This window comes from Lepus europaeus, chromosome 6 (assembly GCF_033115175.1).
Source record: "Lepus europaeus isolate LE1 chromosome 6, mLepTim1.pri, whole genome shotgun sequence".
NCBI lineage: Eukaryota > Metazoa > Chordata > Mammalia > Lagomorpha > Leporidae > Lepus > Lepus europaeus.
The window spans coordinates 67,580,060-67,701,955 of record NC_084832.1 but is presented as its reverse complement, the minus strand read 5'-3'; the positions used below and the strand labels follow the sequence as shown (position 1 = coordinate 67,701,955).

The 121,896-nt window shown below is 37.4% G+C and overlaps 1 protein-coding gene across 1 annotated transcript; it reads left to right on the top strand.

Moving 5' to 3' along the window:
- The first annotated feature begins 428 nt into the window (after positions 1 to 428).
- Positions 429 to 105,813, top strand: COG6 (component of oligomeric golgi complex 6). The gene is made up of 19 exons (XM_062195357.1): positions 429 to 644; positions 3,654 to 3,797; positions 8,508 to 8,579; positions 14,121 to 14,179; positions 27,667 to 27,778; positions 28,769 to 28,851; positions 29,198 to 29,268; positions 31,325 to 31,418; positions 36,821 to 36,949; positions 37,025 to 37,116; positions 39,353 to 39,417; positions 44,827 to 44,918; positions 48,609 to 48,726; positions 75,633 to 75,764; positions 76,426 to 76,593; positions 78,734 to 78,841; positions 79,893 to 79,946; positions 84,194 to 84,273; positions 105,305 to 105,813. Exons 1-19 carry the CDS (start codon positions 492 to 494, stop codon positions 105,450 to 105,452), a joined length of 1,974 nt encoding a protein of 657 aa, XP_062051341.1. The 5' UTR covers positions 429 to 491; the 3' UTR covers positions 105,453 to 105,813.
- Positions 105,814 to 121,896: the final 16,083 nt, after the last annotated feature.

Below are 121,896 nucleotides of genomic sequence, written 5' to 3'. Positions count from 1 at the left end.
CAGGTCTCCTCTCGGACCAGGCGCTTTTTCTGTCACTTGCCAAGGTTTCTTTTCTGTCAAATAAAAGTTCCCGCCTCTTTGCAAATTGTTTTCCGGCTTTTTATATCTATACTAACCTGAGGTAAAGAACCCACGAAACTCGCTCCTGCAAACGCCCTCCCCTCAGCGACCTGTAACACACGGGTCTTGGTGTTTTTTATGCATGCTGTGTAAATAGCTCAAAGTGCTATAGAGTCAGGGATCCCAAACCTCTTTTAAACATATTTATAATAAATATCCTCCCACCGGACGGACTTCCCTGGCCCCTTCCTCTCCACATCTGTACACATAGGGCTTCCAGGATCCTGAGCGAAGTGGCCGGAGGTCGTCTTCCGGGACCGAGGCGCATGCGCGGCAGGTTGCGCACATGCGCAGTACCCCGGGCTTCTGCCGCGGACCCTTCCTAAGGCTGAGGTGGCAGGGCTGCCGCTGTGGGCGGGAGGCGCGGCGCTATGGCAGAGGCCAGTGGGGAAGTGGTCGCGGTGCCGGCGACCGGGGCTGCCAATGGCCTCAGCAATGGGTCGGGCGGCGCCTCGTCGCAGGCCAACAACCCGCTGTCGCGCAAGCTACATAAGATCCTGGAGACGCGTCTGGACAACGACAAGGTAACCGGGGCTGACAGCGCGGGGTCGCACGGCTCCCCGCCCATTGAGCCGGGTCGGGGGCAGCGTCTGTCCTGGACCGAGATCTCCCTCGTCCCCGCCGCGGGGCGACTCGCGAGAGACCCGAGACGCGCGAGACCACCTGTTCTGTGGCGCAGGACGGCCGAGAAGCGGAGGCCGAGGAGCCCCCGGAAAAGCGAAGGGTCTTCCTGGGTTTTGTCCCCATTGGGAGGGGTCCTTGGAGCCTGGCTCGGGGAGGCTAGCGGTGGCATCTGGAGCTCTGTCGCCGACCATCCGGGGAGGTGTGTAGGGGAAGGAGCTCTGTGTCTTGAGAGAGAGCGGGAGACCGCAGGCAGGGTCAGAACCCGATGCCAGAGAGCAGATTCCAAGGTAAGGCAGTGGGGGTTAAGAGGCCCTTCGTGAGCATTTCCACTAACAGCTGAAATCACTGATAGAATTTCTTGCCCCAGCCCAGATGACCCACTAGTTTTTGTTGTTAGCTAAACACTGCCTATGATTTGTGGGCCCCTGCAGTGTTTCTGTAGAAGAGGAAGATCACACGCTTTCTCAAATACCTCCTGAAACAGGGTGATTATCCAGCTCCTGTCACGTCCAGCTGTCTCACTGAGCCCCTAGGAAACTGGTCATGGCAAGGTAGCATATAGAAGAAAATATGCAAAAGCGAGAGCTTTATAGGTATGTAGGTAGGGTAAACAAAAATAAGCTGTGGATGAGAGTTTGATCCCTGTGTGTAAAAAGTAACATCACATCACGGTGCAGTAAGTAAGAAGGAAGGGCCCTAGGGCCACCGCTTATTGTTAGAGGTAACTGCTACATTTTGCTAAATTTGTGCATTAGATCTGAATACATCTTTTAACTTCCCTAAGCTCTGTTTAGGAATTGGAGCTACTGCTGGTAACTTCCTCAGGGGACTCAGTAAGAGAGCCCAGGTAAAATCTAGCACTGTGCCTGGTGCTGTTAACAAGTGTGAATTTTACCATAAAATGTAGAAAATGTTTAATGTGTCTAATGTTGACATTTATTATCTCATTTAGTACATCTGATTGATATTATTTCCTTTTTACCTATGAAAAGTAGAAGGCATGGAGGAAGACCAGCTAGGTTTAACTCAGAACCAGTAACTGGTGGAATTGTAATTTTCACTGCAGTCTCTGTGATTTTGTTCATTTACTACTTTAAGTGTTAGGATATTTTAAGACTAATCAAAAGGAATTGCTTCATTTTATGGTTTTGTTTTTATACACTATGTATCTGTGTTTGTAAACATTTTTGTTCTCAGGTATTGAATTGAATTTAAATAGCTTTTCTATTGTCAGTCCAGTAGATATTTCAAAATAGCTGTATTATAGCTGTATTACAGAAACATGGAAGAGTAAGTTTGTTAGAATATACATTAGTTCAGGTGTAGGAATTTGTATTTGTAGAATTTAGGTGCTATTAGGAAATCGAAGGCTTGATCCTGTGCTCTCTCCTCTATCCGTATTCTTTGTAGGAGAACTCTTAAAAACTTTTGTGGTTTTAGACAACAAAATTGTGATGACCCTCAAATTTATAACCCTGTTCTTGAAATCGCTACTGAACTTTGGATTTATAGAATCAGTTGTATTTGTTATCTTTCCAGTTGGGTGCCTGATGGTCATCATAAAAACTTAACATGAACTCTTGATTTCTTTGCTCAAACTGGTTCTTCTACTATGTTAGTAAAGAATACCAGCATTGACCCACTCAAACAAAAACCATAAAAGTGATTTTTGGATTTGATCATTTTTCACATACACCATCCAGTTCAGTAACAAATTGTATATGCTGTAGCTTATAAAAATTATTTTGAAATCTGTACTTTTCATTTGCACTGACTACTATCTTGGTTTAAGACTATTGAATCATGCCAGGATTACTTTTTAAATTTTTTCATATACTTCCTTTCTGACCCTACATCTGTCATTCACTTACAAAGTTGGAATAAACGTTTAAACATATAAAGCATATTACATTAGTCCCCTGTCTAGTAGTTTCTCAGAGCTTTGTCATCTTGGCCTTCTTTTTACTGCTTTAGGGTCTTCATACCCGCTGTTTCCTTTGCTCTCATGCCTACTCTTTCTCACTACCCAGTCCTTTGTTCAAAAGTCACTTCAGAGAGATCTTTATGTCTTAAGTTCCTCTAAGTTCTGCTTCCAGTTATGCAGTTCCTAGCCTGGAGATTACCAGTGATACTTATTTCTTATGTGGATCCTTCCAGACATAGTTTATGCATGCACAAATAAATATGCATGTATGTATTCCTTTTTTTTAACAGTTGATAGTATAATTTTCTGTACCTTGCTGTTTCTCTTATCACATCTCGAAAGTCATGTAAGTAAGTAATGAATTGCTTCCTTTTTACGATTAATTTAATAATATTTTATTTAACCAATCTCTTGTACATGGACATTTAGGTTATTTCCAATCTTTGAATTTCCAGTCAATTCTGTAGTGAATCGTGTTGTATGTATGCCTCTGAAACCATGTTCCAGAAGTAAGATTACTGTTAATTTGAAGGTCATCCAGTATTTTTTTGAATTATATAATGGAAACAAATTATTTAAAAATGATTTCATTGAATTTTGGTTTGAGATTATGAAAACATTTAAAAGTCCCAGTAGTGAAATTGACATTTTGAGATTCAATGATCGTTTATAGCCCTTGTCTCTTCTGTTGAGGAACAGTGTTTTTTCTTCATACTATTTGTTGGAAGTCTTTACTTAGTGTAGGGTTAATCTTATGAGTGTAAACTAAACTAAAAATAGATCTTTGTAAAAATTAAGAGTGGAAATAAAAGAGGGTGGAGGTAGAAGGGTGGGAACATGGCAGATGGGAGGGTAAAGTGGAAAGTATCACTATGTTCCTAAATCTGTTTATATGAAATACATGAAACTTGTATACCTTGAATAAAATAAAATAAAATAAAATAAATCAGTCCCAGTAACTTTTTTTCTGTTACCAATTGTGTAGGAAATGTTGGAAGCTCTCAAGGCACTTTCAACCTTTTTTGTTGAAAACAGTTTGCGGACTCGAAGAAATTTACGTGGAGATATAGAACGCAGAAGTTTGGCCATCAATGAAGAATTTGTAAGGATTTTCAAGGACGTTAAAGAGGTATGTAAATTATTTTTATCTGACATTTGTTGAGAATTTACAATATGTTGGGTTGTGTGCTAAGTATTTTTTTTTTAATTAAGTTGATATATTTGTTATTAGTGTACTGTGTTCAAATACAGAATCTGGGTCTTTATTTGGATTAGTGTGATTTCTGAATCTGTAACTTTCACTAATGCTGATTCTTAGAAACTTGTAACATTTGCTGTATGAGATTCTCTTAAGAATTTTAGTTTTTTAAATTTTTTTTATTTATTTAAATGGCAGAGTCACTGAGAGAGGAGAGACAGAGGGAGAGATCTTCATCTGCTGGTTCATTCCCCAGATGGCTGCAAAGGCCAGGGCTAGGTCAGACTGAAAGCCAGGAGTCAGGAGCTTTTTCTGGGTTTCCCATGTTGGTGCAGGGGCCCAAGGAGTTGGACTGTCCTTGGCTGCCTTCACAGGCACATTAAAAGGGAGCTAGATTGGAAGTGGAGCAGCCAGGACTTGAACTGGTGCCCATATGGTGATGGCTTAACCTGCTATGCCACAATGCCAAACCCAAGAATTTTAGCCTTTTGACAACAACAAAAATAACATTTCTCTGAATAGTTTGTATAACAGAAGTATCCTCCTATTGAATAAACCTCCCTTGAATAATCATTTCTCCAATAGAAATGAATTAGTACTCAATTATTTTTACTGCATTGTAGCTTGTGAAATGTTCACATTAAAATAAATTATTTCAATTCATAAATAATGACTTATGCTTCAGTGTGTAACCAGTACAATAAGGTGAAAATAATTTTTATTTATAATGTTACTATATTTGATTATGTAATATTTTATAAGATATAGTGATATTACATGTGTATTTCCATGATTCAAATATGTTACTATGCAATAACATACTTCTCTGAGTCATAGAAGTGTTTCATAGGATTTTGATGAGTGCTAATGAAAGCATTTTTAACAGCGTTATAGGATTTCCTTGATTAAAAGCTAATAATCGGGAAGATTCAAAGGAAAGCTTGGTAATATTAATTAAAAAAAACAAAAGAAGAGGTAATAGCATTGGACACATTCAAATTGTGGTCTCTAAACACCATTTCCCACTGAAAGGAACAATCTTATCAGTACCAGAAAGCAAGGAAAATGTCTAAAACTATTGGATACATCTTAGAAGAACTCTCGAGCTAACTTGAAGAGGCTTCCAGTGGCCAAATATAGAACAGTTTCAGCATCACTGAGAATAACTGCAGTAGACTGAAACATCAGACCTGAAGACCATGAGGTTAAAAGTCAAACAGAACCTTCATTTGTTGTCTTTATATAAGAAAACCTGCTTATTATTATGAAAACTGCAGTAAAAGGAGAGAATCAAGCACTTGCCTTCAGTGACAATTACGTAACAATTGTCAAAGGGAAGCTTTTAATGGAAATAGCCTGCTAATAAATGATGAAATGGTAGAATTAGAAGATTAGCTTTGCAATCACTATTGAATTTATAGATCTACCTCAAGGTTTCTGAAATATATTTGGTGACCATCTTCTGCAATGTTAGACTGTTCAGCAACAGTCTACTAAATGCCAGTATGACCTCCCCTGCAGTTGTTCCTACCAAGAATGTCTCGACACTGCCAGATGCCCCCTAAAGTGCAAAGTTGCTAGGGTGGAAGAACTGATCTAACCATTGGTTATCTCTAGCTGCTATGTGACTCCTAGAAAAGGTATACAACATCACTCAAAGAATTCTTGCCAGAAAATTGAACTGGAATATAATCAAGAATTTAGAACTATGTGATATAAGGGACTGGTGAGATTAGTTTGCTTAGGTATCATCTATGGCATATACTAATTGATAGCTTGAAATCATGCTACTTTTGCTGTTTATCTCAAAGCAGTGTAGGACTTAGTTTGATTATTGGACTTATGTGCTAGGTAAAATATACAGTAATGTTTGAAATAGCTGGTGCTATGATTATTATAACTCAAAGTACCTTATGGAGAGAAAGGGGGAAAAAATCTTAATTTTAGGACAAAGATTTATGGTCATATTTTTATAAGTCTTTCCATATCTCTTGCCCTGATTGGGCCATCCCTTTATAAAACTGCCATCTTTTTAAAAAGTGATTTGTTGTATTGATTTGAAATGCAGAGTGATGAGGTGGGAGGCAGAGAGAGATTAATCTTCCTATGGCAGCAACAGCTGAGTCTGGGCAAACTGAAACCAGGAGCCAAGAAGGCTATCCTCTTCTCCCATGTGGGTGGCCGAGGCCCAAGTACTTAGTCCATCCTGTGCTGCCTTTGTTCTAGTATGGGATGCTGGCATCACAGGTGGTAGCTTAACCCATTGCTCTACAACACTGGCTCCAAAACTGCCATGTTTCTATATGAAGATCTGGCCTTTGTGTCGACAGGGAGTGCAAGAAACGCCATCTACCGTTGAAATGTTCCTTCTTGCATATTTCTCTGTTGAATGGCACCAAATTGAATTCGGTCACAGATGATAATGAAGCAGGGTTATCTAGACACATTTTTTTTCTTTTTCTTTTTCTTTTCTTTTTTTTTTTTTTTGACAGGCAGAGTGGACAGTGAGAGAGAGAGAGAGAGACAGAGAGAAAGGTCTTCCTTTTACCGTCGGTTCACCCTCCAATGGCTGCCGTGGCCGGCGCATCACGCTGATCCGAAGCCAGGAGCCAGGTGCTTCTTCTGGTCTTCCTTGCGGGTGCGGGACCCAAACACTTGGGCCATCCTCCACTGCACTCCCGGGCCACAGCAGAGAGCTGGCCTGGAAGAGGGGCAACCGGGACAGAATCCAGCGCCCCAGCTGGGACTAGAACCCAGTGTGCCAGCGCCGCAAGGCGGAGGATTAGCCTGTTGAGCCACAGCGCCAGCCAATAGACACATTTTTGTAATATGAGCATATTTTCATGTTAAGACACTGAGTTAATAAAGAGCAAAGAATGGTTTAGAGAGGCTGATCACAGAGCCTGGGAGACCCACTGGAAGGCTTGTTTTTTTTCAGTCCATGAGAGAAAACAACTATTGATCCAAACTAAAGTAAAAGTAGTAGTGAGAGTTTTCTATTCAGGGAGTGTAATTAATAGGATTTTGAGAACAATTAAATTCATGCATCTGTAGAGGGAGCTTGAGGTGGAAGTAAATAGGGAGAGATGTTACTAAGATACTATCAGATTTTTGAGCTGATCTAGTATGTGGTGACTTCCAACAGGATAGGTAGAGGCATTATTTTTAGTTTATTCAGTTTTAAAATATGCATATTTCTATTATAATCTACAAAGAATTCATTATAGAAAAGTTAGGTATTCATGTCAGAAATTCAACAATTATTTACAATCCTGTCACACATAACTATTTTATTCTATGGTCTTCCTTGTGTTCTTCTGTACATAGTATATATTTTTTCTAAAAAATGATAAGACCATATATGTATTACTTTATGACTTTTTTTAGCCTTATGTAGACATCTTTTCACAAACACATGGACACATTCATTTGTTTATGTAAATCTGTTAATCATACTCATTGTTGTATACATAGCTGATTAATTCTATAGGATAAATTATTTTACATTTACCGATACCATATTATGCAGTTGTTTTGTATATCATTATGGTTTTTTTTGACAGGCAGAGTTAGACAGTGAGAGAGAGAGAGACAGAGAGAAAGGTCTTCCTTTTTCCATTGGTTCACCCCTCAAGTGGCCGCTACAGCCGGCACATTGCGGCCAGCCGATCCAGAGCCAGGTGCTTCCTCCTGGTCTCCTATGCGGGTGCAGGGCCCAAGCACCTGGGCCATCCTCCACTGCACTCCCAGGCCACAGCAGAGAGCTGGACTGGAAGAGGAGCAACTGTGACAGAATCTGGCACCTCAACTGGGTCTAGAACCCGGGGTGCTGGTGCTGCAGGCAGAGGATTAGCTTATTGAGCCACGGCGCTGGCCAACATTATGTTTTGAAGTACATATGCATTGTGGAGTGGTGAAATCTACCTAATTAAAATATATAGAATTTTTTTTTAAAGATTTATTTATTTTATTTGAAAGGCAGAGTTTTTGTTTTTGTTTTTTGACAGGCAGAGTGGATAGTGAGAGAGAGAGACAGAGAGAAAGGTCTTCCTTTTTGCCATTGGTTCACCCTCCAATGGCCGCCGCGGCCGGCACATCGTGCTGATCCAAAGCCAGGAGCCAGGTGCTTCTCCTGGTCTCCCATGTGGGTGCAGGGCCCAAGGAGTTGGGCCATCCTCCACTGCCTTCCCGGGCCATAACAGAGAGCTGGCCTGGAAGAGGGGCAACCGGGATAGAATCCGGCGCCCCAACCGGGACTAGAACCCGGTGTGCCGGCGCCGCAAGGCAGAGGATTAGTCTGTTAAGCCACGGCAGCGCCGGCCTAAAATATATAGAATTTTAAATAGTTACTACTTTTTTGGCCATAGGATAAATTCTTAGAATTCCTGAATAAGGAGGTATTCATATTTTCAAAGCATTTGCTGTTTTCTTATTGTCACACCCTCTAAAAAGAGTGGACTAGTTTCTTACATCTTTGCTTACATTATATGCTACTATTAATTCATTTCTAATCTTAAATATAGGATCTATTGGTATGTCTTTTCAAAGAAGAAATTTATGGGTCCGAAATAAGTATTTAGTCCCTGAAGTGAAATTTCTTTAAGTATATAGGATGTTTGTTATTATTTTTTGCCTTTTCAGGAACTTGAAAGCATAAATGAAGATGTTCAAGCAATGAGCAGCTGTTGTCAAGATATGACAAATCGCCTACAGGTACTATAAGATGGCTAGATTTTAATATAGTTTCTGGTTCAAAATTGTTATATAAGTCTACAAAATGTATGGATATCTACTACACCATGCCCTGTAGGAAGTTTTAATAGAAATCGTATACTTTTTGATTTAAACTATAATTGTCTTCGTCTTTCTTTCAGTGATGATTTATTAATATTGTTCAGATTTTATATTTTGGTTTAGCCAGTAGAGAGCTAACTCAGTAGATTTGGGTCTTTTATTCTGTGATATCCTAGAAGATAGCCAGCAAGAATGTCTTCCTTTGTGGAAAGGCTTAGAATAAATTCAAACAAAAGGTGTGCCTGTAGACCCAGCTTAAAGCTGATTCATATTCTGCCTAATAAATCTCAGGAAAATATTTATAACATGAAGAATCAGTATTTGACTTATTTCTCTCATGCATATGATTTTGGAATAGGCAGATTTCTCCTAAAGGTCAGTCATGATTATGTTGAACCCCCCCCCCCCCCCACTTTTAAAGTCCAAGCTTATACCTTGAAGAGTCTACTGAAAACATTGATAGCAGCAGTGATTCTCCAAAGAATCATTAATTTATGTAGTCTTTTTTTTTTTTTTTTTAAGATTTATTTATTTATTTGAAAGGCAGAGTTACACAGAGAGAGAAGGAGAGGCAGAGAGAGAGAGTGGTCTTCCATCCGCTGATCCACTCCCCAATTGGCTGCAACGGCTGGAGCTTCGCCAATCCGAAGCCAAGAGCCAGGAGCTTCTTCCAGGTTCCCCATGCGGGTGCAGGGGCCCAAGGACTTGGGCCATCTTGTACTGCTTTCCCAGGCCATAGCAGAGAGGTGGATCAGAAGTGGAGCAGCCGGACTCAAACCGGCACCCATATGGGATGTTGGCATTGCAGGCTGCAGATTTACCTGCTGTGCCACAGCGTCAGTGCCTCTATGTAGTCTTAAAAATTAATTTTAAGCTATTCCCATGAACTTTCTGTGGGACTGGTCAATTTCCTGTTTCTTTAACTTTTCCCTGTTTTGTCTATATTTTTATATTTTTATTAATATGTCAAATATAACTAGCATACGTATGGTCTCTTAGTTTAATTTTACATTATTATTCTATAATAATGTAATCCTTGCTAATTATTGTTGACATTTCACATTTTTTGCAGATATTTTGCTGGTTAGTGATTTCATTTGGCCAGTGCTTTTCTCAACTTTTTCCTTATTTCCCTTTTTCATGTTATGGCTTCCTTGAATTATTGATTTTTCTCTAATTTATATTCTACAAGAGTGTTTCATATTAGAATCTTGTGTTTATTTTGTAACTTTATGTTGTGTTATATTGGATTACTTAGCTCCTTATGTTTTTAGTGTTAGTACTACTTATTTTATAATTCTTAATTATACATTTTTATTCTTTTCATGGTAGCTATTTTTATGTGTAAGAAGATAGAAGTATGTTTATTCTTTGTTCTGTTGTCAAAACAGTTTATAGCCATTTTAAATCACAATCAATCTCCTTCTATCTTGCCCTTTTATATTCTTAGTAATACCCCATTCTATTCTTCCTCTGTGGTGTCATGGACCCATTTTCTTTCATTCTTTTTTTCACATAAACTTTACTGAGAAATAATTTATGTACAGTAATAGACTGCATTGATTTGAAGCGTGCAAACTGATGTGCATGACAGTTTCTTACAACTGTGAAACAACTATCATAATCAAGATGTAGAACAAATTCATTTGTGGAACATTTCCTCATAGCTTTTTAGTTGAACTTCAAAAAATATTTGATATTACTGATTGTTTACATTCACCTTTGATGCATATTTATGGTTTTTTTTTTTAAGATCATTAGGGATTAGATCCATGGTTTTGAAAGCCTTGTATATCCCTTCCAATTTTGCTTAAAACTAATTTATTTGGATATGATGTTATTGGAATCTTAATAGTATACACTCATACTACAATAACTAGAATAGTTTTTTAATTTATTCACTCAAAGTATTTAAAAATGTCCTAATGCCCATTTTCTTTTATAGGTGTTATAAGGATTAATTTAACTACTTAATTATCTTCCAAAATACTGTGAATATAGGGGTATTTTAGAAATTATTATTATGGCATAGCATTTAAAATTTAATCAGTAATATCTATGTATGCTCTGACTTATTCCTATGTGATATTGCTTTTTAAAATTACATTTAGAGTCACATGTTTATTATTTAGTGTAAAATCATCATATTAATATTTAAGATAAATTAACATTGTTTCAGAATAATAATCTTCACTAATATTGCTAAAGCTTATTTTGGAATTACCACAGTTGCTAAATGGAGAGTTAGGAAATATGCAAAAACTGTTTGCAAATTCTTGTTGCATAACATTGTACTAAAATACTGTATTTCAGTGATAGATGGTATGGATTGTAATATGAATTCAGTTTCATGATGAATGGAACTAGAAAGAAGCTAGTATTTTTTGATACTGGTTTTATAAAGTATTCTTTTTCAGAAATATTAAAATATATATTTTGTGGAATTGAGGAGATGCTATATTTGAAAAAATTGCACAGGTTCAAAATGTGCAAAGAATGAAATGGACATCTTGTGATATGATTGTTGTTTTTAGCCCTTTTTTATACTCCTGTGAAACTATGGTCTTCCTGTTTTTTCTTGTTGAATATTATGGTTGGTGGTGAATTAAGCCTACATTTAAATAATATCTTTGCAAAAATTAATGAAAAGAAAAGAAGGGAGGGAAAGGGAGATTTGGGGAAGGATGGAAAAGGGAGGGAAGTAGATTATCTTCTTAGAACTGTACCTATGAACTACATGAAATCTTTTCTCTTTATAGTAATAAAAATAAATAAAAATTATAAAGTAAAAAGCAAATGACATTAGGAAATAGAAGCATCAGAAGTTACTGGATTTGAAGAGTAATGGTTCCAGCATGGTATCTTGAGAGCTATCGTGTTCAGTTCTGTTGCTTAAAAGATAGTGATAATACTGAATTATCCAGAATCAAACCTGTTTTCTCAAAAGTTTGTGCTATTTGGCAAGCTCATCATTTGGTTGCAAGGAACACAGACTCAAAATAGCTTCACTAGAGGTGGGATGGGAGCTGTTATTATGAGGATGCTTTGGAATCATTAAGACAGACTTGGACTTCATAATCTTGAGAATAGGGTTTGTGGATGGATGAGGCCTTTAAGCCCACAACAGGGGGTATCTAGATCTAAGACAGCTCTAGAAACCATAGTAGCAAAAGATTGGCTATTTATTTTATTGTTCTAGAATGAAAATGACCCACTGTTTGAGATGTTTGTTCTGGTGGCCTCACTAATAACTGACTGACTCTTCCAGTACTTTATGTCTTTTGTCTGCTTTATAGTTTCTACTCACTGGGTACTTAATTCTGACTCAGTTAATGTCCCTTCAAGCTATGGACTATATATCTCTGCATTTCTCACTTGCTTCTCCTCTGTTTGCTTAGTACCTTATTTTTGTTGTGTTCTCTAGTTAGGAACTTGAGAGACTTCCATTGGTCACTTATGTCTGTTGTTTGAACTCACTTTAGAAATATTTGGTTAGTCTTTGCATTGAATGCTATTTTTTTAAAGCAAGTTTTTGTTCCTGATCCTTTCAGCTCTGACTTGAGGGTAGCTCATTGGTTAGTATAAAATTTGGTCAGAATCATCCTTGAGTCCTTTAGATTGGTCTGTGTCTAATTGTCATCACAACCCTGTTTGGCAATAGTTTGTAACTCCAGCTGTTGACTTTTTATTTCTATCTTGAACATTTCTTGAATTCCACACTGGTACTTCAGTGACTTAATATACCCCATTTAGAAATCAGATTCTCTCTGCTCAGTATGAAGCCATGTTCTTCATCCTTAACTTACTCTTTTTTTTTTTTTTTTAAGATTTGATTATTTATTTGAAATCAGAGTTACACAGAGAGAGAAGAGGAGGCGGAAAGAGAGGTCTTCCATCCACTGGTTCACTCCCCTACTGGCCACAATGGCCAGAGCTGTGCTGATCTGAAGCCAGGAGCCAGGAGCTTCCTCTGGGTCTCCCACGTGGGTGCAGGGGCCCAAGGACTTGGGCCATCTTCTACTGCTATCCCAGGCCATAGCAGAGAGCTGCATCGGAAGTGGAGCAGTGGGAATCGAACCAGCGCCCATATGGGATGCTGGCACTGCAGGTGGCAGCTTTACCCACTACACCACAGTGCCAGCCTCTAACTTACTCTTTTTTTTTTTAAAAACTTTTATTTAATGAATATAAATTTCCAAAGTACAGCTTATGGATTACAATGGCTTCCCCCCCCCCATAACTTCCCTCCCACCCGCAACCCTCCCCTTTCCCGCTCCCTCTCCCCTTCCATTCACATCAAGATTCATTTTCAATTCTCTTTATATACAGAAGATCAGTTTAGTATATATTAAGCAAAGATTTCAACAGTTTGCCCTCACATAGCAACACAAAGTGAAAAATGCTGTCGGAGTACTAGTTATAGCATTAAATCACAATGTACAGCACATTAAGGACAGAGATCCTACATGATATTTTTTTAAAAAATTGATTAATTTTCTATGCAATTTCCAATTTAACACCAAGTTTTTTTTTTTTCATTTTCAATTATCTTTATATACAGAAGATCGATTCAGTATATACTAAGTAAAGATTTCCTCAGTTTGCACCCACACAGAAACACAAGGTGTAAAAATACTGTTTCAGTACTAGTTATAGCATTACTTCACATTGGACAACACATTAAGGACAGATCCCACATGAGACATAAGTACACAGTGACTCCTGTTGTTGATTTAACAATTTGACACTCTTGTTTATGGCGTCAGTAATCTCCCTAGGCTCTAGTCATGAGTTGCCAAGGCTATGGAAGCCTTTAGGGTTTGCTGACTTTGATCTTATTCCGACAGGGTCATAGTCAAAGTGGAAGTTCTCTCCTCTCTTCAGAGAAAGGTACCTCCTTCTTTGATGGCCCTGTTCTTTCCACTGGGATCTCACTCACAGAGATCTTTCATTTAGGTTTTTTTTTTCTCCAGAGTGTCTTGGCTTTCCATGCCTAAAATACTCTCATGGGCTCTTGAGCCAGATCCAAATGCCTTAAGGGCTGATTCTGAGGCCAGAGTGTTATTTAGGACATCTGCTATTCTATGAGTCTGCTGTGTCTCCCACTTCCCATGTTGGATCATTATCTCCCTTTTTGGTTCTTTCAGGTCTAACTTACTCTTATAGTGCTTCGGTTTCCACTAAAAGCCATCAAGAACTATTACGTTCCATATTCAGCTTTTCTCTCGGAGCCTTAGCATTTTGTTTGTATGTATTGAGAATTCTGAGCAAGGTCCTCCTGCTAAAGTTAGTGTATGAGCCATGAAATATCTATTTTAGTTATTTGGGCGTCTTTTAAACTCTTGGGTTCTAGAGAGTGATCTCATTTGCTGCAAGTCTGAACTCTAAAATATGAGAATGCTAATTTTTTGAAACAATGAAGTGTGAATGTACTGATGCTAGATATGTTTATGATTTTAGGCAGCAAAAGAACAGACTCAAGATTTAATAGTAAAAACCACTAAGCTTCAAGCTGAAAGGTAAGCTTTTGCTCATACTATCACCTCTTCATTAATCTTGGAATTGAGTGGAAAGAACGTTACAGATAATTCCAAATCAAAGTTAAAGCAAAATAATAAACAGTGTTTTCAAAATTGGGGCCAGCGCTGTGATGCAGTAGGATAAGCCTCCGCCTGCGGTGCCAGTGTCCCTTAATATGCACCAGTTTGTGTCCCGGCTGGAGGAGTTCTTCTGAGGAGCTCTCTGCTTCTGGCCTGGGAAAGCAGTGAAGGATGGCCCCAGTGCTTGGGCCCCTGCATCCACGTGGGAAACCTGGAAGAAGCTCCTGGCTCCTGGCTTTGGATTGGCCCAGCTCTGGCTTTTGTGGCCATTTAAGGAATGAACCAGTGATTGGAGAACTTTCTCTCTGCCTCTTCCTCTCTCTTTCTGCGACTCTGTCTCTCAAATAAATAATCTTTAAAAAAAAAGTTAATAGAACATGCAAAATCTTAAGCTGCTTATTCATTAGTAACTTAAATCATAAAGCAGTAAATTTAGGAACATTAAACTGGATATTGGGTTTGAGAGACTCTCTTTGGAATAGAGATGATCTGTTATTTGCTTTGGAGTCCAGAAATGATTGCTTTTTAAAGTGAATTTTTAGATTTTTAGTATTTATTACTATTTTTTCACAGTCATTGTCTCTTTTTTAAACTATGATTAATCCTGTCTGATATAATTGTCTAAATTTTTTTGTAGTTCTCCCTAGTAGATATACTATTGATATTGAATTAATGAATGAATGAAGGCAGGTGCAGTATAGATTAGTGTAATGTGTTGACAATTGCTAAAGTGATTAGCAATTAAACTGAATTTCAACAGTGCATCTCTCATTCTGGAGTAGTAAAGTGAGTAAAAGCATTACACCATGGTATAGTATACCTGTCTACTGTTATAGCTGAGTATACCTCCTAAACCTTTGTGTCTTCTAGGTATTTTAGAGGTACTAATGCTTTAGCTGCTTAATATAGAATAGCTGAGTATACTCTAGTGTAGATCTGTATAGTATAATACAGACTTGAGATCCTCAAACTGTGGCCACAGGCAAAATTCAGCACATCACCTGTTTTTGTAGCAAAATTTACTTGGAACACAGCCACACTCATGTGTTTGTGGATTGTCTATGGCTTCTCCCAGCCATTTATACCCTTCTACAGCAGAGTTGAGTGGTTACAACAGACTGACTGTATGTGGCCTACAAAGCTTAAAATATTTACTTTTTCAACTTTTACAGAAAAATGTTTTAGTCTTGATCAATCAAGTTAGTGTTTTTTTTCCCTTTTTTTCAACTTCTATTTAATAAATATTAATTTCCAAGGTACAACTTTTGAATTATAGCGGCTTTTCCCCCATAACCTCCCTCCCACTTGCAACCATCCCATCTCACACTCTCTCCCATCCCATTCTTCATCAAGATTCATTTTCCATTATCTTTATATAGATATCAACTTAGTATATACTAAGTAAAGATTTCAACAGACTGCACCCACACAGACACAAAGTATAGAGTACTGTTTCTTTTAAATATTTAAATTTTAACTGAAAAGTGATCCCTGTTAAATCTAAGAGTGGAAAAAGAGAGGGAGGAGATGAACAATTTGGAACATGCTCAATCGGACTGGCCGCAAATGGTGGAGTTAGAAATGTGCCAGGGGATTCCAACACAATCCCATCAAGATGGCATGTACCAATGCCATCGCACTAGTCCAAGTGATCAATTTCAGCTCACAATTGATAGCTCTGATAGGTCTAAGAGTCAAAGAGATCACACAAACAAGACAAGTATCTGCTAATACTAACTGATAGAATCAAAAAGGGAGAGAAAGATCCAACATGGGAAGTGGGATACACAGCAGACTCATAGAATGGCAGATGTCCTAAACAACACTCTGGCCTCAGAATCAGCCCTCAAGGCATTCGGATCTGGCGGAAGAGCCCATGAGAGTATAGCAGGCATGGAAAGCCAAGATATCATGGGAAAAAAAAAAAAAAGACCTAAATGAATGATCTCTGTGAGTGAGATCCCAGTGGAAAGAATGGGGCCATCAAAGAAGGAGGTACCCTTCTCCGATGGGAGGAGAGAACTTCCACTTTGACTATGACCCTATCGGAATAAGATCAAAGTCAGCGAACTCTAAAGGCTTCCATAGCCCTGGCAACTCATGACTAGAGCCTAGGGAGATTACTGACGCCATGAACAGGAGTGTCAAATTGTTAAATCAGCAACAGGAGTCACTGTGTACTTACACCCCATGTGGGATCTGTCCCTAATGTGTCGTCTAAAGCGAAGTGATGCTATAACTAGTACTGAAACAGTATTTTTATACTTTGCGTTTCTGTGTGGGCACAAACTGATGAGGTCTTTACTAATTATATACTGAAGTGATCTTCTGTATATAAAGAGAATTGGAAATGAAAAAAAAAAAAAAACCTGGTGTTAAAATGGAAATGGCATAGAAAATTAATTAATTTGAAAAAAAATTATGTAGGATCTCTGTCTTTAATGTGCTGTACATTGCTATTTAATGCTATAATTAGTAATCCAATGGTAGTTTTTTCACTTTATGTTGCTATATGGGCAAAATGTTGAAATCTTTACCTAATATATACTAAACTGATCTTCTGTATACAAAGAGAATTGAAAATGAATCTTTACATGAATGGAAGGGGAAAGGGAGCGGGAAAGGGGAGGGTTGCGGGCGGGAGGGAAGTTATGGGAGGGGGGAAGCCATTGTAACCCATAAGCTATACTTTGGAAATTTATATTCATTAAATAAAAGTTTAATAAAAAATATTTATGTATTTATTTGAAAGAGAGAGAGAGGGAGAGACAGAGAGAGATCTTTCATCTTCTGGTTTGCTTACCACATGGCTGCAACCACTGTGTCAGAGCCAGGCTAAAGCCGTAAACCAGAAGCTTTATTAGGGTTTCCCACATGGGAGGCACAGGCCAAAACACTTGGGTCATCTTCCATTGCTTTCCTAGGCCTTTAGCAGGGAGATGGTTCAGAAGTGGAGCAGCCAGGACATGAACTGGTGCCCATAAGGGATGCTGGCATTTCAGGCAATGACTTTGCTTGCTATACTACAATGCCAGCCCTAAGCTAGTGTTTTTAAAACTACAGATCAAGGCCAATAGGTTGTGAAATTAAGTAGCTTTAAAAATGAATTAGGACAAAATAATATAGAAAATATATGATTAAATGTTATTTTGTGAAGCCTTTCTTTCAGTTCCTGGTAGTGCATTAAAATGTGCTTCTTACTTTCCGTCACGATCACATCTAGTTTCACATCTATTAGTCTTGACATTCTTCTGTGTTGAACCCTCAATCCTTCTTCACAAAATTCTCTTTAGACTAACATATGATAAGCCAGAAATTATATGAAGAGTGCAGAAGTATAAAGTTAATTGTCTAAGAGGATATTATGGATCTTAAGGCTAGAAGGGAATCAGACCAATTGGAATGATCCCTTGATGTTAAGATATTAATATTAGTATAACTCTTATTTTATAGAAACATGAGATAAATGCTGTTTGCACAAATGAGCAAAATGTTATAAACTAATATCATTTAAAAATAGTTTCTTTAGAAAATAGCGAAACAAAGCAAAGGAAACATTTTCTTTACACACATGGGGAATACACTGTAGGATAGTGGAACATCTACCTTATCTTTGACCTGTAGTTTTCAAATGATAGTACATTGAGCCTTAGAGTTCCTTTGCAAAAAGTAGGAGGATATGGAGTTTTGAAAGTTAGAGTCTTAGACCCCCAATGTCACTTTTACTCATTTAATATATTAGAAAGCTTTCACTTTTACTTATTTTATATAATAGAATTCTCTGAAAGTTTTTTTTTTTTAAAGATTTATTTATTTATTTGAAGGGCAGAGTTATAGAGAGTCAGAGAGTGAGTGAGAGAGAGAGAGAGAGAGAGATCTTCTATCTGCTGGTTCACTCCCCAAATGGCTGGAATGGCTAGAGCTGTGCCAATCTGAAGCCAGGAATCAGGAGTTTTACCAAGCACTTGGGCCATCTTCCACTGCTTTCCCAGGCCATAGCAGAGAGCTGGATCAGAAGAGGAGCAGCTGGTACATGAACCAGTGCCCATTTGTGATGCCAGTGTTGCAGGCATAGCTTAGCACGCTATGCCACAGCACTAGCCCCAAAAGGTTTTGTTTGAAGAAAGGTGTCTGACAGGAAAAAAATGCCAAAATATTACCCATTTTAAGACTAGTTTTAAGAATACCAACTAAAATAATTTTTATTTTCTCATTTAAAAAATTCATTATCATTTTTATTCTTCATGCCAGGGAAAGCCTAAAATTAAGCATCAAAGCTTTATTAAATTTTCAGCATATTTTCATGCTTCTTGCTCCTATTTTTTAAAAAAATAACTTGCTATCTTGTCTTTCAGTATAATTTACTCATATTGTGATTTCTACAAACCAAAATAATAGCTGTTTTGTATCTTTCTCAGAGTTATACAATTGGAATTTTTCAAGATAGGAACTGAAATTAGGTCTTTTGCTCATAAATTTTCTTTTGCCATTTTGACAGTTTTATTTAAGTTTCCATATGTTGGTGTTTAATTAGTTAATGTTAATTTGCAAGTAAATTTTTAGAACTTTTCAGGGCTTCCCATCAATCATTTTCTCTTCACCATTTAATCAGAGGTTTGGGAGAGTGTATGGGTAAACTTGAAAAATTGTGAATGATACAAGATATGAAACGTTAAGTGTAAGAGATCAGTAATAGAATTGAACTTTTAAGACAGTACTATCTGATAGTGAACAGGAAGATAAAGGGTCTTAACAAATGACAAAGGATTGAGAAACTAAAATTGTTTACTTAAAAAATAACAGGGTTGATAAAACTGGAATTGTTTATTAGGAAGTAAATGACCAAAGGGACACAATGGTTGTCTTCAAACATTTGATTATCCTGTTATAATGTTTTTGTTTTAAAGATTTATTTTATATTTATTTGCAAGACAGAGTTACAGAGAGAGGTAGAGACAGAGAGAGAGGTCTTCCATCTGCTAGTTTATTCCCCAGTTGGCTGCAATGGCTGGAGCTGTGCTGATCCGAAGCCAGGAGCCAGGAGTTTCTTCTGGGTCTCCCACATGTGGGTGCAGGACCATCTTCTATTGCTATCCCAGGCCATAGCAGAGAGCTGGATCAGAAGAGGAGCAGCCGGGACTAGAATGGGTGCCCATATGGAATGCTGGTGCCTCAGGCCATGTCTTTAACCTGCTGCACCACTGTGCCGTCCCTGGTGTTTTTGTTGTTGTTTTTTTTTTAAGAATTATTTTTATTTGAAAGGTATAGTGACAAAGAAGGCTGCAAAGATGAAGCTGGGCTCTGCCACTCTGCCAAAGCCAGGAGTTTGGAACTCCATCCAGGTCTTTCATATGGTGGCAGGAGTCCAAGAACTTAGGTCACTTTCTGCTGCCTTCCCAGACACATTAGTAGGCAGCTGAACTGGAAGCAGAGTACCAAGTCTCTAACTAGTGCTCTGAAAAGGGATGCTGATATTTGCAAGCAGTGGCTTCACTTGCTGCCCCACAACACCGGCTGCTATCTGCCCTGTTTTAAAAAGGGCGAGATTTATTCTGTACCGCTTCTGGAACTGGAATTAAATCTCAGAGGAGAAATTTATAGGTACAAAATTTTGGCTCAGTGTAAGCAAGAATTTTTTATGTACTTCAAGTTGTTCTCCAAAGTTTTCTTTTTTTTGTTTTTGGTCGCTAGAAATACTTAGTCTGATGTCAGGTGTCATTTAAAGCCACATGGGGTTTTAATCCCAATTTCCTTTTCTATTTTTTTATTCACAGTACCATCATTCATGTTTCTTATAGCTTATGACAGTCAACGTAAGAACTGGAGCTTGACAGGATGGCAGATTTTGGTTTCTATCCTAAGAGATTCTGATTGTTTAAAAGTAAATAACTGTAATCTCTGATTAATGAGTGCTTCAGTGTATTTTAAATTGTGCTCAGTTCTGCCATTTTAAATATCCCAGGTATTTCTGTGCTGGTGATCCAGTGACTGTACTTTTAAAAATCTTGCCTTAACTGATATATTATATCTTTTATCTTTATTTTTTTAAAAAGATTTATTTATTTATTTGACAGAGTTACAGAGACAGAAAGGGAGAGACAGAGAGAGAACGTCCATCTGCTGGTTTACTCCACAGATGGCCACAATGGCCAAGACTGAGCCAGGAGCCAGGAGCTTCATCCAGGTCGCCCATATGGGTGGCAGGGACCCAGGTACTTGGGCCATGTTGTGCTGCCTTTCCCAGGCAGTTAGCAGGGAGCTGGATGGAGTGGAGCAGGAGGTCTTGAACTGGAATATGGGGTGCCAGCATCTCAGGCAGTGGTTTTACCTGCTACCCCACCATACTGGCCCCTCTTTTATCTTTCTTGGGATATATTTCCCTCTCCTCCTGCCCACCTTAATTCTTGTGTCATCTAACTGCTGAGCTTTGAAAAGCATTTTAACTTTTTTTATAGATTCACATGTGGTTATGAGAAATAATGGACAGCTCCATATAACCTTTATTTGTTTTCCTACATTGGAAGCATCTTGCAAAACTATAGTGTGAAACCAAAACTAAGTGTAATGGCATTGATATATTCTACCAGTCTTACCTTTTCCAGTTTTACTGGTATTCATTTAAGTGTGTATATTTATTTCTACAGTTACAGTTCTGATCACATGTTTAGGTTTATGTGTGCACCACCATACTTAAAGTACAGAATGCTTCCTCACTGCAAAGCTCTTTCCATTTGTGCTGTTGGGTGGATAGTGGTGGGGAAAGTTGCATACTACGCCAGCTTGAAGAAACTATTGATTCTATAAAGCAGCCAGCTGTATAAGGAAAGGCAGTTAGTGGATTTCTGTATTCAGAAATATACCTGTGCCTTTAACAGACGGTAAGAGTGTTTTGGTGTTACAACAGCTGTTTTGAAGGGAAAAATTTCCTAGAAAAATGAATTCCCATCTTGAAACCCAGAATGTTAATTTTTCTCTAAAGTTAATGTTGGCTTACCATAAAAACAGGCATCAATTAAATTGAAAATTGTGACTAAAACCAAGAGGATAACAGATGAGCAATCCCATATGCAAAGCTCATTTAAACTTTTCCTGCCCTAAGTATGTTAGCATCTTTATTTTAGTATGTTATAAAATTCTGTGCAATATTCTCTGGAGTTGTCTTTTGTTACCTCTGAAACTGAGCTCCTTGAGAATAATGATGATTTATTTTTTTTTTAAACTTTTATTTAATGAATATAAATTTCCAGTGTACAGCTTATGGATTACAATGGCTCCCCCCCCCCCCATAACTTCCCTCCCACCCACAAAGATAGGGGAGTTGTAGAGTCAGGAAATAATTTTTGAGTGAGTGAATATGGAGAGTAACTATTCTAATGTTAGCAAAAGAAAATACAATGAAAATTTTAAAGTAAGCCTTGTAGTAGAGCTTAAACATATGGAACTCTGATAATGTTTATAAGAAGTAATATTAGAATACTGTGCTTATCTTCATATATCTTCAAGGTTATTTAGACAAATTTGTTTATGTTTGTTATTTTAGAAGCCTAGAAACTATTTTGGCCTGAAAGTAAGAATTTATGACTTTTTTTTTTGACAGGCAGAGTTAGTGAGAGAGAGAGTCAGAGAGAAAGGTCTTCCTTCCGTTGGTTCACCCCCCCAAATGGCCGCTATGGCCGGCGCTGCACTGATCCTAAGCCAGGAGCCAGGTGCTTCCTCCTCATCTCCCATGGGGTGCAGGGGCCCAAGCACTTGGGCCATCCTCCACTGCCTTCCCGGGCCACAGCAGAGAGCTAGACTGGAAGAGGAGCAACCGGGATTAGAACCCGGTGCCCATATGGGATGCTGGCACCTTAGGCGGAGGATTAATCAAGTGAGCCATGGCGCTGGCCAGAATTTGTGACATTTTAATACCCAAAGAACTAGAGAAACAAGTGCCAAGTGAACATATGTGTGAATGTATTTTGGCAAAATTACATTACATAAATTATTACAGAATCCTGGGGAATAGCAGTTGTTTTTCCATTTTTAAATATTTCTAGAATGGGCATTTGGCCTAGAGGGTAAGATGCAGGTTGGGGCACCCGTAGGAGTGCCTGGGTTCGAGCCTGGGTTAGCTTCTGGTTTCCAGCTTCCTGCTAGCGTGCACCCTGGAGGCAGTGAGTGGTAGCTCAAGTAGTTGGATCCCTACCACTCATAGCAGATACCTGGATTGAGGTACAGATTCCCATCTTCTGGGCACCTGGGGAGTAAAACCCTGGATGGGAGTTTTCTCTATTTCTCTGCTTCTTAAATGTGTACATCCATACATAAAAACATAATAACTCTTGTTATTAATAAGAAATTTGTTAAACAAGCAGTTAACTTTAGTTATAGAAATTCTATAGGTTTATTTGGATAACATGATATTCAAATAATTATACAAATGACTTAAATATTTCCCCAACTGCTTTAGAAGGAAGTCAGCCAGCATGACGACTGATACTATAATAGGCAAAGCTGGGTGTAGAATTGTTTCACTAGACTGCAGCTTATCATTGCCTCTTCATACTCCATTGATATTGGAATCATATCAGTATCATATCATTGATATCATATCAATGGCTTGGAAGTGGAGGAGTTGAGACTCAAACCAGGCAGTCCTCTATTGAACACAGGTGTCCCAAGTGGCTTAATTCCTACACCAAACCCCTACCTCTAATTAATGAGTTTTTCTAACCAGTCTTTTAAAAAAAATGCTTATTCTAACTTTCAGTTTGATACATTATAGAATTATCAAATGGAAAGTTGTTTTCCTTTTCCATCTCCTTTTCTTTCTCTCCTCCTCCATTATTTTAATAGAACTCTTACAGAGTACTTTTCCTTAAAGATTGTAATTGACAACCAGGTGCTCTAAAATCCTGTTAGAACATGCTGTTTTTATCTTTTCTTTGTATAAATTAGATACAAGAAATCTCTTAAGTGCAGAAAAGTACTTTTTCTTTATTAAAAGAATAACTTTAACATACTGTTAATAAATATTATATAATATTTAAAGAAATTAAAATCAAATGTAACTCTGTCACCATGGGATAACACTATTTATATTTTGATGTGTTTCCTTCCAGAGTATGTGTGTGCATTTACATTTTACTTTTTGTATGTAATATTTTCTGATCATTTTCCTATCACTAATTTCAGGAGACCATTTTTGTTTTGTTTTTGTTTTAAAGATTTATTTATTTTATTTGAAGGGCAGAGTTACAGAGAGCAACAGGGAGAGGGAGAGAGAGAGAGGGATCTTCCATCCTCTGGTTCACTTCCCAAATGGCTGCAACTGCTGAGGCTGGGCCAAACTGACGCCAGGAGCCAGGAGCTTCATCTGGGTCTCCCACATGGGTGCCAGAGTCCACTGACTTAGGCCATCTTCCATTGCTTTCCCAGGCACATTGGCAGGGAGCTGGATTGGAAATGGAGCAGTTGGTCTCAAACTACTGTGGATATGGGATGTTGATGGTGGCTTAACCCGCTACACTACAACAGTGGCCTCAATGTAGCAGCATTCATGTACTGAGACAAGACACCAGGGCCTCTTAACAGGAAGTATTCTTTTATTATGCTGGCATAGGCCCAGGTGGAATTTCTTACCAAAATCCTGATTCTTGAACAAAGAAGAATTTTCCCTTATATACAGTTTTGGCCTCTTTGTTTCCCTTTTCTGGTTCCCTAGGTACATTTGATTGGATATTTGAATGTTACATGGTGACCACAGGATTGATACAATACTGTGCATATGTAGTTACTGAAGATTTTTTTTTTTTTAAACACATGCTGAACTGTAAGCTGTCTGGCAAGGGTTAACATCATTGCTCTGTACTAACAAGTAGAACCTGAAATGGTTACATATAAGCAGATAGGGACTATGGTTGAAGCATTCATAGGCAAGCAGATAACAACTACATTTCATTTCCAGGGCAGATGCCTCCCTTTTTCTTCTTCTGACCTTAGGAAGGCCTCTACCACAATTTTAAGCATGTCAGTTAGAAACAAGTTTAATTAAAAGACAAAGGCCTCTGCCACAGCAAGAGCATGATTTTTAATGGTGGCATTATATTTTGTCTTGTGAGTGAACCAACATATGTTTAACTATGCTTACATTATTGGATATATTGTTTTCTTTACCAAAAAGAGTGGTTTGGTATATGTTTTAAAATCATAAGTTACATTTCAGATTTTTTCCTCAGGCTGAATTCCTAGAATTGTATTGAATGAATCAAATCCAAACGTTTTCTTTAAAAAAATTTTTTTTATTTTCCTTTTTTTTTTAACTTTTATTTAATGAATATAAATTTCCAAAGTTCAGCTTATGGATTACAATGACTTCTCTCCTACCCACGACCCTCCCCTTTCCCGCTCCCTCTCCCCTTCCATTCACATCAAGATTCATTTTCAATTCTCTTTATATACAGAAGATCAGTTTAGTATATATTAAGTAAAGATTTCAACAGTTTGCTCCCACATAGCAACACAAAGTGAAAAAATACTGTTGGAGTACTAGTTATAGCATTAAATAACAGTGTACAGCACATGAAAGGCAGAGATCCTACATGATATTTTTTTAAAAATTAATTAATTTTCTATGCAATTTCCAATTTAACACCAGGTTTTTTTTTTTTCCATTTTCAATTATCTTTATATACAGAAGATCGATTCAGTATATACTAAGTAAAGATTTCCTCAGTTTCACCCACATAGAAACACAAAGTGTAAAAATACTGTTTTAGTACTAGTTATAGCATTACTTCACATTGGACAACACATTAAGGACAGATCCCACGTGAGACATAAGTACACAGTGACTCCTGTTGTTGAATCCAAACATTTTGAAAATGTCCTGATATTCATTGCCTAAATTTCTCTTCAGACTATTTGTATAAATTAATATTTCCAATTAGCAGTATATGAGGATGTCTTTTATATTAAACCCTTCTCAGCAATAGATACTGTCATTGAAAACTGCAACTTTCATTGATGAAAAATACTAACTCATTATTGAATTTTGCGTTTCCTTGAATACTGGTGATGGCAGTAGTAATGATTCAAGCAGATGGGATCCTAATACCCATGTGGGAGACCTGAATTTAGTCCCTGGTTCCTGCCTGTGGTCTGGCCTAGTTGTGCTGTTGTGGTTATGTGGGGAGTGGATCAGCAGGTGGGAAACCCTGTCTCTGTCTCTCTCTGCCTTTCAAATAAGTAATAGAGTTTAAAAGATGTATTTGATTTATTTGATTGTTACTTCAAACATTGTCATCTTGAGAAATTAAAACATTATTTTAGTGACGTAGCTCTTGTTAAAAATATTTTTGGACCATTTTGATGATATGAAGTCTAGGGTTTAGTCTTATTTCATGGGTTTACATGTATTGTTTATGTTTAGCTCATAGGTTATGTTTTCCAGTCAGCTATAAAATTTGGAAAAAATTTTAATGTTTAAGGGATATCGTATGTCCAGACATCATCCAATGTCTGTTAAGGAAAAACAAACCTATAAACAAAAGAGATTGATTTTCTTGTGTGCCTAGTAAATTAAATTGAAAAATGGTTTTCAAAAATGGATACAAAAGAAGCTTTGAAAAAGAGTTCGGTTGAAATGGTTAATTTGTATAGTCTCAAGGAATTTTAAAAAAGTTTTATAATTATTTTAAATCCTGTATGATAATAATTGGTAGTGATTTAAGAGCATAAAACAAAACGTGGGGTAATTTATAGATATTCTAATAAGATGATTAAGCGCATATGCTGTTTCCATCTGTGTGGACTTAATTAGATGACTGACTATCATTTCTGATAAACACCTGGAGGACTTTTCCTTTGTAAGTTTTAGTGTTCATATTAATCAGCAGGAGCATTTGCTTTAAATTTAAAACCTCCCAATGCTTAAGTGCACATAAAAAAAGATGGCAGATGCTTTGTACACTCTGTACAAATAGTGATAATGTTTGCCTTTGTTCATTCTCATTTGAATGCTGTTTGTGTATGCTAGCAGTGACACACTTTGGTGATTTTATTTGTATGTCTTCAGATCTAAGGTACCGAAACCAGAAATATTGAGCTCCTGTTCAGGTAGTTCATGTTCCTCAGTTGGCTTTAGATGGTTAACTTATTTCATCGCTTGGGTCCTTGCAGGTTCCATTCTAGAACAGAGTATGCCTTTTCCCAGTTGTCCACTAGACTAGATAGTTTGCATTCAGATAATATAATTTAAAAGATACTATTTGTGTGTGTGTGTGTGTATAGAAAGAGTTACACATAGAGAGAAGGAGAGGCAGAGAGAGAGAGAGAGAGAGAGGTCTTCCATCTGCTGGTTCACTCCCCAAATGGTCTGCAATGGCTGGAGCTGTGCTGATCTGAAGCCAGGAGCCAGGAGCTTCCTCTGGGTCTCCCATGCTGGTGCAGGGGCCCAAGGGCTTGGTCCATCTTCCACTGCCTTCCTGTGCAATAGCAGAGAGCTGGTTTGGAAGTGGAGCAGCCGGGTCTTGAACCAGTGCCCATATGGGATGCCAGCACTGTAGGTGGCGGCTTAACCCACTATACTACAGCGCCAGCCCCAATTTTTGAATGTATTAAAAAAGTGGGGGTAGACTACAGTGACTCTATTGATCTATGAACAATTAGTAAAGAGTTCTTGACTTCCTTGTCTAACCTAAAATAGAAACTAATAGAATTTTTAGATTTTTATTTATTTATTTGAGAGGCAGAGTTAGAATGAGAGCGAGCGAGAGAGAGGGATATCTTCCATCCACTCCCCAAATGGCTGCAACGGCCGGGCTGGGCTGATCTAAAGCCAGGAACCAGGAGAGGCCCAAGAACTTGGGCCATATTCTGCTGCCCTCATATTCCACTAGCAGAGAGCTGGATGTAAATTAGAGCAGCTGTGACTTGAACTGATGTCCATATGGGATGCTGGCACCACAGGCTGTGGCTAAGCCTGCTACTACAGGTGCTGCCCCTAGAGCTGCTCTTTGATTCTTTTATACTTTATGTGAAAACTTCGAAAGCTTAAACTTTTTAGTGACTAAAAAGGCTGAGACAGGAGCAAATTTCTCTCTTGTAGAGTAACCTTGTCAATTACAAGGTGAGCTCTTCAGGTATTGGTAAATGGCTGAAAATTTGTGAAGCAGGGGTGATTTGTGAATTAACTTCCTCTTTTGCATACAGAGCAACTCCTTTATTATCTGCCAGTATTTGAATTTGAAACATATAATTTTATTACCTGATGATCTTTCAATATTTGGAGCAGAAATAAGGCTTTTGAAGATGTTGAGAATCTTTCACACTTTTCATTTTAAAAATTGTGTCAGATAATTTATTTTAAAGCCATACAAGTGCATTACATGCTGGATTCTTATTCCTTATCTTTAAAATTGCAGTCAAAGATTGGAAATCCGAGCACAGGTTGCTGATGCCTTCTTGTCCAAGTTCCAACTGACTTCTGATGAAATGAGTCTTCTCCGTGGTACAAGAGAAGGACCTGTTACTGAGGTACTTAATTTTTAAGTTTTTTTTTTTTTTCTCAAAGTAACACATGAATTTTGTTGGAAGCCACATTTTGTTGGAAGCCAAAGAGTATAAGAAAAATTATAAAGAAAGTCTGCATCACCTCTTCCTCTCTTCCCTACTTCTAAGTTGTTGATAATTTCCAACCATTTCTGCCAGCTTTGTTAATTGCTTTTTTTGTGAAGTCTATATTTTAGATCTGTCATTAAAAAGAATATGCTTTGATTGTCTATATTATTTCTGTTGATTTCCTATCATAAAATGTGAGGATTTAGCCTCATAACCCCACAGCACAAGCGGTGCACATATGTATTCCCTTTACTCCTTCATTTCTCACAGTACAGTTATGCCATATGTTCTATTTTCATTAAACTGAGTTTCTAAAAAATTATTCATCAAAGAAAAATAACATCCATTATTTTATGATTGGAATATTATTTGTAACACTGTGGGAACTAAGACTCAATGCATTTTTCTAAAGGAAAAAAAATCATCACTTTGTGATCATTCAACTATTATGTATTTAATAAGCATATTGTTTGCATCTAGCTTTATATTTTACTTTTGGATGAGACCTGAACAGGCATAAAATCAATACATAAAACATAGTCACCTGTGACAAGAGTGCCATACTAAAGTCATAAGATATGTAATACATGATATATTTTCCTTTATGTGGTAATCTTTAGGTTTGCATTTCTCTCATACTGTACACTTCTTGAGGACATGGACTTTTGTTTTATAAGTTTTATATCATTGCAATTAGCATACTTTTCAGCACAAATTAATGTGTTTAAAAATATGAATAAATACCTATTATGCTTTATTTAAAATATTTAAAAATTTAGATCAGTATAAAAAGGCTTCATTAGAATAGGTGAAAGAATTTGTTTCCCTTTTGTAGTAATCTTTCAATCAAGGTAATTAATTGTAGCTGAAATCATGGATTTAAAAGTCACATTCTTAATTTTAAAGGATTTTTTCAAGGCATTAGGAAGAGTAAAACAGATTCATAATGACGTCAGAGTTCTCCTACGTACCAACCAGCAAACAGCAGGGTGAGTAACTTCCTTGCCTGGATTACATCAGTGTGTACATCTTGAAAATTTAGGTTCTTTTGGAAACTCTTACTGACTGTCAAATAGGAGTTTAATTTTCATTTAGCTTTGGAAAAAGAGGAAGTTATACTGTAACATGTTTATAGACAAACAGTGATTTGTAAGGAAGTGATGATATTAAAATTTGACTTTTATTTAATCATAAAAAATTACTGATTACTGAAAAAAATCATACCAGAAAATAAAAAACTAATAGATTGTAGACACATCATTCAATAAGTAAGTAAAATAATTAGGTGCTTACAAGTAGCTATTGACTAAAAGTTTAAATTTTTATTTTTTTTAGGTTAGAAATTATGGAACAGATGGCCTTGCTTCAAGAAACAGCTTATGAGAGACTTTACCGATGGGCTCAAAGTAAGTGATTTCTTTTATATTGTTTAAGTTTATGAATATTAGTATTTGATTTTAAAAATTTCATTTGGCCTTTATCTGATACATTTTGGTTTTAGTAGTCAAAAGTGTTTTAAAAGAGAAAAACAAATTCTACATTTGAACATAATCTTTGTATCATTATCATTAGCCTTTACTCTCAGTCAACCAATATACTGAAGGATGAGAATGAAACAGGAAGACTGTATTTCTGTTCTTCATTATCTTGATCAGACACTTCTTGATGTTTACATAATACGAGGTTATAAATAATGAATCAACTTTCTATTGCTATTCTAACAAAGTACCATAGACTTAATGAGTTAAAACCACACCAGTTCCGATCAGAAATTATTTGTCACTACACTGTAAGTATGGGCAGGGTTATATTTGTTTTTGCAGGCTCTGAGGGATGGTCTGTTTCCTTGCTCATTCATTTTGTCGGCAGAGTTCCCTTCCGTGTGACTGTGGGATTGAGGTCTGAGTTTCCTTGCTGGCTGTCAGTGAAGGTGTTTCCTAGTTTTAGAGGCTACCTGCATTCTTTGCCTGTGGCCCCTTCATTCATCTTCAATGATGGCGATGGTGTGTCAACTCTCTCTTTGACCTTTAATCTCTACTGCTCCTTCTTGCATTGCTTATTTCCACCTCCTCTATTTTAAGGGTAGTCTGAGAAAATCTGTTTTAAGGTCTACCCGCTTAAGTCCATCTGCAAAATTGCTTTTGTCCTGTAATGCAACATGCTCACAGATTCCAGAGATGAGGGTGTGGCTATCTTTGGGGCACCATTATTTCACCTAGCACAGAAGCAATGTTTCAATTTACTGTTTGCAAAATAGTCTGTTAAAACCAGTGAAAATAGTTCAGCAAGAGTGGAACAGGAGCACATGATATCTTAATAGCTGTTATTAACTGGTTGAAGGAGTTGTGATTAAATCCAGTTACCTGGTTACACGTGTACTATACTGTGACACCCTAATTCTCTTTTCTGGGTGCTTTGCTCTTTATCTCTAAACTGCTTGTTTTTCTACTTCTTATTAACAGTGTTTCCTCCTATCTGGAGTGTTGTCTGACTTTTTCTTTCTTTGTATACAAATCTGGTATTAACATTCAATGCAGCATTTAGGTTATGAATCTTCCTGGAGCTGTCCATGGCTGCAGAAAATCACAGGGACTTTTTCCATCTCTAAATGCTAATCACTGGTAATGAGTAGTTGGCATTTGATATAATATATTAGTACTCAACTTTCACATATATTTGCCATATCTCTAGTTAATTTCTACCTTCACAAAGGCATGGGCATTGCCTCATATTTTTTCTCGTTTCCACAGCATCTCATGTAGTGGTTTCAAACTTTGGACCTCTGACTCTTGGGGATTGTGGAGTCACTTTTAAAGATGTCTCCAATTTCTTACATGTGTATTTTATCATTCGTACATGCTAGGGAAACATACTGCGGGAAAGACATTCTTGTTTACCCAAAGGTTGGGAATTTCTAATCAAGTTTTAAATTCAGATTATAGTAGGTACTTGTAGCATTTTATAGATAAAATTAGAACAGAAAAGAAAATGTTAGAGATTTCTGAGTTTAATATCTAAATAATTTTGAAATTATAATTTTATTACTATGTATCAGTTCTCCATATGAACGTTTCTAAAAAACTACTTAATGATTGTTCCTGAAGGAAGGAACTGGTAATGTATTTTTTGTACTTCTCTGCTCTTGTCTTACACTGCCCTGTGTATGCAGTCATTCAGTAAATATTTGTTGCTTGATTGTTTTCTTCATAAGTGTAATTTTTTATCATTATAAAATATGGGTTTGGGGTGTATCTGATAGGATATGTGGTCACATAAAATTTATAACAACTTAATTTCTAGTTCAGTTAACAGAATAAATTACTTTCTGATTGCCATATTTTCTAGCTTTTTCTGAACATTTTTTTCCTGGGATGTTTGATGTAAAATTTAGACTTCTAGTATACAATGAACATGATAAAGACTTATTATGTAATAAGAGTTTTAATGTTAATTATTTTTCAGGTGAATGCAGAACATTGACACATGAATCATGTGACATATCTCCAGTCTTAACTCAGGCAATGGAAGCCCTGCAGGATAGACCTGTCTTATATAAGTTAGTGACTTTTTCCTAATTAAAAATTAAATTATACTTTTTCTTTGATAATTTACATTAATTTTTGGTGTGATCAACTTCATATTTATAATAATTTACAGTGATATTTTCATCTTGCATGTTTATCATTGGAACATCCACTCATTTGAATATGACATGTTATAGAATACAATATGAAGAGGAAAACCAGGGTGCCCCTTTATCTAAACCACCTTTTATTCATGTAGTGGTTTCCCCATTCTGTCATTTTATTAATTTCTTTGGAATTGTCAACCTCCCCCAGAGGGATCACACAGGGATAAAAAAAAAATCTCAATTTTTACTGTTAGGTTTCCATTGATAGTATTTTGGAAAAGAGAGAGTCAAAGATTGAATCCTGTAAGTTATGCCAACCAAATGCTCTGCCTGCTTTTTAATTTTGTTCTTTTATTTCTCATGAAATAAAATTGTTTCTTAAAAAGTCTGGAGTAACATGAGATTAAGTTCTAGGGAGCCTGAGGGTTGTGATAATTTAAGAAACAGCCAGTAGGCCAACGCTGTTGCGTAGTGGGTTAAGGCTTCAGCCTGCACCACCTGCATCCCATGTGGGCACCGGTGTGAGTCCCAGCTGCTCCTATGCCAATCCGGCTCTCTGCTGAGGCCTGGGAAAGCAGAAGAAGATGGCCCAAGTGCTTGGGCCCCTGTGCCCGTGTGGGAGAGCTGGAGGAAGCTCCTGGCTCCTGGCTTTGGATTGGCTCAGCTCTGGCTGTTGTAGTCATTTAGGGAGTGAGCCAGTAGAATGGAGGACTTTTCTTTCTCTCTCTCTTTTTTTTTTGACAGGCAGAGTGAATAGTGAGAGAGATAGACAGAGAGAAAGGTCTTCCTTTTGCCGTTGGTTCACCCTCCAATGGCCGCTGTGGCTGGCGCAGTGGGGCCGGCGCATCGCGCTGATCCGAAGCCAGGAGCCAGGTGCTTCTCCTGATCTCCTATGCGGGTGCAGGGCCCAAGAACTTGGGCCATCCTCCACTGCCTTCCCAGGCCATAGCAGAGAGCTGGCCTGGAAGAGGGGCAACTGGGATAGAATCCGGTGCCCCAACCAGGACTAGAACCTGGTGTGCCGGCGCCGCAAGGCAGAGGATTAGCCTGTTGAGCCATGGCGCCGGCCGAACTTCTTTTTCTCAATCTCTCTCTCTCTCTCTCTCTCTCTCTTTCTCTCTGGTTCTACCTTTTCGGTAACTCTTTCAAATAAATAAAAAATTCTTTAAATGAAAGAAAAAAAAAACAGCCAAGAGATTGTCACAAAGGCATTGGGTCCTGGTCTGAGTCATATTTTTTAAAGGATTTCTTCATTATTTTACTTTCTGACTAGAACATTAATTATCCTGTTATAAAATTCCATAGCACAAATACTAGGATAGCTCTGTAAAATGATAAAACTTTATATTACATACTGAGTACTTACTGTGTTTTAAGCATTGTTCTAATTTCTGGAGGCACAGAAATCAGTATGGGGTGGGGGGAGGGCAGACATTTGATGTCCTGGGTAGGCTGTTGCTTGAGACATCCATGTCCCAGATTGGAGTTGTTAAAGTCCTAGTCTAGTTCTGCATGGGTTGTTAAAGTCCTATACTGTTCACCATTCTATCCTGCTGCTAATGCACACCGTGGGAGGTAACATGAAATGGCTCAAGTGCTTGGGTCTCTACCACCGGTGAGGTATCCTGATTGAGTTCCAGACTCCTGATTTCATTCCAGCACAGCCCTGGCTGTTGAGGGCATTTTGAGAGTGAACTAGCAGATGGGAAATCTCACTGTCTTTCTCTTTCTTCTTTTCAAGTGAATAAGTTTTAAAAACCAAATAAAAAATTGTCCTCAAGTTGTTTTACTTTATGAATCCAGATGTAAGCAAATGCATTTTAACAGAATATATTAATTACTATCTAGGGGTCACATTTTGGGTGATGTGTGGCTTAAGATTTCTCAGGGGAAAGAGATGAACATCAGGGTACACTTCCTCAGGGAAATAGGTATAAAATGAGTTCTGAAGTTGAATAGACATTTTCTTGGGAGAAAGGAAGAACAAAATATTCCACATGAAGGGAATAGCACGTGCAAAAGTATGGGTTGAGAGAGAATCACTTTTTCAAGATGTGAATTTCCTTAAATTTAGGAAAAATTTAATAATGTATCATGTCAGCCACCAGATGGCAGTACATGAACTTTGTTAATGTGTAAATGTTCACTGCTCCTTATGGTGTTTCAAATGTGAAGATATTCGCAGAATAATGTCAGTTACTGCTGTCTCTGGGGACAGTTGCAATATTCATTGTTTCTTGCGTAGTATGTGACTTGAATATTACTTCATTATTAACTTTTAATAAATCAACTACAGAAGTTTCTTTTATTATTTATATAAAGGAAACGGATTTCATGTGTTTCGCATATGCAGTTTTAAGAACATACTTCCCACCCTTCCTCCCTCTTCCTTCCTTTCCTTCAATTTACTTTATAATCACCAGCTTAATCCCCCACTAAATAAAGAATTCAAAAAGTAGTAAGTAGAGAGAGACCACCAATGATCTAATTTCAGTAAGTTGCTTTAAATAGTAATTTATTATAAGTCAAAATTAAAAAGAGTTGATGATTTCTTCTTTTCCTTGATAAGCCTTCAGAACATAAGTTATTTAAAGATGTAGCAATATGTACAATGCTGACTCTGCTTCATTTTTCATGTTTGTATTTTTTGTATTCAGAAGAGGAACTGCTGTAGTATTTTATCTTTTAATTTGCTTTTTGATTAGAATTTTGCTTTTATTTATTGGAGCTAAACAGAAAAAATATCTTTTAATTTTAACTGGAGGCATTTTAGAATATTTAAATAATTTGAACATTGATTCTTAGAAAGCTACATTCTTCATTTTTTTCTCTTTGTTGGAAGAGAGTCTCATGTGGTTAACATTTTCTTCTGTCTCTGGGAAAAATATTTCATGTCTGTTGTTATCACGGAAGGTTCATTGTTGCTCATGTTGGTTTTGCTTCAAATTATATTTGTTCTGCAGGAAAATTAACATTAATGTTTATTGCTATTGCATGTTAGTATACAGATTATTTTTCCAGATGTTGTCAGATTTAATAATCCACTCTCCCCCTCACCCCCATTTAAAATACCATTGAATACCATTGGATTCTCTTGTTTCTGTTTTAACTGTAACTCTAGGAAACAGCCCCATAAACAGAAGTTATGTTGTTTATGTTTACTATGGTCAGTGGGCTATTGGGAGTGGAATTAGTTTTATAAATTTAAAAATTTCAAAAGTTTCTGAATCTCATATAATGATAAATAGTAATCTGAACATACATTCATTATTTCTTGGAATCAGGTGATCATTTAAAGAAGGCCTTCTTCATACTAGAAATATTTATAATTTAAGAGCATGAGGGAAAAAACAGAAGTGAGCATTTTGTTCAAGTTGTTTTAAAACATGCAAAGTAAATGCAAGGCAACTATGCAGTTAAAAAAATTTAGCTTGATACTGTGCTTTCCCTTCTCTGTAGTAGTATTCACTTGCAGGAAATTTCAAAACTGTTTGCTTATACCTGAAGACAAACAATCAAAAAGAGCCACAGTCTGGTTTATAGTAAACAGTTCTCAAAAAAAGTTCAGGTTCCTAAAAATTATAGGCATTACCATTCCACACTTTTCCCTTTATTTGGAAATAATTTCTATCTCATTTTTCTTATATTTAACCAAAAATGATTTTTTTTGCTAAATCAGCAACATATTAAAGAAAGAAGTATAGCATAGTGTAAGAAATGACATGTTTTAGAGATCCTAGGTAAATTTTGATAACTTTCACATATGTGTAGGTTAATAGAATAATTCTTAGTATTTATTCTTAATAATTCTTAATATTCTTAAAAATTAAAGAAGAAAAATGACTACTTGAGAGTTTTAATATCTTTGTTATAGAAATTGGAGGGTTTAGTGTATAATGAAAAGATGTTCTATATTTAATAGGAAATGAAGCAACTCTCCTGACATTGGATTGCCAAAACATACCTTGTTTTCTTTTCTTTTTTTTTTTTTTTTGACAGGCAGAGTGGACAGTGAGAGAGAGACAGAGACAGAGAGAAAGGTCTTCCTTTTGCCGTTGGTTCACTCTCCAGTGGCCACAGCGGCTGGCGCGCTGCGACCGGCGCACCACTGATCCAAAGCCAGGAGCCAGGTGCTTCCTCCTGGTCTCCCATGTGGGTGCAGGGCCCAAGGACTTGGGCCATTCTCCACTGCCTTCCCAGGCCATAGTAGAGAGCTGGCCTGGAAGAGGGGCAACCGGGATAGAATCCAGCGCCCCAACTGGGACTAGAACCCTGTGTGCCGGCGCCGCAATGCAGAGGATTAGTCTATTGAGGCCCGGCGCCGGCCAACATACCTTGTTTTCCTGTTTACTTTTAAAATTGAAGGACCTTTCAAGTGGGGGATGCATGTAAGCAGTGGTAGTGACAATGGGAAGTAATGGATGAGTCCAGTGAAAGAAATAGGTACTTGGGGCAATGCCAGGTCATCTTCATAAATTTCACCCTGAGTTGTCCTACCCGCCAGTTCAAAGCTTTCCTTCCCTGCCAGTTCCTCACCTTAAAAAGAACTTTTCTCTTTTAAGCTTTGATAGGTGACTTCTAAATATATGAGAGTACTTTTAAAAGTTCACGGAAAATGGTAAATTAAAAAGTAACTTTTATTTTAGAACAAAAATGTTGAATCCATACATAGTATTCTCTTAATTTGCTTTTTCTGTGAACTTTCTGAAGGCTCTATGTATGTTTAGGAAATGGTATTTGCTCTTTATGCATGTTTGGAATTTAAGGAACACCTAGTGTGTCTAATATTGGAGTCAGTATAGGCTTTTAAAATGGATAACAATTTGGGCAGCAAATTTTGGTGTAAATTGTAATAGTATATGAAAAGGAGAATTTTTTAATATACAGAAAAAAATCTTAGTTTTAGATTGTAGACTTCTATTAAGTAACTTCTGAGAACTAGGTATATGGCTTCGTGAAAAACAGTAGAACACCATGATTTATATTGCAAAGCTGTTGGAAGCTGAAGAGTTGAGGACTTTTGCCTTGCCTTGATTTTTCTTTTACTAAGTCCACCACTGCTCTATCCCTTATTGCTGCTGCCCTTGTTTTAATCCCAAATCCCAATACTGTTCCCTAGGAACAGTGCAAAATTTTACTTTTAGATCGAATTTCCAAATGCTGAAGTTATCTCATGAGTCTTTTTTTCTTGTGTAAGAGCAATATTGTTTAAGAGAATGTCTAAAGAAACTTTAGATGTCTTATTTAGCTCAGAAATTGCATGAGTAGTCTGATATAATCATTAGGGGAAAAATTGAACTGCTTTTCATTTAACTTCTTTTTTCCAGGTATACCTTAGATGAATTTGGAACAGCCAGAAGAAGTACAGTTGTTCGTGGATTTATTGATGCCCTTACAAGAGGAGGCCCAGGAAGTACACCTAGACCCATTGAGATGCACTCCCATGACCCTTTGAGGTATAGTATCAGACAGCAGTAGAGGATTTGAGTTTTTTTTTAAAGGAAGTCTTCACCAGTATTTTGTTTGTATAGGTATGTGGGAGATATGTTGGCCTGGCTCCATCAAGCTACTGCTTCTGAAAAGGAACACCTGGAAGCTCTCTTAAAACACGTTCCTACCCAAGGTAGGTACCGTTGTTACAAGGTGGGTACGGTTGCTTCACTGTTTCTATTCTCACTGCCATCTTCATTGAGGTAAAACACTGTACACCTTGATGGTACAATAAACATCCTAATTAATCTTCCTCTCTGGATTTATCCTTACTCTCCTTTTTCTTTTTCTTTTTTTCTTTTTTGACAGGCAGAGTGGACAGTGAGAGAGGTAGAGACAGAGAGAAAGGTCTTCCTTTGCCGTTGGTTCACCCTCTAATGGCCGCTGTGGCCGGCACGCTGCGGCCAGCGCACCATGCTGATCCGAAGGCAGGAGCCAGGTGCTTCTCCTGGTCTCCCATGGGGTGCAGGGCCCAAGCACTTGGGCCATCCTCCACTACACTCCTGGGCCACAGCAGAGAGCTGGCCTGGAAGAGGGGCAACCGGGACAGAATCCTGTGCCCCAACCGGGACTAGAACCTGGGGTTCCGGTGCCGCAGGTGGAGGATTAGCCTAGTGAGCTGTGGCACCGGCCGTCCTTACTCTCCTAATATACTTTCTTCTTCATTGCTCTTATCCTGTCACTCAGCTGTTCACAGTTTTATAGTGGACCCTATTTCTTCCCCATCAAGCATATACACATCAGCTTCACATTTATAACATTTCTGGTATGTTTCGTATGAATTACTTCAAATCTTCAGCATGACACTAAAGATAAGAGATGGTATTTGTTTATGAGTGAACAGGCTAAGTGATTCACTTATGGTTATTAAGCTACTAATTTGTTCACTTCAATCCAACTTTTGGCTTTCCATTTTCTTTTCCATTTTCACCAAACTGTTCAATTTTTTTCCCCCTAAAACATGTACTTAAAATGTTTATCCTGATTTCAAGGAAGAAAAAATAACTATTTTAGAATTGCTCTCGTCTTGTTTATATAATTTCGAATCTTCTTAGTTGTGACTCTGTTAGGGTGCCTGTTTTAAAGTTTGAGGGTTTAATGTAGGATAAAAAGATGTTCTGGTTTTGATGGGAAGTGAAGAGAAATGTGACCTGGTATCACTTGACCGTTTTACATAACTCAGCCACACATTTTTGTGGTTTGTCACATGATCTTCAGGATACCCCAGCATAGAAATAGGTAGTAATACCTAAACTCTGCAGTGTTGAGGTTACACTCAGCATGGATTGGCACAAAGTCTACATTGTTTGAAGTTTTTTTTTTTTTTTTCCTGTTGTTATCCTGATTACTCAGTTTAAAAGAATGTGCTTGTATTTCTTTAAAGATGTTTTAGAAAAGTAGAGTCAGAGTTAAGAGGTGAGAAGGAAGGAGGCTGGAGTCAGATGAAGCAGCTTATTTTTCAGGAAGGAGTGAAATCTTCTGAGCCTCAGTTTCTCCACCTGTGAGAAAGGCAGTGGTTAGAAGCAGTAAATTTCAAGTCCCCATACAGTGCTTGATATTGAGAAAATATCAGTTCTCCCATTTGATTGCAAGGTGTATTTTTCATCTTTATACCCTCAGTTTATGCATTTAGCACCACTGCCTGGAATAAGGTTTTTTTTTTAGAACAAATGCTAATATATCTTCACATCATTTCTTTCAGTTAATATATTTCATAGTCTTTTTTTGCTCTGTCTTATGTTACTTCTTCCTTATCACAAAGCAATAATGTTTATTTTATTAATTCAACAGCCAAATGAATTAACAATACTTTCTAGAAACACATTAGTTATTTTTTTTTTTTATTTTATTTTTTTTATTTTTTTTGACAGGCAGAGTGGACAGTGAGAGAGAGAGACAGAGAGAAAGGTCTTCCTTGGCCGTTGGTTCACCCTCCAATGGCCGCCGCGGTTGGCGCGCTGCGGCCGGCACACCGCGCTGATCCGATGGCAGGAGCCAGGTGCTTATCCTGGTCTCCCATAGGGTGCAGGACCCAAGTACTTGGGCCGTCCTCCACTGCACTCCCTGGCCACAGCAGAGAGCTGGCCTGGAAGAGGGGCATCTGGGACAGGACCGGTGCCCCGACCGGGACTAGAACCCGGTGTGCCGGCGCCGCAAGGCGGAGGATTAGCCTAGTGAGCTGCGGCGCCGGCCGAAACACATTAGTTATTAACACAATTAGTAATGTACCCAAAATATATCAATATTAATATATTAATAAAGTACTGTTCTGGTTATTTTATGTGTTGCTAAGTGCCATTAATCATATATTGTTAGTTTTTTTTACCTTATATAAAGCAGTCTAATATATATTGATTAATTAATTTTAGGTGTTGAAGAAAATATTCAAGAAGTTGTTGGGCATATCACTGAGGGTGTGTGCAGACCTCTGAAGGTAAAATTTTGTTTTTACATATGGTGTATGGTATCTGGGAAAAGTATCACCTGATTCTTAGGAGTTCTAAGAAACTGATACCAGCCTGAACTCAGACTATAATTTTGTCTAACACATTAATTAAACTAATGAAATATAGTTTTACGTAATCATTGCCAGTTTTCTCTTACAGGATGAAAAATGGAAATATTTTAGTTTACATTTATTGACTTATTTTTTTCAGGTTATGTTTCTCATAGTAATTTCTGGTAAACAAGACAAGATATCTACTAAATTGAAACAATGTATGAACTCTTTACAGGTTTACTAAGAATATATTCCATATTCTCTATTTATCCATAGTACACTTTTTTGTTTATCCTAGCAATAAAGAGTGATGAATCCAAGGGTAAAATAAAAGTACATATCAGTATGATTATCAGCCATTTATAGTACAAGGAACAGAATTTAGAGTCCAGTTTGGTTAGAATTCTCATTTTGCCACTTAATTGTGTTTACTTGTTCCAGTTGCTTAACTCTGCTGCTCCTTAATTTGCTCATAGTGAACCTGTATATGAAACTACCTATAGTGAAGGGTTGTTGTAAAAATTAAATGAGGTGACTATGTAGATGAAGAACGTAGTTCCTGGCAATTAGTAGGGCTGCAATAGATTTTAAAGGAATACAGGGGCTGGCACTGTGGCACAGCTGGTTAAAGCCTCGTCCTGCAGCGCCATCTTCAGGGCGGTGGTTTGAGTACTGGCTGCTGCACTTCCTATCCAACTCCCTGCTAATGTGCCTAGGGAGGCAGAATTACAGAGAGGCAGAGGCAGAGCGAGAGTGAGAGAGGTCTTCCATCCACTGGTTTACTCCCCAGATGGCAGCAATGGCCGGAGCTGCACCAATCCGAAGTCAGGATCCAGGAGCTCCCTCCAGGTCTCCCATGTGGGTGCAGGGGCCCAAGGATTTGGGCCATCTTCTACTGCTTTCCCAGGCCATAGAAGAGAGCTGGATCAAAAGTGGAGCAGCCTGAACCCTAGCTTGCGCCCATATGGGATGCCAGCACTCAGGCGGTGGCTTTAACTGCTACGCCATAGTGCCAACCCCAACTCCTAGTCATTTTGATAAGGAAATTATATTTAATCTATCTTATCTTTCCCACCCTTTCTTCTTTATAGTGTTATAGTTCTGATTGTAACTTTTCTTTCTTTTGAGTGATTATGTAATTTTATTTCTATAATCTGGGGGTTGTAATAGACCTTAGAATTTCCTGTCCTACACTGATTAAGAATTAAAACCATTTAAACCTGTTGTTTTCCTAAGGAAATTATATACCAAAGTCTGTCTTTATTGTAAAATATACTTAGAGATTTTCATGTTATTTTCCTTAATTGTATGTCCAGAAAGGAGTTTATATCAATTATATGGGGACTGGCACTGTGGCGTAGTGGGTAAAGCTGCCACCTGCAGTGCCTGCATTCCTATATGGGTGCCAGTTTGAGATCCAGGTGCTCTACTTCTGTGGCCTGAGAAAGCAGTGGAAGATGGGCCCCTGCACCTGCGTGGGAGACCTGGAGGAAGCTTCTAGCTCCTGGCTTTGGTTTGGCATAGCTCTGGCTGTTGCGGCCATCTGGGGAGTGAGCCAGCGAATGGAAGACCTCTCTGTCTCTCTCTCTCTCTCTCTCTCTCTCACACACACACTCTCTTTCTGCCTCTCTGTAATTCTGCCTTTCAAATAAATAAATAAATCTTAAAAAAAATTATAGGGTATTATTGTTAGCCCCTATCCTCCATAGCAAATTTTAATGTAAGATGAAAAAAAAAAAAAAAAACTGTAAGGAGGTGCCTTTTTATTATAAAATTAGGAAAACTCACTTTACTTTCTGAAGTCACAGAAATTTTAAATCTTTCCTTATGGTATTAATATTTATTACATACCTGAGAATATTTAACAGATATTCATGGCAATTTTACTTCAGATTAGCTTGACAGTAATGCGATATATGATCTAACAACTCTGTATCTTTGTAGGACTGAATTCTTTTTAGGGTAGGGGAGATTTTGATTTTTGGAAGCATAAAGGAAATGTTTTAATAATAATAGAAGCTACTTTTGAGAAACCATATTTTATTTCCTCTACTTTGTTTAGCTTTTTCTTTTCTTTGTCTTAACATAAAACTTCATAGGTAGTAGACTAAATATGTTTAGTGCACAATAAGATATAATCTCTATGTCTAGGTTTAAAAATCTGTGCTTTTAAGCTTAAATTTCATACATTGTATAGCGGCTACTATGACTCCAAAGCTATAGCTGGAAACATCACAAATAATACCTTCAATCTTTGTTTTCAAGTACATGGGTGAAATTATAGCTGTTTTTTTTTTTTTAAGATTTATTTATTTATTTGAAAAGCAGAGTTACAAAGAGGCAGAAGCAGAGAGAGAGAGAAGTCTTCCAGCTGCTGGTTCACTCCCCAGATGGCTGCAGTGGCACCGATCCAAAGCCAGGAGCCAGGCGCTTCTTTGGGTCTCCCACGTGGGTGCAGGGGTCAAGGACTTGGGCCACCTTCCACTGCTTTCCCAGGCCATAGCAGAGAGCTGGATTGGAAGTGGAACAGCTGGAACTTGAACTGGTGTCCATATGGGATTTCAGCACTGCAGGTGACTGCTTTACCTGCTATGCTACAGCACTGGCCTCAAATTATCATTTGAATTTTATCTCTTTTAATAACAAATTTAGTGCAATATATGCTCCTGACTTTATTAGTGTGGGTTCTATGAAAATAGATGCATGTACAAATAGCATCTAGCAGAACTGGATACTGTATTGCATGATACAGTTGTTGGTGCTCTCTGCTGGTGTAGACTTGTGAAAATATCTACTCTAAGCAGCTGTCTATGATATTAGTGTAAAGGAAGCTTGTTCCCTTTCAGTCCTCCCTTCCTCTCAGCCCCTTCTCTATCTCCTCTGCTTTCCTCCCTCCTGTGTTTGCTCTTATCTGGCTTTTTGGAGGAGAGTCACTGTTCTTTTACCTCTTTGCTAGTTTCTCTGCTGTAAGATTGCCTGCAGCCTATTTTGTTACTTTTAATATCTGCCTTTATTATCCTGCCACTAACACAGTTAAGATTTGTTGCCTGCTTATTATGTGCCAGGTCTCTTCTGTATACTTTATAGCTGAACCATTATTTGCATCCCCCCTTTCAAGCTCTAGTGGTTTTTGTCTTCACTGTTGTTACTACTATAATGTCTAGTCATTTGCTGCTGCTGCTGCCAGTTCTTTGTCTCTTTTGCCCTTTTTACTTTTTTGCTTTTGTTTCTCTTATTTCCTGTTTTTCCTCTGACTCCTGGCTTTGGTTAAAAATGGTTGGTCTCTTACAAAGCTCTCATAAGTTTTTTATGCATGGAAAACAAACTAATCATAGTTTATCATTTGTGAATCTCCTGATTTTTCAGCCTTTCTATGTGGCATTCTCTATTGTAGTTGCAAGTGTGCCCTATTCCCTCTGGGCCTTTATATGTGTGAAGAGAGGCATGTGTTGTTTTTATTTTTTGTATTCTTCCTTTCTTCTTCCATCCATCCCCTCCTTTTATTTCCTTCTTTCCCTCTTTCTTCCATCTCCTTTCTCTTAAGGGAGTTGGAATAAGGAGTACTTTCTTGACATCTCAAAAATCTGGAAGGCAGGTTTACGGATAGCTGAGATGTCTGTCCACAGTTGACATGTTTTCCATTTGCTTTAGTAATTCTATTATAATTCATTAACCATCACCTTTTTGACATAGTACGTAATTTAAATCACTGTTGAAGCCTTGGCCTAAGAAATAAATTGTCATATGGAAACTGTAAGTTCAGATGCTATTCATAATTTATAGTGTTATGATAGTTAACTATTCTATTGATTTACACCAAAAGGCAAATCAATTTTACAATTAATTTTGTGTGTGTGCTGATATACATATATTTATAGAATCTCATTTAGCAAATCACATTTGTTGGCATTGTGACACATGCCAAAATCTAAGAACAGAGAAACTCAAGCTTCCTTACTAGATGCTGCAGAGATGTGAAAGAGGAAGAAAATACAATGTTTATATATTTGTGTTTAGGAACTAGTTAGATAAACAAGATGATGGTATATAATAGTAGCTTAGAACAGGTATAATGCGTTATGTAAGTAAGCATGTATCAGTGTGGCTTAGATTGTGTTAATTAATGAGGGAATATAAAGGAAGAGATCAGTGAGGGATGGAATTTAATTAGAAAATATTTCTGGCAGCTCATTTTGAGGCAAATCCAGATAATCTTAAACCAGATGGGATTTTTGCCATGGCAGTCTTACATTCTGGTAACTGTATTGGTGCTGACTTGACTTTGTCTGCTTTCCTATTTTCTGATTAATAGAAAAAGAAACTATAATTGTTTAAAGACAAGGATTCTTTCATTTTTTTTTCCTGAATATTTAGCATCAGGGCAGTGTATTTTCTTTTTTTTTTTTTTTTTTTTTTTTTGACAGAGTGGATAGTGAGAGAGAGACAGAGAGAAAGGTCTTCCTTTGCCATTGGTTCACCCTCCAATGGCCGCCATGGCCGGCGCACTGTGGCCGGCGCACCGCGCCAATCCGAAGGCAGGAGCCAGGTGCTTCTCCGCAGGGCCCAAGCACTTGGGCCATCCTCCACTGCACTCCCTGGCCACAGCAGAGAGCTGGCCTGGAAGAGGGGCAACCGGGACAGAATCCGGATCCCCAACTGGGACTAGAACCCGATGCGCCGGTGCCGCAGGTGGAGGATTAGCCTAGTGAGCCACGGCACTGGCCAGGACAGTGTATTTTCACTGATAATCTATTTTTAGGGATTAACAATTGCTTTTACAATTTAATATTGAGCTAAATTCCATTATGTACTGATGATAACCTCTACATGATCTCATTGTATTGATAGTTCTGAAAATAGCTACCTTGATCCAAATCCTACAGACAATAGACCTTTTTCTTTTTGGTAGAGTGTATCTATCTTAAAATTTTAATTATTTTATCATCTCCTCTGACTTAAAAAAATTCAGAAATTCTTAAAAGGCATTTTTTTTTATCTTTACAATAATAAAATGTCACATTTAACTTTTATGCTTTTTTTTTTTTTTGTCAGGCAGAGCTAGACAGTGAGAGAGAGAGAGAGAGAGAGAGAGAGAGATTTATAGACAGTGAGAGACAGACAGAGGGAAACGTCTTCCTTCTGTTGGTTCACTCCCCTAATGGCTGCCATGGCCGGCGCTGCACTGATCCAAAGCCAGGAGCCAGGTGCTTCCTCCCCGTCTCCCATGTGGGTGCAGGGGCCCAAGTACTTGGGTCATCCTCCACTTTTATGCTTTTTACATACCACATCATTAATAAAGAAAAAGTATGATTTCACGAAAAATTTAACTTTTTCTTTTGATAGGTTCGAATTGAACAAGTAATACTTGCTGAACCTGGGGCAGTTTTATTATATAAAATTTCTAATCTCCTCAAATTTTACCACCATACAATCAGGTAAGCAGAAAAGTGAAGTGTACTCAGTCCTTTATGATATTTCTTTTTGGGTAGAGCACACTGTAAACTCTTGTTTGTTTTATTTTCACTGTATGCATGACCAAGTTTAATGAGTAGCACCTACAGTCATGTGAATCATTTATATACATATTATACAGGTCATACCTTGAGATCTGTCATTTCCTTTTCTTTTCTCCAAATGTAACTGGGCAGACCTCTTTGAATACACACATATACAAGTACACATTCCTCTTATATAACTGTATAGGTCTACAAAGTATTTGTTAACTCTTCCTACATTAGTAAAAGAGATTCATGACAACTAAAGCAACTGTATATTATACTTAGAATATAGCATAATCAGTGAAATACCTTATTTTGAATGAAATAACCTAAATCCTTTGTTAACATTTCATTTTCTGTCAGTGATAAAATAAAACCATAGCTTTATCTTCTTTACATAAAATATTTTATCTGATTAGGGACTGTGTGTTTTATCTAAAATGTGATCTTGGACTCTAAACTTTGTATTCATTTTTTCTTTGCATACATCTCTTACATTCACTTAAGCTTTATTGTAATGTCACTATAAGATTACATTATGTGTCTGGTTGTCTAAAAACAATGTCCTTCCAAGCTATATTTTTCAAGGTTTCTATTTTTTTCATTAAAAATTACTTAACGACTACTTGTTATCCACTTTGCCTGTATCATGAACAGAAGGTTAGCTGTAAAAATGCCAGGGGATTATAACTAACAGAGAGCTTCAGAGATCCTGAGTTAATAGAACATCACAAGGCTATGGTAATGAAATGACCTACCCCTTAGCACATGAGAGTAACTACCCAAAACTTAAGAAATGGGTTTCACATCTTACTGGTAGATTTTCAGACAAAACTAACAGGTACAGGCTAACAGACTTTTCAAAAATAAGATTTACATTGCTCTCTAATATTTTAGATATACATTTATTGTCATCATTCTGTGTAACACAAAAGCAATAATTTAGTTTCCATAATAATGCCATATATAGTATTCCTAAAATAAGAGAATAATACATTCTTAGAAAGCACAAAAGCAAATGAAAGCAGCTGGATATAACAAATGCTAGGTTATGAAAACCTAGTGGTAAAATAACTTGAAATTACTTGTTTAATAGTGCCCATATGATATTCCATAAAATTTTATTACTTAAAGATAATAATAGTTGTTTATCATTTAGAAAATGCAAGAAATAACATCATATGGATTGTCAAGATGATAATAAGAGTTTTAGGCTTTGGGAATTAGACTTTGTGTATCTTTGAAGATGATAAGATTTTTTCTTATATATATTTTAAAGGTTTATTTTATTTATTTGAAAGAGTTACATAGAGAGGTAGAGACAGAGAAGAGAGAGAGATCTTAAATCTGCTGGTTCACTCCACAGATGACCACAATGGCCAGAGATGAGTCAATCCCAAGCCAGGAGCTTCTTCCCGGTCTCTCACATTGGGGGCAGGGGCCCAAGGAATTGGGCCATCTGCTGCTTTTTCCAGGCCATTAACAGGGAGCTGGATCGGAAGTGGAGCAGCCAGGACTTGAACTGGCTCCCATATGGGATGCCAATGCTGTAGGCGGGGGCTTTAACTGATTGCGCCACACCATCAAATCTTCTAATATATTTTTTGCTTGCAAATTTTCTACTTGTTCCTCACATTTCCTCATTTGATCAGTTAAAAAGTTTCCATATACTTGTCACTCTTCTAGGTGCTGAGGAAAAGGCAATGAATAAAATATATTAAACTTACATTCTAATGGGGAGACAAACATTTTAACAAGTATAAAATAATGATTTTAGATCATGATAAGGGCACTGAAGAGAAATATAGCAAGAGGAAGGAAATATAAAGTATTGGGGTTGAGCATGTATGAATAAGTATATGTATATGTGACTTTTTGAAGGCATTTTTGTGGAGATCCTATATTGGAACAGTCCTTAAGAACATGAAGGAGGGGACAGTTCAAATCCCTACCTGGACGTTCACATGCTAGCTCCTGTGCTTCTGATCCAGCTTCCTGCTAATGCATACTCTCGGAGGCAGCAGATGTTGGCTCAAATGCTTGGATCCCTACCTGGGAGAATCAGGCTGAGTTCCAGTCTCCTGGCTTCAGCCTGTTCTAGCCTTGGCTGTTGTGAGCATCTGGGGAATGAACCAGCAGATTGAAGAGCTCTCTTTGTGTGTCTGCCCTGAAAATACAATGAAAATAAATAAGTAAAAAGAAAATTTAAAGAATAGCATGAAGGAGTTGGAGTTCGGCATGAAAAAAATTTTGGAGCATCCTAGACAGAGAAATCCACTGTGGTCTTGGAACCAGGAAAAGCTTGAATTTGGGAGAAGCAGAGGGAGACCAGTGGCTGGTGTGCAGTGAATTGGAAAGGGTGAAGAAAAATGAAATCAGAAAGGTAGAAAGCCAGTGGTGGCAAGCTCATGTAGTTGGGTCCTGCCACCCTTGCGGGAGACCTGGGTTGCCATCCTGGCTTTGATCTGGTAGTCTTGGCCATTGCAGGCATTTAATGGGTGAGCTGGTAGGTAGGAGCTCTCTCTTTGTCTATCATATAAATAAATAAATAAATATTACAAAATGTGGGAATGTGCTCATGTAATTAATATTTTAAAATATCAGAATTTTTGTAGTCTATACTATATAGATAGCTGTTTAAAAAGGAGAAATTTTATAATTTGTGGATGTGATATTGATACAGTGTAATGGTTCAAATCAAAAGAATAACTCAATATTTATACAGTCTTTCACTAGAGCTATTGAAGGAATGCCTTTCTTAAAATAGGTTTTTTTCGATATTTAAATCATAGGTTTAATGGAAGAAAAATAAAGATACAGGTTTAATTTATGAATGCCTGTTTTAACACACAGGTTTACTAAATGAGATTGTGAAATATTAAAAACGTAGTAGAGGTAGAGAATGCCTTATCTGAAATGTTTGGAAACAGGAATATTTTACATTTTGGAGGTTTTTTATATTTTATTTTGGAGTATTTACATGGGTTCTAACAGTTGAGTATCCCTAATAATCAAACCTTAAGTCCATCAAAATGTTTCAGGTTTTGAAGCACTTTGGATTTTGAGTTTTCAGATTAGGGATGCTCAACCTGTAGTTTATCATTTTTTCATCACTAAACTCAGAATTTTAAAAACCTTTTTATGTAAAATTCATTACTAAAATCATTATTTTTAATTCACAGACTGTAGTATATATAACAACTTTTATTTAAATTTAGATCTTTTTAAAGCCGGCGCCACAGCTCAATAGGCTAATTCTCCGCCTGTGGCGCCGGCACACCGGGTTCTAGTCCCGGTTGGGGATCCAGATTCTGTCCTGGTTGCCCCTCTTCCAGGCCAGCTCTCTGCTGTGGCCCGGGAGTGCAGTGAAGGATGGCCCAAGTGCTTGGGCCCTGCACCCCATGGGAGACCAGGAGAAGCACCTGGCTCCTGCCTTCGGATCAGCGTGGTGCGCCGGCCGCAGCGCCCATTGGAGGATGAACCAATTGGCAAAGGAAGACCTTTCTCTCTGTCTCTCTCACTGTCCACTCTGCCTGTCAAGAAAAAAAAAAAAAAGCAGTTTACTCATTTAAAGAACTGAATTGTTTTAACTTCTGTTTTACAACCTGAACTATTCTTTGATTTTAGTGGCATTGTTGGAAACAGTGCAACTACATTATTGACTACCATTGAAGAAATGCATTTACTAAGCAAGAAAATATTCTTCAATAGTTTGAGTCTTCATGCCAGTAAATTAATGGACAAGGTATGTTTGGAAAATGCAATTCTTAAATTCTGATTATGCATCTTTCATGTTGTTTTAATGTTTTCCATTGACTGATGAATTTTTTTTTGTTGGTGTTCCATACAATGTTCTTTTGAATTCTGCCTGTTAACAGCAACCTTCCTTTTGAGATGGTTTACTGGACCTTAGTTTGTAGTCTCCATATTCCTGGAATAGTATAATACTGAGTCATAATTGGAGATAGAATCTCAAGCCCTAGTTTCACTACCATTTTTCTAGAACTGAAAATGAGCACCTAAAGCCAACTTGCTATACTTAGATGCAGGCTAACATGACAAAAAGATTAGAAAACAAACTCTTACAACATGCTCTCTCCAAACAGCTTATGTTTTTACCATCTGATATTATGGCTTTGTGCTTATTGAATTTATATTCTTCTGTATCATATACTATACTTATTTATGAAAAGAAACAAGAAAAACACCTTACAAAAAAGAAATGAACAGCAAAAACCTGGGTGAGAGTCCCGTGAGATTTAATATTGTAAGTTGAGAAGAATAGAAGCCAAGGAGTTTGGCATAGTGGTTAAGAGGACTCTTGGGACACCTGCATTTGTTATCTGAGTGCCTGGGTTTGAGCCCTGTTCTGTTCTGATTCTAGCTTCTTACCAATGTGTACCCTGGGAGGCAGCAGGTGATGGCTCAAGTAGTTGGCTCCCTGCAACCTACGTGAGAGACTAGGTTGAGCTGCTAAGCTTTGGTTTGACCTAGTCCCAGCTATTGCAGACATTTGGAGTGTGAACCAGTGGATGGAATATCTGTCTGTGTTTCTGTCTGCCTTTAAAACAAACAAACAACAAATATTACTTTTAAAAAATGTGAGCAGGGTATTGTGACAAGACCTTAAAGGATGACTTTATAGTCACTCAGTTCTTTGTATTTATTTCTTTATTAAGGGTTCAAATTTTTAAAGGATGCATCACAATCACTATGCTGGCTTTTTATTATAATATTCTATCAGTAGGTTGGCTATATTAAGCACAAGTTTTATAATATAGTACAGAATAGAATATCCTAGATTAGTCAGAAGCAATACCTTGCAGAGTACCTGGTCAATCACCACTTTTCTAAGCTCCAGTAAGCATTAATAGGAGTATGCGTCTTGTCCCCTATGCACAATCAAATTCTTCCAGGAAAAGCAACTTAAATTTGTAGAGCTGGAGTATCTGTTTTACATTTTTTCCTGCCTTGTTTTTAGAAACAATTTCTTGCCTTGTGTGTTAGGAACAATTCTGGTTGCATTTGTTTATGTGAGTTCTCAGGATGGAATTCTAAAACCATTGAAACATGGTACAAACGTTGACCATGAATAAATAAATGCTAGCTTATGAGAGTATAAGAGTGAACACTCAAGTTCTGTTGACCTTAGTTTCTTCTTTATGGAAAATGTGATTATCACAGAATTGCATGCTTTATAAAATGTGTGTGTCTAGAGTATAATACTGGCACACAAAGGGGAGGAAATACAGCAATCTACATATATTCTGCTTTCCAGAGAGTGAGGTGTTACAATTGAACTTTGAATGATATGTCAGATTTCAGTAGAGCAAAAGCAGGGTGAATAGAGGTCATCCTAAGAAGAAAAAACAGATGGAATATGCAGAACTCAAAGTATAAATCATAAGGAAACAAATTTTTACATTTATTAAAAAGATTACTTGAAAAGTGATGTATAAAAAGGGAGAGAGGCAAGGTTGAATACATGGAGATTAAGGGAGGATTGAAGTAATTTTTATGACAATATGTGGTCTAAGAGAGAGATTTTAGAATAACCATGAAGATTATAGAGTGATAAAGGTAATTCGTGAAAACTTGGTGACTGACAAAATAAGGCTAAGTGTGGGTGAAGAGTCTAGAATAATTCCTAGAATAATCACAAATATCTGGAATACAGAAAGAGAGTAAAATGTTGAGATAAAGATGATGTTGTCTAAGATAAGTTGATTTCAAGTTACCCAAGGGAGATCCTTTTGGAATCGATCTAATCTAGCAGGCAGCCATAGATTTGGAGTTGGAGAGTTTTGCATATAAGAGATAGTTCAAACCTGGGTTTGGATGAGTCCACTAGGAATAAATTATTATAACAGTAAAGCTACTAGAACGCACATAGGCTTGGGAAATGCTGGCATTTAAGAGAAGAAAGAAAACAATATGCTGAGAGGGGAAAAAAGTGAGGAGGTTTTATTACAAAGACCAAGAGTGGTTTTAAGGAGGAGGACATGGTTAATAACAACAGATGCTGCATGAAGACTTCTGGTAAAACAAAGAGGTGATTTTAAAACAAAGGTTGATTTTTTTTTTTTTGGTACTAAATATATGATGGGTAACCATAGTGAACATTTTTGGTCCTGTGGTGATGATAGAAGCCAGATTGCAGGATGTGGGAAGCACATGGCTAAGCATACGAGTTAGATCATCTATAAGAGGACTCAAGGTAGAAAATAAAATTCATTAGGCATTTGTATTCAGGTATTTAAAAGAACTATAAAACAAACTATGGGAAATAAGAAGATGGAATCAAATATTTGATGAATTGGAAAACGGAAACAAAATTATTTGAAAAGATCAACAAAATTGGCAATTTCTAGCAAGTCTAATCAAAGTGAAAAAAATAAAATTAAAACATCAGAAATTAGAGACAATCTACAGATGACACTAAAGCTTCTTAGAGAACATATGCAGTTTTAGGCTGAAATAATTTGAAAATATGAATAACAGTGATTTTTAAAGAGATACAAATTGATAAAAGAATGAGTTAAGGGACTGGCACTGTGATGTAGTGGGTAAAGCCATCACCTGCAGTGCTGGCATCCCAAATGGATGCCAGTTCGAGTCCTGGCCGCTCTACTTCCAATCCAGCTATCTGTTATGACCTGGGAAAGTAGTGGAAGATGGCCCAAGTCTTTGGCTTCTGCTCTCTTGCTCTCTCTCTCTTTCTGCCTTTACCTCTTTGTATTTCTGCCTTTCAAATATTTTAACAAAAGAATGAGCTAAGGGGCCAGCCTTGTGGTGTGGTGGGTTAATAAGCTGCCTCTTGAGACTCCTGCATCCCATATCAGTCCTTTTTTGAGTCCTGGCTATTCTGGTTCTGATCCATTTCCCTGCTAATGCACTTGGGAAAGTAGCGGATGATGCCCCAGGTACTTGACTCCTGCCATCCACATGGGAGAACAAGATGCAGTTCCAGACTCCTGGTTTCTGGCTAGCCCCTCCCTGGTTGTTGTTGTCATTTGGGGATTGAATCAGTGGATGGAAGACACATCTGTCACTCTGCTGTCTAAATAAAATAAATAAATTTTTGGAAGAAATTGAGCCATAAACGAGTAGATAACATGAATTTAGGAAAATATGGATAGCTACCCTGTTCTTTTAGGTGGTATAACATAAAGCCTTTTAAGCATAGTATTATGGTGAAAACCACAAATTACTCATTTTTTAAAAAGTTAAAAAAGTGTCAAGTTCAGCATTATGTTAAAACCCAAGTATGGTTTGTTCTATGAATACAAGAATACACCAGTGTTAGGAAATAACAATTAATGTATAAGAGGAATATACTATCATTATATTGAAATTAATGTTTGATAAGATTTTTAGGGGAAAATCTTAATAAATAAATACCTGAAGAATACATCCATAGCCATGTATATATACAGATAAAATAAAGCTAAAAGACAACATCATCACTATTGGCAGCTCTAGTAATATGTTTCTATTTAAGTGAAGAACAAGAATGCCTGCCAATACTTTTAAATAATAGCCAAGATATAAAACCAGGTTAAAAAATGAGATTTAAATATATCAAAGGAAGAGATTAGATTATTTGTGGATGCTATGTTTTCTGCTACAAAAAATCAGGAGAATCAAATGAAAAGCTATAGAATGTGAAAAAAGAGGCCGGGCCACAGCTCACTAGCCTAATCCTCCGCCTTGCGGCGCTGGCACACCAGGTTCTAGTCCCGGTCGGGGCACCGATCCTGTCCCGGTTGCCCCTCTTCCAGGCCAGCTATCTGCTGTGGCCCAGGAGTGCAGTGGAGGATGGCCCAAGTGCTTGGGCCCTGCACCCCATGGGAGACCAGGAGAAGCACCTGGCTCCTGCCATCGGATCAGCGTGGTGCGCCGGCCGCAGCACACCAGCTGTGGCGGCCATTGGAGGGTGAACCAACGGCAAAAGGAAGACCCTTCTCTCTGTCTCTCTCTCACTGTCCACTCTGCCTGTCCAAAAAAAAAAAAAAAAAAAAAAAAAAGAATGTGAAAAAAGAATTTTAGTAAGGTAGTTGGTGAACAGATCGATATACAAAAATAGTTAATTTGGGGCCGGTGCTTTGGCACAGCGGGTTAATGCCCTGGCCTGAAGTGCCAGCATCCCATATGGGCACCGGTTCTAGTCCTGGCTGCTCCTCTTCCAATCCAGCTCTCTGCTATGGCCTGGGAAATCAGTGGAAGATGGCCCAAATCCTTGGGCCCCTGCACCCGCATGGGAGACCAGGAAGAAACTCCTGGCTCCTGGCTTCAGATTGGCTCAGCTCTGGCTGTTGCAGCCATATGGGAAGTGAACCAGCTGATGGAAGACCTCTTTCTCTGTTTCTACCTCTCTCTGTAACTCTGTCTTTCAAATAAATAAAATGAATCTTTAAAAAAATAAAACAAAAATAGTTAATTTTCCTATATCTCACCTCATGAGAAGCTCAATATAAACTAGTTACCTGAGTGGTTGATTCAGTTCATTTTCTCCTAAGCCTCTATTCCATCTTTATCTTGCTGCTGCCTGTAATCTTTTGCAACCGTGTCATCTTATCATACTTGGTAGAACCACCCTGTATTACTTCAATTTTAATGTTTCCTTTCCATACCCTGACTGCTGAGTGCTGCTAAAGAAAATTGTATGACCATGCAGACTGAAGTCACTAAAACCTGCTAGCTGCAGTAGCAGCAGAGGCCCCCATGATATCCAGCAAGTGTAATGTGTCCTTAGATAGCCATTCACCTTGCTTTCACCCATTCCCTCAGATCTGCCATCCCACTTTCTACCAAAAGTGCCCATGCTTGCTGAGACTGGTAACAGACATTTAAAAAAATCTTTGACAATATAATGAATAAAAAGTGGTATCTTACTGTTTTTCCTCATTTGGATTTCTGTGATTTTAGTGAGCATGAACACCTTGAGATATGTTTGTTGTCTGTGAATTGCATGTTCAAGTACTTTACCATTTTCCTACTGCATTGGCCTTATTGCTGATTTCTAATATTCTTTATACATTAAAAATATTAGACATATAACAAAAATTTTCTTCATGTTTATCATTTGCCTTTTAAGTAGTTCTGTTTTCTGATACATCAGCTTCTCATTTTGGCACAGCAAAATCCAAAGGTTTTTCTCCTTGTAGTTTCTCCCTTTGGAGCATGCCCAACTTGGAGACTTTCCCTCAAGAAAATGCATTTAGAATGTAACCTGCTGAAGTCAACATATATTAGTGGGAAAATAATGAATTATTTAATATATGTAGCTTTATATTTGTAGATATTTCTATGGTTTTATTCGTACATCATGTTTTTAATCTACCTGCAATTTATTTATGTCCAAGCTGGAAATCTAGGATTTTATTTTATTTCATTTTGCTAGGTGGTTGTCTGTTTTATTTTACTCCCCAAAATGTTAGATTCCTGTATGGTTTTTACTCATGGAAAAGTTAAAATGTAATTTTCAAGAATATAGAAAAATATAGTATCAGCTTTTCAGAATAGTATGTACTAGTTAAAACTTTCAACAAAAACTGGGCAAATAATTATAATTTGAATATATCAACCACTAATACTGCAACTTATGTGATTTTGCAGGAGTGAATGGGTTCCTATCAGTATTGTTGCTACTTTTGTTTTCATTACTTTTTTTTTTTAAATTTAACTTTTATTTAATGAATATAAATTTCCAAAGTACAGCTTATGGGTTAAAATGGCTTCCCCCTCCCAAAACTTCCCTCCCACCCACAACCCACCCCTTTCCTGCTCCCTCTTCCCTTCCAATCACATCATGATTCATTTTCAATTCTCTTTATATACAGAAGATCACTTTAGTATATATTAGGTAACGATTTCAACAGTTTGCCCCCATATAGCAACACAAAATGAAAAAAAATACTGTTGGAGTACTAGTTATAACATTAAATAAGAGTGTACAGCATTAAAGACAGAGATCCTACATAATATTTTTTTTAAAAAAATAATTTTCTATGCCATTTCCAATTTAACACCAGGTTTTTTTTTTTTTTTCATTTCCAATTATCTTTATATACGGAAGATCGATTCAGTATATAATTAGTAAAGATCTCATCAGTTTGTACCCACGCAGAAACACAAAGTGTAAAAATACTGTTTCAGTACTAGTTATAGCATCACTGCACATTAGACAACACATTAAGGACAGATCCCACATGGGATGTAAGTACACAGTGACTTCTGTTGCTGACTTAACAATTTGACACTCCTGTTCATGGTGTCAGTAATCTCCCTAGGCTCTAGTCATGAGTTGCCAGGGCTATGGAAGCCTTTAGAGTTTGCTGACTTTGATATTATTCCGATAGGGTCATAGTCAAAGTGGAAGTTCTCTCCTCCCTTCAGAGAAAGGTACCTCCTTTGATGGCCCCGTTCTTTCCACTGGGATCTCACTCGCAGAGATCTTTCATTTAGGTCTTCTTTTTTTTTTTTTTTTCTTTTCCATGGTATCTTGGCTTTCCATGCCTACAATACTCTCATGGGCTCTTCAGCCAGATCCGAATGCCTTAAGGGCTGATTCTGAGGCCAGAGTGTTGTTTAGGACGTCTGCCATTCTATGAGTCTGCTGTGTATCCCACTTCCCATGTTGGATCTTTCTCTCGCTTTTTGATTCTATCAGTTAGTATTAGCAGACACTTGTCTTGTTTGTGTGATCCCTATGATTCTTTGACCTATTAGAGCCATCGATTGTGAGCTGAAATTGATCACTTGGACTAGTAAGATGGCATTGGTACATGCCACCTTGATGGGATTGTATTGGAATCCCCTGGCACATTTCTAACTCCATCATTTGGGGCAAGTCTGATTGTGCATGTCCCAAATTGTACATCTCCTCCCTCTCTTTTTCCACTCTTAAATTTAACAGGGATCACTTTTCAGTTAAAATTTAAACACCTAAGAATAATTGTGTGTTAATTACAGAGTTCAACCATTAGCACTAGAACAACAACAACAACAACAACAACAAATACTAAAAAGGATAAAGTATTACATTGTACATCTAGAGGAGTCAGGACAAGAGCTGATCAGGTCATTGTTTCTTATAGTGTCCATTTCACTTCAACAGGTTTCCCCTTTGGTGCTCAGTTGTCGCCGATCAGGGAAAACAAATGAAATTTGTCTCTTGGGACTGGCTTAATTCACTCAGCATGATGTTTTCCAGATTGCTCCATCTTGTTGCAAATGACTGGGTTTCATTGTTCCTTACTGCTGTATAATATTCTATGGAGTACATGTCCCATAATTTCTTTATCCAGTCTACTGTTGATGGGCATTTGGGTTGGTTCCAGGTCTTAGTGAATCCATCTGGTCCTGGGCTTTTCTTTGTTGGGAGGGCCTTTATTACTGTTTCAATTTCTGTGTCAGTTATGGGTCTGTTTAGGTTTTATATGTCTTCCTGGCTCAATTTAGGGAGGTTGTATGTGTCCAAGAATCTGTCCATTTCTGATAGATTTCCCTGTTTGCTAGCATACAAGTCCTTGTAGTAATTTCTGATGATTCTTTTTATTTCTGTGGTGTCTGTTGTTACGTTTCCATTTTCATCTCTGATCCTATTGATTTGGGTCTTTTCTCTTCTTTTTTTAGTGAGTTGGGCCAATGGAGTGTCAATTTTGTTTATTTTTTCAAAAAACCAGCTCCTTGTTTGGCTGATTTTTTGTAATGTTTTTTTGGATTCAATCCTGTTGATTTCTTCTCTGATTTTAATTATTTCTCTTCTCCTACTGGGTTTGGGTTTGGTTTGCTGCAGATTTTCTAGATCCTTGAGATGACTTGAAAGCTCATCTATTTGGTGCCTTTCCAATTTCTTGATGTAGGCACCTATTGATATAAACTTTCCTCTTAACACTGCTTTTGTTGTATCCCATAGGTTTTGGTATGTTGTGCTGTTATCCTCATTTACTTCCAGAAAATTTTTGATTTCTCTTTTAATTTCTTCTATGACCCATTGTTCATTCAGGAGCATGTTGTTCAATCTCCATGTGTTTGCACATGCTCTAGGGATTCCCGAGTTGCTGATTTCCAATTTCATTCCTTTGTGGTCTGAGAAGCTGCATGGTATGATTCTAATTCTTTTGAATTTGCTGAGACTTGCTTTATGGCCTAGTAAGTGGTCAATCCTAGAGAAGGTTCCATGTACTGCTGAGAAGAATGTAAAATCTTTAGATGTAGGATTCAAAGTTCTGTAGATATGTTAGATCCATTTGGGCTGTAGTGTCATTTAAATCTACTGTCTCCTTGTTGATCTTCTGTCCTGTTGATCTGTCTATCTCTGAGGGTGGAGTATTGAAGTCCCCCAGTACTGTTGTATTGGGGTCTAAGTCTCCCTTTAAGTCCCTTAACAAGTCTTTTAAATAAGCTGGTGCCCTGTAATTAGGTGCATATACATTGTTAATCGTTATATCTTCCTGTTGAATGGATCCCTTAATCATTAAATAGTGCCGCTCTTTGTCTCTCCTAACAGTTTTTGTGGTAAAGTTTATGTTGTCCGATATTAAGATGGCTACGCCCGCTCTTTTTTCATTTCTGTTGGCATGGTATATATTTTTCCAGCCTTTCACTTTCAGTCTGTATGCATCATTGTTGGAAAGATGAGTTTCTTGTAAGCAGCAAAAAGATGGGTTTTGTTCCTTAACCCAATCAGCCAATCGGTGTCTTTTAACTGGACAGTTCAAGCCATTAACATTCAATGTGACTATTGAGAAGGAGTAACTTTGCCCTGTCATTTGCCAAAGATTTTTTCTTATATATGGTTTGAGACTCCTGTGATCTTTTGCTGTGAGGTTTCCTTCCTTTATCTTCTTTCATATTGGTTACTGTGTTTCTGTATGTAAGACATCTTTAAGCATCTTTTTCAGGGCTGGACGAGTGGCGACAAATTCTTTCAGTTTCTGTTTGCTGTGAAAGGTCTTTATTTCACCTTCATTCACAAATGAGAGCTTTGCAGGATATAATATTCTGGGCTGGCAGTTTTTCTCTCTTAGCACCTGGGCTATATCTCGCCATTCTCTCCTGGCTTGTAGGGTTTCTGATGAGAAGTCAGCTCTGAGTCTAATTGGAGAACCTCTGAGAGTAATCTGGCGTTTCTCTCTTGCACATTTTAGGATCTTTTCTTTGTGTTTCACTGAGGTGAGTTTGATTACGACATGTCGTGGTGAGGATCTCTTTTTGATCATGTTTATTAGGGGTTCTATGAGCTTCTTGTACTAGGATGTCTCTGTCCTTCTCCAAACCTGGGAAATTTTCTGCTAGTATCTCACTAAAAAGGCCTTCTCATCCTTTCTCCCTCTCCATGCCTTCAGGAACTCCTAGAACCCGAATGTTGGGTTTTTTAATAGTATCCTGTAGATTCCTGACAGTATTTTTTAGATTTCTGATTTCTTCTTATTTTCTTTGATTTGACTGTTTCCTTTCCTGTTCTCTGTCTTCTAAGTCTGATATTCTCTCTTCTGCTTCATCCATTCTGTTTTTAAGGCTCTCTAATGTGTTTGTCATTTGATCTATTGTGTTCTTCATTTCATTGTGGTTTTTTGTCACTATCACAGTTTCATGTTCTACTAGTTGTTTCATTTCATTTTGAATCCTCCTTAATATTTTATTTTCACGAGAGAGATTTTCTATCTTGTCCGTTAAGGATTTCTGTAGTTCAAGAATTTGTTTTTGAGAACTTCTTAATGTTCTTATCAGTTTTTTGAGATCCGCTTCTTGTATTTCCTCTATCTCATCATCTTCATAATCTTGGATTGGGGTGTCTTGTTCATTTGGGGGTATCATAGTGTCTTCCTTGCTCTTGTTACCTTGGTTTCTATGTTTGTTGTTTGGTATGTTGGAGGTAATTTATGGTTTTTTTTTTTTTTTTTGGCTGTCGTGTTTTTTTTCTCGTTATACTATGCCTCTAAGTGGGCTGTCTGCTTTGATGGATCCTTAGAGGCTGTGATGGGTGTGGCCAGAGAGCTCCGCTTGATTCTTCAGGTTTAAGGCTGTGCAAAAAGCGACTCACCCAGATTGTTCTCTCCGTTGCTCCTTGCTGGATTGTTCTCTCTCTCTCTCTCTCTCTTTTTTTTTTTTTTTTTTTTTTTTTTGGACTCAGTTGGGAAGTTATTCAGTACAGGTGAGTGGAATTGAGTGTAGTTGAAATCTGGCCTCTCTGAGTATTCGTTTGATCTACCCCTGGGACCACACAAAGAGTTTATGCAGCCCTCAATGTGTTCTCAAGTTTCACCAAAGTTCCAAGTTACTGAGTTTGTGAACTCCTTGGTGGCGCTTTAGATATGTAAAATGGTGCCTGCTCTTTGTTTTGCTCTGTGAGTGAATAGAGAGGCCTCTGCTTCCCCCCACCCCCCCCCCCCCAATGTCTTGGGTTTCTGACGCCTTTGTCTTACCTCCCGCTCGTTCCCGCACTGGCGAGATTCTGCGGCTCGTCTCCCGCGGTTGGGTTTCTACGTGGTGGGCTCCCTGTAGGTTCTCTGTGTCACATCCACTAGATCCGGAAGCGTTTCCTCTGCAGTTTTTTTCTTGAATCTTTTCCTGAGGCTACAGTAATTCCACTTTTATGAAACTGTATTTTCCCAAACTACGGCGCACGTCCTCACTATCCGCCATCTTGGCTCCACCCCTGTTTTCATTACTTAATAATTATACCCTGTTCTATTTTTCTCAGATGTGAGTTGGACCATTTTTAGGGATATTTTAACATTAAATTGAGTTAGGATTATTATACTCTCTACAACTTATATTTTGCTCATATCTATAACCATTTCAGGTTTCTTTCAAGAATATCACATTCATAAAATTTTAATGATCCATATTTTACTTTAATTATATCCTTTCCTTATCATCTTGTAAAAATTTCTTTTCCTCTAAAAAGATTTTAGCCTTTTGAAGAAAGCTACACATTTTGCAAATGGTCTTCATTAACAGAGCTCCCATGTGGAAATTTTTGTTAATAGAACTATAAGGGAATAATAGAATTGTTAGGACGAATAGCTAAAAGAAGATCCAGGCAGTGAAAAACTTTTTTGTTTTCTTTTTTTTTTTTAAAGATTTATTTATTTATTTGAATTACACAGAGATACAAGGAGAGGCAGAGAGAGAGAGAGAGAGAGAGAGAGAGAGAGAGAGAGAGAGAGAGAGAGAGAGAAAGAGGTCTTCCATCCGCTGGTTCACTCTCCAATTTGCTGGCACAGCCGGAGCTGTGCCTGTTCGAAGCCAGAAGCCAAGAGCTTCCTCCGGGTCTCTCACATGGGTGCAAGGGCCCAAGGACTTGAGCCATCTTCCACTGCTTTCCCAGGCCATAGCAGAGAGCTGGATAGGAAGTAGAGCAGCTGGGACTCGAACTGGCACCCATATAGGATGCTGGCACTGCAGGCGGCAGCTTTACCCACTGCACCACAGTGCCAGCCCTCAAAACTTTTTTCATATGATTACTTTTGTGTATTTAAAAAGACATATTTGGTAACTAATTCTTTATCTGGTATGGAAAGAAAGAAAATTCAAGGACATCATTTTATTGAAAGATGCACCTTTTCTGTAGCAAAACAGTTGGAAGTACTTGAGTATTCAAGTATGTGTACTCCTTTCCTTTCCAGCTCTCCTAAAACATTGATAACTGCAAATTGAGAGAAATTTAGAGAATAGGCATTCATCCTGCAAAAGCCACAATACTATATTACTTAACCTGGACATTGTCTGAAATTCTTTTCACTATGACAATTGTACCATTCTAACTTAAAAGGATATGCTTTGCCATAAATGAAACCCATATAAAATTAATAGTAGTTGGGATTGATTTGCCCAATTCTCTTGAGAAAAAAATCCTGAATGATCTTATAAGTAAATTGTAAGTTTGGCCGGCGCCGCGGCTCACTAGGCTAATCCTCCACCTTGCAGTGCCGGCACACCGGGTTCTAGTCCCGGTCGGGGCACCGATCCTGTCCCGGTTGCCCCTCTTCCAGGCCAGCTCTCTGCTGTGGCCAGGGAGTGCAGTGGAGGATGGCCCAAGTGCTTGGGCCCTGCACCCCATGGGAGACCAGGAGAAGCACCTGGCTCCTGCCATCGGATCAGGCCGCGGCGGCCATTGGAGGGTGAACCAACGGCAAAAGGAAGACCTTTCTCTCTGTCTCTCTCTCTCTCACTGTCCACTCTGCCTGTCAAAAAAAAAAATTGTAAGTTAAATTCTACCTGAAGCTTATTGTTGAGAATCTTTTTGGTACTCAGGGTGCTGTATGTGGGTCTGCATCATGACCATTACCTGGAAACTTATTAGACATGCATATCTCAGGCTACACTCCAGCCCTACTGAATCAGAATATACATTTTTATGAGGTTCCCAGGACATTCATGTGCTCATCAATGTTTGAGGAAGTTCTGTTCTAAATGAATAGTTTCATTCCTTACAGAATTTTTATGTCAGGAAAAACAAACAAAAATGTTTTTTTTTTTTTCCCAACTGGAATTACTTTAAAATGACTTAAATATTACTTTGCACTCTTATGTTAGATAATTTTATTGATGTAAAAACGTTAATGCCACTTACTTTCAATTACTAGGACATATATATTTAAATAGAGCAAAAAGATGAGGAAATCAGTTTAAAAATACAGAGTTGTTTTGGCTGGTTGGTTTTTGCATTTATATTTGGAATGCAAATGGGTGAGGGCCCTTTCAAGAGGCTACAGGACAGAAAATTGGAGAATATTAAATGGAAGATATTTTAAAGGATAAAACTAAAGTTGGCAGTGGAATGAATTGAAGTGGTGGAATCAGCTTTTGGAATTCAGGGAATTGAAGTGAAAATATTATCTATGAAAATCAAAATAAACACAGTTTGGTGTTGTAGTTAAAAGCTTGACATTGAGTCAGACTGATTGAGTGAAAATCCACATTCTGCCCCTTCTGAGAAGGGTAGAACATTTGGCATGTTATTTGATCTGTCTCTGCTTTAGTTAACTCATATATAAAATTTGATATGATCTGAATATTACTTCTCCATCTCTTTAATCTTATTTCTGTAGAATGAAGATAATGTTTACCTTAGCCTCATTAGGATTAAATAAACTATGTGCATAAAGTGCTTGGTATGGTTTTAAGATTATTTTTCACATTATAAAATAATCTGTTAATTTAGAAAATGGAAAATAAGGAAGGTTAAAAACTAATAAGAGGTACTACTTAGTATTTTTAATATTTCAGTCTTTTTATGTGCATGTACACATACCTGTAGATAATTAATTTTGCAGTAAAATTTTGAATCCTGCATTTTTCATTTAATGTTTTGTGAGGGCTTAGTAAATATTATTTTCCTTTCATATATACTTTGCATACAACTTTTTTCTCTTTTTCTTTTTTATAAAGTTGTATTTATTTGAAGGAGTTAGAGAGAAGGGAGACAGATGGGGAAGAGGGAGGGAAGGAGGGAGAGGGAGAGAGAAATTGAGAAAGAGAGAGAAAGAGAGAGAGAGAGGTCTTTCATCCTCTGGTTCACTACCCAAATGGCTGCAGAGGCTGGGGCTGGGCCAGGCTGAAACCAGGAGTCAAAAACTTCTGGGCCGACGCTATGGCTCAGTAGGTTAATCCTCCATCTGCAGTGCCAGCATCCCATATGGGTGCCAGATCTAGTCTCGGCTGCCCCTCTTCCAATCCAGCTCTCTGTTATGGCCTGGGAAAGCAGTAGAAGATAGCCCAAGTGCTTGGGCCCTTGCACCTGCATGGGAGACCAGGAAGAAGCACCTGACTCCTGGTTTTGGATTGGCGCAGCTCCAGCTGTTTTGGCTATCTGGTGAGTGATCTAACAGAAGAAACCTTTCTCTCTGTCTTTCCCTCTCACTGTCTGTAACTCTACATCTCAAATAAATAAAATCTTTTTGAAAAAAGAGCTTCTTCTAGTCTCACACATGGGTGGCAGGGGCCCAAGTAATTGTACCACCTTCCACTGCTTTTTCCTGGGCCATTAGTAGGGAGCTGGAATAGAAATGGAGTACCTGGGACTCAACCAGCTCCCATATGATATGCTGACACTACAGGCGGTGGCTTTACCTGTTACATCATAATGCCAGGCTCCTGCAAAAATCTTTACTATTGCCCTCATGGATCCCATTCCCCTTGCAGAAAAGACAGCTTTGTATGAATTATTTTGATTCATATTCTGCATGTAATAGCATTAGTAATGCAAAAATATTCCTCATAATATTATTTTTTTTTCAATTTTTATTAAACTTTTATTTAATGAATATAAATTTCCAAAGTATAGCTTATGGGTTACAATGGCTTCCCCCCTCCCATAACTTCCCTCCCGCCCGCAACCCTCCCCCCTCCCGCTCCCTTTCCCCTTCCATTCATGTAAAGATTCATTTTCAATTCTCTTTGTATACAGAAGATCAATTTAGTATATATTAGGTAAAGATTTCAACATTTTGCCCATATAGCAACATCAAGTGAAAAAACTACCATTGGATTACTAATTATAGCATTAAATAGCAATGTACAGCACATTAAAGACAGAGATCCTACATAATTTTTTTTTTCAAAATAATTTTCTATGCCATTTCCATTTTAACACCAGGTTGTTTTTTTTTTTTTCATTTCCAATTCTCTTTATATACAGAAGATCACTTCAGTATATAATTAGCAAAGACCTCATCAGTCTGCGCCCACACAGAAACGCAAAGTATAAAAATACTGTTTCAGTACCAGTCATAGCATCACTTGGCTTTAGACGACACATTAGGGACAGATCCCACATGGGGTGTAAGTACACAGTGACTCCTGTTGCTGACTTAACAATTTGACACTCCTGTTCATGGCGTCAGTAATCTCCCTAGGCTCTAGTCATGAGTTGCCAGGGCTATGGAAGCCTTTAGAGTTCGCTGACTTTGGTCTTACTCCGATAGGGTCATAGTCAAAGTGGAGGTTCTCTCCTCCCTTCGGAGAAGGGTACCTCCTTCTTTGATGGCCCCGTTCTTTCCACTGGGATCTCACTCACAGAGATCATTCATTTAGGTCTTTTTTTTTTTTTCCATGATATCTTGGCTTTCCATGCCTGCTATACTCTCATGGGCTCTTCCGCCAGATCTGAATGCCTTGAGGGCTGATTCTGAGGCCGGAGTGTTGTTTAGGACATCTGCCATCCTATGAGTCTGCTGTGTATCCCACTTCCCATGTTGGATCTTTCTCTCCCTTTTTGATTCTATCAGTTAGTATTAGCAGATACTTGTCTTGTTTGTGTGATCTCTTTGACTCTTAGACCTATCAGAGCTATCAATTGTGAGCTGAAATTGATCACTTGGACTAGTGCGATGGCATTGGTACATGCCATCTTGATGGAATTGTGTTGGAATCCCCTGCACATTTCTAACTCGACCATTTGCGGCCAGTCCGATTGAGCATGTTCCAAATTGTTCATCTCCTCCCTCTCTTTTTCCACTCTTAGATTTAACAGGGATCACTTTTCAGTTAAAATTTAAACACCTGAGAATAATTGTGTGTTAATTACTGAGTTCAACCAATAGTACTAGAACAACAACAACAACAACAAATACTAAAAAGGATAAAGTATTACATTGTACATCTAAAGTCAGGACAGGAGCTGATCAGTTCATTGTTGCTTATAGTGTCCATTTCACTTAACAGGTTTCCTCTTTGGCGCTCAGTTGTCATCGATCAGGGAAAACAAATGATATTTTTCTCTTTGGGACTGGCTTAATTCACTCAGCATGATGTTTTCCAGATTGCTCCATCTTGTTGCAAATGACTGGGTTTCATTGTTTCTTACTGCTGTATAGTATTCTATGGAGTACATGTCCCATAATTTCTTTATCCAGTCTACTGTTGATGGGCATTTGGGTTGGTTCCAGGTCTTAGCTATTGTGAATTGAGCTGCAATAAACATTAATGTGCAGATGGCTTTTTTATTTGCCAAATTAAATTCCTTTGGGTAAATTCCAAGGAGTGGGATGGCTGGGTTGTATGGTAGGGTTATGTTCAGGTTTCTGAGGAATCTCCAGACAGACTTCCATAGTGGTTTAACCAGTTTGCATTCCCACCAACAGTGGGTTAGTGTCCCTTTTTCCCCACATCCTCTCCAGCATCTGTTGTTGGTAGATTTCTGAATGTGAGCTATTCTCACCGGGGTGAGATGGAACCTCATTGTGGTTTTGATTTGCATTTCTCTGATTGCTAGTGATCTTGAACATTTTTTCATGTGTCTGTTGGCCATTTGGATTTCCTCTTTCGAAAAATGTCTATTGAGGTCCTTGGCCCATCTCTTCAGTGGGTTGTTTGTTTTGTTGTTGTGGATTTTCTTGATTTCTTTGTAGATTCTGGTTATCAATCCTTTATCTGTAGTATAGTTTGCGAATATTTTTTCCCATTCTGTTGGTTGCCTCTTCACTTTCCTGACTGTTTCTTTTGAAGTACAGAAACTTCTCAATTTGATGCAATCCCAAATGTTAATTTTGGTTTTGACTGCCTGTGCTGTTGGAGTATTTTCCAGGAAGTCTTTGCCTGTGCCTATATCTTGCAGGGTTTCTCCAATGCTCTCTAATAATTTGATGGTTTCGGGTCGTAGATTTAAGTCTTTAATCTATGTTGAGTGAATTTTTGTGTAAGGTGATAGGTATGGGTCTTGCTTCAAGCTTCTGCATGTGGAAATCCAATTTTTCCAGCACCATTTATTGAATAGACTGTCCTTATTCCAGGGATTAGATTTGGATCTTTGGTCAAATATAAGTTGGCTGTAGATGTTTGGATTGATTTCTGGTGTTTCTATTCTGTTCCATTGGTCAATCCATCTGTTTCTGTACCAGTACCATGCTGTTTTGATAACAACTGCCCTGTAGTATGTCCTAAAATCAGGTATTGTGATTCCTCCGGCTTTGTTTTTGTTGTACAGGATTGCTTTGGCTATTCGAGGTCTTCTGTGTCTCCATATGAATTTCAGCATCTTTTTTTCTAGATCTGAGAAGAAGGTCTTCGGGATCTTGATGGGTATTGCATTGAATGTATAAATTGCTTTTGGGAGGATAGACATTTTGATGATATTGATTCTTCCAATCCATGAGCATGGAAGATTTCTCCATTTTTTGGTATCCTCTTCTATTTCTTTCTGTAAGGTTTTGTAGTTTTCATCGTAGAGATCTTTAACGTCTTTGGTTAAGTTTATTCCAAGGTATTTGATTGTTTTTGTAGCTATTGTGAATGGGATTGATTTTAGAAGTTCTTCCTCAGCCGTGGCATTGCCTGTGTATACAAAGGCTGTTGATTTTTGTGGATTGATTTTATATCCTGCTACCTTGCCAAACTCTTCGATGAGTTCCAGCAGTCTCTTAGTAGAGTTCTTTGGGTCCCCTAAATAAAGAATCATATCATCTGCAAAGAGGGATAGTTTGAGTTCGTCCTTCCCAATTTGTATCCCTTTAATTTCTTTTTCTTGCCTAATAGCTCTGGCCAAAACTTCCAGAACTATATTGAATAGCAGTGGTGAGAGAGGGCATCCCTGTCTGGTACCAGATTTCAGTGGAAATGCTTCCAACTTTTCCCCATTCAATAGGATGTTGGCCGTGGGTTTTTCATATATTGCTTTGATTGTATTAAGGAATGTTCCTTCCATACCCAGTTTGCTTAGAGTTTTCATCATGAAAGGGTGTTGTATTTTATCAAATGCTTTCTCTGCGTCTATTGAGAGAATCATATGGTTTTTCTTCTGTAGTCTGTTAATGTAGTGTATTACGTTGATTGTTTTGCGAATGTTGAACCATCCTGCATACCGGGGATGAATCCCACTTGGTCTGGGTGGATGATCTTTCTGATGTGTTGTTGCATTCTATTGGCCAGAATTTTATTGAGGATTTTTGCATCTATGTTCATCAGGGATATTGGTCTGTAATTCTCTTTCAATGTTGCGTCTCTTTCTGGCTTAGGAATTAAAGTGATGGTGGCTTCATAGAAAGAATTTGGGAGGATTCCCTCTTTTTCAATTGCTCTGAATAGTTTGAGAAGAATTGGAGTTAGTTCTTCTCTAAATGTCTGGTAGAACTCAGCAGTGAATCCATCTGGCCCTGGGCTTTTCTTTGTTGGGAGGGCCTTTATTACTGTTTCAATTTCTGTGTCAGTTATGGGTCTGTTTAGGTTTTCTATGTCTTCCTGGCTCAATTTAGGGAGGTTGTATGTGTCCAAGAATCTGTCCATTTCTGATAGATTTCCCTGTTTGCTGGCATACAAGTCCTTGTAGTAATTTCTGATGATTCTTTTTATTTCTGTGGCGTCTGTTGTTACGTTTCCCATTTCCTCTCTGATCCTATTGATTTGGGTCTTTTCTCTTCTTTTTTTAGTGAGTTGGGCCAATGGAGTGTCAATTTTGTTTATTTTTTCAAAAAACCAGCTCCTTGTTTGGCTGATTTTTTGTAATGTTTTTTTGGATTCAATCCTGTTGATTTCTTCTCTGATTTTAATTATTTCTCTTCTCCTACTGGGTTTGGGTTTGGTTTGCTGCAGATTTTCTAGATCCTTGAGATGACTTGAAAGCTCATCTATTTGGTGCCTTTCCAATTTCTTGATGTAGGCACCTATTGATATAAACTTTCCTCTTAACACTGCTTTTGTTGTATCCCATAGGTTTTGGTATGTTGTGCTGTTATCCTCATTTACTTCCAGAAAATTTTTGATTTCTCTTTTAATTTCTTCTATGACCCGTTGTTCATTTAGGAGCATGTTGTTCAATCTCCATGTGTTTACACGTGCTCTAGGGATTCCCGAGTTGCCAATTTCCAATTTCATTCCTTTGTGGTCTGAGAAGCTGCATGGTATGATTCTAATTCTTTTGAATTTGCTGAGACTTGCTTTATGGCCTAGTATGTGGTCAATCCTAGAGAGGGTTCCATGTACTGCTGAGAAGAATGTAAAGTCCTTAGATGTAGGATGAAATGTTCTGTAGATGTCTGTTAGATCCATTTGGGCTATAGTGTCATTTAAATCTACTGTCTCCTTGTTGATCTTCTGTCCTGTTGATCTGTCTATCTCTGAGAGTGGAGTATTGAAGTCCCCCAGTACTATTGTATTGGGGTCTAAGTCTCCCTTTAAGTCCCTTAACAAGTCTTTTAAATAAGCTGGTGCCCTGTAATTAGGTGCATATACGTTGATAATCGTTATATCTTCCTATTGAATGGATCCCTTAATCATTAAATAGTGCCCCTCTTTGTCTCTCCTAACAGTTTTTGTGGTAAAGTTTATGTTGTCCGATATTAAGATGGCTACGCCCGCTCTCTTTTCATTTCTGTTGGCGTGGTATATCTTTTTCCAGCCTTTCACTCTCAGCTTGTATGGATCATTGTTGGATAGATGGGTTTCTTGTAAGCAGCAAAAGGATGGGTTTTGTTCCTTAACCCAATCAGCCAATCGGTGTCTTTTAACTGGACAGTTCAAGCCATTAACATTCAATGTGACTATTGAGAAGGAGTAACTTTGCCCTGCCATTTGCCAAAGATTTTTTCTTATATCTGGTTTGAGATTCCTGTGATCTTTTGCTTTGAGGTTTCCTTCCTTTACCTTCTTTCATATTGGTGACCGTGTTTCTGTGTTTCTGTATGTAACACATCTTTAAGCATCTTTTTCAGGGCTGGACGAGTGGCGACAAATTCTTTCAGTTTCTGTTTGCTGTGAAAGGTCTTAATTTCACCTTCATTCACAAATGAGAGCTTTGCAGGATATAATATTCTGGGCTGGCAGTTTTTCTCTCTTAGTACCTGGGCTATATCTCGCCATTCTCTCCTGGCTTGTAGGGTTTCTGAAGAGAAGTCAGCTGTGAGTCTAATTGGAGATCCTCTGAGAGTAATCTGGCGTTTCTCTCTTGCACATTTTAGGATCTTTTCTTTGTGTTTCACTGTGGTGAGTTTGATTACGACGTGTCGTGGTGAGGATCTCTTTTGATCATGTTTATTAGGGGTTCTCTGAGCTTCCTGTACTAGGATGTCTCTGTCCTTCTCCAAACTTGGGAAATTTTCTGCTAGTATCTCACTAAAAAGGCCTTCTAATCCTTTCTCCCTTTCCATGCCTTCAGGAACTCCTAGAACCCGAATGTTGGGTTTTTTAATAGTATCCTGTAGATTCCTGACAGTATTTTTTAGATTTCTGATTTCTTCTTCTTTTCTTTGATTTGACTGTTTCCTTTCCTGTTCTCTGTCTTCTAATTCCGATATTCTCTCTTCTGCTTCATCCATTCTGTTTTTAAGGCTCTCTAATGTGTTTGCCATTTGATCTATTGAGTTCTTCATTTCATTGAGGTTTTTTTTCACTATCGCAGTTTCCTGTTCCACTAGTTGTTTCATTTCATTTTGATTCCTCCTTAATATTTCATTTTCACGAGAGAGATTTTCTATCTTGTCCATTAAGGATTTCTGTAGTTCAAGAATTTGTTTTTGAGAACTTCTTAATGTTCTTATGAATTTTTTGAAATCTGCTTCTTGCATTTGCTCTATCTCTTCATCTTCATAATCTTGCATTGGCGCGTCTTGTTCACTTGGGGGCGTCATAGTGCCTTCCTTGTTCTTGGTACCTCCGCTTCTATGTTTCTTGCTTGGCATGTTAGAGATAATTTGTGGTGTTTTTGTTTTTGTTTTTTTTCTCTCGTTATACTATGCCTCTAAGTGAGCTGTCTGTTTTGTTGGAGCCTTAGGGGCTGTGATGGGTGTGGCCAGAGAGCTATGCTTGTTTCTTGAGGTTTAAGGCTGTGTAAAGAGCGACTCTCCCAGATTATTTGCTCCTTGCTGGGACGCTCTCTCTCTCTCTCTCTCTCTCTTTTTTTTTTTTTTTTTTGACTCAGTTGGGAGTGGAGTTGAGGGTAGTTGAAATCTGGCCTCTCTGAGTATTCGTTTGATCTACCCCTGGGACCATACACAGAGTTTATGCAGCCCTCAATGTGTTCTCCAGTTTCGCTAAAGATACTGAGTTTGGCTGAGCTTTACATATGTAAAATCGCGGTGCTCTTTGTTTTGCTTGGTGAGTGAAGGGAGAGGCCTCTGTTCCCCCTCCCCCCAATGTCTCGGACTTCTCAGGTCTTTGTCTTTCTTACCCTCCTCCGTTCCCGCGCTGGCGAGATTCTGTGGCTCTGGCTCCTCTCCCGCCGCTGCCGCTCGGCTCGTCTTGGTTGGTTTTCCACGCGGTGGGTTCCCTGTAAGTCCTCTGTGTCTCATCCACAAGATCCGGAAGCGTTTCCTCTGCAGTTTTTTTCTTGAGTCTTTTCCTGAGGCTACAGTAATTCCACTTTTATGAAAGTTTATTTTCCCAAACTAAGGCACACGTCCTCACTATCCGCCATCTTGGCTCCGCCCCCTCCTCATAATATTATTAAAACATGCTTATTGTCCAGTACCTTATTAAGAAATGTGTTGTTTAGTTCCTTGGTATTTCAAAACAGTTTATTAGAATATACTATATTGTTGATTGTGTATGTGTTTTTTTACAGATTTTATTTATTTATTTGAAAGGTAGCAATAGAGATAGAAGGAGAGAAAGAGAGAAAGGTCTTCCAACCACTGGTTCACTCTTCAAATGGCTGCAACTGCCAGAGATGTGCCAATCCAAAGCCAGGAGCCAGAAGCTTCTTCCAGGTCTCCTACATGGATGCATGGGCCTAAGCACTTGGGCCATCTTCCACTGCTTTCCCAGGCCAAAGAAGAGAGCTGGATTGGAAGAGGAGCAGCTGGGACTAGAACTAGGGTACCCATATAGGATGCCGGTGCTGCAGGCAGAGTCTTAGCTCACTATACCACAGCGCTGGCCCCTGTATGTGTATGTGTTTTATATCTTAATTATGTTTAAGAGACTTAAATGTAAGGGACATTTTAGTTAATGTTTTTTCATTAATTGAAGTCTATAATGTGAAAATACTGTGGAAGATAGAGTAAATAAAATCTATCCCTAAAATAAGGAATTTACATTCTAATTGTCCTCTCACAACATATTTTAATAATCTTGTCCTGTGATTTTAAAAGACAACAACTGGCTGGTGTTGTGGCACAGCAGGTTAACACCCTGGCCTGAAGCGCCAGCATCCCATATGGGCACCAGTTCTAGTCCTGGCTGCTCCTTTTCCAATTCAACTCTCTGCTATGGCCTGGGAAATCAGTGGAAGATGGCCCAAGTCCTTGGGCCCCTGCACCCCCATGGGAGACCCGGAAGAAGCTCCTGGCTCCTGGCTTCGGATTGGCTCAGCTCTGGCCGTTGCGGCCATCTGGGGAGTGAACCAGCTGATGGAAGACCTCTTTCTCTGTCTCTACCTCTCTCTGTAACTCTGTCTTTCAAATAAATAAAATGAATTTTTTTTAAAAAAAGACAACAAAAAGAAAAACAAAGGTGTTTGCTCATCATCCCTAAGAGAAAACATGTTTTGAATATGTCCAGCAATTGTATCCGTTCATTAGTATTAACTTGTTTGACATTAGTGGCCCACATTTACTTTTTAATTAATTTATTTTTTTAGAAACCTTTTATTTAATGATTACAAATTTTGAAATATAGTGATTCTTCCCACAATACCCACCCTCCCACCACCACTCCCACCTATTTCTTCCTCCCTCTCCAATTCCCAGCCCCATTCTCCATTAAGATTCATATTCAATTAACTTTATATGCAGAAGACCAACTCTATACTAAGTAAAGATTTCAGCAATTTGCACGCGCACACACACACACAATATAAAAAACGGTTTGAGAACAAGTTTTATAGTTAAATCTTATAGTACAACTCATTGAGGACAGAGGACCTCCATGGAGAGTAAGTGAACAGTGAATCCTGTTGTTAATTTAACAATTAACATTTTTTTGTATGATGTCAGTGATCACCCAAGTATCTTGATATGAGCTGCCAAGGCTATGGAAGCCTTTTGAGACCATAGTCTCTGTCAGTATTTAGAAAAAGCCATCCAAAGTGGAAGTTCTCTGCTTCCTTCAGAAAAAAGTACATCCTTATTTGATGGCCTCTTCTTTCCACTGGGGTCCAACGCACAGAGATCCTTCATGTAGGATTTTTTTTTTTTTCCCACAGTGTCTTGGCTTCCCATGCCTGAAATGTTCTCATGGGCTTTTCAGCCAGACCAGAATGCTTTAAGGGCTGATTCTGAAGTCAGAATGCAATTTAGAGTGATTGTCATTTTATGAGTCTTCTGTGTGAACTGCTTCTCATGTTGGAACATTCTCTCCTTTTTAATTCTATTGTTATCACCAGTCATTGATTGCTTTAGCTATTCAAGATCTCCTGTGTTTCAAACTGAATTTCTGCATAATTTTTCTAGATCTGAGAACACTGTCTTTGGTATTTTGATTGGTATTGCATTGAATCTGTAAATTGCTTTTGGAAGAATGGACATTTTGATGATACTGATTCTTCCAATCAATGAACATGGAAGTTTTCTCCATTTTTTTGCATCTTCTTCTATTTCTTTAATTTTTCATAACTCTCATCATAGAGATCTTTGACTTTGTTGGTTAAATTCTTCCATGGTATTTGAATTTTTTTTGTAGCTGTTGTGAGTGGGATTGATCTTAGAAGTTCTTTCTCAGCCATAGCATTGTCTATGTATACAAAGGATGTTGCTTTTATTTTTCATTATTTTTTATGGATGTGTAGTACTTAATAATGTGTATGTATGTATATGTATAAGTGTGTGTGTGTATGCATGTGAGTATATGTGTTATCACATTTTCCTTATCCAGTCATTCGTTGATGAACAGCTGGGTTGATTCCATATATTAGGTATTGTGAATTGAGTGGCAGTAAACACGGGGGGGGGTACAAAACACTCTTTCATATGTTGATTTCATTTCCCTTGGGTAAATTCCCAGGAGTGTGATGGGTGGATCTATGGTAGATCTATATCAGATTCCTGAGCTTCATCTCCATACTGTCTTCCACAATGGCTATGCTTGTTTATATTCCTGCCAACAGTGGATTAAAGTACCCCCTCACCAAGTCCTCACCAGCATTTATTGTTTGTTGATTTCTGTATGAGAGCCATTCTCTTTTTATTATAACTGGCCTATAGTATGTCTTGAAATCTAATATTGTGATTTTTCTGGCTGTTTTTATTGTACAATATTGCTTTAGCTATCTGGAGTCTCTTGTGTTTCCATATAAATTTTAGCAACCTTTTTTTCCTAGATCTGAGAAGAATGTGCTTGTTTTTGTGATTGGGATCACATTGAATCTGTAAATTGCTTTTGAAATTAGTAGTGATGGGCATTTTGATCATAGTGATTTTTCCAATCCACAAAGATGAAAGATTTTTTCTATTTGTGTCTTCCTCTATTTCTTCTCTTTAATGTTTTGCAATTTTCATCATAGAGATTTCTCATGTCCTTGGATAAATGTATTTCAAGTTATATAAATGTTTTGGTAGCTATTGTGAATGGGATTTATCCTAGAAGTTCTTTCTCAGCCATGGCATTGTCCGTGTATATAACAGCTATTGATTATTGTGTGTTCTAGAGAATCTTGTGTTGTTGATTTCCTGCTTCATTCCATTGTGATCAGAGAAGATTCATGATATATGATTTTGATTTTTTTGAATTTACTGAGACTTGCTTTATGGCCTAGAATATGGTCTATCCTAAAGAAAGTTCCATGCACTGATGAGAAGAATGTGTATTCTGCAATTGTGGCATGAAAATTTCCGTGGAACTTAACTAACTATAGTTAAGTTCATTTGATCCATTTGGTCCATAGTTTTGATTAACTCTGTTGTTTCTTTGTTGATTTCTATCTAGTTCATCTGTCTGTTGATGAAAGTGGGGTGTGAAATCCCCCATTACTGTTGTTTTGGCGTCTGTGTCTTCCTTTAGATCTATTAACATTTCTTTTAAATAGGCACCCTGGCATCGGTTGCATTTATTATAGTTACATCTTAATGTTCAATTGATCCCTTTCATTCTTAAACTATATCTTTGTGGCTTAATGGAGTGTGTCTGTTCTTTCAGTGAATATCTAGTAGCCTGTGCTGGGTTTGGCTCTGGAGCTCTAAGTAGTACTCCAGGGTGGAGCAGTTAATCATGGTGATACCCAAGTTGGGCCTGGTTGATCTCCATTGTCAGCAGTTAAGAGGGTATGATTACATCTGTTGGTGTCATCATACCGTCATCTCCTCTCTTCCAAGGTGATCGATGCCCTAGGTCAGCTCACATTGGGCACAATACTCAATCTGGCTGCCAATGAACCACACAAAGGAACTATGCTGTCCTTGTTTGGACATGGAAATCACTACAATGACCCACTCCAGGCAGTCAGGGAGCTCTGAGCCTTTCGTGCTGCACACAGTGATTGGCAGAGACCCACCTACACCCTGTGCCCTATCATGCAGTTACAGAGTTCCCACAGTCTTAGCATTCAAGACTCCCATAGTCCTGGGGTACGGAGGATCTGTTCCACCCTACTAGCTTATTCCATTCACAGAGAGGCAGAGACATATCCAGAGCCAGCTGCCTGTGGGTGCTCTGCCTTGGCAGTTTGAGCCTCAGATCCTGTGATATATTGAGAGGCTGGGAACACCTCACAGTCCTGCATTTGTGCTCAACCCCCTGTCAGTCTTATGAGCCAGACTCAAAATCAGTAGGGTAAGCAGATTTTTCCTTCTGTTAAAATCCCTGGATCACACATGTGCACAAGAGCCTCTGCGCTCACTACTAATTTCAAAATGAGCTGCTGCAGCTGCTCCTGATGTTAATATGGCACCTTCTCCCAGCTGGTTGCAGGGTGCTGTTGCTGGGGGTGAGGGGAGAGAAACATGCCCTTTTATTGCAGGGCTAGGTGAGTAACCTGTACCACTATGGTTTCCAGGCCAGGCTCAAAGGCAGTGTCCCCTATCAGGCTTTCCCTCTGGCTATATAGCCATTGGCTTGGGCTACTGTATTCTGCTCTCACCTCACTCTCCAAAGTTGGCACTTTCTTCAGCTCTCAGCTGTGGGGCTCGTAATGTAATACCATTTTGGGGGAAAATTTTCAAAATCTGTTGCCTATGGAAGAGCCTCCTGAGCCTTTTTCAGGGTGCTTTTGAAAGCTTGTTTCCTGGGCCTGTAACCTACAAGGCTGCTTCAAATAGTTTGTGTTAAAATTGAATCAGCTTTAGTGCAAAAATTTTGAAATTCTCTCATAGTTTTTTAAATAATACGTATTTTCCATGAACTTTTTGGAAGCCCTTCATCTCATGTTGAACCAAGAGCTCTGAGATTTGGGCCTGATAGTAGGTGATATTTCTCAATTATATTATAGTTGTGATAGTGTATGACTAAAGTTAAAAAACAAAACAGTATGTTATTTCATATATACACCAAAATATTGTACAATTCAAATGAACACTAACTTTTTTCATCAGTTTTTAAATTTTAGAATATAATGTTACATATTAATTTTGAGATAATCTGACAAAGAACTTTTGTGTCAAGTCACTTCATTTGCTGAGTAGTATAATTCAGAAAAAGCTGTTGATAAATTATGGGTTTTTAATATGTCAGCCAGTGCTTTGTATTTACAAAATATTGTTTTTGCTGTGAACAGTCATGCATGTGCATGTTAAAATTTAGTGGAAAATATAAGAATGTATAAACCATTCTCTATTTTAGGTTGAACTCCCACCACCTGATCTTGGACCAAGTTCTGCATTAAATCAGACACTCATGTTGCTGCGTGAAGTTTTGGCATCTCATGATTCTTCAGTTGTCCCTTTAGATGCTCGCCAAGCAGATTTTGTGCAAGTATGCTGGAAATTCATATAAGTGGTTGTGTTTTGTCCTTCTAATGTATATTCTGTTAAGATGCTGACATTCTGTGGCCCATATATTTTTACAGTTTCTTTCCTGTTGTTGATTTTCTTTCAAGTAATAAACCAATTCTCTTAATTAAGAACATTGATTCAGTGATGCTCATTTGTTAAACTACATGGTTATTATATCATTTAATATTTTCCTGTGTGCTTCTACAGATTGATTCCCTTACAGTTAGTTTGGTATTAGTTCTGAAGTGCCATTAACCCAGGACCAGATTGCTAGTTAGCAAATATTAAGGATGGCGCTGTGACATAGCAGATTAAAGCCCTGGCCTGGGGCACCAGCATCCCATATGGGCACCGGTTCTAGTTCCAGCTGCTCCTCTTCCAATCCAGCTCTCTGCTATGACCTGGGATAGCAGTGGAGGATGGCCCAAGTCCTTGGGCCCCTGTACCCGCAAGTGAGACCCAGAAGAAGCTCCTGGCTCCAGACTTCAGATCAGCGCCACTCTGGCTTTGAGGCCAATTGGGGAGTGAACCAGCTGATGGAAGACCTTTCTCTCGTTCTCTACCTCTCTCTGTAACTCTGTCTTTCAAATAAATAAAATAAATCTTTAAAAAATATGTTAATTTTTATTTTTCATTTATAGGTTTTATCATGTGTCTTGGATCCTCTCCTCCAGATGTGTACTGTATCAGCCAGCAATTTAGGCACAGCTGATATGGCCACTTTCATGGTCAATTCTCTGTATATGATGAAGACAACATTAGCTCTATTTGAGTTCACTGACAGACGTCTGGAAATGCTGCAGTTTCAGGTAAATTTTGCTACAGCATGACCATGGAGTGTGATGGAATCTTTTTTCCTATATGATAGCTTTAAATTATTGATTTTGGTTAACTTCATTGGCTTAATTTCTGTAAGTCCCTGGATGTAATCTGATTGAAACACATACACATATACACACACTTGATATTTTGGCTTTCATCTCTGGCAAAGTCAGAATGTAATGGTTCAGACCAAAGTATGAGATGGTAGAAGGAAGCTTTTCTGTTTAATTTGAACAGTTCTTCAATTCTATATGTGGCTTTCAGTTTCTGAACTGTGAATAATATGCAATATTTTTCAAGTTTGTAGCTAGTGCAGAATGTGTTACAGAGACAGATATATTTTTATCTATGTGTAAATTGGTGTTAGGCAAAACATTACAATTTGTTATCCCAATCACTCTTTCTATACACAAAATGGTATCACATAAGAGTCTGTGTAATGACTAAACCAAAGCCATTTATAAAATTTACCAGACACTTGGGTTTCAATTTTAGAGTGGTAATTGATATTAAAAACAACCTTTAGAACATTCCACATTATAACAGGTATATAAACAGTTTGATAGTGGGTACAGTAAATATTGATTTGTTGAGTTTGAGTTTTTTTGAGGAATGAGTTGTGATACATCACATTTTTGATATTTTCTAATTTTGAATTTCTTCTTTTAAAAGAATTTATAATAGTCATATTCATACTTTAACGTCATGTAATTATTGAGTTTGTTTTGAAAAGCCATAATGTTCTATACTCTCCACTCCAGTACTTCTCTCTAAAGAATCGCATCTTTCAGTTCTTATATTTGCTTCTTTTGTTATTTGTAACTCTAAATGTTTGTGTTTATTCCTATTTGTAGACTTTTTCAGTTTTAGATTTACTACATTAAATATGTACTCTGAATGATGAAAATTTACTTCATACACGAACAGGAATAAAGCCATATTTAGAACTTTAGCATTCTACCAAAGTAGTTACAATTTTTGGTTAGACCAAAAATTTAACACACTATTGTGTTAAATAAATATGACTGTGTAAAAACTAGTGAAGTTTGAGCTAAATAAGAAGAATTTATTAATTTTCCTTTCTTGAATAACTTTGTTTTCTGTGAAGGTACCATTTTTCTTTTAAAAAATAATTCTTTGTTTATTGCTAATTCAGACCCAACTCTCTGCCATTTCTCTAAATCTTTTCTTTTCGACAGGCAGAGTGGATAGTGAGAGAGAGAGACAGAGAGAAAGGTCTTCCTTTGCCATTGGTTCACCCTCCAATGGCCGCCGTGGCCGGCACGCTGCAGCCGGCACACCACGCTGATCCGAAGGCAGGAGCCAGGTGCTTCTCCTGGTCTCCCATGTGGGTGCAGGGCCCAAGGACTTGGGCCATCCTCCACTGCACTCCCAGGCCATAGCAGAGAGCTGGCCTGGAAGAGGGGCAACCGGGACAGAATCCAGTGCCCCGACCGGGACTAGAACCCGGTGTGCTGGCGCCGCAAGGTGGAGGATTAGCCTGTTGGGCCACGGCGCCGCCCTAAATCTTTTCTTAAAATGTCCAGCTGTTTATCAGTTTTCTTTATCACCAAATGCTTGCTTTTTTTAATTGTTCCATTGTCATTTTCTGTACTATACAAGCCAGGAGCTTGGAGAAAGAGGTCTTCCATTCTCTGGTTCATTCTCCAAATGGCTTCAATGGCCAGAACTAAGCTGATTCAAAGTCAGGAGCCTGGAGCCTCTTCCGAGACTCCAAAGTGCGTTCAGGGGCCCAAGCACTTGGGCCATCTGCTACTGCTTTCCCAGGCCATAGCAGAGAACTGAATCAGAAATGGTGCAGCTGAGACTAGAACCGGCGCCCATATGGGATGCCAGCACTGCAGGTGAGGGATTTACCCACTATGCCACAGTGCTAGCCTCCTCTCCTTGTTAACATTTTTGAAGTAAGACTTTCTCTTTCTCTTGTAGGGCTTCTTTGGGGGAAGAAAAAGCCTTTGTTTTGGAAGCCATCCCTGTGCTTCATAATCTGTGCCCATTCAGGGAACAAATTCAGATTGAAGGGCTACGACTCTAGGATAGTCTACTTCTATTCTCATCTGTGTATTCTCCTTTTAAAGTGTTTTCTTTCTTTGCGTTTTGTTGCAGATTGAAGCACATTTGGACACACTTATAAATGAGCAAGCTTCTTACGTTTTAACTAGAGTAGGCTTGAGTTACATCTATAACACTGTACAGCAACATAAACCTGAACAGGTAAGCTACATAGATGTTTGTAGTTCAAGAAATGTGCTAGTTTAGAGTATAGCTGCTAAGAGCTAGAATTTGGATTTGAATGTTGGCTATATCACTTATTAACTAATTTTTTTTTTTCCTGGGAAAGTATCTTTGTGTCTCTTTTCTCATCTCTGGATTGGGGTAATAATAGTATCTGAATAATCGGGTTGTTATGAAGATTAAGTGAGATAACTACATCAGAGTTCTTAAATGACCACCCTAGATATTCTAGAGTGTCCCAGAATGTTAACTGTTCTTTTTACTACCAATAGTTTTTGATTAAAAGTATACAAAAATTGGTGTCATAAAATATATAAATGATATTCATACTGGGAAATAATTTAGAATCCTACATCAGTACCAGTTTATTGAATGCATAGATTATTATATAAATATTAGTTATATTTTTTTAGGTTAGCAAATCAGGGTCCATTAATTTAGGAAAGTAATCACTTCTGGGGCTAACATGATCTTGCTTAATTATAGAACCCTAGGAGAAATAGATAATATACTATTGGGAACCCTAGAAAATAAAGTAAACTATCTTCCTTAAAAAAAAAAGTCTTCCAAGTTACATTAATCTGAACACTAATAGTTTAGGAGTTCTTAACATGAAACTCAAAAATCACAACTTTTCAGCGTTTTTTGTTTGGTTGGTTTTTGCCTCAGTAGTAGTCAGATTTCCACTTAAAGGAAGGAAAAACCAATTTTGCTGCCTTTCTGTACCTTCCTAAATAATCAACATGAAAATCTTAAGCATCCATATCTCATTGACATTTTCCAAATGCTTTATTGCCTTTTTCTCTTGTTCATGAGTAAATGTGAAGTATTGTTGTATTTCCCTTGCTAATAACCTCATTTGCTGCTTACTCTCTTCAACAGCTCATAGTGCTTACTCTTACTAAGGTTGAAGAGGTGACCCTAGACTTTGGAAATAAGCAAAGTAATTTTCCATATTTGGGCAATCTGTTAATGGACAAATGAAGTGAAATGCATATCCCTTCTTTATTTCTTTTTTATTTTTCAACAGGGCTGTTTAGCTAATTTGCCCAACCTAGACTCTGTAGCACTGAAGGCTGCAATGGTGAGTTTTTAAAACGTATTTCAATTTAATATTTTTATGGACCACTTATTTTTTTTCTACATGAATATTTTTTCTTGGTTGCTATTTTTTATCTCTTGATATCATATATTCACATTGGGCCCAATGGTAATCATTGAGCATGTATTCTTTTAACTAACAAGTCTAAGACTTATATTTACTGTAGCATTTCACTATATTCTGATGGTCTCATTGCTGTTTAGGATTTCTTCATTTTCAGAGTTTTTTCCTAATGTAATAGAGAATCAGAATGGATAGACATGAAGAAATTAGGGTATATATCATTATAAACTTGTATTGCCTTTATCCTTGATTTATAGTTCTTGACTTCTTCCTGAGATAACAACTGAAATTGGATTACAGTCTTAAAATAGTATATTGGTCTTGAGTGTGAGACTTGCTGCACCAACACTTCTTTTTCAATGATGAGTTTACACCTTCCTTTCTGCAACTGCACAATGATGTATAGCATGTTTCTGTGTCCTAAGTATGTATGTTGTATATATGTATGTGTATACCCATCCATTGTGTGACATTTAAATCATACAGTTCTATCCGTCATAGGAGTGATCGTCTTTGGATGCTTTATAATGGTACTACTGGTGATGGTACTAATAACAGCAGAAACCATGAGCAACAGCTATTACTATTTACTGAATATGCAAAGTGTTTTTTGTACTTTGACTCTTTAATCCTCATGACAACCTCATTCAACCCAGGAAGTCAGCCTCCAGAGCCCTTGGGCTAAATAACTATAATAGAGAACTTCAAAAAGTTTTTTAAAAATGATGTTAAAAGGTAGACTTATGTTGATACAAAAATTGATGCGTAGTTTCTTCATTATATGCATTTTCATGACACACATTGAAAAATCCCTTGGATGTGTGGGATTTCAGAAGTTTTTTGCATCAAATAAATGTTCAATTCCATTTTCCACAAACTTCTTTGAAGTGTACTCATATTATGTTGCCTATACTAAGTGTTTAAAATTCATATACTTCCTACCACAATGATTTGAATTTCATAAATTATTCTTTAGAATTTTTTGAATGCCAGGGCTTTCTAATTTGTCATCTATTAAAACTAAATTTAATTGAACATAAAGAGATACACCCACATGATTCCTACACGTACAAAGAATAAGGCAGAGCTGACTATATTAATGTTTCAATTGAAAAACTAAATAAGAACATTATGTCAAAATAAAAAACACTGTACATAGAAACAACCATCATAACTTCTCAATATCAAACAAAAACTTTAACAACAAAATCTGTAGAAATGCAAAGGAAATATGATGTTAAAAAAAGTTCAAATAAAGCATCATACTTAGTGAAATAAGCCAGTCCCAAAGGGATAATACCATATGTTCTGCCTGATCTGTGATAACGAACAGAGCACCTAAGAGGAAACCTGTAGAAGTGAAATTGACACTATGAGAAGCAAAGATTTGAATTGCCCTTGTCTTGACTGTTGAAGAACAGTTTGCTATTTTATTTTTTATTATTTTTGTTTATTTTTTACTTAATACCATTGATTGAACTCTTATCATAGAATTAATAATAGGTGTATAAAGTCAATGGAAAATAGATCCCAGTAAAAAACAAGAATGGGAATAAGAGAGAGAGGAGCTATACAGTTCTGCACTCATTCCCATGGACTTACCCCAAGGTAAAGCTAAAAACTTGCCATGGGATTCCAAATCCCATTAAGCAGAGTGGTAATAATGCCATCTTAATTGTTAAAGTGATCATATTAAGTATTTAATTGGTCATATAGATAGGATTAAGTGTCAAAGGGATCACATAAATAAGACATAAATAAAAACAATCACAATAATCACATAAATAATAACGATAGGATTAAAAAGGAGAAAATGTTCCTACATGAGAAGCACAGCAGATTCATAGAATGAGAAATGCTATAAACAGCACTCTGACCTCAGAATCAGCCCTTAAGGCATTCAGATCTGGCTGAAAAGCCCATGAGAACATTTCAGGCATGGAAAGCCAAGACACTGTGGCAAAAAATGTTCTACATGAAAGATCTCTGTGAGTGAGACTCCAGTGGAAAGAAGGGGCCATCAAAGAAAGATGTAGGGAGGAAAGAACTTCCACTTTGCTTATGGCCCTGTCTAAATACTGACGACTCAAAATTCCTCCATAGCCTTGACAGTTCATGTCAAGAGCCTCGGGTGATCACTGATGTCATAAATAAGAGTGTTAATTGTTAAATCAACAACAGGAGTCACTGTGCACTTACTCCCCCTGTAGGACCTCTGTCCTTAATGAGTTATACTATGAGAATTAACTGTAAAACGTGTTCTTTATACTTTGTGTGTGTGTGTGTGCAAACTGTTGAAATCTTTACTTAGTATAGAGTTTGTTTATATAAAATTAATTAAAAATGAATCTTAACGAAGAATGGATGGGAGAGGGAGTGGAGGTGGGACAGGAGTGGAGGTGGGAGGGTAGGTATGGGGAGAAGAACAACTGTATTCCTAAAGTACTTCATATGAAATTTGTATTTATTAAATAAAAGCTTTCTTTAAAAAAGTTCAAATAGAAATAAATGATAAAAAATGAATTTTAGATTAATTAAGAGAAGACTTAAGGCTCCTAGAAAATCCTATAGAAACTCACCATACGACCTAGTATTTCCACTTCAATATATTTACTTCTTAAAGTGAAGACATGTTCACATAAAGATCAGTAGTATTAGTTAAAACTCAATAAATGTTTGCTTCCTCCTTCTGTTTCTAATCTCTAAACACATTTCTGTCCCTCATATAACCTACAAAATGTTTTAAGACCTATTACAAATTCTTAGGTGCCTGCTCTTAATTTTAAAAACAGTTAATTTGAGTATATTATATTTATAATGAAACAAAGTCTAGGTTGAGTTTTGTATATGATTAGTAATTTCATATACAACAGTTTGATGCCTCTACTTGAGGTTTCAAAAGAACTTCAATTCAGCATATTCCATTACAACCCTGCCACATCCTGGCTCAGTCCTCTTCTAAGTGTGTTCTTAATGTAGACAGTGGTAAGAATATCAGTTTGTTTTTCATTTCAACAATTAATGATCAAATCTCTGCAATTTTGAAGATATCATGCTACAAATTGGGATGAAAATAGGCATAATTTAGTATGGCATGCAGCTCTTACCTGACTAAATAAATGCATGAAGAATATAGTTGTGCCTTATGATAATACTTTGAAATAAATGTAAAATCTGATAGTCATCTCCTTCATCTTGCCAGTATCCAAGTCCTGAAGATTTCACCCTGACATTCTCAAATATCTCCAACTCTCCCGACATTGACTTCAGTACTCTCTGCAACAGATACCTTGTGCTGACAATTTTAGTCTTCCATTCCATTCTTGCTTTAGCTAGATTTAGTGTCTTAAGACTTAGCTTATTTCCCTACTTTAATAGTTTACTGATGGCTTTATGTAAAAATGAAACCCTTAAAAAAGCATGTAAGTCCTATGAGAGCTGATCTCTGCTTGTCAAGTCCTATGAGAGCTGATCTCTACTTGTCATTTTCCTTCTCACCTCCAGCCTCCCTCTGTGTTCTCTCCTTTCCCAGAGCCCTTTTTCCCTGCTTAATGTCTGTTTGTCTTTCGGATATTACTTCAAATGTCCTTTCCTCAAAGATGCTTTTGCCAAGCCTCAGACTAGGTTCCCAGTTATACTTTACAGTACCTTGGTTTTTTCTTCTGTCACATTTCACACAGTTTGTAATTATATATATTTATTTACATTATTAGTTGTTTAAAATGTCTCTCACTTGGCTGTAAGCTCTGTGAATCTGAAAATTGTTTTCTTTTGCTTATTTCAGTACCTGATATATTTTCATTACCTGATATAGCAGCTTTCTAGTAGTAGGTGTTCTAAAAATATTCATTGAATAAATGTATTCAAGAACACATTAGTAAATACAGCAGATTCTGGGAGGTAAGGTAGACTTGAAATCTGATGACGTGACTTCTTAGTAGATTTAGTGAGGGATATTAAAATGAATTCTTTGAATTCAGGATTCTAAAAGTAGATTTTGCTAATATTTGCTAAATTAAAAAGTTGTTAGTTTTAGTTAGGATGATTAGAAAATATTCATTTGGACACCAAGAACTATAAAACATAAATCCTTAAAAGAGCTGATTATGTTTGAGCTATTTGCTAGCAAACACATACTTCATAGTTTGCCTTTCTCTTCCATTTAGCTTCAGTTTGACCGTTACCTGTCAGCTCCAGACAACCTGTTAATGCCACAGCTGAACTTTCTTCTAAGTGCCACAGTAAAGTAAGTGTTTTTGGTTCCAAATAGTTGGTAAATGTTCATACATTTTTAAAGAACAAGTGTATTTCTTGCAAGAAATTATTTTTAGAATAGGAAATTTACCATTGAAGAATGATAGTTCTCAGCCCTTTTCCTTCCTCGGCATCCCAAATGTGACCTGACTCTGTCCAGACATACTTGGGAGAGAAGTAGAAGTATACTTTTGTGATGTAAGGTTATTGCATTGTCTTTGAAATATATAATACTGTCTGATGGTAGATTATAAATCTTATAGCAGCCACTGAAACAAACAAAATTATCAGCCACTGAAACAAACAAATTATAATATGGCAAGAGATAATATAAAATAGAATGTTGAAAAATTATATCAAAAGGAGGAAAACAGATGAAATAAGTGCAAAGCAAATAGCATGATGTACGCTTAAATGTAGCCATATCAGTAACTAATATATAAAAGGACTACATGCTCCAGTCGAAACACAGAGGTTGATTAGGTGAAAAAACATAGCCTAATTACCCGTGGTCTATAAGAAATCTACTTTGTTAAGATGTCTCATCACTTCTCAAATTCCCACAACAGCCAGGGCTGGGCCAGGCCACATCCAGTAGCTGTGAACTAAATCTAGGTCTCCCATGTCAGTGGTAAGAAACCAAGAACTTGAACCATCACCTCTCTGGGTGCACATTTGCAGAAGACTAGAATATAGAGCAGAGCCAGGACTTGAATCTGTGTGTTCCATTATGGATTGCAGTCATCCCAGATGGTGGCTTAACCTCTGTACCAAACACTTGCCCCAAATATACATCTTAAATACAAAGATACTTTAAAAGTTAAAAGGGGATAAAAGATGTATGGTGTAAGCACTAATCATAATAAAACTGAAGTAACTATGTTAATATCAGAAAAATTAGACTACAGAACAGATAATAATACCATAGATAAAAACATGTCATAATAATAATAGAACAAGTTCTTGAAGAAAATAAAATAGTAAATATATGCATCTAGCAACAGAGCTTCAAATAACATGAAGTAGAGGCTCCTAGAATTGAGGAAGACTAGACGAATCAACGATTATAGTTTGCACTCCTTTCTTAGTAATTGGTAGAAAAAGTAGATAGAAAATCAGGATGCTGTTAAGAAACTGAATAGTGAATAAAATTAATGGTCTCGACATTAAAAGTTACACAATACCACTCATAACTGCAAAAAAAAAAAAAACCCACATTCTTTTCAAGAGCACATAAAATAGCCATCAAGCTATTGTAAGAATGAGCAAAGAGAAAATAGAACTGAACAACTAGATAGTTCAAAGTAAGATTGCTTTTACATATTCTAGTTTATTAGTTTACAATAAATGAATAAATTGTTATCCTATTTTAATATAGGAGAATCTCAGTGTAGGATTTTTTAATAGGTTGATTTATTTATTTTAAAGGCATCATTACAGGAGAGAATCTTCTATCTGCTGGTTCACTCCCCAAATAGCCACAACAGGCAGGGCTGGGCCAGACCAAAGCTAGGAGCCAGGAGCCAGAAGCTTCTTCTAGGTCTTCCCTGCAGATAGCAGAGGTCCAAGCACTTGGGCCATTTTCCCCTCCTTTCTCAGGCACGTTAGCAAGGAGAAGGATCAAAAGTGGAGCAGTTGGGACATGAGCCATCACTAAATGGGATGCTGTCATTGCAGGCTACAGCTTAACTCTCTGTGCCTTAACACTGGCTCCTCAATATAGGTTTTTAAAAGTACTGTTTACCTAATCTGCTGTTTAGTATTTTTACACTTTGTGTTTCTGTGTGGGTGCAAACTGATGAAATGTTTACTAAGTATATGCAGAATCGATCTTCTGTATATAAAGATAATTGGCAGTGAAAAAAAAATACCTGGTGTTAAATTGGAAATGGCATAGAAAATTAATTAATTTTTAAAAAATATCATGTAGGATCTCTGTCTTTAATGTGCTGTACACTGTTATTTAATGCTATAACTAGTATTCCAACAGTATTTTTTCACTTTGTGTTGCTATGTGGGGGCAAACTGTTGATGAAATCTTTACTTAATATATACTGAACTGATCTTCTGTATATAAAGAGAATTGAAAATGAATCTTGACATGAATGGAAGGGAAGAGGGAGCAGGAAAGGGGAGTGTTGCGGGTGGGAGGGAAGTTATGGGAAGGAGGAAGCCAATGTAATTCATAAGCTGTACTTTGGAAATTTATATTCATTAAATAAAAGTTTTTAATAAAAAAAATAAAAAAAAATTAAAAAGAGGCTATTTAAAAGAAATGACACAAAAAGCAAGCAAGAGTGGCAGTATTGACCAAACTGAATTCAAAGTATCATTAAAACTTCAAAATGGAATTATTTTATACTGATAAATTTTATACTTAAGAGAATCTTGTTTTTAAGATTTAATTTTTTTTTAATTTGAAAAACAGAGTTAGAGGGAAAAAGAAACAGAGATCTTTCATATCCTGGTTCACTCTGCAAGTGGCCACAGCGGCTAGGGCTGGCCAAAGCCAGGAGCCTGGAACTCCATCCAGGTCTCCTATGTCGTTAATAGGGGCCCAGATAATTGGACCATCATCTACTGCCTTCTTAGCAGAGAGCTGGATGGGAAATAGAGCAGCCTGGACTTGAACCAGTGGTCATACGAGATACCAGTATCACAAGTAGCAGCTTAAACTGCTGCATCACAGTGCTAGGCCTTAGAACATCTTAAATACATGTATTGAATGTCACTCTGGACTCACAAATGCATAAATTACTCTGCATAAATTTTTTAAAGTGGAAAGTAAAGCAAATATTAAATATATAAAAATCCTTAATAAAAATAACAAACATGCCATTGCATTAAAAGAGGACTATATCATGGCCAAAGGATACAGAGAAAAATTTTACACTAACTCATTGCTTAAACCTGTTGGAAAAGAAGAGCATGTGACCATGTTGGGACATTGAAAATCTATAGAAAACATCACATTTAATGATGAAACCTTAGAAATATTTTATTAATGTACAAAATAAGATGTGTACACTTAATATCACATCTATTTTTCTCTGAACAATGAGTCAGTATTATGGAGAAGAGTCATAAATATTGAGAACAATTAATAAAATTCATTTATATGTCTGGGTGGGAAATAGTTGATAAGCTAATAGAACTAAAATAGACTTGGCCAGGTTGAAAATTAACATACAACTATTAATGTATTTCCTATACACAAGCAGTATTTAATTAGAACATGAAATGAGAAAATAAAAGTTCTTTTCATAATGGCTAGTATTGTTTCTAAGGAACAAAACCAAATAATATATTTGGAAAATTTTATGATTAAAGCATAAAACTATTGGAAATTTTAAAAGAAGTCTGAATAAATGGTATATTAGATTCATAGTTGAGAAAATTCACTAGTATTCGGTTAATGCGTAAATTCAATACAATTCCAATGAAACTATTTTATTAAATATTTAGTTACCTAGAAAGAAATATTTGAAAGGGGTTTTGGCCGGCGCCATGGCTCAACAGGCTAATCCTCTGCCTAGCGGTGCCGGCACACCAGGTTCTAGTCCCAGTTGGGGCACAGGATTCTGTCCGGTTGCCCCTCTTCAGGCCAGCTCTGTGCTATGGCCTGGGAGTGCAGTGGAGGATGGCCCAACTGCTTGGGCCCTGCACCCCATGGGAGACCAGGAGAAGCACCTGGCTCCTGGCTTTGGATCAGTGCAGTGTGCTGGCCACAGCGTGCCAGCTGCGGCGGCCATTGGAGGGTGAACCAATGGCAAAGGAAGACCTTTTTCTCTGTCTCTCTCTCTCACTGTCTACTCTGCCTGTCAAAAAAAAAAAAAAAGGGGGGGGGGGGTTCTGATCTTTTTCAGCATCTCTGCAGTCATTACTCTGGTTCTTTTGTGCCTGAATTATCATCTTAACCTCCAAAATATTCTGTTTTCACCCTTGCTCTGCCAACTACCATCTATCCCAACCACTACAATCTTACCTACATTTCACAAGCAGAGTGACCCTTTAAAGGGTTACTGAATTTAATCCTCCCAATAAGACTATAAATTAAAATGTCCATTTTATACATGAAAACAATGTCTTAGACTTAGAAAGGTTAAGTAATTGTACCAAGGTCCAGCAATTAATAAGAAGAGGAGCTAAAATTTGACTCTAGTATTTCTGATCCCAGAGTCTATTCTCTTCAGCACTAAACTATATTGTATTTTTATTAGTCCTTTCTGTGTTGATAAGTATGGTATTTTATTATTTTTAAAGGATGCTCAAAGATTTTATATATAATGGATAACATTTGTGTGAGATATGTGACACAGTCTCTTAAAATATAGTCTAATTTCACTTTGAGAAACAGAAAAATGACTTGGGATGAAAAATTTAATTGACATGTTAAAACATTTTAGATATTTTTATTATGATAAAAAAATCAAAATTTTAATTTATCTGTCATTCATAGTATATTATCATCTTTTCTTCTTGAATTTTGAGGCTTAAATTGTTAACACCTTCTTTTCTCACATGCACATTTGATTGCACTCAACTCTGATTTTATAATAAAGCTCAGTTTTAGTGATCACAAAACTCGAATATTGAAGTAAGCTATTTCCAGAAATACCAGGTTTACGGTAATGATGAAAGTTGTGTCATGTTGTTATGGCAACCACAAATCCTAAAGTACTGATTAATGATGAGCTCACTACTGATTATGAAAGTAAGCAGTTCATTTTTTAGCTTAGCACTTTAAATAATTACTTCAAATTCAGTTAATGTCTAGGAACATATTTTAAAATGAGAAGGATATCTCCATTTGTTTACATATTAACATTTATTAAGATTTTTAAAATTTATAATGCCAGATTTTTTATGACAGTATGGTATTTCTAACTGGACAAATTGAACTCCTCAGTGTATGGTTTTCTAATACAAAAGTAACTAGAAAGTAACTATTTAGTTCCATTCTGTAAAACTCATCTTCTCCCTCCATGCCTTTATCTTTTTGTAGCAGAAAACTAACTACATTATTATTATATCTGCTATATTATATACTGTTATCACAGACTACTTTGAGTGGAAGAAATAATAAAGATCTTCTAAAACTTGGAAATAAGGCAAATGAGGGCAGGCAAAACAGCATGACCTGTCCAGTCATAATGAAACATTTGTAACAGTCCCGTTAGGGATTACTTATTTAGGGGAATGTACCTTTGTTTGATTCCACTGACTGTTGATTAAAGTCTCTAACCTCTATGAACATGTGAATTTGTAGAGTGTGGCTAGTGGGAAAAATATCTCTAAAGGTCATGGTTTGTCTTGTCCCATAGCACATTAACCTGTTTTGTATCTAACCTCTTTTATTCTGACCTTCATTTTCAAATGCCTATAAGTGACCATTTCCTCAAAATGTTCCAGCTTTCCCATCTTAGCAGTTTGCTCAATAATGAGGTGTTAACTTTTTGATATGTGTTCATTCTTTGTTTGAGTTATATTCTCAACTCTTTGAAAATTATACTTACAATGGAAGGGTAATTAAACTGTCCAGGACCAAATAATGCATTACTTAATAAATTAACATATATGAAGCTATCATAGGAGCAGAGATTAGGAGAGTTAAAGATCTAACTTAATAGATGACCATAGCTTATATTCAGATAAAAGGATTTTTTCCCTCTTTCAACTAGATTTTTGAGTGTCTTTCAATCTTGTAACTATCTGGAGTACAGAACAATTCTAAAAGTATGTCCCATCCCTCAACCACGGATTTAGCTGTGATCATCAAAGTAGAGTGTGTAAGTAAGATCTGAGATGGTTGTCCATTCTAGAACCAATGGTCAGTATAAATGACTGAAAAAAAAAGTTTGCTTTTTTTTTTTTCTTGTATATGATGTTATCAGTGGATAGAATATAACCAAGTTTTAGGAAGCACATGACTGGACTGACATGATCATTTGGGGTTTAGTTATAGAATACTTAAGACATTTGCATTTTTGAGCAGTGATTATTTTTAACTATAATGATTTATCATCATTTGAGACTTTGTATTTCCTACATGACAATAGTGATTAGCAAACAATTTATACCAAGAAACTAGGCAGAAAAGATGGCTGGCTGGCTGCCTGGCTGGCTGGATAGATAGATAGATAGATAGATAGTTAGATAGATAGATTCTACATATATTATTTAAGATAAAGGGTGAGGAAAATATAAAGAAATAACAAGATGACTGAATAGGGAAAAATGAGTTGATTTGATTTTTTAAGCAGAAGTATGTACTTTATTATACAATCTGAGAAAAATGTATAAAATACAAAGATTTAAAATAATGTTTTTTTTTGAACTTTGAAGCAGATTTGTTATGCTCCAGGTTTCTTTTTTTAAACTTTTATTTAATAAATATAAATTTCCAAAGTACAGCTTTTGGATTACAATGGCTTTTCCCCCCTATAACTTCCCTCCCACCTGCAACCCTCCCATCTCCTGCTCCCTCTCCCATTCCATTCACATCAAGATTCATTTTCAATCATCACTATATACAGAAGATCAATTTAGTATGTATTAAGTAAAGATTTCAACAGTTTGCACCCACACAGAAACACAAAGTGTAAAGTACTGTTTGAGTAATAGTTGTAGCATTAATTTACATTGTACAACACATTAAGAACAGAGATCCTACATGGGGAGTAAGTGCACAGTGACTCCTGTTGTTGACTTAACAATTGACACTCTTGTTTATAACGTCAGTAATCCCCCTAGGCGCTTTTTTTTTTTTTTTTGGACATGCGGAGTGGACAGTGAGAGAGAGAGAGAGAGAGAAAGGTATTCCTTTACCATTGGTTCACCCTCCAATGGCTGCCACGGCTGGCGCGCTGTGGCCACCACACCGCGCTGATCCAAAGGCAGGAGCCAGGTGCTTCTCCTGTTCTCCCATGCGGGTGCAGGGCCCAAGCAGTTGGGCCATCCTCCACTGCACTCCCGGGCCATAGCAGAGAGCTGGCCTGGAAGAGGGGCAACTGGGACAGAATCCGGTGCCCCGACAAGAACTAGAACCCATTGTGCCGGCGCCACTAGGTGGAGGAATACCCTATTGAGCCGCGGCGCCGGCCCCCTAGGCTCTTGTCATGAGTTGCCAAGTCTATGGAAGCCTTCTGAGTTCACCAACTCTGATCTTATTTAGACAAGGTCATAGTCAAAGTGGAAGTTCTCTCCTCCCTTCAGAGAAAGGTACCTCCTTCTTTGATGGCCCATTCTTTCCACTGGGATCTCACTCACAGAGATCTTTCATTTAGGTCTGGTGGGTTTTTTTTGTTTTGTTTTGTTTTGCCAGAGTGTCTTGGATTTCCATGCCTAAAATACTTTCATGGGCTCTTCAGCCTGATCCAAATGCCTTAAGGGCTGATTCTGAGGCCAGAGTGCTGTTTAGGACATCTGCCATTCTGTGTGTCTGTTGTGTATCCCGATTCCCATGTTGGATTGTTCTCTCCTTTTTAATTCTTTCAGTTAGTATTAGCAGACACTAATCTTGTTTATGTGATCCCTTTGACTCTTAATCCTTTCATTGTGATCAATTGTGAACTGAAGTTGATCACTTTGACTAGTGAGATGGCATTGGTACATGCCATCTTGATGGGATTGAATTGGAATCCCCTGGCATGTTTCTAACTCTACCATTTGGGGCAAGTCAGATTGAGCATGTCCCAAACTGACTTCAGGAACAGGACAGTTCTCTCAGTGAATAGAGAGGCTCACAGGGCAGGTAGTGGGACCCTAGCACCCTGTGACTGTGTGCTAGGTCAGGAAACTGAGAAGGACAAGGGATGTTGATGGGTCTTTGGGCAATCACTGGGTCTGAGTCAAGAAGCTCAGTTCTCCCTGAGTGCTGGGAACAGTCATTGCAGAGGGCCCAAGCTCACAGTATAGAGCTCAGGGATCCTATGTGTGCATCTGAGTGGGTGGGATGGACAGGCACTGTGTGCTCACCCTGGGCAGTTGGCCCACTTTGGCAGAGAAGGACTAGGGCTGTGAACATACCAGCCAGTGCAATACTACCCTCCCTGCTGCTGACAGTAGATGAGATCAACCACACCCAAATTGGAAATCACTTTGGACTGTTGCCCCACCCTCGAGCTCTGGCTGGAGTTCCGTGGCCCCATATAACACATAACTGGATATCTGCCAAAGGACCAGGCATTCTGGTAAGCTATAGAGGTGCATTTCAATGAACAAAGCCCTCACGGGAGATACCAGCATGTGTTTCCCAAGATAAATAAAAACAAACATAGAAATACAAGAAACACAAACAAGGAAGACATATGATTCCCCAAAAGGAACACAGCAGTACTTCAATATTAGACTATGAAGATGAGCATTTTGATGAAATTCCTGAAAAGGAATTCAAGAGAATGATAAGATTACACAAGCAGCCAGCACTGTGACATAACAGGTTAAGCCACCACTTGCAATCCTGGCATTCCATATGGGTGCCAGTTTGAATCCAAGCTGCTCCACTTCTGATCCAGCTCCCTGCTGGTGCACCTGAGAAAGCAGTGGAAGATGGCCCAAGTGCTTAGGTCCCTGCAACTATGTGGGAGACCTGGATGCAGTTCCAGGCTCCTGGCTTCAGGCTGGCCCAGCCCTGGCAGTTGTGGCCATTTCGGAGTGAAATAGTGGGTGAAAGATCTCTCTCACTCTCTCTTTTTTAGTTTCTGCCTTTTGAATAAATAGATTTTTTTAAAGACTATTCAAGAACACAGAGAAGCAAGCACAATAGTTAGAGAACTTGACATGTTTGAGAAATTTGGGTGGGAGATAGAGATATTAAAGGAAAAAACCAACTATTAGAAATGAAGATATCAGTATGTCATATAGTAAATATAATGGAAAACTAACAAGAGACCTGGTAAGGTGGAAGAAAGAATATTTGAGCTAGAAGAAAAATCTCAGGGAATACCTAATTAGGCAAAAGGAAGGAAGGAAGGGAGGGAGGGAGAGAAAGAAAGAGAAGGAGAAGGAAGGGAAGGGAGGGAAAAGGAGGGGAGGGGAAGGAAAGGGAAAGGAGGAAGGAAGGGAGGAGGGAGGGAGGGAGGGAGGAAGATGAAAAAATTAGAAAAGCCAAAGCCATGTTCAGGATCTATGGGATACCATCAAACACCCAAATATGCATTTCTTAGGAGTTACTGAAGGTATGGAAAAATATAATGGCTTAAAATTATTTAGTGAAATAATAGCAGAACATTTACCTAATTTGGAGAATGATATGGACATTAAAGTACAGGAAGCAGATAGAAACCACAATAGACAAGATCAGAAAAGTTCCTCACTACAACACATTATAGTCAAATTTTCAAAAATAAAACATCAAAAATCCTATATTGTGCAAGAGAGAAATGCAAGATTGCCTTTAAAGGATATCCAGTTAGAATGGCAGCTAATTTCTCAACAGAAGCTCTTTGGGCTTGGAGAGAATGGAGAGACATAGTCACGTTCTAAAAGAAAGAAAAAAAAAAAGCTGTAACCTAGAATACTGTACTCAGAAACACGCTCATTTATAAATGAATATGAAATAAAAGCCTTCCAAAACAAACATAAATTGAAAGAATTTGCTACTACCTTGCCAAGCTTATGAATAATACTTAAGGATGTGCTACTTACAGAAACAGATAATCAGCAACCTGGAAGAATGTGAAGGCAGGAAACTTTTTAGTAAAATTACAAAAGAAATACAAAACAAAAACTGAGAATATTTTCAGAAAAATGGCAGAAGCAAGTCATTACTTATCAATAATAACCTGAGATATGAATGGCCTAAATTCTCCCACTTAAGGAGTGTATAGATGGAACATAGCTCACCACAATTAAGGCAATATATGACAGACTCACAGCCAGCACCATCCTGAATGGAGTAATGCTGGAAGCAGTTCCTTTAAGATAAACAAACAGAGGTTTTCCACTGTCACCATTACTATTCATTATAGTTCTAGAAGTTATAGCCAGAGCCATTAGACAAGAGATCAGTAAGATACAAATGGGGAAGGAGGAAATAAAATTCTCCTTATTTGCAAATGATATGATCTATACATAGGGGAAACAAAAGAGTCCACTAAGGCACTATCAAAAGAGTTTGGCAAAATTGCTGGATAAAAAATCGATACAGAAAAATGAATAGCCACATAATGCTATGGCTGAGAAAGACCTTGTAACATCAGTCACATTCACAATATCTACAAAAAGTAACAAATACATTAGGATAAACTTAACCAAGGATGTGAAAGATGTATACAAAGAAATTATAAAACATTAAGGAAAGAAATAGAAGAAGGTACACACCAAAAAATGGAAAAATCTTCCATGTTCATGGGTTGGGAGAATTAATATAATCAAAATGTCCACAGTACCCAAACCAATTTACAGAGTCCATGTAATCCCAATCAAAATACCGAGGACATCTTTTTCAGATCTATAAAAAAAAATTCACCCTAAAATTCATGGGAAACACAAGACCCCAAATAGCTAAAGCAATCTTAAACAATAAAAACACAGCTGGAGACATCATAGTACCAGATTTCAAGACATATTACAGTGATTACAATCAAAACAAAATGTTACTGTCATCAAAATAGATGTATACCAATGGAACAAATTAGAAGCCCCAGAAAGTAATTCACACAGCCAGTCTTTGACAAATGAGCTAAAATCACTGAAAATCTCTTCTACAAATGATGCTGGGAAAATTGGATTTCTCCATGCAGAAGTATGAAATGAGAATCCTACTTTACATCTTATATAAAAATCAACTCAACAGTGAATCAAGGATCTATACCTCAGACCTGAAACTATTAAATACTAGAGAAAAACATAGGGGGAACACTGAAAGACCTAGGCGTGGGTAAAATTAGACTTCTGGATAACACTTTAGGAGCACAGGCAATGAAAGCAAAAATAGACACATGGAATTATATCAAGCTAAGAAGCTTGTGCACAGCAAAGGAAACATACAACAAAGTGAAGAAACAGCTGTCAGAATGGAAGAAAATATTTACAATGTATATTTCTGATAACAGATTAATAACCAGAATGTATAAGGTACTTAAACTGAACAACATCATAACAAATAATCCAGTTAAGAATGGACTGAAGATATGAACAGGCATTTTCCAAAGGATGGCATGCAAATGGCTAATTGACATATGTCAAGATGCTCAGTATTACTAACCACCAGGGAAATGCAAATTTATATTAAATTTCACCTGAGTCCAAAAATAACAAATGCTGGGAGGATATGGCAAAAAAGTACCCTAATACCCTGTTGGTGGGAATGTAAACTATTATACCTGTTAGGGAAGACAGTATGGAGATTCCTCAGAAAATTGAAAATTACTCTGCCATATGACTCAGCCACCCCATTCGTAAGAATTTATCCAAAGGAAGTGAAATCAGCATGTGACAAGGTTACTTGTACTCTCATTTTTTAGAAACTCTATTCACAATAGGTAAGATATGGAATCAATCTAGATGTACATCAACTGGATATAATGACTGAATAGAGACATTGTGTATTTTTGCATTATGTAATATTACTTAGCCATAAAAGGAATGAAATTTGTCTTTCACAACAAAATGGATACAATTGGAAACAGTTATGCTTAATGAAATAAGCTAATTCCAAAAAGCCAAATACCATGTTTCTTCTTATTTATGGCAGCTAATATATAGAGTCCAAAAAAGGTAACGTATATGAGTAGAATTGACATCTGGAAATTTGATTAGTTTTTATGGTCTTTGTCAGTACTCTTAGTACTACCTTGAATTTATCATTTAGTGGGAGATTAAGCTTGTGATAATCAAGTAAATTGAAAATATATCATTGGGGCCAGTGCTGTTTTTTAGCAGTTAAAGCAGCTACCTGTGGTGCCGGCACCCCATATAGGCACTGATTTGAGTCCTGGATGCTCCACTTCCAATCCAGCTCTCTGCTAGGGCCTGCAAAAGCAATAGAAGACGGCCTATGCCCTTGGGCTGCTGCACTCACATGAGAGACCCAGAGGAAGCTCCTGTCTCCTGGCTTCGGATCAGCTCAGTTCTGGTCATTGTGGCCACCTGGGTAGTGAACCAGTAGATGGAATACACCTCTCTGTCTCTTTCTCTCTCTGCCTCTGCCTCTCTATAGCTCTTCCATTCAAATAAATAAATAAATAAATCTTTTTTTTTTTAAAGTATGTCATTGCAAAATGAAAAAAAAATTAAGGGGAAGGGAGACTGGGAGGGAGAAGCAAGGGTGTGAAGTATCATTCTGTTCTTAAAACTGTATATGAAATACATGAAATCTGTTCCATCTATATTTATAAATAAATAGAATGAATATACAGTTATTATTAGAAATTTAAAGAATGGGGTAGTAGAATGGCAAATTAAAAGAAGTTTTTTTTTTTTTATTTATTTATTTTTTTTATTTTATTTTTTTTTTTTTCTTTTTGATAGGCAGAGTGGATAGTGAGAGAGAGACAGAGAGAAAGGTCTTCCTTTTGCCGTTGGTTCACCCTCCAATGGCCGCCGCGGTAGCGCGCTGCGGCCGGCGCACCGCGCTGTTCCGATGGCAGGAGCCAGGTGCTTCTCCTGGTCTCCCATGGGGTGCAGGGCCCAAGCACTTGGACCATCCTCCACTGCACTCCCTGGCCACAGCAGAGAGCTGGCCTGGATGAGGGGCAACCGGGACAGGATCGGTGCCCCAACCGGGACTAGAACCCGGTGTGCCGGCGCCGCAAGGTGGAGGATTAGCCTAGTGATAAAAGAAGTTTTTGACACTACAGAAACATATATACAAATAACTGATATGCTTATTACAAATCAATATTTATGGATCCCAACTTCCCAAAATACTGTATATATATGTATATATGAGTGTGGATGTGAATGTGTTCATGTCACTAGACAGGCAGACACACAGAATTTTAAAAAATACCCTTAACTCTCAATGGAACAGTTGAAAAGCTAATGTACCTTCTAAGGACTAACTAATTCATTACTTCACTTTACAGTGGAAAAACTAGCTAGGAAAAGTTAAATTACTTGTTGAAGGCAACAGTAGTAAGTGGAAGAGCTTCAATCCAAGTCTTCAGACAGCACTTTCCTCCACTGTACCATTTCGTCTCCACTCCATGGTATATAGGGTTCATGAGAATACATTTAATGAAATTGAGTATGTGGACCTGGCTTTAATAGTATTAGATGAACTCTTACATTTGTCCAGAAATTGGACTTGGTGCTATCAATTTAGTTTCTCCTTTTTATCCTTTGGATTTTATTCAGACTCATTTTAGAGAATCTCCTTTCCATTGTATTTCTATGTTGATTTTAGAGCTTTCCAGTAGAGCAGAAGAAACAGTTCCTTTTCCTTCACCTTCTTCTTCCCACTGTGTGAAAGACTACATTTTCTCTCACAATTTTGCTCTTTTTTCTGCAGCATACCCATGTTCATGTTTAATTTTTCAAAAATATTTATTTATTTATTTAAAAGTCTGAGAACTTCCATCTGCTGCTTCACTCCCCATATGGTCACAACGACGAGGGCTGGGCCAGGCCAAAGCCAGGAGCCAGGAGCTTCATCTGAGTCTCCCACATGGTTGCAGGATTCCAAATACTTGTGTCATCCTCCACTGCTTTTTGCTGGCCATTAACAGGGAGCTTACTCAGAAACGTAGTGGCCAGAGCATGAACTGGCACCTGTATGTCATGCTGGCATTGTAGGCCAAGCAAGTTTACTTGCTATGCCACAATGCTGGCCTCCACTTTCATGTTTTAATCTTGTCCCTAATCCTATCAGCTTCATAAACTGAATGAATAAGCTCTATGCCATCAAATATCACCCTTTAAAATCAGTTAGAAGCTCTTTTCTTGGATTATTTGGCTTGGTTTTATTTAATTATCAGTATCTTAGCAGTATTGCTTTATCCTGGGTTTCTTTGTTGTGGAATTATAATGGTTTAGTAGCTGTGGTGTGAATTTAGGCTTTTATAAAATGATTTTGCGTAGAAACAATGTACCGTGAGTTACAGCTAACTGAGTAAGTTTAAAATTTTTCACCATTAAGACTTAAAAATATAATTTACAGTCCACTACTTTAGAGTTTTCAATAAATCACTCTACATTTTCTGAATTTTCAAAAATTATTTTCTATTCACTATTCCATCTTATTCTGATTTTAAACTTCTTAAGAGAAGTAACAGCCTTATTTCTGTGTAATCTTTAAATATTACCAAAATGTACATTTTGTTTAGGTCTAGTAGAGTTTCTAGAAGATGAGGTATAGTAATTAATTCTTTGTACATTTCCTAAAAGCCTCTATTAAATATTCTTTGTATAAAGAACAAAAAGCACTATTTCTTTTTTTTTTGTTGCTAAAGATTTATTATGTATGTATGTATGTGTTTATTTGAGAAGTAGAATGAAAGAGGGAGAGCCAGAGAGAGATCTATCTGCTGTTTCATTCCCCAAATAGTTCTAACCCCTGGGGCTGGGCCAGGCAAAAGCTGGGAGCCCAGAACTCCATCTGGACCTCCCACTTAGCAGATTTGGCTTGCTGCTTTACCAACCACATTAGCATGGAACCACATCATAAACTGATAATCTGGGATTCTTAATTGGCATTCCATTATGAGATGCTGGCAGTGGAAGCCATGGTTTAACCCACTGTGTGACAGCACTGGCCCCTGAAAGTGCTACTTATAAAATCCAGCACCTGACTTGTTGGAAAATGGGTTATTAAACATATATTTTTATCTGTGACAGGCATTTATACTAGTTATAAGACTCTGATTAAGATGCCCACAACCCATATCATAGTTCTAGGATTTGATTCCTGGCCCTGACTCCCGAGTTAAGCTTCCTGCCAGTGCAGACCCTGGGTGGCAACAAGTGATGGCCCAAGTAGGACTCCCATGCAGTCCTCATGGGAGACCTGAGTTCCCAGTACCTGACGTTGGCCCAGCCTTGTCCTGGCATTTCAGATGTTTGGGAAATGAACCAGTAGATGGATTCATTCATATCATACCCTTCTGTCCTCTGACCTCCCTTCCCCACTCCCCTTCCCTTCACTCTCTCCTCCTCTCCCCTTCCCTTCCTTCTTCTCTCCTCTTCCTTTCCCTTCCTTCCTTTCCCCTCCTTTCACCTCCTCTCCCTACCCATCTTTTCCCTTCCCTTCCACTCCCCTCCTCTCCCTCTTTTTCTCCCCCTGCCTCTTAACTAAATAAAAAAAATATAGCTAACAAAGTTCAAAATACCAGTTTTTCATATTTTTCTATTTCATTTATGAAAAATTTTTGTACTAGTTTTTCATATTTTTCTATTTCATTTATGAAAAATTTTTGTATCACTTTGATAGATTCATTGTTAAGCTCAATTAATTTTAGGAAGGATCACCAATCAATAGATCAAAAAATACCTTGAAGCCTCATTTGGTTTTGTGGCTTTCCAAGCCAGTTCCTTCCATCATCCCTTCCAGTGGAAAGATAATGCAACTAGTAATGTCACTCCACTCTGCTCAGAGAATTTTTTCAATGTACCTTCTCTGATTTTAGAACATGCAGCAAGTTTTGGAAAATGTCATGTTCCTCAAACTATCCAAAATTTCAGACTCCATCAGAATAGGGTACAGATGAACTAAGATCAGAAGTGGACAAGTGGACTTCCCTTATCTTTCTATCCAACTATTTTTGTTCTTTTTTTTTTTTTTTTTTTGGACAGAGTTAGAGTGAGAGAGAGAGAGAAAGAGAGAGAGAGATAGAAAGGTCTTCCTTTTCCATCGGTCACCCCACAAATGGCTGCTACGGCTGGCACGCCGTGCCGATCCGAAGCCAGGAGTCAGGTGCTTCCTCCTGGTCTCCCATGCGGGTGCAAGGTCCAAGCACTTGGGCCATCCTCCACTGCCTTCCCGGGCAACAGCAGAAAGCTGGACTAGAAGAGGAGCAACCAGGACAGAACCGGCGCCCCAATTGGGACTAGAACCCGGAGTGCCAGCGACACAGGTGGAGGATTAGCCTAGTGAGCTGCGACGCCGACCTATTTTTGTTCTTTTCTAGATTGACTTATTCCCACAAATAGTCTAACAAATATATTATTCAGTCATTATTATCCCAACAGAACATAATTCTTATAAAAACAGGTTAATGGGTGTTTTATTGATGATGACTTGAAGGCATTCATTTGTATGACAATTAACACAGTGTTATTACTACCATTACTATCATGTTAGACTGGTCAGTTGTGTAACTATACTCCTGACTATATGGAATTGCCATTAATTCATGAAAAGGTGGTGGCTCATGAGTCCAGAATAAGGCTCCATAAATTAAAAAGTTACTTTTTTTCCTCCCTCTGAAGCATTCACTAAATATTGACTAATCACCTGTCACATTCAAAATGTACTGGGTGTTAAAGGATATATGAACATGAACAATATGAAGTTACTTGAAGTTTTGCAGGACAACTGCGATGTGAACATCATATGTTTCTGTAATCCTAAGTATTTTAAGCAACTTTAATTGAGAGACAGACAGGTCCCATCATTGAGTCAATCCTCAGATGCTTGCAGTGGCCAGGGCTGAGCTGGGCTGGGTTGAAACTAAGTGCCAGGAACTCCATCCAGAAATTCCACCTGTGTTATAGGAACTCAACCACCTGAGCGGTCACTACTGCCTCCTTGGGTCATTATTACCAGGTAGCTGGAGTCAGGAGCAAGAGCTAGGTATTAAACCCAAGTATACTAATGTGGGATGTGTATGTCTTAACCTGTAAATTAAATGCCTACCCCCTAAGCATTTTTAGAGTTCATTTTGATGTTTTTAAATATGTTCATATTGAAGTTATTGTATTCATTCAATGTCCAGCCATCCCCTTCCCCAACACAAAGGTTTTGGTTAGGGTCTGAGAATCAAGAAAATGTAGAAGTTTAATATGTTAGGATAAAAAAAGGAACAGAAGAAGCACATGAATGTTCCAAAAAAGAAAGTAATTCTTTGTAGTTCTGAAGATCAGGGAAGATCTCGTGGATGGGATCATATTTTTGCTGCACATTATTAAGAGGATTTAGAAGAGGCATTCTAGGCTGGCGCCGCGGCTCACTAGGCTAATCCTCCGCCTGCGGCACCAGCACCCCGGGTTCTAGTCCCGGTTGGGGCGCCAGTTCTGTCCCGGTTGCTTCTCTTCCAGTCCAGCTCTCTGCTGTGGCCTGGGAGTGCAGTGGAGAATGGCCCAAGTCCTTGGGCCCTGCACCCGCATGGGAGACCAGGAGGAGCACCTGGCTCCTGGCTTCGGATTGGCGCTGGCCATGGTGGCCACTTAGGGGGTGAACCAACGGAAAAAGGAAGACCTTTCTCTCTGTCTCTCTCTCTCACACTGTCTAACTCTGCCTGTCCAGAAAAAAAAAAAAAAAGGCATTCTAGGCATATGGGAAAGTGTGATCAGCAAGGGCAAGGTAGAAGAAACAGAGAAGTTGAGAATAGTGATAAAGATGTTATTAGAGATTTTGAATGATATGGAAGGAATGTTGACTTCTCTGAAACCAAAGTAAGCCATTGAAGCTCCTTGAAGACCCCAATAATAGTGAGCCATTATAAAAAGTATGCTGTAGAAAGATTCATCTGTAGCAGTGCTTATGATGGATCAAATATAGAAGAGATGGGAAAAGGAAGACCACATAGGAGTGTTCTGTATATTCCAGGCAAGTGATTATTAGAACCCTGAGGTCATGGGATATTGTTTTTATATTAAATGAAATAGGAAACTGCAAGAAAAATAGGTTTGGAAGTAAGGATTGAAAGATATTTGTATAATTTAGTATTTATAAAAACCATAAAGTTAGTGTCAGTGTTCTTTATTATTTATATAAAAGGAACAAATTTAATGTATTTCATATATACAACTTTAAGAACATAATGATACTTCCCTCCCTACTCTCCCTCCCTTCCTCACTCCCACCCTTTCTTTGTCCTTCTTCCTTTCTTGTTTTTCTTTTCATTTTTGCAGTGACATACTTTTTTTCAAATCAGTTTTTTTTTCTTTTTAAAAAATTTTAATTATATTTAGAAAATTCAATGTGGTTTGTAGATAAAATTTTAGGAACATAATGATGCTCCCTTTCTCCCTCCTTCCCTTTCAATTTACTTATAATAATAACAAGCTTAACCCTCCACTAAATAAAGAATTCAGCAAGTAGTAAATAGAAAAACCACTGTTCCTCAGGAGTGCAGACAAGAGCTAAAAACAAAAACTAAATCATAAAATGTCAATTTCACTCATCCACATTACATATTTTGTACTCTATATGTTAGCTACCACAAATCAGAGAAAACATATTTTTCATTTTAGAACTGGCTTATTTCACTAAGCATAAATATCTCCAGATTTTCATTATTTTTTATAGCTGAATAGTGTTTAATCATGTACATATACCACATTTTCTTTATCCAGTCGTTAGTTGATGGACATGTGGATTGATTCCATGTCTTATCTATTGTGCATTGAGCTGCTAGAAACATGGGAGTACAGATAAATTTTTCGTATGCTTCTTTTACTACTTTTGGGTAAATTCCCAGGATTGGAATGGCTGGGTCTTGTGGTAGATTTATTTTCATATTTCTGAGGAATTGCCACACTGTCTTTCGTAATGTTTGTAAATCACATTAACAAATTGTAGAATAAAAACCATATGCTTATCTCAGTAGCTGCAGAGAAATCATTTGATAAAATACAACTTGATTCATGATACAAACTTTAAACAAATTGTTCATATGAAATATAGCTCACCGCAGTCTAAGCAATATATGACAAACCCACAGCCAGCATCATATTGAATGGGGAAAAGCTGGAAGGATTTCCACTTGGATCTGGAACCAGACAAGGATGCCTACTCTCACCATTACTGTTGAGTCTAGTTGTGGAAATTTTAGTCAGAGCCATTAGGCAGGAAAAAGAAATCAAAGGAATACAACTGGGAAAGGAGGAAGTCAAATTGTCCCCATTTGCAGATGATATTATCCTATGCATAGGGGAACTAAAAGACTCCGCTAAGGGAGTATTGGAACTCATAAGAAAGTTTACCAATGTTGCAGGATATAAAATCAACAAAGAAAAATCAAGTCTTTGTATACTCAAACAATGACATAGCTGAGAAGGAACTTGTAAAATCAGTTGCATTCACAATATCTACAAAATAATTTAAATATGTTGGGATAAACTTAGCCAAGGAGCTTTACATTGAAAATACAAAATATTAAGGAAAGAAATAGTAGAAGACACACAAAAAATGCAAAAATCTTACATGTTCATGCTTTGGAAGAATTAATATCAATAAAATGTTAATACTTCCCAAAGCAATGTACAGATTCCATGCAATCCCAATCAGAATAGAAAAAAACAGCCCTGAAATTCTTATGGAAACAGAAGAGACCCCCAACTAGCTAAAGCAATATTAAACAATAAAAACACAGCAGAAGGCATCACAATATCAGATTTTAAGACATCTTACCAGGTAATTGTAATCAAAATAATCCTGGCACTGGCACAAAAATAGATATATGTTACCAATGGAAGATATTAGAAATCCAGTGATTAATCCGCACGTCTACAACCAACAAGTCTTTGAAAAATGAGCTAAAGTTACTCCCTCGCTGATGAAGGGATAGCCTCTTCAACCAGTGGTGTTGGGAAAATTGGATCTTCACATGCAGAAGTATGAATTAAGACCCTTACATTATACCCTAAAGAAAAATCAACTCAGTGCATCAAGGATCTAAACCTAAATCTGAAACCATCAAATTACTAGAGGAAAACATAGGGGAAATACTAAAAGACATTGGCATAGGCAATGACTTACTGGATAAGACTCCAGAAGCACAGGCAATAAAAGCAAAAATAAACAAATGGGATTACATAAAGCAGAGCAAAGGAAACATACAACAAAATGAAGAGGCAACTAACAGAATAGTAGAAAATATTTGTAATTTTTATATCTGATGAAAGATTAATATCCAGAATACATAAAGAATTCAAGAAATTCAACTACAACAAACTAAACAGTATATTTAAGAAATTGGTAAAGGATATGAGCAGGCATTTTTCAAATGGTGAAATACAAATGGCCAATTGACACATGAAAAGATGCTCAGTATCACTATCCACCCGGGAAATGCAAATAAAAACTACAGTGAGGTTTCACCCCACCCCCTTTATAATAGCTATCATCCAAACATCAAGAAGTAATAAATGCTGGTGAGGATACTTAGAAAAAATGTCATTGTTCTATGAATAGATATCATTTTATATGAATAATGCAAGTAACTGATGACAGAAAGCAAATAATATAAAATATGAGAGAATTTATGCTGATTTAATGAACTGAATTCTGGTTATCTTGGCTGAATAATTTTTAACACATTTGAAAGACTGTATTATTATTGTATATGCTTTTGTAGAAATGTGTCTTCATGAGAATACTGTGATTCTAGGCAGATATCACAGTTTATTCCAGTGATCTGGTAGATGAAGAGAAATCTAGGGGATATGGTTTGTTACTGTTGGAGATGTAGGTAAAAGATAATGTATTGTAAGCATGCTTGAGACAAAATGTGTTGACAAATTTGATTGTAAGCTTCCTTCTTTCATGAAAATAAAGATAATGTGTTATCATTTGTTTTTGTAATATCAATACCTTGATGGTGGGTACAGTTTGTGTTTCTTGTTTAACAGTGTACTTATACAAGGCACTTGCCATAAGGCTTCAGCAGTAAGCAAGGCAGTCATTGCCCTTTGGGACCTACAGAGTAATGAGAATTTAATCAATCGTAAAATTAAATCAAAATAAATTGTGTAGATTGTCAGTAGTTATTAATAGTGTGATAATTATGTGTGATAATTATGAAGATGTGATGCATTGAATCTGAAGCTTTCACATTTTTTGAAATGCATTGAAATGAATTTCTTAGGAACACTTTCTTTTCAGATGATGTGTTTATGCTTTGTTTGTTTGTCAATAGAGAGCAGATCATAAAACAGTCCACTGAATTAGTCTGCAGAGCCTATGGTGAAGTGTATGCAGCTGTGATGAATCCCATCAATGAGTACAAAGATCCAGAGAGCATTCTACACCGATCGCCGCAGCAAGTGCAGACACTTCTTTCCTGATTGTCTTGTTTATTTTGTTGGCAAGGTTTTACATCCCTAGAACACTAAAGATTGTCATTTTTAAGGCTATTAATTTTCACTTTTAAATTTGATAGAATTTTATTTGTAATGTACAACTGTAGGTTGAAATAATTTCCTTTTTTCTCAATAAACTGAAAGTAAGATAATGTGTTGGCCTGAGTTGGTACTGCTCCATATCTGCCTTTTTATAGAGATGTTGTGAGCTGCCTTTCTATCTCTGCACTTTGTTATTGATTCTGTAACATAAGTGTATGACAAAAGGAAGATGAGAGGTGCAAATGTTTTTAAGACTATTTTTTTTTAACTTTTATTTAATGAATATAAATTTCCAGTGTACAGCTTATGGATTACAATGGCTTCCCCCTCCCATAACTTCCCTCCCACCCGCAACCCTCCCCTCTCCCGCTCCCTCTCCCCTTCCATTTGCATCAAGATTCATTTTCAATTCTCTTTATATACAGAAGATCAATTTAGTATAAAGATTTCAACAGTTTGCACCCACATAGAAACACAAAGTGAAACATACTGTTTGAGTACTAGTTATAGCATTAAATCAAAATGTACAGCACATTAAGGACAGAGATCCCACATGAGGAGCAAGCGCACAGTGGCTCCTGTTGTTGACCATTTTTAAAATTAATAGCATATAAAAATTGTCTGCACTTAACAATTAGTATATTTCCTAATAAATATCTCTTTATCTAAAGATTCATGCCCTTTCTTATTGGCTATTAATGTTAGTAGTTTTGCTTCATAGCTTTTTTGAATCCTACCTATGTCTTTGTCCCCAAAATAACTGCCTGAAATTGTTAGAAGAAAGACAAAGGACGGTGGATTGTGCTGCTTATGTACATAGCAGGGAGTTCTGCATTGTACATAATTGACTACATATTTGCTTGTGAATGTAGATGTACAGTTAGCAAAAAGGAAAAATGAGAGGGAAATCATTTAAATAGAGTGGATTCCAGTCAGGTTTCCTTGGGGATAACTCAAGGTAGAGCTTAACACTTTAGCTGAGTTTTAGGTCAGTACACATCCTGGACTGCGTGTTTAAAGATTGGTGTTTGCTGTATAGTGTGGACCCTACATCCACAAACTTGCTCTGATGTTGAAAACAAAGAAGCAATGGTCTTCTTGTATACCAGCAGAGAGATTGCCAGAAGAATAGTTGCTAGTGGGCAGCAGGTCTGCTTCCCAGAGTGTGGCTTGGCCTCTGACTTTAGAATTGTTTTTCTTTTAATTATTTTATTAACTATAGTTGTACATGTTTATAGGCTACATTATGACATTTCAGTATAATTCTATATTGTGTGTACTGATCAAATCAGAGTAATCAGCATTTCCCTTTCTTTGACATTACTTTATGATGAGAAGCTTGAATCTTCTTTATTTATTCATAGATCATATAATTGGTTACTCTGAACTGAGCAACGTTCGGAATCACTGTAGTTTTTAAAAAACTGCATCTCTGTATGTTTGATGTGGCTAACAGTTCTTAATAGCAAAAAAAGAAAAATTGAATTCCTGGTAGAGAAAAGAAGTAGTCCTTAATTTATGAATGATAAAGCTGAGGCACAAAGGAAAAAATTGACTTTTTAAAGATTTATTTATTTGAAAGGGTTAAAAAAGCAGAGGCAGAGAGAGAGACAAGTCTTCCATCTGCTGGTTCACTCCCCAAATGGCTGCAATGAGGATATGACCTAAAGCTGGGCCGATCCAAAGCCAGAGCCAGGAGCTTCTTCCCACATGGGTGCAGGAACTCGGGGACTTAGGCTGTCTTCTATGGCTTTCCCAGACCATAGCAGAGAGCTGTACCAGAAATGGAGCAGCTGGGAGTCCAACCATCACCCAGATAGGATGCTGACACTGCAGGTGGCAGCTTCACCTGCTACGCAACAGTGGCCACCCCAAATATTAATTATTTGAAAATATTTGTAAATTAGTAATAAAATTTGTAGAACATGTTTTTTTTTTAACCTGTCTGAAGTTTATAATTGTTTATAACTAATATGATTCTTTGGAGTAAGAATGATTGCTGATATATCATCCATTCTGGTATAAAATTTTATTTTTGGTCTTTCTCCTTCAATGAGTAAATGTGACATGTAAAAGAAAATAAAGTATAAGGCCGGCGCCGCAGCTCAGTAGGCTAATCCTCCGCCTAGTGGCGCCAGCACACCAGGTTCTAGTCCCGGTCGGGGCGCTGGATTCTGTCCTGGTTGCCCCTCTTCCAGGCCAGCTCTCTGCTGTGGCCCGGGAGTGCAGTGGAGGATGGCCTAAGTCCTTGGGCCCTGCACCCCATGGGAAACCAGGAGAAGCACCTGGCTCCTGCCTTCGGATCAGTGCAGTGCGCGGGCCGCAGTGTGCCGGCTGCGGTGGCTATTGGAGGGTGAACCAACGGCAAAGGAAGACCTTTCTCTCTCTCTCTCTCTCTCTCACTGTCCACTCTGCCTGTCAAAATAAATAAATAAATAATAAAAAAAGAAAATAAAGTATAATTTAAATTTTACATAACTTATTTCTACTACAAAAACAATATTGACACTTTACCATTTGTGGATTCCTTTGTTTTCTAGAAAAAATGTATTTTACCTCTTACCTGATTTACTCAAAAGATTGAACTATTTTGAGTAGCAGTCTTTGGAGTGTTTTTTTTACACATCAAGGAGTTTTTGGAAAATGTGCAAATAGGAAAAGGAAGCATAATTATGTGCCTCATAACAATGTTTTGTTAATGATGAAATGACCATTAGAATACCATGAGATTATAACAGAGTTGAAAAATTCCTAGAACTTAGGGAAATCATGTTATATGTTATGCATTACTAATATGTTTGTGGTGATGCTGGCATAAACATACTTGCTGTGCTTCTAGCTGTATAAAAGTATTGCCACTAAATTAAGTATAGTACATAATACTTGATAATGATAAACAACTGTTTCATTGGTTTGTTATTTACTGTGGGTTTTATCTTACCATGTATTCCTTATTTAATGTTTACTATAAAGCAGTATGCTGTGTTATTCTGTCAGCAACCTTCTTATATATGTTGCTTACTGCATCTCTGTTGCAGCATCTCTTGTGCCTGATTTAATCTCATGTTGTCCTGTTCATCATGGCCCCTGAACAAACATAATCCAGTGCTAGTGTTATCAGTAAGAGACTAAATAGCCTAGGTATATAGTGGCCTATCCTGTCTAGGTTTATGTAAAAACATTCTATGATTTCACACAGTGACACACCTCACAAGGCATTTCTGATAGTGTGTCCCCATCAATAATGATAATTATAATCATAGAAAATTTTATAAAGTGTAAAACAGTTATACACTACTTTTGGGTACACATATGGTAAAGCTGTAAGGGAAACAGGAATTGATTATGGACCATAAACATACAGGATTGTTGAAATGAATGATCATGTTCTGTTAGACTTGGTTGTTGGTATGTGTTACTTGTTTAAATATTCTTTAACATTCATTATTATATGAATTCTCATTGTATATTTCACAACTTAAAAAAGGTTGTTTAAGTATTTTGTTAGCATAAGGCCTTGACTAAAGTTAGAACTCAACACAGGGTGAGTATCTGTTACCTGAAATGCTTAGGACCAGAAGTTCCTTGCTTTCAAGTTTTTGAATATTTTAATATATATACTGTGATTTGCTATGGATGGAACCAAGTCTAAAACAGAATTTATTTATGTTACTTATACATACAGACTGAATGTGATTTTATACGATTATTTTAGTGTACCTTTGATCCATCACATGATATCAAGGTGTGGAATTTTCCATTGTGGCATTGTGTAAGTGCTCATGAAGTTTCAGATTATGGCTTTTGAGATTATTGATGTTCAACCTGTATGTGTGTGTGTGTGTGTGTGTATAAAATCACTGTTACTACTATTCAGGTTTATTTAGTACCATCTAAGATTCAAGATCTGTGATAAATATCAGAGTTTTAAATATTAGCAAACCATGTCAGTAGGGAATCCTCTATCTTGTAGAGATGTATTTACATGTATTATAAATAATGTAATTTGGTAGAGTGCTTATGCATGTAAGTAAGAGGAAGAAATGAATAGCATAATCTTTTTTTAATTCAGTTCAATGAATATACTTGTTATTGAAGTCCTGGAGATCTCAGAAAACTAAATTTCAAGCAACAACTCTAGAGTTTTTATTCTGAGATGATTACAATGACTGGGTCCCTTTAACTATTTGGTCAAGATGTAAAATTGTCTAGCAGCATGATGACCTCTGCAACAAATGATGGATTAAGAAATTGCAAATTCTGCCCCTCCATAATGCAACACCAAAACTGGCCTGCCTGCAAAAAACTCAAAATCAACCTTTCCAAATCTCTGGAAACTATTTGAAAGCTTACACCCACCTGGGTTATTAAAAAAAAAAAAAGACTGAATTTTTGTCAGAACAGCGAGCATTGTGGTGTTTAATTTATATTCGTTCCATACCTTGTTCTAAGCTCAGTAGTATCTTTAAAAGAATATCCTGCATTCCTCATAACAGGAAAGGTAGAATGAACCTTGCTTGCAGATTGTTCATATTTTATCTGACTGGTGATCATTCAGAAGGCTTGTTTTTGTCTTATTTGAAATTCATCCAGTGTAAATCCACTGTCTAGAGCACATGTATCTAACACATTTATTGATAAATGTCCTAGCCACTGCTACCTGAAGAAGTGAATTAATTATATCAAATAATAAAGTAACTGAAAAGATTTGGGAATGAGATATTCATAAGGACATTGAAACTGTGACACATCCTTAGGGATCTAAAAGGCTATGTGCATGTTTGGGAGTGTGTTTCTGAGCATCCTCAGTAAAGGCCAAAGATACCCCAAGATCTCACCTCTACTTGACCTTGAGTTTTTGTGCAAGTAGTAAATGGAGGCTGAAGAAAGTCAGAACTTGCCTGGCTGAATGTTGAAGGCGTGCCACAACATGCACACTGAGCACTTAAAACTGAGCAATTCTTTAGTTATTGGCATGAAAGTAAATCTTTATTCAAACTTTAGCTGATAGTCAAGCTAGTAGATTAGATACTTATGTGATCACAACATTAAAATATAGATTTTACAGAATAAGTCATTAAAACACAATCACATATACAAAAGTTCATAAAGACACACAATCACAAGTATTTTAAAAGGCAGCAATAATGTAGCTGTGAAGTGGAAGTATATGACTTCCAGAATGGATACATTATCATATTTAAAGTATCTACTATTTTTTCAAGGAAAAAATAAACACCCAAAGTATGACTTATAGGCAGGAAAAGTAGTCAATAAAAACTGTCCTTGAGGAAGGCCAGATACTGAACTTTCTATACAGACTGAAGCTATTCTAAATATGTTTAGGAGTTAAGGAAAATATTTCTGAAGAACTAAAGGAAAGTGTGAAAACACTCACACATAGAGAATAAATATGAAAATTATAAAACAAGTTTCTATAAAGTTATAAATTCTAAAAATTATACTTTATACCTATGGCAGAATAGTGAGGGCGCACACTGATAGTCCAGGAAAAGATAGTTCAATAAAAGTGGAGTTACTGTAGTCTCAGGAAAAGGCTCGGGCAAAAATTGCAGAGGAAACTTCTGGATCTAGTGGATGTGACACGGAGGACCTTTGGGGAGAACAAGGACGCCCACGGTGTGGAAGACCAGCCCCAGAAACTGCATGCCAGCACTAGAAGGGGAGGTGAGACAAAACCTCAGTAACCCGAGACATTGGCAGGGGAAGGCAGAAAGAGCCTAGAGGGAACGAGGCTTGAAGCCCCGCTGGGGAAAGTTCACCAGGCTGAATGGAGGAGAGAAAAAAAAATGAATAAATAAGGGGAACCGGCACGGACACTAGCCCCTCTCTTTACTCGCCTTACAAAGCCGAGCAAGACAAAGAGCAGGTGCCCGCCATCAACCAAGCAGAAAAACCTGACTCTGGTGGGGAGAAATAACAGGAGGTTAGGACCTAGTGAAAGTGTGGAGCTAACGAACTGAGACTTTGAAAATCTGAGGGTGGGCGAGAGAATTCACTGAGTACACAAACTCGGAAACCTTGGCAACCAGGTGAGAGACTGCAGAGAAATTTGAGACCACACTGAGGGCTGCATAAACCCTTTGTGTGGTTCCTGGGATACAGCAGATGAATACCCACCGGGGCCAGATTTCATACATCAACTACCCTCAATTCCACTCAGCTGTGTGGAATTACTTCCCTTCTGAGCCAAAAAAAAAAAAAAAAAAAAGCGAGAGCGAGCGAGTGAGAGAACAACCTGGGTGAGTCACCTTTGGCACATCCTTAACCCTGAAGAACAAAACAAAGCTCTCTGGCCACATCCATCCCAGCCTCTAAGGATCCATCAAAAGCAGACAGTCCACTTAATCTAGAGTCATAGTATAACGAGAAAAAGCACTACAGCGAAGACACCAAAGAATATCTTCAATATGCCAAAAAACAATGTAGAAACCGAGGTAACAAGAACAAGGAAGACATTATGACACCTCCAAATGAAAAAGACACCCCAATTCAAGATTATGAAGATGATGAGATAGAAGAAATGCAAGAAGCGGATCTCAAAAAATGGATAAAACATTAGGAAGTTCTCAAAAACAAATTCTTGAACTACAGAAATCCTTACTGGACAGGATAGAAAATCTCTCTCGCAAAAATGTTTTAAGGAGGAATCAAAATGAAATGAAGCAACTAGTAGAACATGAAACTGTGATAGTGATGAGAAATCATAATGAAATGAAGAATTCAATAGATCAAATGACAAACACATTAGAAAGCCTTAAAAACAGAATGGGTGAAGCAGAAGAGAGACTTAGAAGACAGAGAACAGGAAAGGAAACAGGCAAACCACAGAAAGAAGAGGAAATTAGAAATCTAAAAAATATTGTCAGGAATCTACAGGATACTATCAAAAAACCCAACATTCGGGTTCTAGAAGTTCTTGAAGGCATGGAGAGAGAGAAAGGATGAGAAGGCCTTTTTAGTGAGATACTAGCAGAAAATTTCCCAGGTTTGGAGAAGGACAGAGACATCCTAGTACAGGAAGCTCATAGAACCACTAATAAGCATGACCAAAAGAGATCCTCACCACGACACATTGTAATTAAACTCATCACAGTGAAACATAAAGATAAGATCCTAAAATCTGCAAGAGAGAAACGTCAGATAACTCTCAGAGGATCTCCAATTAGACTCAGAGCTGACTTCTCATCAGAAACCCTACAAGCTAGGAGAGAATGGCGAGACATAGCCCAGGTACTACGAGAGAAAAACTGCCAGCCCAGAATATTATATCCTGCAAAGCTCTCATTTGTGAATGAAGGTGAAATAAAGACTTTTCATAGCAAACAGCAATTGAAAGAATTTGTCACCACTCGTCCAGTCCTGCAAAAAATGCTTAAAGATGTGCTACACACAGAAACACGGCCATCAATATGAAAGAAGTTAAAGGAAGAAAACGTACTAGTAAAAGGTCATAGGAAGCTCAAGCATATACTAGAAAATATCTTTGGGAAAATGACAGGGCAAAGTCACTACTTATCAGTAGTCACATTGAACATTAATGGACTTAACTCTCCATTTAAAATGCACAGACTGGCTGAATGGATTAAGGAACAAAACCCATCTATTTGCTGCCTACAAGAAACACATCTTTCCAACAAAGATGCATGCAGACTGAAAGTGAAAGGTTGGAAAAAGATATTCCATGCCAACAGAAACCAAAAAAAAAAAAAAAAAAAGCAGGTGTAGCCATATTAATATCAGACAAAATAAACTTTAACACAAAAACTGTTAAGAGAGACAAAGAGGGACACTATATAATGATTAAGAGTTCAATTCAGTAGGAAGATGTGACTATTATAAATGTATATGCACCTAATTACAGGGCACTGGTTTATTTAAAAGGTATGTTAAGGGACTTAAAGGGAGACTTAGATTCCAGTACAATAGTACTGGGGGACTTCAATACTGCACTCTCAGAAACAGATCATCTGGACAGAACATCAACAAGGAAACAGCAGATTAAATTGACACTATTGCCCAAATGGATCTAAGAGATATCTACAGAACTTTCAATCCTACATCTAAAGATTTTACATCTTCTCAGCAGTGCATGGAACCTTCTCTAGGACTGACCACGTACTAGACCATAAAGCAAGTCTCAGCAAATTTAAAAGAATTAGAATCATACCATGCAGCTTCTCAGACCACAGAAGAATGAAGATGCAAATTAGCAACTCAGGAGTCCCTAGAGAGTATGCAAACACATGGAGACTGAACAATATGCTCCTGAATGAACAATGGGTCATAGAAGAAATGAAAAGAGAAATAAAAAACTTTCTGGAATTAAGTGAGGATAACAACACAGCGTATCAAAACCTATGGGATATGGCAAAAGCAGTGTTGAGAGGAAAGTTTATAGCAATAGGTGCCTACATCAAGAAATTGGAAAGGCACCAAATAAATGAGCTTTCAACACATCTCAAGGATCTAGAAAAACTGCAGCAAACCAGACCCAAATCTAGTAGGAGAAGAGAAATAATTAAAATCAGAGAAGAAATCAACAGCATTGAAGCCAAAAAAAAAAAAAATACAAAAAATCAGGCAAGCGAAGAGCTGTTTTTTTGAAAAAATGAATAAAATTGACACACCATTGGCTCAACTAACTAAAAAAAGAAGAGAAGAGAAAAGACCCAAATCAATAAAATCAGAGATGAAAAAGGAAATGTAATAACAAACACCACAGAAATAAAAAAGAATCATCAGAAATTACTACAAAGAGTTGTATGCCAGCAAACAGGGAAATCTATCAGAAATAGATACATTCCTAGACACATGCAACCTACCTAAATTGAACCATGAAGACACAGAAAATTTAAATAGACCCATAACTGAATCAGAAATAGAAAATAGTAATAAAGGCCCTCCCAACAAAGAAAAGCCCAGGGACCGATGGATTCACTGCTGAATTCTACCAGACATTTAAAGAACTAACTCCATTTCTTCTCAAACTATTCAGAGCAATCGAAAAGATGGAATCCTCCCAAATTCTTTCTATGAAGCCAGCATCACCTTAATTCCTAAGCCAAAGAAAGATGCAGCATTGAAAGAAAATTACAGACCAATATCCCTGATGAACATAGATGCAAAAATCCTCAATAAAATTCTCACCAATAGAATACAACAACACATCAGAAAAATCATCCACCCAGAACAAGTGGGATTTATCCCTGGTATGCAGGGATGGTTCAATGTTCGCAAAACAATCAATGTGATACATCACATTAACAGACTGCAGAAGAAAAACCATATGATTCTCTCAATAGATGCAGAGAAAGCATTTGATAAAATTCAACACCCTTTCATGATGAAAACCCTAAGCAAAATGGGTATAGAAGGAACATTGCTCAATATAATCAAAGCAATTTATGAAAAACCCACAGCCAGCATCCTATTGAATGGGGAAAATGGAAGTATTTCCACTGAGATCTGGTACCAGACAGTGATGCCCACTCTCACCACTGCTCTTCAATATAGTTCTGGAAGTTTTAGCCAGAGCTATTAGGCAAGAAAAAGAAATTAAAGGGATACAAATTGGGAAGGAAGAACTCAAACTATCCCTCTTTGCAGATGATATGATTCTTTATTTAGGGGACTCAAAGAACTCTACTAAGAGACTATTGGAACTCATAGAAGAGTTTGGCAAAGTAGCAGGATATAAAATAAATACACAAAAATCAACAGCCTTTGTATACACAGGTAATGCCATGGTTGAGAAAGAACTTCTAAGATCAATCCCATTCCAATAGCTACAAAAACAATCAAATACCTTGGAATAAACTTAACCAAGGATGTTAAAGATCTCTATGATGAAAACTACAAAACCTTAAAGAAAGAAATAGAAGAAGATACCAAAAAATGGAAAAATCTTCCATGCTCATGGATTGGAAGAATCAACATCATCAAAATGTCCATTCTCCCCAAAGCAATTTATAGATTCAATGCGATACCAAAGACATTCTTCACAGATCTAGAAAAAATGATGCTGAAATTCATATGGAGGTGCAGGAGACCTCGAATAGCTAAAGCGATTTTGTACAACAAAAAGTTGGAGGCATGGCAGTACTCTATAGAATACTATACAGCAGTCAAAAACAATGAAATCCAGTCATTTGCAACAAAATGGAGGAATCTGGAAAACATCATGCTGAGTGAAATAAGCCAGTCCCAAAGGGACAAATATCATTTGTTCTCCCTGATTGGTGAGAAGTAACTGTGCACTTAAAAGCAAACCTGTTGAAGTGCAATGGACACTATGAGAAACGGTGACCTGATCACCCCTTGCCCTGACTGTTGATGAACAACTTAATACGTTATCCCTCTGAGTATTTTTTTTGTTTGTTCTACTTAATACTATTGGTTTAATTCTATAATTAATACACAGTTATTCTTAAGTGTTGAAACTTAGCTGAAAAGTGATCCCTGTTAAATATATGAGTGGGAATAAGAGAGGCAAGAGATGTACAATTTGGGACATGCTCAAGCTGACTTGCCCCAAACGGTAGAGTTAGAAACATACCAGGGGATTCCAATTCAATCCCATCAAGGTGGCATGTACCAATGCCATCTCACTAATCCATTTGATCAATTTCTGTTCACAATTGATCATAATGATATGACTAAGAATCAAAGGGATCACATAAACAAGACTAGTGTCTGAAAATACTAACCGATAGAACAAAAAAGGGAGAGAATTATCCAACATGCGAAGCGAGATACACAGCAGACTCTTTGAATGGCAGACGTCCTAAACAGCACTCTGGCCTCAGAATCAGCCCTTAAGGCATTTGGATCCGGCTGAAAAGCCCATAAGTGTATTTCAGGCATGGAAAGTGAAGACACTCTGGAAAAAAAAATGACCTAAATGAAAGATCTCCGCAAGTGAGATCCCAGTGGAAAGAACAGATCATCAAAGAAGGAGGTACCTTTCTCTGAAGGGAGGAGAGAACTTCCACTTTGACTATGACCTTGTCTAAATATGATAAGAGTCGGTGAACTCAAAAGGCTTCCATACCCTTGGCAACTCATTACAAGAGCCTAGGGTGATTACTGATGCCATAAACAAGAGTGTCAATTTATTAAGTCAACAACAGGAGTCACTGTGCACTTACTCCTCATGTAGGATCTCTGTCCTTAATGTGCTGTACATTGTTATTTAATGCTATAACTAGTACTCAAGCAGTATTTTTCACTTTGTGTTTCTATGTGGGGGCAAACCATTTAGATCTTTACTTAATATATACTAAACTGATCTTCTGTATATAAAGATAATTGAAAATGAATCTTGATGTGAATGGAAGGGGAGAGGGAGCAGGAAAGGGGAGGGTAGCAGATGGGAGGGAAGTTATGGGGGGGGGGAAGCCATTGTAATCCATAAGCTGTACTTTGGAAATTTATATTCATTAAATAAAAGTTAAAAAATATAAGATGTCTAATAAGAATTATTTGTTGGCATGAGAATTGCAAAACATAAAAAATTCACTAGGGATTCAAAACATCTTTGAGTAGATAGGGAAAATGGTCAGAAAAATTGAAAGTCAGTTGAGATGATTCAGCATGAGGAAAAGAAAGAAAGAATGTGAAAATAGCCTCAGAAACCTGTGGGATACTACAAACAATAGATGTATAATGGGAATCTCAAAAAGAAAACAGAGAGTGGAAATATATTTGTAAAAATGTCAGAAAAATACAAAGTTTGAAAAAAATCACACATTCAAGAAGTTCAGTGAAATTTAAGTAGATCTGCATTGAGATAAAATCAAAATCAAACTGCCAAAAGCCAGACTAAGACGAATTCTTAAAATAGCAAGAGACAGGTAACTGATTATATTCAAGTGTACTTGATTTCTCAAAAGAAACCATAAAGCTGAAGGAACTGGGTGGCATATTCAGAGTGCTGAAAGAAAAAAAATTTCTGTGCTCACAAAATGGGAAATGTAGGATAATTAAGACATTCTCTGATTAAGAAAAACTGAGAGTTCATTACTGGCAGACTCCCTAAATTAATACTGATCAGGGTTGTTGAGGCTGGAATGAAAGGATATTAAATAGTATCTTGATCCAACAAAAGAAATAAAGAAAATGGAAGATTTGCAAAATGCTATAATCTAGTTTGATTTTATAGATATCTCTGGGATGCTTCACGTAACAACAGAATACACAACCTTCTCAAATGCCTTTGCAACATTCTTTAAGGTAGACTATATGTTAGGCCACAACATAAATGTCAATAAAATTTAAAAGATTCAAGTCATAGAAAATATGTTCTCCAATCACAATGACATGAAATTAGAAATTAACAAGGAAAGCCTTGAAAACACACATCAGTGTTGAAATTGAACAGCATGCTTGTAGCCAGTGAGTCAGAGAAGGAATCACAAAGAAAATTAGACAATATTTTGAAAAGAATAAAAATTTTGTATGAAACAGCATACAAAACCTGATACAACAAAAATAGTGCAGGGAAATTTTTTGCCTACATTAAAGAAGAAACAAATTAGTGACCTTATATCTTAAACTACAAAAAGAACTGTGAACTAAAGATAATGCAAGAGGGGTGGGGGTGGGGTCCCAATATGGCAGTATAGAACAGGACGATCTGAATCACACAGGGAAAAATAGTTAAAGAGGGAAGATACCTGCCAGAGACAGAGCCATGTGAAATTCATGACAGGAAGCCCAGGAGGCCAACACAGACTGGGCAGGTCCACACTGAAAGAGCAAATAAGAAAAGGAAGCAGCAGAGGTGCATATTGGGGAAGCTGGCACAAGCCCCCAGTGGACCATGTTAGTCAGGAAACAATGAATCCACAGAGAAGCGAATAGCAGCAGGAGGGGGAACTTGGAAATCTGTTTTTGAAGTTCCATGCAGGAAAACGAAGGTAAAGAAAAGCCAACAGAGAGGTCTGAAACTCTACCCCTCCCCACCCAGACCTGCAGCCAGCCAATAGAAGCCATTTTGTCTGATTACATTTTTTAACACAAGAAGAGTACAGCAGCCTTTATCTCCTGAGCACATGCCCATCAATTGCGGGGGCCACCTCACCATACCCCCTACCCAGGAACAAAGTTCACAACATTTCCAAAGAATTTCTTCACAACACAAGCCATACTACAAGAAGTTCTGAGCATGTTCCATCAACCACTGAGAAGCAAGCCAGATCCCAGTAGGTGGGGTGAAGTGCTCTGGAGCTCCTACCGGCTTACACCATGATTGAGATATGAGCAAGGCTCCAATAGATGGCACTCTTGCTTCTACTGGAAATGCACAAGCACATAGCAGCTCATATCAGAAAGAAACCTCACAAGAAAATCTCCACAGACAAAAAAAATTACACAAATGCCGAAAAGCAAAGGAGAAACCCTAAATAAGAATAAGGAAGACACTATCAGCCACCCGAAGGAACATCACAACACTTAAATAATAGAAGGTGAAGATGAAGAGATCGAGGATATGCCAGAAAAGGAATTCAGAAAATATTGTCAGATTACTTAGAAGCAATCAGAAGCAAATTCATGATATAAATGAAAAGTGCTCGCAAGAAATTGAGATATCAAAGAGAAGTCAGAATGAAATACTAGAAATGAAGAATTAAGTAGATCAAATAAACAATGCAGTGGAAAGCCTTAATAACATAATAGGTGAGAGAAGAAAGAATATCAGAACTAGAAGTCAAAATTCTGTAAATATTACAGTCAGACCAAAAGAAAAAAAGAAGAGGAAATTAGAAAATTAAAAAGCACCATTGGAGATCTACAAATACGATCAAGCAATCCAAGACACAGATCCTAGGAGTCCCAGAAGGTGTGAAAAGAGGAAAAGGATTAGAAGGCCTTCTTAATGAAATAATAACAGAAAACTTCCCAAATCTGGAAAAAGAGACATCTACGTACTGGAAGTACATAGAACTCTCAATAGACATGACCAGAAAAGATCTTTACCATTACACATTTTAGTAAAGCTCTCAACAGTAAAACATAAGGAAAAGATCTTAAAATGTGCATGAGAGAAATACCAAATCACACTCAAAGGAAACCCAATCAGACTACTCTGGGATTCTCATGAGAAACCCTACAGGCAAGGAGACGTTGATAAGATATATTGCAATTCTTAAGAGAAAAATCCTGTCAACAAAGAATACCGTACCCTGCAATGCTCTCATTTATGAATGAAGCAGGAATAAACATCTTCCACAACAAACAGAAATTTAAAGAATTTATAACTACTCATCCAGCCCTACAAAAGATGCTCAAGGATGTGCTATGCATAGAAACAAGAAACTGGAACATACTCTGAAAGAAGATGAACTCAGAAAATGACCCAGTGAAAGCAGAAGGGAACACAAAATACAGAATTCAGACTATTTACGGAAACATGGCAGCACAAAGTCAGTACTTAGCAACAGTCACCATGATTGTAAGTGGTCTCAACTCCCTAGTTAAAAGACACAGACTGGCTGAATGAACTAAAAAACAAAACTCATCCATCTGCTGCCTACAAGAAATACATCTTGCCAACAAATATGCACACAGGCTGAAAATGAAAGGATGGAAAAAGATAATCCATGCTAAGAGAAACCAAAAAAGAGCTGGTGTTGTCATCCTAAAATCAGACAAAATAGACTGTAACACAAAACTATTAAAAGAGACAAAGAAGGGCACTATATAATGATTAAAGGATCAATTCATCAGGAAGATGTGACTATTATAAATGTGTATGCCTCTAATTACAGGGCACCAGGCTACCTAAAAGAAATCTTAATGGATTTAAAGGGAGAGGTAGACTCATATACACTAGTAATGGGGGACTTCAATACCCCACTGTCAGCAATGGACAAATCAACCAGACAGAAAATCAACAAGGTGGCAACATACTTAATCAACACTAGAGACCAAATAGACCTAGAAGATATCTACAGAGCCTTCCACCTTACAGCCACAGAATACACATTTTTCTTACAAGTGCATGGAACTTTCTCTAGGAATGACCACATGTTAGTCCATAAAATAAGTCTCAGCAAATTCAAAAGAGTTGAAATCATACCATGCATCTTCTCAGACCACTGTGCAATGAAACTGAAAGGCAACAACTCAGGAATCTCAGGAACACATGCAAACATGGAGACTCAGCAACACAGTCCTGAATGAACAGTGGGCCATAGAAGAAGTCAAAAGAGAAATAAAAAAATTTCTGGAAATAAATGAAGATGACAATACAACATATCAAAACTTATGGGATACAGCAAAAGTAGTGTTAAGAGGAAAGTTTATAGCAATCAGTGCCTACATCAGAAAATTGGAAAGATACCAAATAAATGAACTATCAGTGTACCTCAAGGATCTAGAAGAACAACAGCAAACCAAACCCAAAACTAGTAGGAGAAAAGAAATAATTGAAATTAGAAAAGAAATCAACAAAATTGAAACCAATAAAACAATACAAAAGATCGGCAAAATGAAGAGCTGCTTTTTGAAAAAAATAAAAATTGGCACACCACTGACCCCACTAACCAACAAAAGGAGAGAGAAAACCCAAATCAATAAGATAAAAGACAAAAAAGGAAATGTAACAACAGACACCATAGAAATAAAAAGAATCATCAGAAACTATTACAAATAGCTGTATTCTAACAAACTGGGAAACCTAGCAGAAATGGATAGATTCCTTGACACATACAACCTACATATATTGAGCAATGAAGACATAGAAAACCTAAAGAGATCCATTTGCAAGACAGAAATTGAATGAATAATAAAGGTCCTTCCAACAAAGAAAAGTCCAGGACAAAATGTCTTAACTGCTGAATTCAACCAGATATTTAAAGAAGAAATAACTATTCTTCTAAGGTTCTTCTAAATTCTTTATCTGAAGCCAGCATCACCTTAATTTCTAAACTTGGAAAAGACACAACAGAGAATGAGAACTACAGATCAATTTCTCTGATGAACATATATGCAAAAATCCTCAACGAAAGTCTGGCCAATTTAATCCAATAACCCATCAGAAAGATCAGCCACCTAGACCAAGTTTGATTTATCTCTGGTATGCAGGTATGGTTAAACATTCACAAATCAATCAATCAATCAATGTGATACATCACATCAACAAACTGAAGAATAAAAACTATATGATTATCTCAATAGATGCAGAGAAAGCATTTGACAAAATGCAACACCGTTTCATGATGAAAACTCTAAGCAAATTAGGTATAGAAGGAACATTCTTCAACACAATCAAGGCAATTTATGACAAACCCATGGCCAGAATCCTACTGAATGAGAAAAAGTTGGAAGCATTCCCCCTGAGATCTGGAACCAGACAAGGATG

Coding starts and splice junctions, on each gene's coding strand:
- COG6 (XM_062195357.1), top strand. CDS start 492: ATGGCAGAGGCCAGTGGGGAAGTGGTCGCGGTGCCGGCGACCGGGGCT. Junction 75,765..76,425: donor GCCAAGCAGATTTTGTGCAA/GTATGCTGGAAA, acceptor TTTCATTTATAG/GTTTTATCATGTGTCTTGGA. Junction 78,842..79,892: donor AGCAACATAAACCTGAACAG/GTAAGCTACATA, acceptor ATTTTTCAACAG/GGCTGTTTAGCTAATTTGCC.